The sequence below is a fragment of the Adiantum capillus-veneris genome, chromosome 18, assembly GCF_014529385.1.
Source record: "Adiantum capillus-veneris isolate H3 chromosome 18, ASM1452938v2, whole genome shotgun sequence".
Taxonomy (NCBI): domain Eukaryota; kingdom Viridiplantae; phylum Streptophyta; class Polypodiopsida; order Polypodiales; family Pteridaceae; genus Adiantum; species Adiantum capillus-veneris.
The window spans coordinates 103,295,258-103,439,436 of record NC_140948.1 but is presented as its reverse complement, the minus strand read 5'-3'; the positions used below and the strand labels follow the sequence as shown (position 1 = coordinate 103,439,436).

The window sequence follows — 144,179 nt, the reverse complement described above, 5'->3', positions numbered from 1 at the left end:
GAAGTAGATCTGTGAGAGCTAATAGAGTGTGTTACTGTGTAATAGTAGGTGTATTAGTTAGAAGTAGGTAGATACAGTGTGTGTGTGCTCTCGCGTAGGTCGCGGCGACCTTATTCTTTTTTTCTTTCCTGAAATCTTAAAAAAATTTATTTATAAAAAAAAATAAAAATTTTAAAAGGTAGAACCGGGATCGGGAATATCTCCCAGACCCAGACCCAAGCCCAGACCCAAGCCCAAGCTCACGCTCAGGCCTAGGCCTCAGTCGCCTTTTAAAATTACGAATTTTAGCTTCACACATAGCTAAAAATCGATTTTTTGAGGACCAACGGAACTTCAGATGCCCGAAAATTGTGCTGTAAAGCACACGGCGACCCTCTAAGTGATACGCTCGTTTCGAGCTATCACACACTTTAATCAAAAAAATCAAACATTAACAAACATTAAAAATAAATAAAAACGTTAAAACACGAGTGAAAACGGACACTTAAAAAAAGTAAGCGGTTAACCTTCGAGGTTATTCGCCGACGCTTGTAGGGTGTCAAAGGCACATGCATCTGCGCTCTGGTCATGTGCTAGAGACGGAGCAACTAGAGAGAATTTTTACTTACGCGAGTTCTCAGTATCCACCTACTTTAGGTTCCGGGTCCTCGGCGGGGACCCAAGGTAGTACAAACCAAGACCCGAACATAGCGGCTAGTGACTCTTCCTCTAACTACGACGTCATGGAGGGTTTCCCAATGCCTAATCCCGATAGCTCAAGCCAAGACATGTATGCCATGGGCCCGCGGTCCGGGACGAGCGTGCTCAATCGCCTGAAGGAAACCTTTAGTAGAGCCACTCGCTCCGAACATAGAGCTAATGATGTAAATGAGGGAGGTGGGGAAGTAAATTCTCCATTCATGACCAACGTAGACCCTATAGCCTTAGAGAATGTGCACGTAAATACTTCATTCACTGCACCTCCTGACTCTTCGGAGTTATTTCCCTCCAAGGTCATATTACCCGATGGTAGAAGCCTTACCGAAGTGCAAGAGGTTGAGCGATATATCCTTGCAGCGAGGGAAAAGGAAGTCGAGAGCTTACGTAAGGCGGAGCAACGAAGAGAGTTAAACGCAAAAGCCCCCATGTCAATATCCTTGCTAAGAGAGCAATCGAGTGCTCCCGACTTAGCAACCGCTAAGGGCCAACCCCTAGAAAGCAACATTGCATCTAAGCTCAAAGGACACCCCTAGCACCTCAATCCTAGATGGAGTGTTCCTAAATGAGAACTCGGAGTACTAACTACAAACGGAAACTCTGACCGACCTATACACAGGTTACACCTATCACGTGGGTTGGTTAGATGTCCTACAATCCACAATGGGCGCTACTATTGTGGAGGATCAACAACAAAGAGTTTGTGAGGTCATCCATAGGGTCATTGAGTTAGAGAGACAGAACAATGGGATCAACATGCCTTCAACGGGTCTCATGAGATTCTTGGATACAGGAAAGGCTAAACAACCGACCTTATCGCAAATGGAGACTCCCTCGATAAGTATGATGGATCCTCCATATGTTGTTTCGCCAGGGGTCTCGGTGCGATTTGAGCCCACAAGTGATAGCTTTACCTTTCCAAGTCTAGCTCATCTTTCCCTTGATGACACCACGGCTACCATGCTTACCCCAATGATGGGCACGCTGAGAAACATGCCATGGACCTCATTTGTTAGTAAAGCACTGCTACATGGTAGCTCAATGCCTGCAACAGTACCTACAAGTGTGTACCAATCGTATGCACCTATGGGTCATCACACTCATGTAGTCCCTACTCCTCCCATTGTTTCAACTACCTATGCTCCACAAACACAACACCCAAGTTCTTATTTCCATGGGACTATACCGGCTAGCATTAGCATGTCACATCCGACGTTTGCTATGCCTAGGGCCACACATATGAACTTTGGACCACCACATGGCACAACATCGTACCCAACGTGGAGCCCAAGGGCTTCCTATGCGCCAAGCCCGATGCCAATACCTACTCCACATGTAGTGTCTGGAGCACCTTCATCCACGGTGCCTGCTCACTTAGGTGACTTGGCAACATTTGCTCAAGCTATCGGTCGATCTATTGCTGAGAATATGTGTAACGCACCTGATAGAAAGCCAAGAAGTAAGGCAGTACAAATAGCCAAGCTCACACAAAAATTTTAGTGGAGACGGGGATGTGAGAAAGCATATTGAAGTGTTTCAACAAATATGCGATTCTCTAGGAGAACACAATGACCTACATAAGAGCAATGCTTTAAGCCTAACCTTAAGTGGAAAGGATGGGGAATTGTATAGAACCCTAAGGGTGGAAGAAAGAACAATTTACCCTACTCTTACGAGACTGTTCTTGAAAGAATACATATGAGAGGGAGTACTTTGAGGTGTAGCCTCTCAGCTCCAAAAAGCCCAACGAGAGGAAGGAGAGTCGGTGAGAGACTTTATAAGTCGCTTGAAGCATTTGAATTCTCGATGTAATCCAAATGAGCGCTACCAATTGATCGATAGATTCATTCGGGGATTACGACATGAAGATATCTACAATGGCCTAGTCATTAGAGGTATCACCACTTGGGAAGCAGTCACCACCAATGCGATCCAATTGGAGGATAATTTAATGATTCAAGGAGAAAGAGTGTCTGTTGAGACTAAATCTATTAGCTCGCAAGCATCAAGGCATCAACCAATGACCCTAAAGCCTATTGCTAAGGAGCCAAAGATATCTGAGATGACTTTAGCAGATCTCACCAAGGCTATTCAAGAGAGTCTTAGAGATAATCATGCTCCGCAAAACAATCATATGTATCCAAGAAGGGATCAACAATGGTGGTCAGTATGCTATGGACCGCATAGTACCAGTGAATGCCCTACTTTTAGAGTAAAATTCAATGGGAACTGCAATGCCTGTGGGAGGTATGGTCATCAAGCTACGGATTGCATAGTATTCAAGCGCGCCATGGCCAATAGACCAACCTTAGCATGGACAGACACACCTCGAGTGCCTGCATTGATGCCGACCGCACCTCTTGAACAAACATCACAACACATGGTCCCTAGGGCCCAAAATGTTGTTCAAACAACACCCTTACCACCTCCAGTGCTAGGACCGCAACCACCACATCCGAGAATCACTTCTGTGAATCAAGTGGGTTGTGAGTCATCTATTTCTTGTTTGGAAGGTTGTGAGGAAGATATAGATCCTAATATTGCATATGGGATGGATGTGCTTGAAGAAAGTTCACAACACTACATGGAGGACTATTGGGGACAAGTCACCTGTATATCAAGTAGCTGCTCTTGCGGCAAGAGCCAAAATATCAATTACACTGCTAAGAGACCACCTCTTCAATGCTATGAGTGTGGAGGTCCACATCGTGTAGCCGAGTGTCCTATTAGGCTACAAAAGAACGCCACACTAATGCAAACCAATCAAGCGAGCACGTCTACAATGCCGATACTCATGTGTAATCGATGTGGCATAGATCATTTGATTGCTCAATGTCCAAATAATCCAAATGCACCGAAGATCATGCCATTAAACTTGATTGATGTTACCGAGGAGCCATCACAAAGTACACATGTGGTATCAGTAAACGTACTCACACGATCGATGCTCCAAAAACAAAATTATATTCTTGAGGAAAGAGACACGGCATCAATTGCCCAATCTCAGAAAAAGAAGAAAACACGAAGAAAGAGATCGCAAAAAGCGGTGAAGTCAGACCCAGTTCAAAGACCAACATAGGGACTGGTGACGACCCCGTATATATGAATGATGCTGAAGAGGATTCTGATTCAAAAGAAACCATGGAGACCAGAACGACCACTAAGATAGAAACCAACAAGGAAGATCTTCATGAGCCACAATGGCCAGAATCCAAGAAGAAGATAGGAACTTATCCAAACCCTACACAGGAGATTGAGCAAGTCAAGCAATTAAGGAGTTTGGGAGAAGATACCCAAAGGGATCTAGAACCAGCACCTAGGCAGATCCAGATTACAGACACTGTGTTCCCTACGCAACACCAAGTCCATAGACCCTTAGCCATACCTAGTGTCATCCAAGAAGAAAGTGACTTAAAGTCATGGGAAAGTGGGCGTACTCACTTCTTGATGGAAATAATGTTTACAGAGGGACTACCTGATCCTATCGAAGAAATGGAGATCCCATCTTCCCCACGTCCAGGGACTCAAGGCCAAAAGGTGTCGTTAAAAATTGCAAAATTGATGGATTTCATGTCTTCAGAAGTTAGAACCACCATCATGTCCAAACTATATAAAGACCCTGAGCTAGTCTCAGCTCTTCGAGCCTTCCTCAATGGAGAACTAAAGTTTGGGCTACCACAATTTGCACAGATGGATGGAGCTGGGGAGATGCCAATAGAGGAGGAACACATAGATCCACAACCCAACCTAGATGAGAACCTTGTTCTAGAAATACCTGTTATTAACAAGTTGGGACAATACTTTGAGGGTGATGAATCCAATGCGACCATACCAATCACTACTAAGGGATTAACTATGAAGGGAATCCTTGATGGTGGCGTTGGGGTTAGCATTGTGACTAAAAATTGCTGGGAAACTATGGGAAGACCTCACCTTGCGACCACAACCATAGTAGTGAAGATGGCCAATGGGTCTATTGTTAAACCTATTGGGATGCTAGAAGATCTCAAGATCAAGGTCTTTGGACATAAAATAAGGATTGGATTTTTCCGAACACACTATCACATCGGAGATGATCTTAGGACGTCCTTTCATGAGGGAAGCAAAAATGGTGCATGACTTGTCTAAGAACCATGTCTACCTGCAGTTCCAAGATTCTGTCATTCAAGTGGATCTTGTGACGGGTCGAGCACATCCTCTAGGAAACAGGTTTATAATTGATCATAGATCTGACACCACAATTCACTCGGCCCCATTGCAGTATTGTTACACGTGTAAAGCAGACACTGATGTTGGGAAAGATTCTCCTTATATGGATGTACTACCTGGGATGACTGAGTCGGACAATGTGGATTGGGTCCACCTGGCAGCAACCATAGACACTTGGGAAAATAGGGGGACGACCTAGGTAACACATGAGGGGGATGAAATACCACCACTTGTACCCTTAAATATGCTAGAAGCAATGTATATAGCTTCTGATGATCTACAAGATGAAAGTTTGACTGGCATTCGAACCAGTAGCGCCTCACAAGACTATAGCCCACACGATTTGGGGTCAGAATCATCATTGGAAATTGACTCTGAGGACAAAGAATCTGAGTTAAATCTTAGTGAAAATGTGGGGACAAACCATTCAGGGCCCAGTGGTAACCTAGATGACAATCTATCCAAGGGAGCAGAAGACACAAGTAGTGATTCGTCTAGTGATCCTTCACTAGAGATCGGCCGTAATCGAGAATTAAACAAGAAGAGTAAGAGATATAAGAGGCGACGATATCGAGCAAATGTGCGTGCTAGAATAAGTGAAAAGAAATCTACCGCAGAATGGCTTAATTATATAGGGGCATGTGATGCTCATCGGAAGTTGGTAGATAACAAGGGTGAATACCTTCAAAGCGTTATGTGGTGTAGTCCACAACCCATTGACATCGCACACCTAGAGGCTATAGAGAAGCCAAAGTTGAGCCGAACTGTAAGGAGATGACAAAATCGAGAGTTAGCTCAACAACAAAAGGAATCAGAAGTGAAACCACAGTCCACAGAACAACAGGACTCCACAGACTTACACCCTGCACGTGAACATTTCAAATCCTATACCATAGAGGAACATAAGGTTGTGTATACAAAGGCTCAAAGAAAGCCTATCGATGGGAGCAATGGAGTCTATGACGGTCCAGCGATAGTTAAGGAAATAGAGTTAGCAGACCCAGGAGAAGAGTCTAAACCTGTTTTCATTGCCCAAGATCTCACAGAGACTGAGGAGTGTGTGTACTTAAAGAACTTCTCAAGGAATTTAGGGATATATTTGCCTAGACATATCATGATATGAAAGGTGTTCCACCTTCTTTTGTGGTGCAACACACAATCCCCATGAATAGCATGGCTAAACCAGTTCAGCAACGACCCTACCCAATGAATCCTAAATATGCAAAAATCGTTCAAGAAGAGATTGAAAAGCTTGTGGAATGCGGATTCATATATCCTATTGAGCACTCAGAATGGGTGTCTCCAATAGTGATTGTGCCAAAAAAGAATGGGAAACTCAGAGTGTGCGTGGATCTCAAGAAGGTCAATGCCGCCACTAGGAGGGACCATTATCCCTTGCCATATTTAGAACATGTACTTGAAAGAGTTGCAGGGAAGGAAGCTTATAGCTTTTTAGATGGGTACTCTGGCTACAATCAGATCACAATTGCACTGGAGGACCAAGCTAAAATAGCCTTTATAACCGAATTTGGAGTGTTCGCATTTCGTGTTATGGCTTTTGGCTTAACCAATGCCCCTGCTACCTTTCAAAGATTAATAAACACTGCTTTTAGAGAATATTTGAGGGAGTTGTGAAGCTTTCTTAGATGACCTTTGTGTTTATTCCTCTTGGAAAGAACATCTATCATGCTTACGAAAAGTGTTTGAGATGTGTAGATTGTATGGCTTCTCCTTAAACCTTTCAAATGCCAATTTTGGGTTAAACATGAAGTCATTTTAGGGCATATAGTGTCCAAAAATTGGATTTCCACAGATAAGAGAAAAATTAAAGCCATTACTAAATTGCCACCACCTACAAACTATAAAGGAGTTCAAAGGTTCATGGGCCATGTTGGTTATTACCGACGGTTTATTTTAAACTTTGCCGAGATAGCTCGTCCTTTGTACAAGCTTCTTATTGAGTTCCAATGGACTGCGGAGTGTGACCATGCTTATGAGTCATTGAAAAAGACCTTTACTAGCGCTCCTATTCTACGAGTGCCCGATTGGAATGCAATTTTTCATGTGCATATTGATGCATCGCACTTTGCTATTGGGTGTGTTCTAGCTCTCAACCAGGAAACATAAACTGGACTACCCCATTAGATTTGCAAGTCGTCAATTGAATGATGCCGAGAGAAACTACACCACTACAGAGCGAGAAGGTTTAGGTATGATTTATGCAGTGAAGAAATTTTTCTACTACCTTCTGGCCAACAAGTTTGTGTTCTATGTTGATCATCAAGCCTTGTTGTATCTAGTAAATAAACCTTGTTCCACGGGAAGAATTACACGATGGTTGTTAATTCTCCTTGAGTTTGATTTTACCGTTGTGGTGAGACCTGGTAAAAGACATGTCATGGCTGATCATTTGTCTCGCATACCCAATGGTGAAGCCCCTACTGGCGTTGATGATGAATTGCCTGATACTTCTATATTCCTAGTCGAAACCATACCTGAATGGAGTGAGAAGATTGTGAACTTTCTACTTAATGGTTTTCCACCCAAAGAGCTTCGTAAAGACATAGCTCGAAAACTGTTAAAAGAATGTGAACCTTACTCTCTCATTGCAGGAACTCTCTACAGGCTAGGGAAGGATAATATTCTAAGACGTTGTGCCCGTGAGGATGAGTATTTATACATACTGCAAGAAGTCCACATGGGTATAGCCGGAGGAAATTTCTCAGGGGAACTAACAGCTAGAAAGGTGTTGCAATCAAGCTATTGGTGGCCAACCTTATTTAAGGATGCATCACTTTTTGCAAAAGGATGTGATGAATGCCAACATTACAAGATCACACAACGAAAGGATAGGATGCCCTTACATCCTGTTAAAGTGACTCAACCATTTGAAAAATGGGGTTTGGACTTTGTAGGCCCAATTAGTCCGGCAGCTCGTAGCACTCAATCTCGATATATTATCGTTGCCATTGACTATGTGACAAAGTGGGCGGAAGCCAGGGCGACACGTAAGGCCGATGCGAGGTCAACTGCCAAGTTTCTCTTTGAGAACATTATTACAAGATTTGGTTGTCCCTTGAGATTGTGAGCGACAATGGTACTCATTTTATAAATGGAGTAATACAAGAACTCACTATCAACTTTATGATAGCTCACCATAAATCCACACCTTATTATCCACAAGCAAATGGCCAAGCTGAGAGCACCAACAAGACCTTAATCTCTATCTTAACCAAAACGGTGGAAGCTCATCGCAGAGATTGGGATTTAAAGCTTACATCAGCTCTATGGGCTTATCGTACTGCGTACAAAGTTGCCATTAACTGCACACTATTCAAGATGGTGTGTGGCCAAGAAGCGGTTATGCCATGGGAGTTTGTCGTTCCTAGTCTTCGAGTAGCTTCTCAAGAAGTTTGGGATGGTAACCCCTTAGTTGAGCGATTATATATCCTTGAAAGGCTAGATGAAGAGAGGCAATTAGCTGTGCAAAATGCACTTGTGGAGAAAGATAGGAGGAAAAAATGGTTTGACCGTCATCTAAAGAACAAAGATATCAATGTTGGTGATAAATTCCTTATGTATGGAGTGCATAACGAAAAGAAAAAGTTGAAATATGCGGGAAAAGGACCATATAGAATATGTGAGATGACCCCACAAGGAACCATTCGTGTGGAGACTCTTGATGGAGTTGAAACCATTGGATTCCTCAATGGGAGCAAATTTAAAACATACTATGATCCTTTAAGCCAAGAGGAGCTGCGTGCCATCCATACAAAAAAGGAAGCCAAGGCACAAATAGAATTGAAGAAGATACAAGCTCAAGCTGAGGCTAAGGAGCGACAACAACGCATAAGACAAAAACGAGAGGCTAACCTTGGAGTCACACATGCATTCCACGTTGAAACCGATGAGGATTGGTTGGACTCTGACACACCACTACGATACCCTATTGAGCCTTATTGGACACGGGTGCTAAATATAATCTGCTATCCTATGGGGTGTGGTGTCAGTTAGGGAAGCCACCTCTATTTGAGAGTATTATCCAAGTCAAGGATGTCAACAAGAAAAAAACTTCGATTTTTGGAATCTGACACACTTCTGTCAGTTATGGCAATGGGGTTGTAGCTCAAGACTTTTTAGTCATGCCTATTGGAACTATGGAGGGTAATATAAATCTAGGACAAACGTGGATGATAGCCACCAAATGCCCTATTGATTGGGGGACAGGGGGTGTCACAACACAGAAACCAACTCTTAGCCCTGCCACTCAAGCCATACTTCCTAAGATATTGCCTCTTAAGGAAATAAAACCCAAAACATTGCATGTCCAAGAGGTTGAACCCTATGTCCCCATAGCCCAAGTCTCTAGAGCTTCGACTAATGTAGCTGAAATAAAGCTTGAGACACACAAGACCCATCCCAATATAACAAAGAAAACATACAAGTGGGTCCCTAAATCTTCTTTAGCGACCATAGCCAGTGCTAAAATATAGGAGCCTGGTAAGAGACATCCCATTCGTCCCAAGAAATGTAAAGAAACGTTGTGTTGGATTCCTAAAAAACTATTAGAAGCCCAAGGCTACTATGAAGGAAATGATCAAATCTGGGTGCCAAAACTTAAATTGTGCTCTTACTTGTCGTCGGGCCCATGTGAACTCAATCCTGTGGCTCCAAAACGAATTGACAATCGTGGAAAGAAAAAAATCACAAAACGCTACACACCCGCTGCAGAGCTAGTGTGGGTACCGAAGAAAGAACGATTTGTTCCACCTAGCTCAGGAAGGGGGGAGTCCCATGAAGCTTCTTGCTCCTCATGTAATGCATCCATAAAGGTAAAAGCTTCTCCACAGCCTCCACCTACAATAGTGGACCTCCATGAAGCTACAAAGCAATCCACACTTCCCAGTGTTCAAGAATCACTTGATGAACCACTTCAAGTCCGATCCTGGGAGAGTACCATACCACCCTTGCAACTTGACGAGGCACCTAAGGTAAGAGAAAACTGCTGGCAAAAATCCTCACCTATTACCAATTGGAACGATTGGTTTCAAAGGGTGACGAGCTCATTTCAACGGTATGATCTACCCAAGGAAGGGGGGAGTGTTTGCTGACAGTCATCATTCACTTGCTTCCCTCTCAACCTTCCTCCCTGACCTCTCAATCTCCCAATCTTAGGGAATGTACATATAAAGCCTTATACTCACAAAAAAAATAAAAAAATAAAAGAGCAAGAGCAATTAGCAAACGAGTATGCACAATAAAAGTCAAAACATTGACCAGACCTACACATTCACATTCGGTACACTTAAACAGAGACCTCATTAAACACCTTTGATCCTCATCACTCAAGTGATGGAGGGTAGGTAGGATTAGTACGATAGGAGTGTTTCTATTTGAGATTTTAGTGATTAGCAAAGTTCTTTCTTCCCACGGATGTGCCTCCTAGAGGTATTCTTTGTGTTTCCTAGTCTGTACAGGAACAGTTGTTGTGGTTAGGATTTGGACCTTCATGGAATCTTTATCTTGACTCACTCTTCAAATCAAGCGTGACCATCAACACAAACACGTGTTTCTTGTCCATTAGCATTTCCCCTTATCTTTTTTGCATCTATGTTTGTCTGCTTTGATTGTGATTGGTATCATAATATTCAACACATTTGTTTAGCACCAAACATTAAATTCAATGTAATTTTTTGTCGTAATCACTTGTCTAGGTTTAAAAATCAAGCAGTGCGACTAAGCTAGTTTGACCAAGCTAGGTGTTAGAGATCTTCTCTTAATACCATAGGGAATGCCTTCTTAATTATCAATGGTTACTTAGGTTCTTAATCCTATTTAGGCAGCATTGTGTGAAATGTACTAGGGCTTTCGAGTGGGTTTAGTCCCTATTGACCTTTAGCTTAAGTATTATAAAGGGAGTTTACTAGTGTGATGAGCCTCGGGAGGGTAACGGTGATATATGACCCCCCAAAGTTACAAAATTAAAATACTGAAAACAAACAAGCAAAAAATCAAAGTGCCACAATGTAAAATCTTAAACTGGAAGAGAAATCTCAGCTTGATTTGGTACTTCACTCACATGTATCGCCTATGGTACGAGAGCCCTAGAGGTTCCCAGTGTGGGCGCTTTTCCTTGAAAAGCAAAAAACCCAAGGCATACAAAATAAGCACACACATCAAAATTGAATCACTGTGAAAATACTTTGGGAGGTCAAAGAAAAGGAAATAAGTCAGGCGATGATTTCATGAGCAATTCCTTTTATCGTAGCTTAACTACAACTTTTTCTAGGTATAGCCTCTAGTCAGCCCTCGAACATGAAATACTTGGCTCTCACGATTAAACAACTTAATTGACCAGAGAAAATTGAGAAGCTTACCCATGGTATTAATAGTCGATCTTTAGTGCCTTTCGACCGTTAAATTAGCGACCCCATACTTGTTTAATTTTTTACCTTTACAATTGTTTATGTGTTTGATTATATTGCAATTTAATGTTTATTGCTGACAAATGGTTTAAAATTTTGTTACCAATCAAATTGTCTGCCTAAAACTGCATATGCTTTATAATTGTATATGACAATGCAATAAATGTGCCAATGTTGTTTAATTTTGCAGTGACTGAAGAAGGCTAAGGACATTCATCTCAAATGATCTTCCACCTCGACGAACGCACTGCAACTCAATAGCTTTCGAGGACTGAATCTACATCAGAAAGGGGGGCATGTTAGCCCTCACGGCTCACGGACACCCTATCACCTACGACAGATGTTGTATTATTTACTTGGTAGAGTCAGGTACCGGCCTTGTCGGTCCAATAGGAAAAGGATAAGAGTGATCGCAGATGAGAGGCACACTCTAAATGAAACATTCAAGGGATTAGTTGGCTAAGCATGGGCACCCAAGTGTGAATGGGACGAACTCATATAAAATTCAACTAAACCTAAAATTCACTCATTCTCTCATTTGTGCAATTGAAGAGTGCTCTTGCTCCATCTCCATCTTCTTCTTCTTCATCTCCTTGTGTGTGTGTGTGTGTGTGTGTGTGTGTGTGTGTGTGTGTGTGAGAGAGTGAGAGAGGCAGAGAGAGGGAGTGTGTGTGCGATCGAGCATTACGACGACGGCACGGCGGTGCTGAAGCGATTGAGTGTGGCATAGCGGCGTCTCCTTCTTCTTCGCGGTGAGGAATCCTCCACGACAGGAAGTGTAGAGCGGTGAGTGACACACCAACGCCATCTTTGAGCTTGCTAGTTTAGGCTTGTTGTGTGCTTGGATCCATTTGTGGCTCGCACGCGGTGTATCGGCAAGTTCCTTGCATTGACACGTGCGACATACACACACATCACCGAATGCGACTCTTAAAGCTCTCTCCTTACGAATCCATTCACAAATATGTAGACAAGTTTTGGGACCTACAACTCAAAGCCATTGTCTTCAAAAAGTGGGATTTTGGAGAGCAAAAGCAACAATTTTGTGCGGGCTTAACTGAAGAAATGGTGGAGTATGTCAACTCCCAAAGGCCAAAGCACCATATCGGCAGTTATACACCATACTATGGTGACCTCTCAAAACAATTTCCAAACGGGGGCTAAAAGAAATTCTTAGCCCATGGAAAACAAGGGTTCCAATGAGCCTAATGGGAAGGACAATGTCCAAAAGACTCCTAAGGGCAACCCCAACAAAGCTAAAGAGAAGGGAGTTTATAAAGGAAAAAATAAACTCTCTCCTGAAGAGCTTGAGCGTTATCGCAAGGATAACTGTTGTTTCAAGTGCGGCGATCAAGGGCATGCGTACCGTGCTTGTCCCCAAAAAAACACCCGCCATGAACCTCCTAGAGCTACCTTGGTCGAAATCCAAGAGGAGGAAATTCACCACAAAGGATCTCCTATATGCCATGCTAGGGGAAAGGTAAGAGAACATGATGATTTTATTCTCTTTGACCCTAGTTCTACTCACAATTTTAAATCTATAGAGTTGGCCACCAAGCTAGGCATACAAGCCTACGAGATGGAAGATGTCCTACCCGCAAACAGTGCTTTCAAGGGGCAAGAAGCTTCAGTCACTCCCTTAATCAGGAAATTGAGGCTCCATGTCCAAAGCTATGTGGACAAAGAGGAATTCTTTACCTCTCCTCTCAATCATGAGAATGTAATCCTAGGGGCACCACGGTTTGATCGCATGGTTGCCAATGTTAAATTCCCTGAAAGGAGAATCTCCTTGAAGTTCAGGAAAAAAGATATGTATATAGATGCTAAGGAAATGGGTAACACTATACCCATTGTACATACACAAGCTTTCAACAAGTCAATAAAGAGCTCTATTTTTGTATACATGATTTTTGTTAAAGATTCTCAAAATGAACCTAATGTTTTAGCAAAAGAAAGTATACACAATCAAAAGGAAGTAGAGTTATCCAATTTTCTCAAGGGGTTTCAGGATGTCTTTATTAACGACATCCCTTGTGATCTACCTCCTAAACGAGGTAATGATGACCATGTAATTGAACTTCTTCCATGAAGTTCACCGCCTAACAAATCTCCTTATAGAGTTTCTCAAGCTCAACAAAAGGAGATTATGCTGCAAGTGCATGAGTTAGTTGAGAAGGGCATGGTTAGGCCTAGCTCATCTCTATTTTGTTCTCATGTGGTACTAGTGCAAAAGAAAGACGGCACATATCATATGTGTGTCGACTATAGAGCACTAAATAGGATCACTATAAAAAATAGGTTTCCCATTCCACGGGTAAAGGACCTATTTGATAAGCTACAAGGGTACACCTACTTCAGTAGGATTGACCTAAAAAGTGGTTATCATCAAATAAGGATAGTTGATCAAGACATTGTAAAGACTGCATTTCGCACTACGTTTGGTCTTTACAAATACATTGTCATGCCTTTTGGCTTGACCAATGCACCAGCCACATTCAACCGCTTGATGGAGAAGTTATTCAGGCCTCACCGAACCTTTACTAGAGTGTTCTTTGATGATATCATCATCTACTCTAATTCATTAGACGAACACAAGCAACAACTCCAGGTAATATTTCAAGTTCTAAGAGAGAATAAACTTTATATTAATCGAAAGAAAAGTGAATTTTTCTAACAAGAGATTCAGTATTTAGGTCACATTATCTCTCAAAATGGCATCCAAATGGATCCATCAAAGTTAGAGGTAATAAAAGGATGGCCTAAACCAAGGAATCTTCATGAATTAAGAATCTTTATAGGTATGTGTGCATACTATAGACGCTTCATAGAAAAGTTCTCACTAATAGCAGGACCTAACAAAGCAAAATGTTAGGTACACATGGTCTGCCAAGGAGAACAATGCTTTCGAAAAGCTTATCTCTCAACCTGTGCTTACACTACCGGATCTCTCAAAGCGATTTGAGGTTCAATGTGATGCTTGTGGTGATTGCCTTGGGGCCATTTTGCTTCAAGAAGGGCATGCCATCATAGGCTATGAAAGCCGAAGGCTCAACCGTGTTGAGCAAGCTCTAGGCATATATGAACAAAAACTCCTTGCAGTTCTACATGCCTTAGACTCATGGAAGCACTATTTATTGGGGACTCCTTTCATTCTGCGAACGGATCACCAAAGTCTTAAGTACTTCATGATGCAGACCGAGCTCTCCGACAAACAAATGAGGTGGGAAAATTTCCTTTCGCAATTTCATTTTCATATTGCTCACATTGCTGGCAAGCAGAATCAAGTAGCCAATGCACTCTCAAGATGGCCAAGAGTGAATGCAGTTTCCATAGCAACTCACAATGATCTATCTTCTATGATAGATGAGTATACTATTGATCTTGATTTTAGAGATGTGATTTCAGCCCTTGCACTAGGGAAGAAAGAGGAACCATTTACTTTAAAAGATGGTTATCTTCTCTACGGCAATAGACTATGCGTTACTAGCTCACTATGTGAGAAAGTAATGTATGAATCTCATGCTCCTTCTAATGCAGGGCATAGAGGGATTCAATCTATCCTAAAGGGGATTGAAACATATTTCTATTGGCCTGCCATGAAAGAAAACATACAAGAGTATGTTTCTAAATGTGTGGTATGCCAAAAGACGAAGTTTGATAGAGGGAAGCAACTTGGATTGCTTCAACCTTTGCCAATCCCTAATTCACCATGGAAGAGCATATCCATGGATTTTATCTTTGGATTGCCTCAGTCTATCCATGGGAATACAAGAATATGGACGATAGTAGAGAGGTTCAGTAAACAAGCTCATTTTATACCTGTCAAAAATACTATCAAAGCCCATCAAATGGCAACCCTCTTCATTTCACAAATGTTCAAGTACCATGGCTTGCCAATGTCCATAGTGTTGGATAAAGATCCTAGAATGACCAGTAATTTTAGGAAGGGTCTCTTTGAGAATTTAGGAACAAGGCTTAACTTCTCTTCGGCCTATCACCTGCAAACGGATGGCCAAAGTGAAATAGCTAACTCAACAATTCTCGATCTACTAAAAGCCTATGTAATGGAAGCAGATCAAAGATCCCAATGGGAGAAGTACTTACCCTTAGTGGAGTATGCATGCAATAACACTGTACATACTTCCACGGGAAAATCACCTTTTGAGGTAATTGAGGGAAGATCAAAAAGTCCCTTGCTACTTAAGGTACACGGGAAGATCTTCGCTGCAGATGAGTATAGCCGAGACCTACAAGAATCTTTCCAAAAGATTAAGGATGCTATCTCCATATCACAGCAAATGCAAAAGGTTGTTGCTGACAAGCATAGAAGAGACCAAGCCTTTAAAGAAAATGATTGGGTCTTACTCAAATTTCCTAAGGTTCGATTAAGGCACACGACGGGCAAGAATCCTACAGGACACCAAAAGTACTATGCTAAGTTAGCAAAAAGGTACTATGGTCCCTTCCAAATTATTAGGCCAATCAATGAGATGGCCTATCAACTCAAGTTGCCCAACCATTGGCTCATACACAATGCTTTCCATGTGAGCCTATCAAGGCCTTGCAAAGGAGAGCCACCTCAAGAACCAACTATTGAAGACCCACCGGAGATCAAGGACCAAGAAGAGGTGCTGCAGCCCAAGTCTATTCTTCGACATGAAGACAAGGTACTAAGAGGCGGTAAGACTATTCGATGATATCTTATAAAGTTTAAGAATTATCCTTTTGAAGATGCTAGATGGATGCAAGGCATACAATTAAAGGATAACCTAAACCTTGTTAATGCTTACAATGCTTCCCTACAGTAAGCAAATGTAAAAATGTTTAAAATGAACAAAGTTTTTGTCTTATAAGACTCTCTTTTTCTTTATTGTGCACAAAAATGAAGTAGTATGCATGCTTAGATCAAGTTTGCGGAGATGACGTCTCTCAAACACCAAGTAGAGCTTGTCACTCTACTATGGAAGACTAATAGGACTAATGTGCAGACATGCTTGTGGCAGCTTAGGCTCTCAAGCACCAAATGGACTAGTCATCCATTATGGAATGATGTCATAGGGTAACATTGGGATCCTCTACCCACTAGGAAAAGGACTAATGAATATGCTTTATCTTCTCTACCCCATAGTCGAGGACGACTATGATTTCAAGAGAGAGTTAATGTCATAATAATCAATATTTAATTCTCCTAAATGATTTTCTCATGTTAAACTAGTCATTTAATATGGGGGAGTGTCAGGGGAGAAAAAGCTAGAATATTGGTTAAGCTAGCAAACCGGCCACAGTAGGGATCCAAAGGAGGGAAAATAGGGATCCAAAGGGGGGGGGGCATCTGCAAAAGTGCAATGTGCAACAATGGGCTCAAAAGACCCTAAGGTTCAACCCATTAATACTTCCAAGATGCTAAGGTTCCAAAATTCAAAGGTTGTGTCCAAAGGTCAAACATTAAGGGAATTGGATGCTTTGTGTGTGTCCCAAAAAGTCTTTGTCAAGCCCTACATAGGAGGGGGGGAGCCCAAGAAGTATGGGATGAGAGAGAAACCCCACACACACTCACAAGCTTCATTTGTACACAAGGGGAAAGAAGGACACATGTCAGCTCCCTAGGCCAGATGCCCACAAGGTGTACTCAAATCCTATTGGATGGCCATGGAGGTGGACCAATGAGAATTGGGCTAGAGTAAATCTAGTTTAATTAATTTAAAAACACTTAATAAAAGAACCAATAAGAATTGAGCTCTCTAGAAGACTATTGGACAGTCTCCCAAGGGGACCAATGAGCATTCAGCAGCCCAATGTCTTGCCTGATTCCTATTGGCCATGAGGCAAAGGGGTCCAATGAGAGTTTAGTTGCATTTATTAATTACCTAAATCTCTCACAAAAGGGGAAAGGGAGACACATGTCAAAAGGCTATCACTTATGCTGCTTAATTTCCATTGGCTAGGCCTGGGGACGTCCAATAGGGCTCTAGCATGAGTAATTAGCAAGGGGGGTCGACCAAGAGAGAGAGAGAGGGGGCTGATTCTTGCAAGGCATTATCGCGCACACACTCACACAATCTCATGTGTGAAGCAAAGAAGACTCTTTCTCCTTCTCAAGCTTTAATGGAAAGCTTACCACCTACTCCAAGCTTGTGAGAAGGGAGGCCTACACCAACAACTCTTGGCTTTGTGATGCAAATCCAACCAAGAGCCAAGCTTCAATGCATGCTCATCTCCTCTACCATGCTAATTACTAAGCTAATCTATGCTAATATGAGTGATTATGTGAGGAGATGTATATCTTTCTCGTAAGAATACTCCTTCTTCCTCTCAATCTACTCTCATACCCCGCTAGCTCTCACCATCTTCGAAGGTGTATGAGGTCTTGGGTCTGAGACCGTGAGGGAATTGATGTTGTGTTTGATAAGTGTTTGCTTAGTGCATGAAGTTTCCATCTTCATTGCACTAGCTAGTATTGAAGGAACACAAAGAATTGTATTGTAAAATGTCTCTCTTGATGGGAGAAACCATAATACAAAGCCTTTTGGAGGGGGGACTAGCTCCATGCAAATCCGGTCCTCAACTATTGTCAATTGCTTAATTTCTCTCTCTTTTGAGGTATTGTTCATGCTATCTAACTAGGTGTTATGCTTTTTGTTGCTCTCTCCACCCAAGCACTCTTGTTATTCTCATTAGAAATCTATTCTAATGAAATGCTCACTATGTTCATGTTATTTTCCACTACACACAAGTTACCAGGCCATTAAATGTTACAATCCATGTCATACTTAAAAATTATTAGACTAGCCAAGGTCCTATACATTAAAGTAGATAATATCTCGAGGTATTTCTACATACAAAGTAATCCTACCAGAATTGCTTCATATGTTATAAAAGTTCTTCTTTATAATAATCATTTACTGTGAGAAGAAGTCGACTACTCCATATCATTTTATGTATTTCTTTAGCTAAACATTGTATGAAAAAAAACCCGGTTTAGGTCAGCCACCATCAAGAACGTGAGTTAAATGAGTAATCTTTTAATTTGCAACAGTCATGTTTACCTATCAGCATCCATTAAATACCATAAACAGTTTTTCTTTGGTAACAAAATAGCAGCTGGATTTATTTGCCTAGGAATTATCAGCCAGAGCCACAAAAAATGGAGCTCATTTCTTAAGGTAAAAATACACTCAAGTCACCCTTTAATTAGTGCTACAATGATCCAACAAAAGTTTTTTCTTTTTCCAAGCTCAGTGAGCAGGCCCGAAGTACAATCATCCAGATTTAAGCCATATTTGGCCAGAAAAATTCCAACCTCTTTTGTGCTTAAGCCGAATTTCAATATTTTATTTTTGTTAAACCATAGGTACCAAGTGAGCAGACCTACCTAGATTATAAAAGAGATTATCCTAGAAATTTCAAGTAAAACTTCAACTCCTCAGAGCACCAAAACCACGTAGTAAAGTACCACCAAAAAAACCAGATCAATACCTATATGTTTTAAGTATCAAAAAAAAAAACAGATCAGTATTAAAACCAAATTGGTAACAAAGTTAAAATATGTATAAAAGATTTAAGCTAGCTCTAAGCCAGATCTATGCCAGATATCCAAGCAACATGCTGTAGGTTTGATTTAGGTAGTAAAGTACCAAAGAAAACCAGATCAGTGTCGATCAAAATTCATGCCAACTAGAGTATGTATGTATAAAGTCTTCATACATTTTATGGAAGTACCCCTAAGAGCGAGATATATTAGAATATTTTTATGTATGAAAATGGTTTTACAAAAAAGATCAAATCTTAGCCAGATATCCAATGCCAACCAGTAATCAACCACAGGCTGTAGGTAAATCAAAGCAAACAAGCACACCATCAATGTGTAAATATAAGTTACAAAAAAAATCATATTTTGTGCTTCAAGTCATTAGTGAGCATGCAGTTCACAAGTCCTAATGCAGTAGTTAATAATGCCATCATATGTCAGTAGCAAAATACATTATCTCTTTGCCTTTAGCAACCAAAAGGGACAGAGAGCATCCCCCCCTTTTTTTTGGAATCAAAGTTCCAAGGTAAGAACCAGAAGTTGTAATACAAAGTTTAAGAGCCATGTGATTGCCAAGTGCATCATCCCATAACCAGTCATAAGCACACGGTGCTGCCAAGTCTATCATCTTTTTCTCAAAAAGGTTTTTAGCAGAGTTGGTTAGAATCCTAGATTATGCCAAATCTCTAGGTAGAAAAGCATAAAAAACCAGAATATGTATGTAAACATACGGTTTTACATACATTTTAAGGTAGCAACATCTCTAAGAACCAGATGTAGTGAATATGTTCTTTTTTTTCTTTAAGGACCAGATCTAAGCCAACAATCTAAGTACCAAGCTGAAGGTTAGTTTTTCTGTTTAGTCAATGCAAATAGCCTCCCCCATATTACAATACCATACCATACTCAGGTAGTACAACACCAAAAAACCAGATCAGTACTCACCAGATCAGTAAAACAAGGCCAAAATACGTATAAGTTTACACATATATTTTAAGGCAGTATCACCACCAAGAACTAACTATATGTATGAATAAGGTTAATAAAACCAACCCTAAACCTGTCATCCAAGCCAGATATCAAATCACAGTTAGCATGTCAAGGCCACCAAGCTTCCAACACCATACCCACCACAGGTAGCATGCTTCATGTTTTGTGTTGAAGATTAGTTACTAACTTCCCTCAAAGAGGTCCCAAACATAAAATATGGCCAGAGTTCAGCTTTAAAAAAACCGGTATACCATAGGTTGGACAGAAGCTTAGTGTTAGAATCCCTCATGTTACATCATAAGCACAAGGTCCTACCAAATCAATTTTTCTCCAAAAAAAAAGCCTCCTGCATAAAACAGGGCCATAAATCAGCTATTTCACACAAAAGCTCAGTAATAGTAACAATTTTAACCATTTGTTATGCTCAAGTCTTCCCATTAAAGGCATATAACAAGTTTAAAGTTTTAAGTTTCTTAGAGAGTAGGAATGTATGTTATAATTATCCCTGCAACAATGGATTATAACATGTATATCTTCAATTACCATTAGTCTAAAACAACTAATTAGGAAAAAAGTAAATCTGGTAAAATGCATAGTATACACAAATGATTGGTGAATAGAACCTTTTGATGTGGAAGCAGCAGATATGGTTTATTGCAGAGCCAAGCATTAACCTGCCCTTTCTAGCGTATTCTTCTCCTATACCAAGTCTAAGTGAGGGAGGAGAAACAAACCCTCACCTTATATAGTGGAAGAGGGAGTGGAAATCATCAAAACGCCCTTAGTTATGGATGTGTCGCAGCAGCCTAGCCTCGAACTTGAAGCCAGTTTCACTGCCAAGAATCATATCGAGAGATGGAGGCAAAAAAATCCGTGCCAAGCCACCCACTGTTCAGCGAGATCGTGAAGCATCATGAGTGAAGTGGGAGAGAGACCCATCACAACAAAAATCAGAGTGTATCTCTTTATGCCAAAAGGGAGGGATACCTAACCTTTTATTTACTTTATGGGTTAAAAGATTTTTTAAGGGATTGCTCCCACTGAGCCCATATTCAAAAAATTGGTCCATACTAAACCATGCTAACCAAGACAGCAGTGTAAGTAATAATCGGTCTCAAGGACCTAATTAAAATCATTTTATGAGGTAATTATAAGTGTGGCAACAGATATTGAATAAAAAACCTTGCATTGGTTTATGTTAGGAGGAGCTTATAAGAGGTACTCATTCGACCATGCTCACCAAGTCAGCATAGTGAGCCAACAACAAGGAGTTCAAATCTTAATTTAGTAATTTCAATCTTAAGGTGGAGAACCTTATGCTAAGAGTAGGCTACTTGTAATTATGCAGCAAAAGGATTAGTCAACTGCCAGAAGTATGTTGGGTAAAGCAAGCTACATACATAGTCTGGGTAGCATTACCACTAGGTTGAGTTAGTGTAACTAGAACTAGACATCATGGTGAGATGTCGTGACCAAGTGTGTGTGTGTGTGTGTGTGTTGGGGGGGGGGGGGGGGGGGGGGGGAGTATATCCCCCGAGCTAGCCCCCTCCTTGCTTTGGTCGATCCCCTCTTCTAGCTCAAGATGGAAGCTAATTGGGCCCGTGCAAGCCTGGCCAATCACATGCAGAGTGCATATCAAGCAAGCATGCTAGCCTTGGGATAAGTGTTCCCCTTTCCCCTTTGAGAGAGAGGACTTGATAAATGCATAAACAATTAATTTAATTAACTAAATTATCATTGGACCTCTTGGGAGGCCAACCAATAGGCTAAAGGTACAACATGAGGGCAAAATGAAGAGGATATTGACAAGTGTCCTAGTTGCTTTCTTTATACCAAGCTTGCCTTGTGTGAGGGTGTATGTGTTCTCTCTCTAGCTCCTGCAAAGAGGGCTCGCCCCCCCATGAGTAGGGATGTGCTTTGACTTTTGAACACCTTAACCACTCAAGCACCTTAGTCATGGAGCCCTTAATCATTAAGCACCTCAAACACCTTAGTCAACAAGCACGACAAGCACCTCAAGCTTGGGCCGGGTTCCCACCCCAAGTACAACCCTAGCTTGCTTAAGGTCAAAGGACTTTTAACACTAACCATTGGAGGTCTTTAATGAAGCTAACCCTAAGGTCTTTAAGCTCCATTAGCTAGCCTTGCTCTTTGACATATCATTTATCATTTGGACCCCTTTAACCTTGGCCCCGTGTTGAGATAGATCCATAAGCACATGTCTATATTCTAACCGTTGTTCCCGACTATTCTCCCACATTAAATGATCAATTTAATGTGAGAAAATCATTTGGGTTGGTTAGATATTAGATTTTATGATAGTATCCATCATTGGATATGATTCCATGAGAAAGAGGGACAAAATCTTCACCATCCGATGCCTAACTAGTCCCCATAACCCTATCCTCTGGATGATCCGGGGGTTCCAAGTCGGTGGAATTCTTTTCCTGCAGCATTGCAAATGGGTTGTGTAGCAAAACAACACCCACCCCTTCTTTAAGTTAGGTGGGGGGTGGAACAGGGCCTTCCCCCTTCAAGGCTCTAGTAGTCTCAACAAGCGACTTGGAATCTCTTGCCACTGCCTTCACCCTTTTGGCCCTCTTAAGACTTGCGACATGTACAGCCAACGCAGTTGGTACTGTCATAATCTTGAGGGTAGAAGCAGGAGAACCGATTGCAAAATCATTGCATGGGCCTTCGAGGATTTGTTGTGCTGGGTTCGGTTTCTCCAACATCTTCTCCTCCTTCTCTGTGCCTATCTTGTTGTAAATCATATCCTCTTTCCCATCCTCTCCACTTAACCCTTTGTTAGCATTTACCTATTTCTCAATCTCTTCCACCACAGTTTACCTTTCACTGGAGAAGTGAATTGTAGGATTGGTAGCCATTTTTGTCTTAATGGGACAAACTTTGGCAAAGTGTTCAAACTTGTTGCATTCAAATCATGCCCCAAAGTAAGTCCCGAAGTTGAGCGGAATAGTAACTAGCGCAGCTCCAACATTGATCACCATGATTTTAGGTCAATTGACTAGAAAGCAACCTGAGATTATCCCAAAGCCAACCCGCTAAACCTGCAAACTTAACACAGATAGGGTGAATCCCTTGGAGGGATTCGACTAAGTCAAACACTCGCTCCCATAGCACAACACAGACAGTAGTCCTGTTAAAAAGCAAGGGACCTTGTCTAGGATCCTTGATACATCGGAGTCTTCTTTGAATCTCGTATCTATTCGGGACCCTCCCATTGAATCCAAATACAAGTGTGAGTTTAGCTTGATTGGCTAGTTGCTTTTTAATGAGAGCTAGCGGGATTGCCATAGTAACAGTCTCTGCAACCTCAATCTGTTGCGGCAGAGACTTCTTTGAAACACTATAGGCCTGATCCACCAGCCCTTCTTCAAAAAGCCCGCTATAATCAGCCTGAGAACTAGCTCTTTTGCTACCATTTGGGCTGGACTCCATCTGTTTGTTGACTTCTTTGAGCTTGTGTTAAAGATGAGCCTTTTCATTCTTTAGTTTTTCAATGTCTCCATCCCTTGAAGGCTCGTCCCTTGTGACCTTGTCGCAAACCTTAGAATGAGGGTCCTTAAGAATGTTTGCCAATGATATGCTTGGTCTGAGAGAAGCATGACCAATTGTCACCTTATTTACATTGGCATAGATCGTACCGTGGGGCTCACCATCCTTAATGGCCTTTACCTTGAGCTTAGCTCCGTGGGCAGTTAGGTTGACATTTCCTTTTTCTTTAGCATAGGGAGCCTTTACAGTCGACACAACTTCATTATCTTCCGTGGTCGGATTCCCTAATTTATTAACATTCGTCGTCGTGGCTTTGGTCAAGGAGGTCAACCTATCCTCTTCGTCCATAAGCACAATTTCCTTGACCAGCGGCGGCAAGTTCCTACCGGCTAGCATTTGTGAGGACTTGACGATATCTCCTCCATGGGTAGGATCTCAGTCTCCATTGATTTCTCGACAGCGGAGAGACCCTTCGAGGACTTCAAAAAGAGGGGGGGGGGGGGGGGGGGGGGGGGGGGGGCTTGTAAGGAGGATGGGGGAAGTACGATTAATAGATGAGCTATTAATCAATTTAGTTAAAGTTAGGGGAAATTACCAAAATACCCCTCTAATTTGTGGAAATTCCCAAAATACCCCTCAAATTTCAAAAATTCCCAAAGTACCCCCATAATTTGTCATAAATTTTTGAAAATTTCCAAAATACCCCTGGTTGTGAGAGTAAATTTCTCCAAAAACAAAAAGAATTGTAGCTTTTCATAAGAAGAGTGATTGTCTACCATACAGGATGCTAAAAGTAAAATTTGAGTTGATTATACAGGCTTTGGAGATGAATTTTTTTATTATTTTTAGACATAATTGCCTTTTTTTGGGAGGTAATTTGCAAAAAATTACATGCTAAGCACTCAAAAACCGATCTCAATTGTCAAACAAGAATAAAGATTAGAAAATCTTGAAGATCCAACGAAAATAGATAGAAGGGTATTTTGGGAAATTTTTAAATTTCAGGGGTATATTGGGAATTTCCACAAATTAGAGGGGTATTTTGGTCATTTTCCCAAAAAAAAAAGTGATATTTATTGTGCCAACAAATGTTTGAAAATGCTAATGTCGTTTTCTCTAGTTCTCTTTCACCAAGAAACCTTTTAATATTGAATTCCTCTCAATAGCTTTATGTAAGCTATTGAGTTTTAAAATGCTAGTGTCATTTTCTCTAGTTCTCTTTCACCAAGAAACCTTCTATTATTGAATTCATTTCAATGCTTTGTATAAGCTCCCACACTTATTCAAGGAGTGCCCGGCTATTTGTAACCTAGTAGGGAAGGTTTGCAAAAGGATTCAGAAGACCAAGAAGATAAAGGTTTTCAAGAACGATATGTTTTTTTTTTAGAGAAAAGGTGATGAAAAACCAATCGCTTTTAATTGTACACAAAGTGTGAGATTCTGTTACTTCAAGCAAGTATGGAAGGCCATGAATCGTCAGGTTTTTGAAAATGTCCTATCAACACTTGTCCGAGTTCTTCCTTTTACCAATGGCAATGATCACTTCTCTGCTTTCTTGGATAACCTCTGTGAAGCTAGTGGGATAGGACAGTTAATGCCATTATGATTGCAAAATGCCAACTGAGTTATGGGGTCATAGGGGATGCGTCTCTATTTGGGGCCATGTAACTACTTGATGTATCGTGTGCTCCCTCAAGTCTTGACACAAGCCTGAGGTTGCTTTGTACATTTCTTGTGGAGAATTTAATACATCCACTCACTCACTCCTCCTCCTCCTACTACTACTACTACTACTACTACTGGCACAGCTCAAAAAAAAAAAGACATTAGTTTACTACGAACATTCCTTTTGATTGCAGTGGGCAAAGCTTAATAGGGGAAAAAAAAAAAGACGATAGCACCTCGCATTAGCCTGCAAGGATTGCGCAAGCAGGAGCACATATGTACAAGGCGGACGGAGGAAGTGGGTGTTAAGCTTCGCAGAGAGATGAAGCGATGAATGGCTAAGCTTTGTGGAGAGGAAGTTTTGGCACATGCCCTATGCCTCTATGTTCTTTGACCTCGAACAACGCCCATTCCTTCGCAGCTTCCAATCCCCATCTCCTTTTATTACAGCTCCTATGTTCCTTGGCCTCAAATAGGACCCATTCCGTCGTACCATGCAACGCGCCGCGCCCGGCTGCTGCCTTCAGCACCATCGCAGCCGGCCTTACTCGCCGATCCTATCAGCTTGCGCCTTGAAGGCATTCTATACTCGACAGAGGAAGGATGGAAGAACCGTACACCTGCAAGCACGTGCGCGCGCGCGCGAGAGAGAGAGAGAGAGAGAGAGAGCGCTGACAGTTCTGCATGCAATCTGGCATTTTTCCTTTTTTGTATTTTCCAAAAAGAGAGAGCCATAATATGAGAAGATTATGCTCCCATTTCTTTTTCAAAATGTGTACAACATACTATTGTGAGTTTTTTTCTTTTTTTTTTGGGTGGGGCGTTTGGGGGGCGGAGGGGGGGGGCGGCCATAGTGAACTTTCACCTTGTTCTTAATTAAGATTATATTATAATATTTAAATAGATTTTTCAAAGAATTATAGTGAAGCCCAAGCTAACAATCCTAGCCGTTGGTACTATGGATATTGCATTGCCCACGTTAGATATTTAAATAGGTTATTTAAAGAACTATGTTGAAACTCAACCTAGATATTTAAATAGATTATCCAAAGAACTATGTTGAATCCCAATCTACATTGAACCAATCTTGGCCATTGGTATTATGGATATTGCAACGCTCACAATATGATATTTAAATGGATTTTTTAAAGAACTATGTCGAATCCCAATCTACATTGAGAACCAATCCTGGCCATTAGTATTATGGATATTGCAACGCCCACAGTATGATATTTAAATAGATTATTCAAAGAACTATGTTGAATCCCAATCTACATTGAGAACCAATCCTGGCCATTGGTATTATGGATATTGCAACACCCACAGTATGATATTTGAATAGATTATTCAAAGAACTATGTTGAATCCCAATCTACATTGAGCAACAACCATGGTCGTTGGGGTGAAAGCATGTTAACCTATCGCGTTTTTTGTGCTAGTTAGCAGTTTCAAGTTAGCACATCTTCGAAAAGTTGGGCGTCCGGTAAATTTTTTACAAATAATATCAAAATTTGTCAGAGGTTGTACATTTGGATTCCTTGTTTCAAGTGCTTTCTATTGATATATCATATGTCATAGATCTTGGAGATGTAGCTCAAGTTATTGTACTAGTTAGCATATGTCAAAATTGTGCTAGTTAGCATTGTCCGGGACATGAAAAAGCATGACAGGTTAACATGCTTTCACCCGTTGGTATTATCAATATTGCATCGCCCACATTATGATATTTTAAATAAATTATTCAGAGAACTATGTTGAATCCCAATCTATTTTGAGCAACAACCTTGGCCACTCCATAGATGCCCATTGCAGAGCATCATGTTGGCATACATAAGGCCTTAACAGAGCATTAAACTCTTGGAGCAATCATGGAATCTTGGGTGAATCTTGCAGAACTCACAATGGTGAGTGACTTAAGAGGAAGTTGAGTTACGATAATATAGCTCAACTTCCTCTTCAAAAGGCATGTAAAGGAACTGTGAATGGTAAATTGAATCTTGAAATAACTTTCAAGACACCACTAGTGACTCCGATAGTGAGAAGCTTGTTAGCATTTGCATACAGATTGGATATTATTATCGTAGTGCTGAAAATTTTGTTAATTTGCCTAATATTGTCCATATATATTACACAATCATGCACATTCAGGATAGAATAAGGCATATGAAGGGAAAGAAAGGAGGAAAAGTTTATACATGATCGTGTTATTCAAGCAAGATTCTTGAAGGCAAGAAGGCATTCACATCAAGCAACAGAGTCTGGTTCTTGACATCAAGTATTATCTAGTCTTTGCACTGTTCAGGAAAAGTGTGTCTCAACTTGGCCTTGAGCCGGTTAGAAATTCAAGACAACCAATGAAAAGGGAAAATTTTGGTTAGATTTTGCAATAAAATAGTATAAATATGCTAAAAATATAATCTAATTTTTTTAAATTTCCATTTAAGAATTGACTTGAAGGGATTTGTGTATGTTTGGGATTTAAAAAAAATCTTAGAGCACTGAGTCTCTGAGGGTGGGTTCAGACTAGGCGGCGGAAGAAAAATGCAAAGGGGTGTCGATCCTCCATGGCAAAATTTAATTGGCTGGAGTTGAGGCGCTCTTCCGCCGGGCCCTCCATTTTTCTTCCGACCCCCCCCCCCCCCGCCCCCGGAAGAGTTGATGGCCTCTCTCAGCCCCCTTCACTTTTTCACTTTTCCTCCTCCACATTGTTCACACTAGGCGGCGGCACATTTAGGAAGGCTTGTTTCTTCCGCCGGTTCAGTCTAAACCCAGCCTGAGTAAGAGCTTCTTTTTGCTTGGCTTTATCTAGTCTCAATATTGGTAAAAGCAAAAGGAGAAATAACCAATCAAAAGTACGTGACATGAAGATTCAAGGTTACAAGAAGGAGAGCACAACTTTTGAGAGTGTGCCATGTGGGACCATTACACTGGCTACCATGCAAGCTTTACTCTTTATCGTTTCTTGCAAATTACTCTAGTCTCCTCCATCACCAACACAGAAGGAGGAGAGCACAACCTTTGAGAGTGTGCCATGTAGGACCATTACACTGGCTACCACGCAAGCTTTTCTCTTTATCGTTTCTTGCAAATTACTCTAGTCTCCTCCATCAGCAACACAGGAGGAGGAGAGCACAACCTTTGAGATTGTGCCATGTGGGACCATTACACTGGCTACCATGCATGCTTTACTCTTTACACTGGCTACCATGCAAGCTTTACTCTTTATCTTTTCTTGCAAATGTACTCTAGTCTCCTCCATCACCAACACAACACATAGATTCTCTTCTCTTTTTGCACTCTAAACAAGTCATAGATGACAATGCACATACTTTTGTGCCTTTACCTTTTCCCAGAGATCTTGTCTTCGTGAGGTCATACAATAGGTAAAGTAATGTTATATAAATTTCTTGCATGGTTGAGAAAGACATTCCTAGCTTTAGGCCAAAAAAATAACCCTACATTGAAGCAAAAGGGGTTGTATGTTGGGATTCCCTGTGTACTTTTTTCTAGCATCCCAAAGACTCTTTCTATCATTTCAAGAAGCTTTATGCATGCACATTGCACACCCACTTTATACACGTCAATGTGCACAAGTAGTGTGATGCTTTATGCATGCACATTGCACACTACATGAAGCTCACTATCTAAACTAACATAATATGGCGGAAGGGGTAGCCTTTTACACGTATCAAAATCTGCGATAAAAAGACTAAACTCCAAAATTGAGAGAAACTTTTGTGCACGTGAGAGAGAGAGAGAGAAAGAGGACCGCCGAAGACGGCCGGCCGTACTAGTGCTTATTAGGGGGGCACCCACACGGAGGGCATTAATAGTTAAGAGTTACCCCTTCATGATGGAACAAGTATTTGAAATAATTAACAAATTCATAAGTTGGTTTCAAATCCTTCTCATTGTGATTTGAAAAGGAAATCGCCACATTAGAGGAGGTAATATTTGTATATATTTCATATTATAATTATGTTTGGTTGAACGTAAGGGCATTTAACTCCCTCTTATCCACATTTGAATGACTTAATTCCTCTAAATGAGGAAGCATTTGATTGAAGCCAAAATATCTTCTAAAGTTATTGTGTCAGATGCTCTTGTATATCATTTATTTAGCTCTATGATGAACCCCCTTTGTGCCTAAAATCTTGCAAGGCCTGTGAAGATTATGTGTGCTAAATTTTGGAGTCCTAGGTACAACCTTACAGAACAATTTTGCATTCATGATCAAGAAAGAGCCTACCTACATCACAAGAAGATTTAGAAATTCTCTCATGTAGGAAAAGGGAGCCTTTTTCATTTTTTTTCATACAATGCATAACATCATGAGCTTTTGCTCGGGAGGCACCACATACCTAGCTAGGTGTACGATTGAGGCCAGGGACCGCCGGTCCCTCTATCACTTGGTTTGTTTTGGATACAAGGGAAGAAAAGTTGATCCTTTAGTGAGAGGATTCTACCTTACAGAACAATCTTGCATTCATAATTAAGAAAGAGCCTACCTACATCACAAGAAGATTTAGAAATTTTCTCATGTAGGAAAAGGGAGCCTTTTTCATTGTTTTTCATAAAATGCATAACATCATGAGCTTCTGCTCGGGAGGCACCACATACCTAGCTAGGTACGATTGGTGGCAGGGGACCCCCGGCCCCCCCACCAGGCCGGCGGTCCCCTGCCCCCAATCGTACCTAGTTAGGTATGCCCTGCCTCCCTCACAGAAGCTCATGATGTTGAGGTAAGTCATAATGTGGGAATTATTGTCCAAACTTCTTGTGGCATGGGTCCACTCAGCCACTCGCTTTCTCGGAAAAAAAAAATATTCTCCACCTGCTTTCTTGAATAAAATGTTCTATAAGTTTTCATATACTATCACATATTCTCAGGTATGAAATTCTTTAGCCTTTTTTAGTGCGGACACCAACAACAAAAAAAAAGGAATAGTTTGATAATACATTTCCCATCCACAAAGTTGATGTACAAGAGAGTAAAACCCTGAGTAAACCTTGAGGGGTTCCTTATATGTCAACCTTCCAAATAATGTGCATTCCAAGGCCTCATTTACAAACCACGAACTTGTAGATGTTTCTTGGACATGCTTTTTAGTTCACTGTGTATGTCCTATTTGATTGGTACCCTTCTGTATTGTATAATTTTAAAAGCTAAGGCTAAATAATCCCTTTTGTTGAACTCACATGCCATGTTTACATATTTTTGAGTGACCCTCCTAAGCACAAGAAGTTCAGGATAGATTCTCACAATAATTCCCACATTATGACTTACCTCAACATCATGAGCTTCCGTGAGGGAGGCACGACATACGTAGCTAGGTACCATTGGGGACAGGGGACCCCCAGCCCGGTGGGGGGTCGGGGGTCCCTTGCCCCCAATCGTACCTAGCTAGGTATGTGGTCCCTCTCGAGCAAAAGCTCGTGATGTTATGCATTGTATGAAAAACACTGAAAAAGGTTCCCTTTTACTACATGAGAAGATTTCTAAATCTTCTTGTGAAGATTGGTTACTTTTAGGGTGATGAGATCCCCTTATGCACTACCTTGCAATGGTTACCCAATCTTGGCCCTTGCCAAGGAGGTCACCCCTGGCACGACTAACTTCTTTAAACATTTTTTGAAACAAAATAGTTAAAATACCCCAGCACCATCTTAAATTTGACACAATGTGTATCATCATTTGCATTTTCAAGACCTAACCATACCATTGCAGTCAACACATGCCATCAATACAATTTCAAAACTAGAAAATAATCATAGTATCATAACAAGACCCTATATCATAAAATCAACCATACTCTTGTCATTTTCTGTGTTTTAATTGGAAATTAGAAAACCTCATGTGTAAAGGAGAACCCGAAGGATAAGCTCCAACAAAGAGTAGATTGGAAGCAACACTGCTTGAGCATTAGGTATGAATCTCCCCCACCATCATTGCACAAGACCACTTCCATGTACTTGAGTCATTATTCATATAAAAGAGGGAGCATTTGGAGATGATACTTCCATTTTTTGCTTGCAAAGGGTTCCATCTAAGATGCGAGCTAGGAGAGTAAGTGTAATGGGAATGGCCTATGAACTTTGAGAATAGCAAAATTAAGAGAATTAAGGTGAGCATTTTTGTGAGATCACTTTGAGAACATAGAGGGTGAACTTAATTGATGGTAGCAACATAAACATAGTACTTAATTAACTTGGCATGAACAATACTTTTGCAAGAGAGAGAGTATTAGAGAACATGACAATAGTTGAGGACCGGATTTACTTGCAGCCGATGCCCCCTCCAAAAGGCGTTTATATTATAAATTCTCCCATCAAGAGAGACTTTGTTACAATACAATCTTTGTGTTCCTTGTGACCTTGGTGATGCTATGAAGATGGAAATCTTCATGCATCACGAGCTTAACATAAACTTTGCAAAAAACGTTAACTATCCCACGCCTCAGTCCCAAGGCCTCAAACACCTTCGAAGGTGGAGAGAGCAAGTGAGCAATGAGGGTAGGGAAGAGGAAGAAGAAACATTCCATAGAAGAAAGAAATAGTTCCTCACTTATCATCACTCTTCTTTCTTAGCATAGCATGATATCATAGTAATGAAGATGAAGAAGATGGCAACCTTCAGCATTGAAGCATGGCTCTTGGTTGGATTTGCATTCCATAGCCAAGAGCGTTGGTGTAAGCTCTCCACTTCTCAACAAACTTGGAGAAGGAGATGGAGCTCTTGCATTTTGCACTCCACACAATGAGATAATCTGTGTGTGTGTGTGTGTGTGTGTGTGTGTGTGTGTGTGTGTGTGTGTGGTGGAGAGGTATACCCCCCCTCTAATGGTTGGTCCACACCTCTCTCTCTCTCTCTCTCTCTCTCTCTCTCTCTCTCTCTCTCGTATTAAATTATTATTTCCTTTGGACATGTGTCCTCTTTTTTTTCTTTGAGAGAAAGAATTTAATTATTTATTTTTATGTATTTAAATTCTCATGAGACCCTTCTAAAACCTATCCAATAGCATTCAAACACATCATGAGAGCCACATATGGAGGATCATTTGAACATGTGTCTTTTATGCTTATTAAGTCATTTGGTTGAATGAAATACTTCAAGGACTTATTCAATCAAGCATGCCACTTTCATGTCTCTTGAGAGTTATCTTTGAATTGAACACTTCAATAACTTTAAGCATTTAAGTATTTGAGAAACACTTCAAGCTTTCGGGTAAAGTTTCCACTAAAACTTAGCAAGCCAACAAGCACCTCATGCTTGGGTAGGATTCCCACCTCAAGGTCAGCCCTAGCTTGCCTAAGCTCAAAGTACTTTTGAACACTAACTTTTGGAGGTCCTTAATGAAGCTAACCCTACAGTCTTTAAGCTCCATTAGGTAGCATTGCTCTTTTACAAACCATCTCTCATTTGGACCCCTTTACCATTGGCCCCGTGTTGAGATAGATCCGTAAGCACATGTCTATATTCTAACCCTTTTTCCCGTTTATTATCCCATATTAAATGATCAGTTTAATATGAGAAAATCATTTGGGTTGGTTAGATTTTATGTCATTACCTCTCTCTTGAAATCATAGTCGTTCTCTACTATGAGGTAAAATAGATAAAGCCATGGCATTAATCAATTTGATATTAGATTTTATGCCATTACCTCTCTCTTGAAATCATAGTCGTTCTCTACTATGAGGTAAAATAGATAAAGCCATGGCATTAATCAATTTGTCTTAGCGAGTAGAGGATTCGTTTTTACCCTACGACATCATTCCAAGATGGATGACTAATCCATTTGGTGCTTGGGAAACGTAGCTGCCGCAAGCATGTCTGCTTTTTAGTCCATTTCAACCTCCAAAGTAGAGTGACAAATTCTACATGGTGTTTGAGAGACGTCGTCATCACAAACATGATTCTTAGTATGCATACTACTTAAATTTGTGCACAATAAAGAGAGCATTAGTCTTATAAGACAAAAACATTGATCATTTAAAAGAAACATGTATATTTGCTTACTCTAATGTAACATTGTAAGCGTTGACAAGGTTCATACTATCCTTAAGCTGGATTTCTTACATCTATCTAGCATCTTCAAAAGGATAATTTTTGAACTTAATAAGATACCGTCGGATAATCTTACCATGTCGTAGTACCTTGTCTTCATACCGAAAGATAGCTTCGGGTTGTAATACCTCTTCTTGGTCTTCAATTTCAGGAGGGTCTTCAATAATTGGTTCATTTGGAGGCTCTCCTTTGTAGGGCTTAAGTAGACTCACATGAAAAGCATTGTGTATAAGCCAATGGTTAGGCAACTTGAGTTGATAAGCCACCTCATTGATTGGCTTCCAAATTTGAAAAGGACCGTAGTATCTTTTTGCTAGTTTAGCATAATACTTTTGATGGCCCGTAGGATTTTTGCCCATCGTTTGCCTCAATCGAACCTTAGGAAACTTAAGTAAGACCCAATCATTTTCTTTGAATGTTAAGGCCCTTCTGTGCTTGTCAACAGCAGCTTTTTTCCTTAGTTGAGAGATGGATATATCCTCCTTAATCTTTTGAAGAGATGCTTGCAAGTCACGGCTATGCTCATCGGCAGCGAAGATCTTCCCATGTACTTTAAGTAGCAAGGGACTTTTGGTCTTCCCTCTATGATTTTTTCCGTAGAAGTATGGATAGTATTATTATACGCATACTCTACAAGAGGTAATTACTTTTTCCATTGTGAGTGTTGATCTACTTCTGTAACATAGATCTTTAGTAGATCAAGAATCGTAAGATTGGCTATCTCACTTTGGACATCTATTTGTGGGTGATAGGCCGATGAGAAATTCAATCTTGTACCTAGATTTTTGAAGAGACCTTTCCATAAATTGCTGGTCATTCTAGGATCTCTATCTGACATGATGGATGTTGGCAATCTACAGTGTTTGAAAATCTGGGATTTGAAGAGAGTTGCCATTTGGTGTGCCTTAATAGTCTTCTTGACAGGAATAAAGTCTGCTTGCTTGCTAAACATGTCGACATATTCCCGTATTCCCATGGATAGACTTGGGTAATTCAAAGATAAAATCCATGGATATACTCTCCCATGGTGAATTAGGGATTGCCAATGGCTGGAGTAACCAAGTTGCTTCCCTCTATCATACTTGGTCTTTTGGCATACTAGACATTTTGAAACATACTCTTGTATGTCCACTTTCATGGTAGGCCAATAAAAGTACGTCTCTACTCCTCAAAGAGTAGGTCGAATGCCTCTATGCCCCGCATAGGGAGGAGCATGGGATTCATACATGACTTTCTCATTAAAAGGGAGTGGATAACACATAGCCTATTGCCATGGAGAAGATAACCATCCTGCAAGGTGAATGCTACTTATTTCTTCCCCAAAGCAAGGGCTAGCATTATGTCTTTAAAGTCAGGGGTCAGTAGCATACTCATCTATCATAGAAGATAGATCATTGTGAGTTGCTATAGACACAGCATTAACTTTTGGTCGTCGTGAAAGTGCATCAGCCACTTGATTGTGCTTACAAGCAATGTGAGCAATGTGGAAATTAAATTGCGAAAGAAAATTTGCCCACCTCATTTGTTTGTCGAAGAGTTTTGTTTGCGTCATGAAGTACTTAAGACTTTGATGGTTTGTTCGTAAAATGAATGGAGTCCCCAATAAATAGTGCTTCCATGTGTCTAGGACATGTAGAATAGCTAAAATCTCTTTCTCATAAATGCCCAAGACATGTTCATCCGTATTGAGCCTTCGGCTCTCATATGCTATGGCATGCCCTTCTTGAAGCAAGACTGCTCCAAGGCAATCACCACAAGCATCACATTGGACCTCAAATGGCGTTGAGAGATCCGAAAGCATGAGGATTGGTTGAGAGGTAACCTTCTCTTTGATCTTGTCAAAAGATTTTTTCTCATTAGCAGTCCATGAATACTTAATGTTCTTCTTTGTTAAGTCATGTAATGGTCGTGAAATTTGAGAAAATTTTGCTATGAAGCGTTTATAGTATGCACACATACCAATAAAGCTTCTTAGCTCATGTAGATTCCTTGGATTAGGTCATGCTTTTACTACCTCTAACTTCGATGGATCCATACGGATACCATCTTGAGAGATAATATGACCTAAGTATTGAATTTATTGAAGGAAAAATTCACTTTTCTTTTGGTTGAGAAAAAGCTTGTTCTTCCTCAATGCTTGAAAAATCGCTTGGAGATGTTGCTTGTGTTCCTCCAAGGACTTGGAGTAGATGATGATATCATCAAAGAACACTCCAGTGAACTTGCGGTAGGGTCTAAATATTTTCTCCATCAAACGATTGACTATGGCAGGTGCATTGGTCAAGCCAAAAGGCATGACTAGATATTCATAAAGACCAAATGTTGTACGAAACGCGGTCTTTAGGATATCTTCCTCCACTATCCTTATTTGATGATAGCCACTTTTAAGGCCAATCCTACTGAAGTAGGTATAGCCTTGTAGCTTATCAAATAGATCTTCTACTCGAGGTACGGAAAATCTGTTTTTGACAATGATATGGTTTAGTGCGCGATAGTCCACACACATGCGGTATGTACCATCTTTCTTTTGGACTAAAAAGACTGGAGAACAAAAGGGAGAGGAGCTAGGCCTCACCATCCCTTTGTCTACCATTTCTTGTACTTGCCTCATAATCTCCTCTTGTTGAGCTTGGGAAACTCGATAAGGAGGCTTGTTAGGTGGTGAGCTTCCTGATAGGAGCTCAATTCGATGGTCATCATCCCCTTGTTTTGGAGGTAAGTCCATAGGGATATCATCGATGAACACATCTTGGAATCCTTTTAGAAAGTTAGACAAGTCTAACTCTTCTTGATTCCTACCATTTTCACTTGATAAACCATTATCGTCATTAGTGGATTCTTTGACAAAAATCATGTACGCAAAAATTGAGCTTTTCATTGACTTATCAAAAGCTGGTGGATTTACAAGTGGTATAGTACGACCATACTCATTAGCATCTATATACATGTTCTTTCCCCTGTAGGTAAAGTAAATTCTCCTTTCACGTAACTTCATGTTGGCAGCCATGCGATCAAACCATGGCACCCCTAGGATAGCATCCTCATGTTTGAGAGGAGAGATGAAAAAGTCTTCTTTGTCGACATAGCTTTGGACATGAAGCCTCAACTTCCCAATCAAGGGAGTAACGAAGGCTTGCTGTCCCCTTGAAAGCTGTGTCAGCCGTTGCAATATCTCCCATCTCGAAAGCTTCAATGCCCAACTTGGTGGCCAACTCCGTTGATATGAAGTTGTGAGTAGAGCCAGGGTCAAACAAGATGAAGGCATCATGCTCCCTTACCTTTCCCCAGGCATAGGAGAGAGGTGATCGTTTGCAATGAGCATCCTCTTTTGGAGCTTCGATAGTGGAAGCTCTAGGAGTCTCATTGCGAGCATTTCTTTTGGGGCAAGAACAATAACCACGTTCTTGCTCCCCACACTTAAAACATTTCTGATATCCTTGCAAAAAGTTTCAATCTCTTCGGGAGAGAGTTTATTTTTACCTTTGTAAACTCCTTTCTCCTTGGACCGCCGATTGTGGTTGTTGTTGTTGGAATGGCCTTGGAAGAATTTTGGACATTAATTTTTTCCTTTGCATCACTTTTGTCTTTATTTTCCATGGGCTTGACATTCTGTCTAGCCCCTTGTTGGAAATTGATGCGCGGAGCAACCATGGTATGGTGGATTACTTCGCTGATAGAACTAGGCCGTTGAGAGTTGACATACTCGGCCATCTTTTGAGGTAATCCCGCACAGAATTGTTTCTTTTGCTCGGTGAAGTCTATCTTTTGAAAGACAGTAGCCTTGAGATGTAAATCCCAAAACTTGTCCACATATTTGTGAATAGACTCATGAGAGAGAAGCCTCAAACTCCGCCATTCGGTGAGCACTTTGTCCTTTGCATTGCTTGCAAGGAATTTCTTCATGATGGAAACTCGTAGAGTTTTCCATGTCTTTGGGGCTTCACCATTGCCACGAAGGCTAGCCCACCATTGATGAGCCAATTTTTGGAAGTGCATAGCTACATGGCGTAGCTGGACTCCGTGAATCCCTCCTCTCCAAAGGCCGCATCAAATCGTTGGATGAAGGACAATACTTTGTCGGTAGCACCAAAGCTGCCATCATAGGTGAGAAAAGAGATACTCTTTCCTCCCTCTTTGAACTTCTTTAGCTTTTAAGACCTTCGCCATGTAGGGTAAGATTTGTGATGTCCTCCCCTCTTGTATTCTCTAGGACAATAGCCATAGCTTTCATCGGTAGAGGAGGAAGGTGAAGAATAAGGAGAAGAGGGTGACCTCTTTCTTACCCTTTTCTTCCTTTGTTTCCTCTCTTCCCTTTTAGAGTGACGAGGAGTAAAGACTATGGTTTAACCATTTCCTCTTGGGAGGAGTTGGCGATCGTTTAGTCCGCCTTCTTCATGGAGCCACATCTTCGGAGGAACTTAGGGATTCATTACTTTCTTGATCTTTGGACGACTCCTCTTGTATGGGAGAGAGTCTTCTTTTGGGGGTCTCATCAAGAGGCCTCCTAAGCTCTCTCTCCTCTTGGAGAGGAAGGGAAATCCCATAAGCACGAAGTTGTTGAGTAACTTCGGCTTGCAAAGTAGGGTTGCCCGTAGCTTAATGCAACGTAGTAACAAGATAATTCATAAACATGGGGGCATCATCATTAGCACCTTCATGTGCATCAAATTTATCAATGTTCATTCTACTTTCCTCGTTATTGTCAGCCATGTTAATTAAACTTATGTGTTTACTTAGTCTATGCTTTGGCAATTCAAAACCTTAGTTGCTACTCCTCTTAGCCTTTGAAAATAGGCACTTAAGTATCTACACCCATGGCTCGAATTGGTTAATTATAGAGAGTAGTGGAGTGGGTCTAACATAGCGAAGTTGCCGAGGGATAGCTCCTTTCGGACTTCTTATGGCTCAATAATGGTAAAGTCATAGGCAAGTCTAAGAAGACTCCATTATTAAGACCAAAGCTCCCGAGATGTGCACCATATCCCACATACTCGGCTCAACAAAACCGATAATAGATCCCAGTCCCACTTACCCTAATATAATCAACAAAATCAACCATTAATAGGCTACTTAAGGACCTCTCTTCTTAAGCAAGAAACGAGAAACCAAATGCTCTGATACCAATGTAATGGGAATGGCCTATGAACTTTGAGGATAGCGAAATTAAGAGAATTAAGGTGAGCATTTTTGTGAGATCACTTTGAGAACATAGAGGGTGAACTTAATTGATGGTAGCAACATAAACATAGTACTTAATTAACTTGGCATAAACAATACTTTTGCAAGCGAGAGAGAGTATAGTACAGAACATGACAATAGTTGAGGACCGGATTTACTTGGAGCCGGTCCCCCTTCCAAAAGGCGTTTGTATTATAAATTCTCCCATCAAGAGAGACTTTGTTACAATACAATCTTTGTGTTCCTTGTGACCTTGGTGATGCTATGAAGATGGAAAGCTTCATGCATCACAAGCTTAACATAAACTTTGCAAAAAGAATTAACTATCCCAAGGCCTCAAACACCTTCGAAGGTGGAGAGAGCTAGCGGGGAATGAGGGTAGGAAAGAGGAAGAAGAAACATTCCATAGGAGAAAGAAATAGTTCTTCACTTATCTCATCGCTCTTCTTGCTTAGCATAGCATAATAGCATAGTAATGAAGATGAAAAAGATGGCAAGCTTAAGCATTTAAGCATGGCTCTTGGTTAGATTTGCATTCCATAGCCAAGAGTGTTGGTGTAGGCTCTCCACTTCTCAACAAACTTGGAGAAGGAGATGGAGCTCTTGCATTTTGCACTCCACACAATGAGAGAATGTATGTGTGTGTGTGGGAGAGTATACCCCCCCTCTCATGCTTGGTCCACACCTCTCTCTCTCTCTCTCTCTCTCTCTCTCTCTCTCTCTCGTATTATTTTATTATTTGTTTTGGACATGTGTCCTCTTTTTTCTCTTTGAGAGAAAGAATTTAATTATTTCTCTTTATGTATCTAAATTCTCATTGGACCCCTTTAAAACCTATCCAATAGCATTCAAACACATCATGAGGGCCACATGTGGAGGATCATTTGAACATGTGTCTTTTATGTTTATTAAGTCATTTGGTTGAATGGAATACTTCAAGGACTTATTCAATCAAGCATGTCACGTTCATGTCTCTTGAGAGTTATCTTTGAATTGAATACTTCAAGAACTTTAATCATTTAAACATGTGAGAAACACCTCAAGCTTTTGGATAAACTTAGCAAGACAACAAGCACCTTATACTTGGGTAGGATTCCCACCTCAAGGTCGGCCCTAGCTTGCCTAAGGTCAAAGTACTTTTGAACACTAACTTTTGGAGGTCCTTAATGAAGCTAACCCTACGGTATTTAAGCTCCATTAGGTATCATTGCTCTTTGACAGACCATATCTCATTTGGACCCCTTTACCATTGGCCCCGTGTTGAGATAGATCCGTAAGCACATGTCTATATTCTAACTCTTGTTCCCGTTTATTATCCCACATTAAATTATCAGTTTAATATGAGAAAATCATTTGGGTTGGTTAGATACTAGATTTTATGGCAGTAAGAGTTTGGGCAAGGGTGGGATTTAGAGGGGGCTAGGGTCCACTTGTTGGCGGAGTATAAGTGAATTAGTGTACTAGATATTCTAGTTTGAGCTAAGCTAATCCTAAAGAAGGCGAGAGATGATGGATGACATGAGGGAGAGGCTTCATTCTTATACAAGAGATAGCAGAGAAAAGGGGGGGGGGGGAGGCGAGGGGGGGAGGCGAGGGGGGGGGGGGGGGGGGGCTTCTTCTTGTAATCTTGACTCTTCGTGTGATTTTGGTGATAAGGTTTCTTAAGGAACCATCATAGATTGTCTTGCCTCTTATATGTATATATGGAATTTGATAAAGTACAAGGTTTAGCTAACTTCCCGCCTTTTAAGATATTGTTTTCCTTTGTATTCATTTGCAAGTTATGTTTCTACATTATTCAAACATGTGACTTGCAACAAAATTTTGTCCATCAAGCATTACATAGCCTTGTAAGTATCAAGTTCTACGTTCCATAATACACTTGCGGCAAGCAAATGCATTGATACAATGAAGCACTTACAGTATGGTGATTCTCGTAAGTATGTTGTAGATTAGCCCTCCTACTATGGATGTGTTGAAGTGTTGAAAGTGGATCCAAAGTAAATGTCAAAATCCTAATCAAGAACTTATCCACCCCTCCTTAATGCATGCATAGCCGAGGACAACTATGATTTAGGAGCAGGTATTGTTATAAAAATGTAATTTTGATTGCCCCAAAACAATTGAAAGATTTCTATACACCATTTTAGTCGAATGTCGATGTCTCTTTGAGGTTAGAACACAAGCTTGAAATTGAAACTGCAATCTTCTCTCTCGTGATGAGGTATGTCATCAAAATATTTTTTGGTGATTCTGAAATGATAAAAAGGATTCAACGTATCATTGTAATACCACCTCAATGTCTTTAGGAGGTTAGAGTAGAAGCTTTAATTTAAGAATGAACCTCTTGAGAAAGTGAAGATGCTCGAAGAAATCGATAATAATTGAGCAATGAACTAGTGCCATGAAAAATTCAAACCTTAGTAGTGCTAGAAGGATCACAAAATATTAACATGATCTATGATTTTTTTCAAGCTATTACAATAAAGAGTCATAGAGATTACCTCCAAATGTAAATTTTCTCTCTCAAGAAACAGGTGGACGTACATGTCAAGCCTGAGTGATTTAAGAGCTTGGTAAAAATTCATTGATCACTATAAAACTTTTGAAGAATTTCAACTTGATTTTGGGGAATCAAAGCCTTAGAAGTAGCTGGAAACAATATTTTTCTCTAGAAAATGGATCGGGTGTGGTGTGAAAATCAACAATGAATTTGTGAACTCTCAATTCTTTAGAAACCATCACTACAGACTAATAAATTTTCTCAAGGTACCAACATATTTTTCAAGACCAAAAATCTTTTTGAAAACTGACCTAGTTATGGAACTTTTCTCTCTAACCAGACCCAAAAGAAGGAATATGGGCAAGAAGGCTATGAAGAGGAGGGGATAAGGCCTAGGTTTTGACCAAGGCCACCCTAAATTCCTTTAAAAAAAGTGAGGGGAAACACTTATTAGATGGAAAGAACCTAAAAGCAACAAAACCTATTGCTATTTCTTTGGATAGTTATTTACATAGTATGATGTTTCCTTAGTCGTGACACAGCTGATTTCTGGCAACAAAATAATCATGATAAGGCCCCTTTGGCTTGTATCAGAACAAATGGATGCCTCTGACATTTCAAACGTAAAATTCAACACATTTGCCTAGATAGTTTAGCTACAAGCCTGATCGAAAAGCGTCTTACATTTAAGACGAAGGATTCTCTTCAAGTATTGCCTCTAGCTCTACCACTTTATAAATTACAACATCTACTTCTTTGATCACTCTGACTTCATTCTCAAACCATCAATCAGAACTATTTGCAATTAACTTACCTCCTGGTTGCCTACTTCAAAAAGTACTGCAGGTTTGAATAACCAAATTGGCTGCAATCGGCAGATACCGCAAAAACCATAAATTGTTAGTATTATGTCTCCCTGCACCCTCCAATAAGAAAAGAAATGACCACACTGATTCAATTCAGTAATTTAACATGGGCTTGTTCCACTTCACAACCTATTCAACCTATTGGGCAGTCTTTTGAATGCCGTCTTGCTGAATATTGCAATCAATTCCACCCCCACTTTTCGAAGATTATTACAAATCTGATGATTAATGTTTTAATTTACAGACTGCAGAGACTCCATGCTCTCTGAATATACAAGATATAGACCTCTAAACTATATATACAAAGAGTATTGAATCATGCAGTCAAGCCACCCAAAGGCAGTTCCCTTCTTGCTCTTCCGTGGGTGATTTTTTGGAAGCAAACCACTCACCTGATCCTGCTCAAACACTCCCGTTCTGTCATCTGTCAAAATGCACATGTGTATCTCCCTGTAGAGCTTCCTGCTCTATAAATGCCCCTACCAAATTTTAATGCAAGTGAGAAATTCTCAAGGATACGACTGTCCGCCTTGCCATGGTCTGCATTGGACTTTCTACTAATCATTCAGCTGGTGCTTGAATGAGTTTATGTCCTCATCTGGTTCCAGCCGCTTTGGTTTCTAGTTCTCTTATGCTGTGCAGCAGCTTGAGATAATTTGAGGCTTCTGAAGCCATGAACACGCTGAAGGGATTCCCTCTGCTTTGCATGTATGATGCAAGTACAAAATATGCTATACACCATCAAATGGCAGATAATAAATAGCTCAGACTGCAGGCCCAAAATCACTTTATTTGTCTCTGTTGTGTCTTGAACTCAAGTAAAAGGTTCTGTTTCTCAGTCTCAGGCACAGATAATAACCACTTGCAGAACTCAGTCTTCTCCATTCCTTTAAACTTTGCAAGTAAATCGAACTGTTCTTTCTTACTTACAACATTGTACTTGTTTGTAGACGCTGACAACTTTTCTTTGCAAACTTTTATATCTGTGTGTCCAACTGATTTGATAGCCTTTTTAGATAGGGTTTGATCTAATGGAGGCTTGTCTTTTACTGATGAGGATGAAGTATTGACTTCTACACCATCTGTGGCTGTCGCTTTGTAATTCACAACATCTTCATTACGGTGAGCATAAACAACTCCTGCAAAACAAGATGTATCAATTTAGCATAACAGAGACATGCACTGGTCTGCGTGCTTGGCACAAATAGATAACCACAGTTAGCAGCAGCCTCCCAAAGAGAGCGGTATGAGATCGGCAACACAAAAGAAAGAAAGAAAGAAGAGAGTATATTGACGTCTTTAAAAGGCCAATGTGGCCTATGAGACCAAACCAGTACCTACAATGAAGGAAATCTCTCATCTAAGAGAAACAGAAAAGCAAGCTTAAAGCTACAGACTGAAATGAGCTACCTAAAAATTACATCCATAGTCCAGGTATACAAGGTATCACTACATGAGAGAGAGAGAGAGAGAGAGAGAGAGAGAGAGAGAGAGAGAATGAAATGTAATATTAACGTCTTCAAAAGGCCAAAATGACCTATGAGACCAAAAGGTTACATGTGGTGAATCTAATACCAGGTCTGGGCACAAAAAGTACAAAGATGTCACGTCACACGTGACACATCTAACCCTATGTGTACGTGGACAAGCTACTTCATGATAACGGTTCAGTTCAGTTCAATTAGTCTAGAATAGGAAGTGATCTAGCACTTTTGTGAGTCTGTTCGCAAACCGTGCATGTCAAGACACTTAGAGTAGATGCATATCCTCTGGTTGCACACAACATGATCATCAGATTAAAGTCAGAACCCATCAGTAGCATTTTTACAATGCATAGACCTATTTTCCCTATTTTTGACATTTTTCACTTATTATTTTTAAGTGACTTTTGTTGGGAACTAGGTAGGGCAATTTTAGAAACAAAGTACATAAAGAAACCCTAGCGCTAGCATTTATGGCAGAACAGGCAGCAGGAACTTCGGTTCAATAGGCAACTTCTCAACAGGAAACACCCCCCCCCAAAGCAAACCTAGCGTTTTTGCACCAATTGCAAAGCCTAGCGTTTTTGCACCAATTGCAAAGCCTAGCGTTTTTGCACTAAGACCAAGATCAGCCTAGCGTTTTTGCATTGCAGCAGCCTGGCGACAGCAAGACCACAGAATAGCCCTAGCGTTAGCAGATTCCCCACAGCAGAACAGTTTTCAGTCGTAGCGTTTTTGTATAAGCATAGCGTTTTGCAGATTCCCCGCGACGGAACACCAAGAAGCATCAGCATGTTCAGTTTTCAGCAATCAGACATCGCAGAAGAAGTCCCGAACCTCGTAGATCTCACCTTCCCGCAACAGATCCTCGCCGCACGGTAAGATCAGCCACAGTTTGCAGTTTCAGCCTGGAAAACGCATATTTCAGCAGCTGCGTTTTCAACGCGTCGTCGTTGCATCGTCGTCATCGACATCGTGACCAACATAGAGTCAAAATTCAAAAAAGATTTGCGGATTTCAGCCATTAGCGTTTTCAGATTTCAGCCCGTCTCGTCGTCGTCGACATCGTCGGCAAGTCCAAAGCATTGTAGAGATTTGTGCAATCAATAGTAGACCGCTCTCGCCATAGAGAGTGGGGCCTTTGGAGGAGGGTTTGACAACATTCTGGTGTCGTATTCTCTTCTCTCTATATCTCTCAGTCTCAGCACCTTCAGTCACAGTGTTTATCCACTTTGTTTGTGACCACTTGCACTCTATCACTAAAGGAACGGAAGGCTCTTCCTTCCGTAAGCAAAAGGAACCTTGAGCACAGTTCGGAGCACTCATCTTGAGCAAAGTTCAACATTAACTTCCGTTGCACCTTACAAAAGAACTGAAAAAAAAATAGTGGGTAGGGATGAGGTGAAAGCCGATACAAAGAGAATAGGAAATACAAAGGGTAAGCTGATACAAATGCAATGGAGCTCTTTGACAATCAAGGCATCATATACATATACATCAGTATCCAGGACGGCTCCTATGTTGCGCCAATATGGTATGGATCCTCTGTCGCAATCTACATCGATATCGAGAGGGCCCCCTCATCCGTGGGCCACGGGACAGAGAGGGGATCCCAATAGCGTAACAAGATGAGCTTTGGTTGTGACGCCATGCTACGCGTCCAACCTGTACCCGCCCCTGAGGAGGCTAGTCTAGCATTCGCACAGAGTCAGCTTCACCAAAGCTTATTCCAAGGTAGGATGTTCACTAAAGAAGAACTCGAGGTGTAAGGTGGAGCGGAAGTGAATGTTGAACTTTGCTCAAGATGAGTGCTCCGAACTCTGCTCAAGGTTCCTTTTACTTACGGAAGGGAGAGCCTTCCGTTCCTTTAGTGAGAGAGTGCAATGGACACAAACAAAGTGGATAAACACTGTGAATGAAGGTACTGAGACTGAGAGATAGAGAGAAGAGAATATGACACCCGAATGTTGTCAAACCCTCCTCCGAAGGCCCCACTCTCTATGGCGAGAGCGGTCTACTATTGATTGCAAAAATCTCTACAACGCTTGGACTTGCCGACGATGCGACGATGAGACGGGCTGAAATCTGAAAATGCTAAGGGCTGAAATCTACAAATCTTCATCTGCCGAATTCTGACTCTATGTCGGTGACGATGTAACAGACTTGGACACTCCAAGTCAAGAATCAATCACGACAGCACCAAATAACCACTTCAAAACAGTTCACAATTCACAATAGATTTGCACTGGCCCGGCGGAGTTCCGTGCCTAGAGATATTGGCCCCAAAGACTGGCGCTCCTTTTGGTATTTCTTTATGTATTAATCAGTTCAAAGTACAAGAGAGATTCGGGTCTCACTTTGTCACATGACACATCCAACCCTATGTGTCTGTAGTCAATCCAATCAGTCTAGATTGAAAGTAATCTAGCACTTTTGTGAGTCTATTCGTAGATCGTGCATGCCCAATCACTTAGTGTAGATCCATATCCTCTGGTTGCACAGCATGATCATAAGCATTCCCATCAGAATCCTTCAGGGGAATTTTTCAGTGCATTTAGCCTATTTTACCTATTTTTGACATATTTCACTTGTTATTTTTAAGTGACTTTTGTTGGAAAGTAGGTAGGGCAAATTGAGTAAGTTTGTATATAAGCAAACCTAGACTAGCACTAAATGGCAGAAGAGGCAGCAAATTGAGTAAGTTTGTATATAAGCAAACCTAGACTAGCACTAAATGGCAGAAGAGGCAGCAAGAGCCAAGCTCAACAAAAAAGACCCTTGGTAGACTTTCCCCCAAGCAAAGACATCATCACCAAAGACCCCCTTCCCTAGCGTTTTTCTCATCAGCATCAGCCTGGCGTTTTTCATCATGAGGATCATCGCCTAGCATCACAGATACATAGCAGTTGCAATAGATCTTCACCGCAAGAAGTCCCAGCACCTAGCATTAGTTAAAACGCCAGATCGCCCTCACTTCTGACCTGGCGTTTTTCAGCAATAAAGAACATCAGTTTTCAGCCTTAAGACCTGCAGATTTTCAGCAACAAAGATCGGTAGAATCAGCCCCAAAACCAGCGTTTTTGGATTTGTAGCAGATTTCAGTCCATAGCGATTTTGGACAGCAGATAAAAAGATTGCAGATTTCAGCCCTTACGTCGGCCTCGCCATCACCGTCGTTATTGCCGACATAGCCTAGACTTGCATCAGTCACATGCATTCAGTTTGTACCAATTTGTGCAATCATAAGTAGACCACTCTAGCCGACGAGAGTGGGGCCTTCGGAGGAGGGTTTTACAACGTCTCTGATGTCGTATTCTCTTCGCTCTCTATCTCTCAGTCTCATACACTCTCATGCACAGTGTCCATTCACTTTGTTAGTGATCATTGCATTCTCTCATTAAGAACGGAAGGCTCTCCCTTCCATAAGAACAAAAGGAACCTTGAGCACAGTCCGGAGCACTCATCTTGAGCAAAGCGCAAACATTCATTTCGCTGCACCTAACACACTCTCAAACTCTGCGTCCAGATGCTCTGTAGAGTGTGAGCCGTCACCACTTATTTATTTGTTTACAAGGGATGCCAAAAGCAAAGCCCCAAAAGCTTCAGATCAAAAGCCTCAAAATAAAAGCAAAATCTCATTCCTCTCTCAAGCTCTCTTGAGCTTTAGGAAAATAAAGCAAAAAGTATTCTCTCTCTTTTTGCAATTGCGTAGAGAAAAGCTGGCTACTAGCTGCCGTAAATTGCGCCGCTTTTTCTGGGCCCTACCGTACGGTGCCACATCAGCATCTTAGCGCTTTTTCACTGCTGCCCTTTTAGGGTTAGGGTTAGGGTTTCTGTAGTTTTTAGGATCTTTGGTAGATTTTAGGGTTTGCAGGTTTTAGGGTTAGGGTTTGCAAATTTAGGGTTTTCAATAGCAGTCAGGGTTTCCTCTCAGACAACCACATCATCACTTTGTGACATACCCCCCTCTTGAAAGCATTGTAATCGCCCTCGATTACGCCTGCAAAACAAACAGAGGCCATAAACCGTCTTAGCAGACACTTGACTGTTAGTACCTACGTACTAGGAACACACATCTAGCACATGTACCAATCGACAGTCACATCACACGACATCACAGGACATCACTAGACATCACAGGATATCACATGGCATTCAACATTCATTCGGATCTTAGACCATGATTTATCGGCAACGTAGCTCGCAATCGCATCTAGATTCAATCGGGACCTCATCGATGTCCGATTGACTAACCCCTATTGCAACCATGTCTATTCGAGATCAATCAGGCCAAAATGCTGCATTCATTTTGTCTATCAATTCATGCACTTAAAAGAAGTCAAGAACAAATCAGTATCATAATCAAGAATTCCATTTCATAAAGTCATCCAGCAGAATACTGTCAGCTCTCAGTATCCCTGAAGCTCAAAGAGACATCAGTGACTTTAGTATCAAAATCGAGGCATCTGTTGACAAAGGAGCAGAGTAACTCTCCTCTTGTGCATCTGACTGCACCAGATCTCCAGCCAAGCTGAATTCTGGGTTCCATTTGGAGTAGACTATGCTAAACCAAAAGCCTCGAGGTAAAGTTTCACAATCTGAGGAGTATCTGCTAGGTCCTCCTCCTCCATCCACTTCGCATCCAATGCAGGATAGTTCTTGAACTTAACCAAGAACCGCCTTCGGAATTTACCTTTATTCTTTGTATCCTTATGTGCCAAAATTTGTTCAAGAACAAGGATCTCCTCGTTTTCTTCCACTTCGGGTTGCTCATCAGGCTCCCCATCATCAGGCACATCACCTTTAAAAGGTTTCAGGAGACACACATGACATGAATTGTGAATCCTCCAAGTATTAGGCAGTTTCAGTTGGAAGGAGACATCATTTATCTTTTCAGTGATCTGGAAAGGTCCGTAATATCGCATACTAAGCTTTGGAAAAAGCCTCTCCTTTCCCTTTTTCTTTCTCAGGCATGCCTTCTCAAAACATAAGAGCACCCAATCATCCTCCTTCAATTTCAAATCGCGACGATGGCGATCCGCTGCCTTTTTCTGTCGTTCTTGAGATTTCTGCAAAGTCTCGCGAAACTTGGCAAAAGCCGTATCTAAGTCTCGCGTATATTCATCTGCTTCAAAAATCTTATCTTTCGTGCTTAGAAAGGGTGGAACCTTCGCAGCACCTTCAACAATCTCAAATTGCGTATTCCCCGTCGAAGAGTGTATCGTGTTATTGTAGGCAAATTCCACCAAAGGTAAGTACTTTTCCCATTGAGTCTTCTGATCCGAGATATAAGACTTCAATAAATCTAAAACCATTGAATTGGCAATCTCAGATTGCCCGTCAGTCTGCGGGTGGAACGATGACGAGAACTGCAACCGCGTGCCAATGTTCTTCCAAATTGCCTTCCAAAACAAACTCGTAAATCTGGAGTCTCTGTCAAAGACAATCGTCTCAGGCATGCCATGTAATCTGAAAATCTGGGCTACAAACAGTCTCGCTAAGTGATCCGGCTTGACTGTTTTCTTCACTGGAATGAAATGAGCATGTTTGCTAAATCTGTCAATAACAATCCAGATACCATCGTGACCACTCTGTGTTCTCGGGAGATCAAAAATGAAATCCATTGCAATACTTTCCCAGGGGCGGGTGGATATGGGTAAAGGCTGTTACAATCCCTGTGCTTTATGCCTATCAAACTTGACCTTCTGGCATACTAAGCAACTGCGCACAAACTCTTCTACATCCTTTGTGAGTCTCGGCCAAAAGAAGTATCTCTCTACCCCTTTCATGGTGGTAGCAATGCCGCGGTGACCCGTAAAAGGTGGACAGTAGCATTCAGTCATAACCTTTTCCCTCAACAGTTGTGTAACGCACAACATGGTTTTTGTCATCAAGTAGCCATCACGAATGGAATATCCCGCTACTGTCTCCCCATCCCATATCCGTATGAAAACTTCTACAAAATCTGTGGCATACTGGTCGACCATATCCTTGAAGCTCCTGTAATGTATCACGGAAATAGCCAGAACCAACGGCTTCCGAGACAAAGCATCTGCCACCACATTCTTTTGTCCCTGCACATGGACAACCTGGAAGTGGAACTGTGACAAGATGTTCGCCCACCGCATCTACTTTTCCGAAAACTGCTTCTGTGACAAGAAGTAGCGCAAACTCTGATGGTCTGTAAAGACAGTAATATCCGCTCCCAGTAGGTAATGCTGCCACTGAGTAAGAGCATGGATAACCGCCAAAAGCTCTTTCTCATAAATCTATGCTCTCATTTCCGGCCTTGAGAACAATCAGCTCCCGTAAGCAATGTCGGGGCCTTCTTGCATTAAGACCGCACCCAGACTCTATGGGTCCCCACGAGAAAGGGACTCCTTTCTGTGTCAAGGTATGCAAAGGGGAAGCAACCTCTGCAAAACTTTCGAATGAACTGCCTGTAGTACGAACACAATCCCAAGAAGCTTCTAACTTCATGGACATTCTTCAAATCGGGCCAATCACGGATAGTCTCTATCTTGGCCGTATCCATTTGCACTCTTGCTGCTGAGACAATGTGTTCCAAAAAGTGTATCTCTGGTAGGAAAAATTCGCTTTATTTTGCATTAATCACTAACTTGTGATCTCGTAATGCCTGAAAGACCTGAAGCAAATGATCTCTGTGTTCTGCATCATTCTTGGAGAAAACAATGATATCGTCAAAGAAAGGGCCAACAAATAGCCTGTACTCTCGAAAAATCTTGTCCATCATCCGGTTAAATGTCGCAAGAGCATTGGTTAAGCCAAAAGGCATCACCAAAAACTCAAATAAACCAAAAGTCAACAGAAAAGTTGTCTTGTAGATGTCTCTCGGCGCGATTCTGATCTAATGATATCCACTCTTCAAATCAATCCTGCTAAAGCATGAGGATCCCTGTAATCTGTCGAGTATATCATCGATCCTAGGAATCGGAAATCTGTTCTTGATGGTGATTTTGTTAAGAGCTATATAATCGATGCACATTCTCCAAGATCCGTCTTTCTTCAAAACCAACAACACTGGAGAGCAATACAGTGAAGTACTAGGCTGGACAAGACCCTTTTCCAAGAGGTCTTTCACTTGGTTCATAATCTCTTCATTCTGTGCTCGGCTCACGCGGTAAGGTGGCCGGTTCGGTGGTGTGCTTCTAGGTATCAGATCATTGGTATAATCTCCAGGCCCTCTAAAAAAAGCAATCGACATGAGTGTGGAGAAAAATCTTGGCGTTCTTTTGTTCAGGTCAAAATATATTCGACCTTTATCCATCATTCAGTTCTCTCCCAAAAGAATGAGTAAAGAAATTGAAGTTCAACAAGTACAATCTCTGAGCCCTTCATTTGTCAAAGTCGCTTTCTCGGCCCGGTAGTCAACCACGACGTAGTTTTTCTGGAACCAAAGGATTTCGAGTAGAACGTCACTCGCATGCCATGAACACCCCTGTCATTGCAAACGACATTTGTCAATGCTCGGTTCGGTGTAATGGCAACATCCCGTCCGAGTGCCACTCGAACTACCTCCGCCTGTGGTCTCAACCTGTCAAGCGTAGTTCCAAATCGAGCCGCCAATTCCAAGTGAAAAGAAGTTGGCCTTGGCTTCTTCAAAAGAGCTTCCTGATCCTTCACTTTTGCCCCAAAAGCGGCAAAGTTTGTACTTTCATTCATTTGATTCGGTTCAGGTCCCACGCCATGCGATACTAGTTCTGCTTTTTGTCTGCCTTTTCTGCCACGTCTCTCAACTGCTTTAGAACTTTCTGGCCTTTCTTCATCTTGTTCATTCGGTGCCTAGTTAGGGCACTTCGCAGAGATATGTCCATGTTCCCCGCATCCAAAGCACTTCCCCTCCCTAATGAAGCGAGCTCTCTCCTCAAGAGTAAGCTTGGGTCGTGCATCCTTTTCTGGGTTGCTCTTTCTCTTTCTACTTTCATCGTTGAAGTCTGTTCGGCTCGTTGTGTCATGACCTCATCGGTGTGGTAGGTCAGACTACCAGACTGAATGGCAAAACCCCGCTTCGCATGACTCATCAACTCCTGAATAGAAGCTGACTTCTCTTCCAAGCAGTGATCTCGGATCTCTGTAGATAGACCCAAGGTAAACCGCTCAATCTGTTCTCTGAACGAGATCTTCTTGAATGAAGAGGCGAGTAGAAAAGAGCTCCAAAATCTCTTGCAATAAGCATCCGTTGTATCTCTCTTGGTCATTCGAAGATGGTTCCAAGCATCTCGTATATAGCGTTCATACTCTTGCGTCAGCCAAGAAGAAATAAAAAGCTTCTTAAATTTCAACCATTTAACTGGCGCAGTCTTGTTTAAAAGAAGCGTGGACCACCAAGTTCGAGCATTCCCCTTAAAATAAGAGGCAGCTCTCCGAATCTTGGAGTGCTCTGAGTAGCGTCCTCCCGCGAAAGCGATGTCAAACTGTTGTATAAAAGACAAAGCCTTCGAAGCATCTTTATATCCTGAAAACGTGTCAAATTTGATCGATTGTCCACCTTCCTTAAACTCTCGGACTTTCTTGCTTTTATCTACCAGAAAGTCATACTGGTTGGCTTTATAAAAATTCTTCTTGTTCGCATGAAAGTTGCCGTCATCAAAGTCTAAACTGTCTGTAGATGAGTCCTCTGTAGAACTGTCACTCACTGGGCGAGATTTAGACTTCTTTGCCTTTTTCTTGCCCTTTCCGAAGCGTTGTTTCTTGCTTCGCGTTTTGCCTTTTCTGTCTTCTTCGCTCGAATCTAAAGAGCTAGAAGAAGTATCAGAAGAAGAAGAAGAAGAAGAATTGGGTACTCCTTCAAAGCGAACACGCTTTTTTTGTTTCTTTGCCTTAACAAATGTCGACTAACGAACCCAAATAACCCAGGAAGTCAGTGCCTTTCTTCTGCTTTTTGCCGTGCTTTTGAGCTTTGTTCTGCGCGTCAAAAAGCTGAGCAATCCGTGCATCAACCATCTCTTCTTTCTCCTTCTCTGAATATGTCTTGTGAGCAAGGTTTCTTGAGAGCGGGTTTCAGGGGTGGTGGGTGGATTTCTACCACTGCTCGTGCACTTCGTGAAAAGAAGTCTCGCTCATATATTTTGCCAATTTTGGGTCCGTCGCAAAACTGAGCATCATCTTTGTTGCATCGCCGATCAATTGACGACGCTTCATCTCTCATTGCTCCGCCTGAGTAGGCCGAGGCGGGCCGTACTCTCTGCCGGAATCTTCGTTGTGATCTTTCCCCGCATCTCCGGATGCAAAGGGAGTCGATTGATCCTTGCGTGAAGCCATAAGTGCCGCGTGAAAAAAAAAATCCCGTAGAAGAGAAATCGGCCGTGCTCTGATACCACTGTAACAGACTTGGACACTCCAAGTCAAGAATCAATCACGAAGGCACCAAATAACCACTTCAAAACAGTTCATAGTTCACGGCGGAGTTCCGTGCCTAGAGAAATTGGCAACGAAGACTGGCGCTCCTTTCGGTTTTTCTTTATGAATTAAGCATTTCAAAGTACAAGAGTGGTTCGGGTCTCACTCTCAGACTCTACGTCCAGATGGTTTGCAGAGTGTGAGCCCTCACCACTTATTTATTTGTTTACAAGAGATGCCAAAAGCAGAGCCCCAAAAGCTTCAAATCAAAAGCCTAACAATAAAAGCAAAATCTCTTTCCTCTCTCAAGCTCTCTTGAGCTTTAGGAAAATAAAGCAAAAAGTATTTTCTCTCTCTTTCTCCAATTGCGTAGAGAAAAGCTGACTGCTGGCTGCCGTGAATTGCGCCGCTTTTTCCGGGCCCTACCGTATGGTGCCACATCAGCATCTCATCGCTTTTTCACTGCTGCCCTATTAGAGTTAGAGTTAGGGTTTCGGCAGTTTTTAGGGTTTTTGGCAAAGTTTTTAGGGTTTGCAGATTTAGGGTTTTCAGCAGCAATCAAGGTTTCCTCTCAGGCAACCACGTCATCACTTTGTGACAGACGATGTCGATGACGACGATGCGACGACGACGTGCTGAAAACGCAGATGCTGAAATCTGCGTTTTCAAGGCTGAATCTGCAAACTTCGGTGGATCTGACCGTGCGGCGAGGATCTGTTGCGGGAAGGTGAGATCTACGAGGTTCAGGGGTTCTACTACGAGTACTGATTGCCGAAAACTGAAAACAATGAGTCTAGGGCTGATTCCATCGCAAAGATCTGCAAAAACGCTGAGGTGTCTTCCAGATGCAAAAACGCTAGGGCCGATAATCCTCTGTTGCGGTAGAAATCTGCTAACTGCTGTAGAATTTGCTAATGCTAGTGGATCTGCTATCTTATGTGGGAGTGACAAAGGTGCCAGATCACTTCCTATTCTAGACTGACTTGACTGAACTGAACCCTGGTCATGCTGTAGCTTGTCCACGGACACATAGGGTTGGATGTGTCACGTGACATCCCCTCCTTTTCAAAGTGAGGTACTCGTACCAAACTGTATGGCGTCGAGGGAGATCGCCAACATCATCCAGAATCCTCGAAAGGACTCTTCGCCGGCCCACTCTGAGGTGTGGGTCGTGCAATACTTGAACTTCATAAAGGTCTGCAACGCTTGCTTCTTTGGGCCGGGCCGAAAGTGATGCGAAGTCATATGAGTCTCCTTCAATGCTTCCACTTCTTCTATGGATGTAGGTCCACCTTCTTCGAGAATCTCCGAGGCTGAAATTCCTGAAACCACTTCCAAAACAAAAACATGAATATACCCATTCCATGTAAAGTGATTGGAAAAATATTATTCCTTTGAAAAAACTGTGCATGCAATGCAGAAAAACAAAGTGACGGAGTGTCAAACCGTTCATCAAGCACATGCACACAATGGGATCGAATCTTGACTTTCTGATCTAGATCAATCAACTCTAGCAAATCACAATGGAAATGACGATGCTTGATGCTCAATCTTTCTTGTGCTCTTTCTGAGACTGTGTCATGCCAAGGAAGAGACATGGAATGTGAATTCCTTGAATGCAAAAATTAGAATCTGCATACATGCGTGCTCATTCATGAGTGAATCGTGCTCAGCGTACAATATGTCATTCCTAGGAAAAGGGATCACATAAGGACGGTGACTAAAATATAGGAAACGATCACGAATGAAACACTCGAACAATGCGTGCTGACTCATCATGCGAACATATAGTACTTCCTGGGGGGGCTCTTTGGACCTAGGCTCGAGAGCCAATATCGGTTCTTCGTGATCGAGTGAATCTTCTTGTGGGGGTTCTTTGGATCTCAACTCGAGAGCCAAGATCGGTTCTTCGTGATTGATCGTCTCTGCAATGAGGTTAGCTTCACTAGAAACAGTATCAACTAACACATCATCCTTGTGACCAATCACATCATCTTCATGCAAATCATCATGCTTGCGAGAAATCTCACATCTTTCTTACTTCATATTTACGCTCAATTTTTGCTTTTCTTGCTTCATGTTCTAACTTCCTTGCTTCGCGTTCTAACTTGCTGTCCATAAACATCTGCTCCAACTCCTCCATAGGAGTTAGTGCAATCCTTGGCGTAGATGGGGACGGGTGGGAAAAACTTACTTGTGGAGAAAACACTTCTTCGCCACTCCCATGCTCACCACCTCCAAGCGAAGTATCCATTCCGCTTCGAGTGATGACCATCCACTGAAGTCTTGGTTCTTAAGTTCACGAGGAACTTGCGTTCTTATGGGTCTTGGATTCTTGGGTTCTTGGGGGTCTTGAGGTTCTTCTTTCGCTTGCAATCTGTGTTAGAGAAGGATCTTCTCTTCACCCGAGCTCTGCTCTTTTCCACGGGTGCACCCCTTGGCGGCCTTGCGCTCACACCGAGGTTGCTTTTTCCCACCTCACGTCGATTGGCCGGCCGCTAAGTGCAAGGTCCGCTCTCACTAAGTATAAAGAGGCTCAAGGGGAAGATGGACAAGCCCTTCTTTCTTGGGTTTCCTGTCACTCTTCAAAAACACGATTAGGAATCGACACGCCCAAGAGAACTTGGGTTACGTACGACCATAACAAGCAAAAAAAAATTATGTGGTTCCTGTGGTTCTTCCTTGAGTGATACAGAACACTACCAAAGCTCTGATACCAATGTTAGGTGGAGCGGAAGTGAATGATGAACTTTGCTCGAGATGAGTGCTCCGAACTGTGTTCAAGGTTCCTTTTACTTACGGAAGGGAGAGCCTTCCGTTCCTTAAGTGAGAGAGTGCAATGGACACAAACAAAGTGGATAAACACTGTGAATGAAGGTACTGACACTGAGAGATAGAGAGAGAAGAGAATACGACACCAGAATGTTGTCAAACCCTCCTCTAAAGGCCCCACTCTCTATGGCGAGAGCAATCTACTATTGATTGCACAAATCTCTACAATGCTTTGGACTTGCCGAAGATGTCGACGACGATGCAAACGACGACGACGAAATGGGCTGAAATCTGAAACTGCTAAGGGCTGAAATTTGAAAATATTTATCTGCTGAATTCTGACTCTAAGTCAGTAACGATGTTGATGACAACGATGCGACGACGACGCGCTGAAAACGCAGATGCTGAAATCTGCGTTTTCCGGGCTGCATCTGCAAACTTCGGTGGATCTTACCGTGCGGCAAGGATCTGCTGCAACAAGGTGAGATCTGCGAGGTTTGGGGATTCTACTGCGGATACTGACTGCTGAAAACCTGAAAACACCGAGTCTAGCTGTCACCAGCGTGTGACTACTATCTATCCTTTTTGTTGATTTCTTTCTTATTATTTATTCATTTTCACTTTTTGGAAACACACCTCGGGAAATCTAACTGCCCTGCATTGCATAGCTAGTGTGGAACTGTTCAGAGGGAGTCCAGGCCTGAGGGCAAGAGAGCACTAAGGTTGGACAAGGACTATGGTTAGCCAAAGTGGGGTCATTGACTAGCCAAAGTGGAATCCTTTCCTATAGAGGCTACATTTCAGTTCTGGGTGTGGCTGCAGTGTACATAGGGGGTCGGATGACCTAAAAAGATACAATGGCAACATTTCCTAAAATTTAGGGAACTGCTATTTTGGGACCTGAAAATGTGTTCGCGTCATTACCTCCAGAATGACAAGGGGAACATTTTATTACTCAGCAGTGAAGTCAACTGGGCAACCGGTCGGGAGATTTTTAGGCGGAAACCCCGAAACGGGAAATGGCTTGTAAATGTGCCAAGTGGCACATTTCCGTGCACTTTCCTCATGCATGAAGAGGGGGCGCTGATTTTAGAGAGGAGAGGGGCTCATTTTCAAGCTATCACAGGTTGAGAGCTTCAATGGAGTGCTTGCTTACCTCTTATGTACAGTGCGGTGCCAGGAGTGATGCCCTGCACGCTACGCACTGCCCTCTCTCTCCCCTATGGGAGTATGTTATGCCCCTCTAGTGGGCTTTTCAATTGACCAATGTACAGTTGTGTGGGTTCATGCGCAATTGCCGAGGCAAGAGCCTCTTGCACAGGTACTGCATTAGCTAGCGGCTAATCCTCCGCAAGTACAGGTGATTCGGAGAGGTTTCACGTGCGAAATCTCGTCTGATTCAAAGGGCAAGTAGCCCTACACGTGCGGGAGCTCGAGGACTTGCTACGGATGCGATCAACACTCAAAACAGAGCCCGAAACAGTAAATTACAACCTGCTGTGTATTTTTGCAGGTTTAGGGTTTTGACCCTAAACGAACCCTAATACCCCCAGGAAGTTCGGGGACGCAAGCGGACTGCTGTACAGGTGATCTGGCGCATTTTCGGGGCAGAAAACAAAGAATTCAAGGTGCTACAGATTCTCGCCAGGTTTTGCAAAGTGTTCATATGCGTCGGGAAAGTCACCTATTGCGTGGGGATACTAACTGTGAAGCGTCCTAGTACAAATATGCTACCATCGGACCAGAACAGTTGAAATTCAGCCAAGGTTGTGCGGGGCAGCTTGTAGGGAACCACAACGTTTATTCCCTCTTTTAAAGAATAAAGAAATACCGAAAGGGGCGCCTATTTAGGGGCCAATCTGGTGTCGGTCTTCTCATAAAGGTGCAATCTAGCAGCCTGTATCCCGTTCCCCTTTGTTGCCCCTTTGTTGTGTCTTCAAAGTACATGTAAAGTGGACGACAAATTAAATAGGTGAAAGCAAATAAGGTTTAAGTCTAAGGTCTACCGCCCTTTTTGGATTGAACAGGTCGATTTCATGGTTCCATCGTCGGGATTAAATCACTTTTTCCCATAGCAGTGAGCCTTGCCACATTGCTTACAATTATCCTCAAAAGAAAAGGCTAGCTGATTCTGAAGACGAGGACAGGAAAGGAAAGAGGCCCATGGCTGGTCTAGTGCCAGATATGGTGGGCGACAAGCCAAATTCAGATGCAAGTGAGCTTTGCAGAGCATGGGGAAAGGTCAGGGATCAAATAGTGCTCATCTTCTTTGATCCAGGTGCCAAAGCCAACTTCATTTTCCCAGAATTGGCTTCAAATTTGGGAATGAAACCTAAAGAGATGGGGTATACAACAGAGGGAGGTTTGGCATGTCCTAGCCATACAAAGGCTGTGACACCCATCATCGGAAGGTTGCACCTACATATCCAGTCCTATGTAGATGCTGAAGAATTTTACATCATGCCATTGGACGGATGTGATGTGTTGCTAGGTATCCCTTGGTTGTTTTGTGTACAGGGAATCATGGATGCCTACAACAAAAAGATCACTCTACAGAGCAGGGAAAGGACTCACATTCTGGATGTAAAGCTTAGAGGGGAGTATATTCCCACTGTATCAGCTTCTGCTATTACTTCGGTAATGAAAAAGCATCTTTTTGCGTACTTGGTTTTTGCGCGTGAAGTGTCAGATTGTGATGAATCAAATTTATCTGTGTTAGATAAAGAAAGGTCAATGTTTTTACAACAGTACAGTGACTGTTTTTCCGATTCATTACCGTTTGAATTACCGCAAGAGAGACCCGAGGACCATGCAATAAATTTGATGCCAGGGAGTAGCCCAACAAATAAGCCTACGTACACGGTTAGTGCGGCTCAGCAGAAAGAGATAATGAGCCAAGTACAGGAGCTGTTAGAAAAGGAGCTGATTCAGCCCAGTTCATCTCCATTCTGTTCTCCAGTGTTGCTGGTGCAGAAAAAGGATAGCTCATGGCGTATGTGCATTGACTACCATGGACTGAACAAGAATACCATCAAGAATAGGTTCCCTATACCTAGAATTGATGATATTCTGGACAAATTAGAAGGAGCAGCTATGTTTAGCAAGATAGATCTAAAGAGTGGGTACCATCAGATCCGCATTAGATCAGAGGATGTGCAAGAGACTGCTTTTAGAACGACGTTTGGCCTTAACGAATTTTTAGTGATGCCCTTTGGTCTCACAAATGCTCCTGCTACGTTCAATAGGATGATGGACAGAATTTTCCGTCCACACCAGCAGTTTGTTGGTACATTCTTTGATGACATGATAGTCTACTCAAGGAATGAAGTGGAGCATAGGCACCACTTGGCCATTGTGTTCAAAGAGCTACGCAGCCATAGGTTGCTCATCAATGCAAAGAAAAGTGAATTTTTTCTGGAAGAGATTCACTTTTTGGGACACGTTGTCTCAAAGAATGGTGTCCAAATAGATTCTAGAAAAGTTGAAGCGATCAAGTCATGGCCAGATTTGAAGACGGTGCACGATGTCCGAAGCTTTTTGGGACTATGCTCCTATTACAGAAGGTTTATCCGAAATTTCGCTGAGATTGCTTCAGCTTTACATGCTCTTCAAAAGAAGGCAATCACCTTTAGATAGACACAAAAAGAGATTTCAGCTTTTAATCTCTTAAAGGAAAAGAGGACTTCAGATCCAATCATTGTGTTCCCAGATCTTAGGAAGTCATTTGTGGTCCAGTGCGACGCCTGCGGTAGTAGCATTGGTGCAGTGCTAATGCAAAATGGAAAGGTAGTAGCCTATCAGAGTAGAATATTGCAAGGGCCAGAAAAGACTATGCAAGTCTATGAAAAAGAACTACAGACCATGATTCATGCGCTTTTAAGTTGGACACACTACCTGCTACGTGCAGATTTCGTTGTCCAAACGGATCATCAGACCTTGCGGTACTTCTTGACACAGGCAAAGTTATCTGAGATGCATATGCAATGGGCAAATATCTTGTCCATGTTCCATTTTCAAATTGTGCATGTGGAAGGCAAGAAGAATGTTGTGGCTTATGCCATGTCAAGGAAGCCAAAATTTCAGCTGTGTCAATTCCTTATCATCATGAACTTGATGATATGAGGGAACAGTGTCACAAAGCCATTGCGACGCAAAGTTATGGAAGAGAGTCATGTCCCACCGTATGCAGGACATCGTGGTATCGATGCTACAGTTAAAGCGGTTGAGACATTCTTCTGCTGGCCTACATTGAGAAGAGATGTGGATGCCTTTGTGCGAGAATGCCTAATATGCCAGAAGGTCAAGTTTCACAGGCAAAAGGCACCCGGGTTATTGCAACCACTACCTATTCCAGATAAACCATGGGAAAGTATTGCTATGGATTTTATCTTTGATCTTCCGAGAACGCAGACAAGAAACGATGGTATTTGGACCATCATTTGCAGATTCAGCAAGCAGGCTCATTTTATTCCTCTCAGGAAGAAGATAAAGCCAGATCACATGGCACGCTTGTTATGAGCAATATTTTCAAGTATCATGGCATGCCACAGTCGATTGTTAGCGACCGTGATCCACGCATGACAAGTTTGTTCTGGTACATGTGTCGACAGGTGTTGAATACACCAGTGTTGACCATGAGCATGTACGACATAGATGCAAACGAGGACGTTTGAGATTTCAAGAGGGGGGTATGTCACCAGCGTGTGACTACTATCTATCCTTTTTGTTGATTTCTTTCTTATTATTTATTCATTTTAACTTTTTGGAAACACCCCTCGGGAAATCTAACTGCCATGCATTACATAGCTAGTGTGGAACAGTTCAGAGGGAGTCTAGGCCTGAGGGCAAGAGAGCACTAAGGTTGGACAAGGACTATGGTTAGCCAAAGTGGGGTCATTGACTAGCCAAAGTGGAATCCTTTGCTACAGAGGCTACATTTCACTTCTGGGAGTGGCTGCAGTGTACAAAGGGGGTCGGATGACCTAAAAAGATACAATGGTAGCATTTCCTAAACTTTAGGGAACTGCTATTTTGGGACCTGAAAATGTGTTCACGTCATTACCTCCGGAATGACAAGGGTAACATTTTATTACTCAGCAGTGAAGTCACTGGGCAACCGGTCGGGAGATTTTTAGGCGGCAACCCCGAAACGGGAAATGGCCTGTAAATGTGCGAAGTGGGACATTTCTGTGCACTTTCCTCATGCATGAAGAGGGGGCGCTGATTTTAGAGAGGAGAGGGGCTCATTTTCAAGCTGTCACAGGTTGAGAGCTTCAATGGAGTGCTTGCTTACCTCTTATGTACAGGGCGGTGCCAGGAGTGATGCCCTCCACGCTACGCACTGCCCTCTCTCTCCCCTATGGCAATATGTTATGCCCCTCTAGTGGGCTTTTCAACTGACCAATGTACAGTTGTGTGGGTTCATGCGCGATTGCCAAGGCAAGAGCCTCTTGCACAGGTACTTGATTAGCTAGCGGCTAATCCCCCGCAGGTACAAGTGAATTCGAAGAGGTTTCACGTGCGAAATCTCGTCTGATTCAAAGGGCAAGTAGCCCTACACGTGCGGGAGCTCGAGGACTTGCTACGGATGCGATCAACACTCAAAACGGAGCCCGAAACAGTGAATTACAGCCTGCTGTGTATTTTTGCAGGTTTAGGGTTTTGGCCCTAAACGGACCCTAATACCCCTAGGAGGTTCGGGGACGCAAGGGGACCACTGTACAAATGATCTGGCGCATTTTCGGGGCAGGAAACAGAGAATTCAGTGTGCTGCAGATTCTCGCCCGGTTTTGTAAAGTGTCTATATGCATCGAGAAAGTCACCTATTGCGTGGGGATACTGACTGTGAAGCGTCCTAGTACAGTTATGCTGCCGAAATCGGGCCAGAACAGTTGAAATTCAGCCAAGGTTGTGCGGGGCAGCTTGTAGGGAACCACAACGTTTATTCCCTCTTTTAAAGAATAAAGAAATACCGAAAGAGGCGCCTATTTAGGAGCCAATCTGGTGTCGGTCTTCTCATACAGGTGCAATCTAGAGCCTGTATCCCGTTCCCCGTTGTGTCTTGAAAGTACAGGTAAAGTGGGCGACAAATTAAATAGGTGAAAGCGAATAAGGTTTAAGTCTAAGTTCTACCACCCTTTTTGGATTGAATAGGTGGGTTTCACTAGCGTTGATTCCGTCGCAAAGAACTGCAAAAACGCCGAGGTGTCTTGCAGATGCAAAAACGCTAGGGCTGAAAATCTTCTGATGTGGTGAAAATCAGCTAACTGTTGCTAACGCTAGTGAATCTGCTGTCTACCGTGGGGAATCTGCTAACGCTAGGGCTGATCTCCTGTCTGCTGTCGCTGAGAATTTGCAGTGCAAAAACCCTAGCTGATCTGATGCAAAAACGCTAGGTTGTGCTGTCTCTTGCAAAAACACTAGGCCTCTGTGAGGGGTCTTACTGAGAAGTTGCCTGTTGAGCAAGGTGCTCCTGCTCCCTCTTCTGCCAGAAAGTGCTGGCACTGGGTTTTCTTATATACAAGCTTATCAAATTTCCCTACCTAGTTTCCAACAAAAGTCACTTATAAATAATAAGTGAAAAAATGTCAAAAATATAGAAATTAGACCTACGCACTGTAAAAATGCTACTGATGGGTTTTGATTGAAATCTGATGATCATGGGTGTAACGAGAGGATATGCATCTATTCTAAGCGCCTGGACATGCACGGTCTGCGAACAGACTCACAAAGGTGCCAGATCACTTCCTATTCTAGACTGACTTGACTGAACTAAACCCTGGTCATGCTGTAGCTTGTCCACGGACACATAGGGTTGGATGTGTCACGTGACACGATGATGTTGTCGAAAGACGCGTCAACCAACTTTTAGGGGCTAAGAAACAATAGAAGAAACGCAACAAGGGGATTGACTACCCCGGTTATTTGGGCCGTCAATCTTCTTTTGCAAGTGCAAGAAAATAGAAGAAGCATGTACGCTTCGAAGGACTGCCCAGTTCGTCCTCATCTTCTTCTGACAATTCCGATAACTCTTCCTCTTCTGATTCGAGTGATGAGGACAGAAAGGGCTAGAAACGAAGAAAGAACCAAAATCAAATTTGCAACCACCTCCTTCAACTGTCCCTACCGCTCAGCCTCCCTCACCTCAAAAATCTTATGTTGAGGTACCAACCGGAGCGAATAAAGGCAAAGCGAAACAAGTACAATTGTCTGCACTTCCTGCTTCTCCAAATGTTAAAGACAAAAAGGAAGAACAGGTTCCAACTTCTCAGGCTTGGATAGTGCCCAAGAAAACCGTTAAAGCCCGTATTCCAGCATCTTCTCATAACTATGTACTCTCTTTGAAGAATGTTGCTCAGGAAAAACTCCCTTGTAATGACAACACTTCTTTGGCTGAGGCTTGGGACAAGGTTGTTCGTTCCTAGAAGGAAGTGGTTACAGGCGAAGCATGTTCATCGCAAGGTGCTCTAGTTTTCAATCCTCTTGGTCCAGGTTTTGACTCATCTCCTCATGGGCATGCAACTGGGGAAGATGTGTCGATGGGCACTGGCACTTGAGTCCCTCTTTCTTCCTGTTTCCTCGCCCACTGTATATACCATATAGTATGCATAGTTCTTTGATTTCATCTCCTATAATGTGCGTGGGTTATGCAATCACGACAAGTGGCAGCTTAGTTGGCACTATGTACATACATGTAAAGCGGACATAGTGGTTCTTCAAGAACATAATCAGCATCAATTTGCCGGACAGACTCCTTACTTTGCGGACTATTAGATAGCCTATGCAGGATCAACTCGCTATTCTGGAGTGCTTATGCTTGTTTGACATGAGCTCTTCCCGACTTTGGTCTTCAATGACCCGGCTGGGAGATGGATGGTCATCCAATGTAAATTGTTAATGGGGAAGTCTTCGAATTTGGCGGATTATATGCATACATAGCTTCTACTGATAGGGCGCGGTTGTGGAGTGCCGTTTCCTCATATTGTTGGTGTTCTAATGCATTTCTCTGTGGGGATTTTAATAATGCACCAAACCTTGCGGATAATCCTATTGGGCACTCTCACATGCTTCATATGGAACGATCTTGGGATCAGTTTATGATGATGTGATGAGTTGGACTTGTGGCCCCCTTTTGCAAGCGAATGATCCTGGATTCACTTTTCAACATAATGCTCGATCTATGTATCGCGCTCGACTGGATCTGTCACAAAGTGATGACGTGGCGGACAGCAGAAACCATAATTTCTGCCAGAAATCCTAAAATTCTTGCAAACCCTAATTTCTGGAAATCGCGAAGGCTAACAAAAAAGCGGCGCGAATTTTGCTTTTTCTCTACGCAATGAGAAAGAGAGAGAGAATGCTTTTGCTTTCAAGTTTTGACTCTCTGTGAGAGAGAGAGAGAGAGAGAGAGAGAGAGAGAGAGAGAGAGAGCAGTTGCTTTTGATTTGAAGCTTTTGGTGCTCTGCTTTTGGGCATCCCTTGTAACGTTTAAATTAGTGGTGAGGGCCTCACTTCTCAGAGCATCTGGACGCAGAGTCTGAGAGTGAATCCCGACCCACTCTCTTGTACTTTGAATTGATCAATTCAAAAAGAAATACCGAGAGGGGCGCCAATCTTTGGGGCCAATATCTCTAGGCACAGAACTCCGCCGGGCCAGTGCAAATCTATTGTGATCTGTGAATTGTTTTGAAGTGGTTATTTGGTGCTGTCGCGTTTGATTCTTCACTTGGAGTGTCCAAGTTTGTTACAGTGGTATCAGATTACAGCCGATTTCTCTTCTACGGGAAATCCGATCCCGAAAATTTTCTTCCGCGGCACCTATGGCTTAAGGCAATGATCAATCGACTCCCTCTGCATCCGGAGATGCGGGCAGGGATCACAACGAAGATTCCGGCACGGAGTATCGCGAGAGATGGAGCGTCGAAAATTGATTGATGATGCAACAAAGATGATGCTCAATTTTACCAAGGACCCGAAGTTGGCAAAATATATGAACATGACCTCTTTGGAAGAGGTACAGACAGAGTGGCAGAGAACCACACCACCACTCCCGAAACCCGCTCTCAAGAAATCTTCTGCCTCCAACAAATATACGGAGAAGAAACTCGAGAACGTGGTTGATGCACAGATTGCTCAGCTTTTCAACGTGAAAAAGAAGGACAAAAAGCACGGCAAAAAGCAAAAGAAAGGCACTGACTTCCCGGGATATTTGGATCCGTTTAGGGCCAAAACCGTAAACCTGCAAAAATACACAGCAGGCTGTAATTTACTGTTTCAGGCTCCGTTTCGCGTCCCGGTCCCATCCGTAACAAGTCCTCGAGCTCCCGCACCTGTAGGGCTACTTCCCCTTTGAATCGGACGAGATTTCTGGCGTGAAACCTCTCCAAATTCACCTGTACCTTCGGGGGATTAGCCACTAGCTAATCCAGTACCTCTGCAAGAGGCTCCTGCCTCGGCAATCGCGCATGAACCCACACAACTGTGCATTGGTCAATTGAAAAGCCCACTAGAGGGGCATAACATACTGCCATAGGGAAGAGAGAGGGCAATGCATAGCATGCAGGGCATCACTCTTCGCACCGCACTGTACATAGGAGGGAAAGGAAGTACTCCATAGCTCTTCACCTCTGACGGGAACTTGCAAAATGAGCCTCCCAGCTATAAATTCAGCACCACTTCTTCTTGCATGAGGAAAGTGCACAGAAATGTGCCACTTCGCACATTTACAAGCTATTTCCCGTTTCATGGTTGCCGCCTAAAAATCTCCCAACCGGTTGCCCAGTTGACTTCACGGGCAGAGAAATAAAATGTTCCCCTTGTCATTCTGGAGGTAATGACGTAAACATATTTTCAGGTCCCAAAATAGCAGTTCCCTAAATTTTAGGAGATGCTGCCATTGTATCTTTCTAGGTCATCTGACCCCCTTTGTACACTGCAGCCACACCCAGAATTGAAATGTAGCCTCTGTAGCAAAAGGATTCCACTTTGGCTAGTCAATGACCCCACTTTGGCTAACCATAGTCCTTGTCCAACCTTAGTGCTCTCTTGCCCTCAGGCCTGGACTCCCTCTGGACAGTTCTACACTAGCTATGCAATGCACGGCAGTTAGATTTCTCGAGGGGTGTTTCCAAAAAGTGTGAGTAAATAGATAATAAGAAGGAAATCAACAAAAAGGATAGATAGTAGTCACACGCTGGTGACATACCCCCCTCTTGAAATCTCAAACGTCCTCGTTTGCATCTGTGTCTCTGCAGGTTCACTTTCTTCCATCCACTTAGCATCCATTGGTGGATAGTTTCTGAACTTCACCATGTAACGCCTAGCAACCTTGCCTTTCACTTTTCTTTCTTTATGTGCCAAGATTTGTTACGGGACCAAGATCTCGTCAAGTTCCTCGACTTCCGGCTGATCTTCAGCTGGCATATCGTCTGGCACATCACCCACATAGGGTCTGAGAAGACTCACATGGAACACATTGTGAATCTTCCAACTCTCAGGCAATTTCAGCCTATATGCAACATCACTGATTATGTCGCACACTTGAAAAGGCCCATAGTAACGCATGTTGGGCTTTGGAAACAGTCTTTCCTTGCCCTTCATCTTCTTTAACCTTGCCTCTTGCAAGCATAGAAGCACCCAATCACCAAGTGAAAATACCACTTCACGACGGTGACGATCAATTGCTTTCTTTTGCTTTGCCTGAGTCTTTTCCAAGGCCACTTAGACCTTCTTGTACATTTCATCCATGTCCTGAACATACTTATCTGCTTCCAATATCTTGTCCTTTGTATGCAGTATGGGAGGAACTTTCTTGCCACCTTCAACTATCTCGAAAGGTGCCTTGTCAGTTGATGAATGCATTGTATTATTGTATGCATACTCCACCAATGGCAAATATTGCTCTGACACATAGCACTTCAACAGATCTAGGACAGTAGAATTTGCTTCTTCTGACTGCCCATCTGTTTGAGGATGAAATGACGAAGAGAATTTGAGCGTTGTGCTCATATTCTCAGACAAGCCTCTCCAGAACAAACTTGTCATGCGTGGATCACGGTCGCTAACAATCGACTGTGGCATGCCATGTGAGAGAGAGAGAGCAATTGCTTTTGATTTGAAGCTTTTGGGGCTCTGCTTTTGGGCATTACTTGTAACGTTTAAATTAGTGGTGAGGGCCTCACTTCTCAGAGCATCTGGACGCAGAGTCTGAGAGTGAATCTCGACCCACTCTCTTGTACTTTGAATTGATTAATACAAAAAGAAATATTGAAAGGGGCGCCAGTCTTTGGGGCCAATATCTCTAGGCACGAAACTCCGCCGGGCCAATGCAAATCTATTGTGATCTGTGAATTGTTCTGAAGTGGTTATTTGGTGCTGTCGCGATTGATTCTTGACTTGGAGTGTCCAAGTTTGTTACACGATCGCTGGTATCTTTTTCACATGCAGCAGTACGATGACTTTGTATGTGAGGTGAGGATTGATTATGTAACAAACTGCTTACGTGTCAAAGCCTAAAGAATGGAGCCAACTTACAGATGATGTGGCTGCCCGAGAGCAGAAACCCTAACCTTAATTTCTGCGAGAAACCCTAACTGCTGAAACCCTAATTCTGGAAACCCCTGCAAACCTAATTCTAGAAACCCTAACCCTAAAACCTGCAAACCCTAATTCTAGAAACCATAAGAAGAACAAGCAAAAGAAAAAGAAGTCCTACCAACTTATAGGGACTCCGCCTGATGGGGCCCCAAGTGACATAAAGGCATTAAAAATAAAGAAGAACACACTCAAAAGACTTTGCACATCAAAATATGATGATGTGGCACCCGTACCGACGTCCCGAAATTCGCGGCGGATTTTTAGAGAAATCCCGAAATTTTAGGAAAGTGATTTTTTGGGGTCATCTTTTCATATTGATGCTTCTAGGCTTTGGGCCTTTAAATATGAGCCTTGAGGGTCCTCTCTGGCACTTTTTAGCGCGCAGATTGTAGCGCAGGTGCTCCCCGGCTATTGTACTTTGCGAATCAGCAGTAATATAAAGAAATACCGAAAGGGCCGCTAAGGTTTGGGGCCAATACTCTCTAGGGTTTCCGCCACTCCGTGTCGCGTGTCGTCTCTCTCTCTCTCTCAATTCAATTGTTATTGAAGTGCTAAAAGTTTGTTCAGTCTGTTCTTTTCTATTGGCACGTGGTGCCCGCCTTGTGACAGTGGTATCAGAGCATTAGGCGTGTGCTTTCCTACAAGCATACCGGTCCTACAAAAGAGCAAACAGAGCTATTGGAATTTGATTCGAGGTATCTTCGCCCTCCAACACGGACTTATTAGCCACTCCCACCCTTACTTCATCACACATCAGGTGCGCTCCCGTCTTCACCGCTCATGTCTTACAGGGCATAAGCCAACTAATATCCCTTGCAAGAGAAGGATCCAGATTTGTTTCAAGTCATTGTTTTTCTCAGAGGCGGTGCCATGCAGATGTTGATGTCTACAGCTACCAAGCAGCATACTCCAAGTACTTGGCAAGCTTTCACGAAAATTTTTGCCCGAAGTTATATGGTTTCTGACATCTTCCTTCGGAGTGCAACTTCTGGCAAAGTGGGGTATCCTGAAATGCTTGCCGTGGAAACCCTAGCAGATTATAACTTGAAGTTTCTCGACATCTCCCAATAGATGTCTCTTCACGAGCAAATGACCTTGGAGGTTTAGTGTGATTGCTATCTCTTAGGACTACCGTCGCTGCCAAAGAAACATTGTCTGTCCAAGAGCTGATGGACCATGCCGTGCTCGGCTACGACATCATGGAAGGAACCTAACCCTAATTTTTGGTGCAGGTTTCAAGATGGAAAGTCAGTCGACTTTTTGAGCTCGACTAATGTCGAGATTGCTTTTTAAGTTTGAGTTTTGTTTGATCTTGTTTGGTGATCTTGTTTGGAATTTGTTTGAAATGGACGGTATCTGTTTTGAACCTGTTTTGGTGCCGATTTGAATTGTTTGACACTAGTTTCAATGATTGGTGATTTTACTCCCGGGTGGAGAAGTGAGAAATACTGTTTTGGTATTGTTTGAACCTCGGAACGACGTATGCCGATGCCTGGGGAGCGTTTCGTTGTATGTTTGAAAACCTCCAAACGACGCAGGCCGATGCATGGGAAGCGTTTGGTTGTATGTTTGTAAAATAATTGTTGTTGTGACTCCCAGCCCGAACCGGGATGGTTATGCGGGAGGAGTATTAAGAAGTCTGAGCAGTGGTTACTCTCAGCACCTCCAAACGACGCAGGCTACGGTCTGGGGGGCGTTTGGTTGTAAAAGGCCTCTATATCTCCCGACCCGAACCTTTTTAGGTTATGCGGGAGGAGTGATGAGGGAGTCGTTGAATATCTCCCGGCCCGGACCTTGTTAGGTTATGCAGGAGGAGTGTTCATCGGCGGCTTTATGTTTCTATGTCTTATAACATGCATATGTGAGCATTTGTGTTGCATTGTGATGTGCCAACCACTGAATATTCCTAATTGGATGAGATTGCATGGGTATGTAATTTTAGTGCATCAAGACACCCGTGGAAGATCAATACGGTCTGGGTGTGATGGCTAATTTTACTACACCAGAATATCAAGAGTTTCGATCTGGACGAAAGGAGAAGCTAACTCCTTGATCAAAACAGCTGATAGGAGCAGCTAACTCCTTGATCAAAAGAGCAGAAAGGAGAAGCTAACTCCTTAATAAAAAGAGCAAACTGATTGTCCCTAGGAATGACCCTCGGAATGACCCTCGGAAATTTTTGAGCTAGCTTCAGTTGTTTTGCAGATATGCTGTAATCGTGGACGATTACTCTCTTTCAAGAAGGGGAGATGTAACAAACTGCTGACGTGTCAAAGCCTAAAGAATGGAGCCAACTTACAGATGATGTGGTTGCCCGAGAGCAAAAATCTAACCCTAATTTCTACAAAAACCCTAACTGCTGAAACCCTAATTTTGGAAACCCTAACCCTAAAACTTGCAAACCTAATTCTAGAAACCCTAACCCTAAAACCTGCAAACCCTAATTCTAGAAACCATAAGAAGAACAAGCAACAGAAGAAGAAGTCCTACCAACTTATAGGGACCCCGTTCGATGGGGCCCCAAGTGACATAAAGGCATTAAAAATAAAGCAAAACACACTCAAAAGACTTTGCACATCAAAATATGATGATGTGGCACCTGTACGGACGTCCCGGAATTCGCTGCGGATTTTTAGAGAAATCCTGAAATTTTAGGAAAGTGATTTTTTGGGGTCATCTTTTCATATTTGATGCTTTTAGGCTTTGGGCCTTTAAATATGAGCCTTGGGGGCCCCCTCTCACACTTTTTAGCACGCAGATTGTAGAGCAAGTGCTCCCCGGCTATTGTACTTTGCGAATCAACAATAATATAAAGAAATACCGAAAGGGGCGCCAAGGTTTGGGGCCAATACTCTCTGGGGTGGAATTCCACCACTCCGTGTCGCGTGTCGTCTCTCTCTCTCTCTCAGTTCAGTTGTTATTGAAGTGCTAAAAGTCTGTTCTTTTCTATTGGCACGTGATGCCCGCCTTGTGACAGATTATGCTATGTGTCTCCCGAATCATTTTCCCGCAAGCTTGAAACTCCATTTTGGCTCCTTTGCTATCAATGACTCCCTACCCAGGAAGGGACTTTTGCATGTCAATAATGCTTATCTCAAACATGAGCTTTTTTGCACTATGATTGTGGATATCATCCCGCCTTTGACATCTCAGATGCTTGTTGATATGGACACAGCTTGGTTTCGTTTTGTTATGCGTATTCAATGTGTTATCCAAGATTATGGCATGTATTATTTGTCATAATTAAGGTAAACTTGCCTGTTTTTTGTTAAAAAATCTACCAACTTATGAGACCACGTCCGATGGGGCCCAAGTGACAAAGGAATTAAAATAAAGCAAGACCCACACACACACACACACACACACACACACACACAAAAAGACTTGCGCAGATACTAATGACGTGGCAACTGTACGGACATCCCGGATTTTGCACTAGCTGCTGACGAGGCAGCCTGTACGGATTTTCGCGTTTCACGCTGGCAGCTTGTACGGATTTCCGTAATTTGCACTGGCTGATTTTTAGCGCCAGCTTTTGGGCTAGTTGCTTTTGAGTTTGAAGCTTTTCACTGTAACTGCTTTTGGGCCTAGGGCCTTTAAATATGAGGCTAGGGCTCATTCTCTGGCACTCTTCTAGGAGAAGGTGCAAAGCGTGGAGTACTGGCTTTTACTATGTTGATGCAATATAAAGAAATACCGAAAGGGGCGCCAAGGTGGAATCCCGCCACTCCGTGTCGCGTGTCGTCTCTCTCTTTCAGTTCAATTGTTATTGAAGTGCTAAAAGTCTATTCAGTCTGTTCTTTTCTATTGGCACGTGGTTCTCTCTTTCAGTTCACTTGTTATTTAAGTGCTAAAAGTTTGTTCAGTTTGTTCTTTTCTATTGGCACGTGGTGCCCGTCTTGTGATATATAGCATACAAACTTTAAATTTAGAAGTCACAATTTTCTTGCAACCTTTTGAAGTCAAGCAACTCAACTAAAAAGAACGAGTATGTTGTTGTAGGATGACCAATGTGGTACGAATCGAATTTAACATCTTGATCGATAAATTCACAAAATTTATGCATGGGGTAGGAGGTTTCTTGAGGGCTGATTTTATTGGTGTATCAATGGCTTTCTACCAATGCGTATGCACTTCGTTAATCGGGTGCCGAGTCAAAAAATTTGCATATTGTGGATCCTTCGCAAACTGGAGCATCTGCTTTGCACAATCATCAACCTGCTGCTAACGTTGCATCTCCATTAGTTGATACTCCGTTGACCAAGGTGGCCCGTATTCTTAATCTGTTGATCCATTCAAATTTTCCTTGCTGCCTCCCGTTCCCAAAGTGGCAAGAGGAGTCGTGTGATTCTTGCCGGAATCCATGTGTGTCTCGGAAAAAGGAATCGGATTTCCAAGTAGAAGAGAAATCGACTAAGCTTTGATACCATTGTATTGCCCGCAGGTCTCCTCTGCTCACCGGCTCGTCAGCACTTGTAAGCCAAAGAGGGCCCAGGAGACTTATTTAAAGGCCAAAGCCTTGGCCATGGAAAAGCAATACATGAAAAGCTTCCAAACTTAAAAGCAATTGGCTCCAAAAGCTAGTGCCAAAACAGCCAACGCTTTCTGTGGAATTCCGTACGGCCTACCGCGTCAACGCAACTAGCGCGTTTTGCGGAAATCCGTACAGCTAACCACGTCAACATTCCAACGCGATTTGCGGGATTCCGTACAGCTAACCACGTCAACATTCCAACGCGATTTGCGGGATTCCGTGCAGCCAGCCACCATCCTTTCTTTTATTATGCTAGTGTCCCCAAGGCCCTGTCGGAAGGTGCCCATAAGTTGGGACAACTTATCAATGGTCTTGTCCGTTAGGCATGCCACGTCATCAATTTGTGATAGCGGTGCTAGGGGCTAATGCTGTAGATGGAAAACACTGGTGAGGCAAGGCTGAAAACGTTGACTGTCTTGGCTGAAATCACTAACTGTCCTGGGCAAAAAATGATGATGAGATACTGAGGAGACGCTAGCGATCTGGGCTGAAAACACGAGGTACTTTGGGGTTGCTGATGCTACGAATACTTCGGGTACTGCTGCTTCTTCTCCTCCTCTGCTTCTTAGCGTAGACCCATGGGCTACTTACATAGCAAATATAAGCTGGGTCGAGCAGTGTCTATAGCCTTCCACGATCCTTGATGATAAAAAGCCTAAAAGTCACTTATTGATAAATTGATTTAAGAGATGGTTCACATGCCGTAACATCCCTACATGCTGAAATGTCTATATTGTGCAAGAGAGGGTATGCATCTATGATTGCCTGGGCATGCACGTCCTGCTAGAGGCTCACAAAATGCCAAGCTAGGTCCTACGCTAGACTACGACTGACCTAGACTGTAGCAGAAGCTTGTCCACGTGGCGCAAGTGCAATGCGCACGTGACATCCCCCCTTGTTTAAGGTGAGACACAACTGCCGAACGTCTTCCTCTACTTCTAATGTTGAATGCTTTTGATGCTTGTGGATGCATAAGCAAATGAAAACTCCTCCAAACTTGTGGATACTACAGATGTAGGTACAGCTGCAATGTAACCTCCGACCATTCGAGTTACTAGGTAGCCTTACTATTGTCGTAGAATACCATTCTTGGTGCTCACTCTCACTTGCGAGCAATTACTACCACTCAAATAGTCAGTCGTGAAAACATTGCGGGTGAAGCTGAAAGGTAAGGAGGTATTTCCAAGGGTTGCTTGTCAACAAAAGTGGATGCACAATATATGCGAATGCGAATGTAGAAGAGGGTTGAGGTTCCATTTTCCAATTCCTTCCATATCCACATACAAGGCAAGTAGATCTTGGTACTCAAGATCTAGATTTTTGTGGATCCGATGTCAATCTTCATTCAAAGACATAGCGATGTAGAGAATCTTCGTGTCCCAATCCAGGACTTATTAGCCACTCCCACCCTTATTCCATCGTGCATCGGGCGCGCTCCCTTGAGGAAAAAAAATTGGGAGAGTTTCTTTAGGTTCTTGGTACTGCTTGGGTTCTTTAGGTTCTTCCCTTGAGTTTGCGAAGCCGAAGCACGCATAGAGCTCTGATTCCAATGTCAGGTGCAACGGAAGTGTTTAATGGTTTGGCTCGGATCTAGTACACAGCACAAACACAAGGTTACTTAACTTCACTTGAAAAGAGAAATTGACTTGAACATAATGAACGAGAGAGACGCAAAGAGAGGGAGAAAAGAGAGACGACACAGCATGTCCGGTCCCAACCACCCTCAAGTACTTGCTTCATTTCTTGCACAAAAATGCTCATACAATGATGCTAAATGTTGAGATGTTGAGATGCTAATGGGTACTGCAGTAGATGCTTAAGGGTGGATGCTTGGTAGTTGCGAGGCTAAGTGTTGGTACTACAAGTACTTGGTGCTTGGTAATGTGGGTACTTTGGTATTGATGGTGCTTGGTACTTCAGGTATTGCGGAGCTACGGTTGGAGACTGAAACCACTAAGGGCTGAATGCAGAAATCTGATGGTGCATACACTACTGCGGTACTAGGTGCTGATGTCGTAGATGGAAAACGCTGGTAAGGCAAGGCTGAAAAAGCTGTAAAAACGCTAATTGTCCTCGGCAGAAAACGTTGAAGTGTTACTACGGAGACCCTGTTACTACGGAGACGCTGGCGATCTGGGCTTAAAACGCCAGGTACTTTGGGCGTGTTGATGCTGCGAGTGCTTCGGGTACTGCTGCTGCCTCTCCTCCTCTGCTTCTTAGCACTGACCCATTGTCACCAACGTGTGACTACTATCTATCCTTTCTGTTAATTTCTTTCTTATTATTTATTTACTTTCACTTTTCGGAAACACCCCTCGGGAAATCTAACTGCCCTGCATTGCATAGCTAGTGTGCAACTGTCCAGAGGGAGTCTAGGCCTGAGGGCAAGACAGCACTAAGGTTGGACAAGGACTACGGTTAGCCAAAGTGGGGTCATTGACTAGCCAAAGTGGAATCCTTTGCTACAGAGACTACATTTCAATTCTGGGTGCGGCTGCAGTGTACAAAGGGGTCAGATGACCTAGAAAGATACAATGGCAGCATCTCCTAAAATTTAAGAAACTGCTATTTTGGAACCTGAAAATGTGTTTACGTCATTACCTCCGGAATGACAAGGGGAACATTTTATTACTCTGCCGTGAAGTCAACTGGGCAACCGGTTGGGAGATTTTTAGGCGGCAACCCTGAAACGGGAAATAGCTTATAAATGTGCCAAGTGGCACATTTCTGTGCACTTTCCTCATACAAGAAGAAGTGGCACTGAATTTATAGCTGGGAGGCTCATTTTGCAAGTTCTTGTCACAGGTTAAGAGCTATGGAGTGCTTCCGTTCCCTCCTATGTACAATCCGGTGCCAGGAGTGATGCCCTGCACGCTACGCACAGCCCTCTCTCATCCCTATGGCAGTATGTTATGCCCCTCTAGTGGGCTTTTCAATTGACCAATGCACAGTTGTGTGGGTTCATGCACGATTGCCGAGGCAAGAGCCTCTTGCACAGGTACTGGATTAGCTAGCGGCTAATCCCCCGCAGGTACAGGTGAATTCGGAGAGGTTTCACGCCAAAAATCTCGTCCGATTCAAAGGGCAAGTAGCCCTACAAGTGCGGGAGTTAGAGGACTTGCTACGGATGCGACCGGCACGCGAAACGGAGCCCTAAACAGTAAATTACAGCCTGTTGTGTATTTTTGCAGGTTTAGGGTTTTTGCCCTAAACGGACCCTAATACCCCCAGGAGGTTCGAGGAGGCGAGGGGACCGTTGTACACGTAATCTCGCGCATTTTCGGGGATGAAAACAGAGAATTCAGCGTGCTGCAGATTCTCGCCAGGTTTTGTTAAGTGCCCGTATGCGTCGGGAAAGTCCTTCAATGCGTGGGAATACTGAGTGTGAAGGATCCTAGTACAGTTATGTTGCCGAAATCGGGCCGCAACAGTTGAAATTCAGCCAAGCTTGTGCGGGGCAGCTTGTAGGGAACCACAACGTTGATTCCCTCTTTTAAACAATAAAGAAATACCGCAAGGAGCGCCTAAGTTAGGGGCCAATCTGGTGTCGGTCTTCTCATACAGGTGCATTCTAGCAACCTGTATCCCTTTCCCCTTTGTTGTGTCTTGAAAGTACAGGTAAAGTGGGCGACATTAAATGGGTGAAAGCAAATAAGGTTTAAGTATCAGGTCTACCGCCCTTTTTGAAATTACAGGCCGGTTTCATGGTTCCATCGCCGGGATTAAATCACTTTTTCCCATAGAAGTGAGCCTTGGTCAGTTTGGCCTTGAAGACACACGGAATCATAGACCAGACACAAGAAATTGCAATTATGGCTGACAAACCAGATGATGTGACTGAAGAGGTGGTTCTAATGGGCAGGGAAGCAACCTACAGGCTATGCAACAGGTCTTCCCACCACCTTCAGTACACCTTGGCTATTTTGGAGGTGGATCGGTATTCCAGAGCATGGCTGGTCATGCACCTGGAAATCAATTTTACACGCCAGGAACAGTGTTCGGGGGTGCTCAAACGATGATGCCTAACCCCATGTATGGTGTCACAGGCATGCTACCAGGGTTTCAAAGCACTCAGGGCCAATTTGGGGTGCCACCGGCAAATTTTGGTATGGCTGGAATTACAAATCAGCAGCCAAATATTGCATTTCCAGGTCAACTTAATTGCGGTCAAGGAACACAGATGAACCCTAACAGTGTTCCCATGTTTGAGTCACTTCCATATGACAACTTAACGCCCTTGGAGAGGCCAACTCCGTACAAAGAAGGTGGCAAAGGTGTGACATTCACGACCTTTACAAGGTTTGATGACAGGAAGAAGGCTCTCTCATTCCTCCAGCAGTTTGACAAGGCCTATGCAAGGGGAAACTTTACAGAGGCTTCAAAGGTCCGCAAGGCAGCCACTTTCTTGACAGGAAATGCGGGACAATGGTGGACAACTTTATTGCTGCAAGGGCAAGCTCCGTCCACATGGATTTACTTCACGCACATTTTTGCAGCAGCATGGTTATCTGATGAATTTGAAGCAGATGTCATGACAGAATGGGACCAGCAGAAAGCTCTACTTCCAGTAACTTCCTATAGGTTTGTGCCATTGACAGAACATATTAAAAAATATTGTTGTGGCCTACCCAAAGGATTAAGAAAGTACTGCACGAAGACCAAAGTCACTACTTTGATGCAGCTCATCGAGGTAGCAAACACTGGCACTGGTTTGCTCAAGGGAGAAGATTGTAAATCCAATACTGGCGTCAAGGAAGGATCAGCCAAGAAAAATTCAGCGAAGAAGCACGTTCCCAATGAGGTTCCTACAGGGACTCAGGACCCAACCAATGCAGGGAAAGGCAAAGCTATGGCTGAATCAGAAACAGGACCAGCAAAGAAATGGAAAAGACGTTTTCCTCGCAAGTCGAAAGAGCAAAAGAAGGTCTTGAGGTCAGAGAACAAATGCTTCATCTGTGAGGAGCCTGGCAACATTGCTTACAATTGTCCTCAAAAGAAAAGGCCAACTGATTCTGAAGACAAGGAGGACAAGAAAGGAAAGAAGCCCATGGCTGGTCTAGTGCCAGATATGGTGGGCGACAAGCCAAATTCAGATGCAAGTGAGCTTTGCAAAGCATGGGGAAAGGTCAGGGATCAAACAGTGCTTATCTTCTTTGATCCCGGTGCCAAAGACAACTTCATTTCCCCAAAATTGGCTTCAAAGTTGCGAATCAGACCTGAAGAGATGGGGTATACAACAGTTGCAGGTTTGGCATGTCCTGGCAATACAGAGGCTGTGACACCCATCATCGGAAAGTTGCGCCTACATATCCAATCCTATGTAGATGCCGAAGAATTTTACATCATGCCACTGGACGGATATGGTGTGTTGTTAGGTATTCCTTGGTTATTTCGTGTACAGGGAATCATGGATGCCTACAACAAAAAGATCACTGTACAGAGCAGGGAAAAGACTCACATTCTGGATGTAAAGCTTAAAGGGGAGTCTATTCCCACTGTATCAGCTTCTGCTATTACTTCTGTAATGAAAAAGCATCTTTCTGCGTACTTGGTTTTTGCACGTGAAGTGTCAGATTGTGATGAATCAAATTTATCTGTGCTAGATAAAGAAAGGTCAATGTTTTTACAACAGTATAGTGACTGTTTTTCCGATTCATTACCGTCTCAACTACCGCCAGAGAGACACGAGGACCATGCGATAGATTTGGTGCCAGGCAGTAGCCCACCAAATAAGCCTCCGTACAGGGTTAGTGCAGCTCAGCACATAGAGATAATGGGCCAAGTACAGGAGCTATTAGAAAAGGGGCTGAATCAGCCAAGTTCATCCCCATTCTGTTGTTGGTGCAGAAAAAGGATAGCTCATGGCGTATGTGCATTGACTACCGTGCACTGAACAAGAATACCATCAAAAATAGGTTCCCTATACCTAGAATTGATGATATTCTGGACAAATTAAAAGGAGCAGCTATGTTTAGCAAGATAGATCTAAAGAGTGGGTACCATCAGATCCGCATTAGATCAGACGATGTCCACAAGACTGCTTCTAGAACAACGTTTGGCCTTTACGAATTTTTAGTGATGCCCTTTGGTCTCACAAATGCTCCTGCTACGTTCAATAGGATGATGGACAGAATTTTCCGTCCACAGCAGCAGTTTGTTGGTACATTCTTTAATGACATGATAGTCTACTCAAAGAATGAAGAGAAGCATAGACATCACTTGGCCATTGTGTTCAAAGAGCTACGCAGTCATAGGTTGCTCATCAATGCAAAGAAAAGTGAATTTTTTCTGGAAGAGATTCACTTTCTGGGACACATTGTCTCAAAGGATGGTGTCAGAATGGATCCTGCAAAAGTTAAAGCGATCAAGTCATGGCCAGATTTGAAGACGGTGCACGATGTCTGAAGTTTCTTGGGACTACACTCCTATTACAGAAGGTTTATCCGAAATTTCGTTGAGATTGCTTCACCTTTACATGCTCCTCAAAAGAAGATAGACACCTTTACATGGACGCAAAAAGAGATTTCAGCTTTTAATCTCTTAAAGAAAAAGATGACTTCAGATCTAGTCATTGTCTTGCCAGATCTTAGGAAGTCATTTGTGGTCCAGTGCGATGCCTGCGGTAGTAGCATTGGTGCAGTGCTAATGCAAGATGGCAGGGTAGTATCCTATGAGAGTAGAATCTTGCAAGGGCCAGAAAAGACTATGCACGTCTATGAAAAAGAACTGCAAGCCGTGATTCATGCGCTCTTAAGTTGGAAACACTACCTGCTAGGTGCAAACTTTGTTGTCCAAACGGACCATCAGACCTTGCGATACTTCTTGACACAGGCAAAGTTATCTGAAAAGCATATGCGATGGGCAACTATCTTGTCCATGTTCCACTTTCAGATTGTGCATGTGGAAGGCAAGAAGAACGTTGTGGCTGATGCCTTGTCAAGGAAGCCACAAATTTCAGCTGTGTCAATTCCTTATCATCGTGAACTTGATGATGAGGGAACAGTATGCAAATGATGAAGATTTTGCAAGGGTCTTCGAGCAGATAATGGATGGACAACGTCATGAACACTATCTTCTCAAAGATGGGTTCATGATGATGCATGGCAGATTGTGTGTTACAAAGCCACTGCGACGCAAAGTTATGGAAGAGAGTCATGTCCCACCGTATGCAGGACATCGTGGTATCGATGCTACAGTTAAAGCGGTTGAGACATTCTTCTACTGGCCTACATTGAGAAGAGATGTGGATGCCTTTGTGCGAGAATGCCTAATTTGCCAGAAGGTCAAGTTTGATAGGGAAAAGGCACCAGGGTTATAGCAACCACTACCTATTCCAGATAAACCATGGGAAAGTATTGCTATGGATTTTATCTTTGATCTTCCGAGAACGAAGACAAGAAACGATGGTATTTGGACCATCATTTGCAGATTCAACAAGCAAGCTCATTTTATTCCTGTCAGGAAGAAGATAAAATCAAATCAGATGGCACGCTTGTTTATGAGCAATATTTTCAAGTATCATGGCATGCCACGGTCGATTGTTAGCGACCGTGATCCACGCATGACAAGTTTGTTCTGGAGAGGCTTGTTTGAGAATATGGGCACAACGCTCAAATTCTCTTCGTCATTTCATCCTCAAACAGATGGGCAGTCAGAAGAAGCAATTTCTATTGTCCTAGATCTGCTAAAGTGCTATGTGTGAGAGCATAAAGGAAAGTGGGAGCAATATTTGCCATTGGTGGAGTATGCATACAATAATACAGTGCATTCATCAACTGGCAAGGCACCTTTTGAGATAGTTGAAGGTGGCAAGAAAGTTTCTCCCATACTGCATACAAAGGACAAGATATTGGAAGCAGATAAGTATGTTCAGGACATGGATGAAATGTACAAGAAGGTCAAAGTGGCCTTAGAAAAGACTCAGGCAAAGCAAAAGAAAGCAATTGATCGTCACCGTCGTGAAGTGGTATTTTCACTTGGTGATTGGGTGCTTCTATGCTTGCAAGAGTCAAGGTTAAAGAAGATGAAGGGCAAGGAAAGACTGTTTCCAAAGCCCAACATGCGTTACTATGGGCCTTTTCATGTGTGCGACATAATCAGTGATGTTGCATATAGGCTGAAATTGCCTGAGAGTTGGAAGATTCACAATGCGTTCCATGTGAGTCTTCTCAGACCCTATGTGGGTGATGAGGATATGCCAGTTGAAGATCAGCCGGAAGTCGAGGAACTTGACGAGATCTTGCTCCCGTAACAGATCTTGGTACATAAAGAAAGAAAAGTGAAAGGCAAGGTTGCTAGGCGTTACATGGTGAAGTTCAGAAACTATCCACCAATGGATGCTAAGTGGATGGAAGAAGGTGAACTTGCAGAGTCACCAACTGTGTCCTCACTTTACCTTGAAGCCTTCGATTTGCAACCTACCTTGACCCCTTGAGTTTCAAGGCTACATGGATTGTGAGTGTGACAATGGCTTCTGAAACAAATGATGTACATGGTATTTAAAGTGAGCTCAAATCAAATACATGTTACATGAATGTTAGAGCTGTACAGATTGTCAATTTGGCAATTGCTCTTATGGAATGTCCAAAAGTTTGGGTAGTGCTATAGAAGTGAGTATTTCTTGTCACTTTGTCAAGGATACAGTAATTGCTTCTATTAAAGGGTACATGTGTAATTGCATTCTTAAACTGTCGGTTTGGGTATGCTCGAAAGTGTTACTGGGCCCAACGTGTACTATAAGACAGTGGCAAAATGTGTGGTTACCATTTTGTCATTGGAAAGTTAGTGACTCAAAGCAATGGCACAGTGCGAAGCTACCACTATGTCATTTGGACAGTGTTCACGCACAGGCAATACATGTGTCGACAAGGTGTTGAATACATCAGTGTTGACTGTGATCGTGTACGACATAGATGCAAACGAGGACGTTTGAAATTTAAAGAGGGTGGTATTTAACCAGCGTGTGACTACTATCTATCCTTTTTGTTGATTTCTTTCTTATTATTTATTTACTTTCACTTTTTGGAAACACCCCTCGGGAAATCTAATTGCCTTGCATTGCATAGCTAGAGTGGAACTGTCCAGAGGGAGTAGAGGCCTGAGGGCAAGACAGCACTAAGGTTGGACAAGGACTATGGTTAGCCAAAGTGGGGTCATTGACTAGCCAAAGTGGAATCCTTTGCTACAAAGGCTACATTTCAATTCTGGGTGTGGCTGCAGTGTACAAAGGGGGTCAGATGACCGAGAAAGATACAATGGCAGCATCTCCTAAAATTTATGGAACTGCTATTTTGGGACCTGAAAATGTGTTTGCGTCATTACGTCCGGAATGACAAGGGGAACATTTTATTACTCTGCCGTGAAGTCAATTGGGCAACCGGTTGGGAGATTTTTAGGCGGCAACCCTGAAACGGAAAATAGCTTGTAAATGTGCCAAGTGGCACATTTCTGTGCACTTTCCTCATGCAAGAAGAAGTGGCGCTGATTTATAGCTGGGAGGCTCATTTTGCAAGTTCCTGTCATAGGTTAAGAGCTATGTAGAGTGCGGTGCCAGGAGTGATGCCCTGCACGCTACGCACTGCCCTCTCTTCCCTATGGAAGTATGTTATGCCCCCTCTAGTGGGCTTTTCAATTGAGCAATGCACAGTTGTGTGGGTTCATGCGCGATTGCCGAGGCAAGAGCCTCTTACACAGGCACTGGATTAGGTAGCGGCTAATCGCCCGCAGGTACAGGTGAATTCGGAGAGGTTTCACGACAAAAATCTCGTCTGATTCAAAGGACAAGTAGCCCTACAATTGCGGGAGCTCGAGGACTTGCTACGGATGCGACCGGCACGCGAAACGGAGCCCGAAACAGTAAATTACAGCCTGCTGTGTATTTTTGCAGGTTTAGGGTTTTGGCCCTAAACGGACCCTAATACCCCCAGGAGGTTCGGGGACGCGAGGGGACCGATGTACAGATGATCTCGCGCGTTTCGGGGCTGAAAACAGAGAATTCAGCGTGCTGCAGATTCTCGCCAGGTTTTGTTAAGTGCCCGTATGCGTCGGGAAAGTCATTCAATGCGTGGGAATACTGACTGTGAAGGGTCCTAGTACAGTTATGTTGCCGAAATCGGGCCGGAACAGTTGAAATTCAGCCAAGCTTGTGCGGGGCAGCTTGTAGGGAACCACAACGTTTATTCCCTCTATTAAACAATAAACAAATACCGAAAGGGGCGCCTAAGTTAGGGGCCAATCTGGTGTTGGTCTTCTCATACAGGTGCATTCTAGCACCATGTATCCCTTTCCCCTGTGTTGTGTCTTGAAAGTACAGGTAAAGTGGGCAACAAATTAAATGGGTGAAAGCAAATAAGGTTTAAGTCTAAGGTCTACCGCCCTTTTTGAAAGTACAGGCCGGTTTCACCCATGGGCTACTTATATAGCAAATATAAGCTGGATCGAGCAATGTCAATTAGCCTTCCACAATCCTTGATGATAAAAAGCCTAAAAGTCACTTATTGAGAAATTGACTTAAGAGATCGTCCACATACGGTACCATGCCTACATGCTGAAATGTCTGTATTGTGCAAGAGAGGGTATGCAACTACTACCGGCCTGGGCATGCACGTCCTGCTAGAGGCTCACAAAGTGCCAAGCTAGGTCCTACGCTAGTCTACGACTGACCTAGACTGTAGCAAAAGCTTATCCACGTGGCACAAGTGCAATGCGCATGTCACACACACAGACACACACACACACAGCACCAAGTACCCAACGTTTCCCACCCCTTCTCATCAGCATTTTCAGCCCTTTAGCACCAGCGTTTTCAACATGGAGCATCTTAGTTAGAATTCAGCCAGTAGTCCAGCGTTTTCAGCATGCAAATTCCAGTCCCTTCATCGCCAGTTAGTTGCAATCAGAGTCATCAATCACAAGCATTTTCAGCATTCAGCCATAGGCTCGTCGTCATCGTCATCGTTATCGTCATCGTCCACTGTCGTCGACGTAGCACCAAGCATCTCTAGCAATACCCGCAGTACCAAGCACCAAGTAGTCGCAGTACCCAGCACTTAAGCCTCTCAAGTACCAAGCATCCACCAATGTATCCAATCCTTAGGCTCAGCAGTACCCAACATCAGTACCCATTAGCATCTCAGCATCTAGATCATTGTATTAGCATTGTGCAAGTAATAAAGCAAGTACTTGCTCTGGCAACAGAGAAAGGGGGCCCTTGAGGGTGGTTGGGACCCGACATGCCGTGTCGTCTCTCTTTCTCTCTTTGTATCTCTCTCCGTCATTGTCTTCATTTTCAATCTCTTTCAAGTGAAGTAAAGGAACCCTTGTGTTTGTGCGGAGTACTAGATCTGAGCTAAATCCTTAAACACTTCCGCCGCACCTAACACTAGAGCTATAGATAATTGGCCAAAGTGTTAGTTATAACCGAGATTCTAAGAGTGGGCTCTCCAAGCAAGCTATACAATGCTTGATTTAACATAAAATAAAGAAATACCGCCATGAGTGCCTAATCATCTCCAAAGGGAACTCTATATCTCTGAAAATCTCTTGTGGATTTAAAATGTGAAGCGTTCTACAATTCTTTTAGTCTTCGCAATGATTTTATCATTGGCGCGTGGTGTCAGCCGGTTACAGATGCTATGATGTGGTCCAATGTTCACCAGTTGCCGGCCATGAAGTCATAGAGCCATGCATCTACAAAATCTACAAGGCCATGGATTGCACGATCAAGAAGCTCGAGGAACTTGTGCACATGTGAGCCATGCACAATTGACCAGGCTTTAGTGAGTGTTCATGTAAGTATCTTTGAAACCCTCATGTATATGCTATTCCTAGCTATGCCAACACTTTTATTTTAATTTTATGATTTTTCAGGCTTGAATTACTCGGGCAATCATACATGTCCAAAATGTGGTCCTCAGCTTGGCTTCCACCGCTCTAATCACCAAGCTTCCACCACTCTAATCATTTGAGCAAGACGGTTTACAAGGAGCATGGTAGATTTTTGCTTGAAGGACATGAGCTACGTGGACCAAACATATGCAAACATGACATGCATCCATTGAAAGTGAGCGATTGGAAAAACATGTGGCTAGAGAGGGGAGATTCGGCATGAAAAAACTTTCTATTTTACATGAACTCCCACATTGGAGTGACCTTCTAAATCTTTGTGTCATGAGGTGGAACATCTACTACTCTCACCTTCATGTAGGTGTTTTGAAGGAACAACCAAAAGAAGGCGAGCAAGGTATGGCGCATTACATTGGAGTACCTTGTGTTTGATCCTTCCACTAGGGGCACAATTAGAGATCGGCTCTCTCAATAACAATAGCACAAAGGTTCGTTCAAATGTCTAGATGCACACGCGGAGCGCTTCAAGATTGGGGCTATGCTACGGTGTGACGACTATGGCCCTAAGTTGTAGCAATTGGCTCTTCATATTCTGAGCCACGCATTGAGCTCGAGTTGCTTGGAGCAACTTTGGACCATCTACACTCAACATTGTCTCTAGAAAGCGAAACCGCCTTTGAGTTGCGCGCGCACACACACACACACACACACACACACACACGAGGTATGGAGAGAGAAGGTATGGACATCATTCAAAACATTTCAATATGCCAATTGACTTCTCCAACAAAAAGGTTCTATCATATGACCGGGCAATGCACTCTAGTTAAAAAGGTCTCTAAGGTATGCAGATTTTTGAAGTTTCTCATTTAATCTTGGCAAACTCTCTAAAGGGGAGTATGTGTTAGACTTACACCACTCTGCTGCTTCACAGGTCTAGGACATACTTGTACGGCTAGTATGTCTCCGGGCTGGCCACCCATAGTCTAGGTTGTACCTGGTCCGGCGGCTCGAGTTTGGGGCCGGCCGCCCACTTTTGTCCGGGCACCCACATATATTTCCACCAATCAGTTTTTTGTTGGGTCGTGGGGATTTTTATGAGGCTTTGCCCTACCTCCCCTTGGACACCTATTTATAGGGCCAAGGGGGTACCCACTTCCATATATCTCACATCTCAGAGAGATCACACATCTGATTGTATTGGGTCTTCTACTCTGGTAGTCAGTGGGGGGCTGATCGCCCCCTCTTCACCATCTCTGGCGTTTGTGTCTATTGTCTCTCTCTCTCTCCACTCTCACGCTTCCGCACACGCGCACTCTCACATGGTATGAGAGCTCAGGCATCACATGGTATTAGTCGCCAGGGCACATGGTATCAACAGCTTCAGGCTCTGCCTATTCTGAGGCGCTACATCGCATCTGGTTCTTCTCCCAAGGGTTTCGTCGCTGGAAATGCCCCTCCTCCATTTGCGTTTTTGACCTTCACCTGCGTTTTTGGATTTTCAACCCATATTCGGCGGTTTTATTGGTCACTTTGTGTCGTTGACACCTTCCACAAGTTGTTGGGCACCTAGGGTACCCATCAAGCCTTTGCTTTTTCAGCAAACAAAAGGTTTTTGGTGGCAAAAAAAAATGCAACAAAAGTGGGCTACAAAATGACATACGTTTTTGCAGCAAGAGAGCAACGCTCAGCTTCTGGACCACGGATCTGGTGCATTGCCGGTGAGTATCCTCTCCGTCTTCATCTTGCTGTTTTCTCTGTTTTCAGCCCATCTAGGCCTACACCCTCTGCACCGCTCCGGACCCTGCCGGGAGCGTATGAGCACACTGAAAATCGCTAGACAGCAGTGTTTTCATCACCTCACAGTTGTGTTTTTGGGTGGACAGCACACAATTGGCTTGTGGTTTTCATAGAGGATGAAGTTACCTCCTACCAGGACACCATCCGTGGTGGTCCATGCGGTCTCTCAGTGACTGCTGCAATACACAGTATTTTCAACATCGGCTTGATTATCTACGGGCGTACGATCCTTGGGAGACCCATTCATTCCAGCCATCATTTGGCGGTTGCGCACTCCAGAGGGGGTGGTGACTTGTGGTTTGCTATGGACACACCTATGCACTAGTCATAGGAGTTCACACGAAGTATGGCCATGCTCATGAAATATGGGATTCCGACACTCCTAGAGAAGACACCACCATCTTTGGTGGACAAACACTTACCACTTGACCTCGACACATCGGATCACTTGCTTACACAGAAGCATCTACATGGACTCAGGGAGAGGATCTTGGATCTCTTCTTGGACAAGTTCATTGCTTGGATCTACAACCTGGTGTGGGACTTCAGTTCTTTGGACTCTCTTAGAGAGCTTACCCGTGAGGTGCGGGAGATCAAGCATCCCGCGACTACATCCGGAGTCACCGAGAGCTTGGCTTGGATAGTAGTGCAGTTGCTCTTCTACACTCCTGATCATTTGGATTGCTACCTTCAAAGTTGCTTACACTCACCCTCGGTAACCTTGCAGCAGACTTTCCCCCCGACTTGGGCAAAAGGCCACGCCCAGCTCATTCACATTGAGAGCCACACCGAGTTCAGGTTTGGTGGCATTGTTGGTGCGGATCCTGTTTTGGTTGACACCGGAGGATTGGAGGCAAGAGATATAGGCAAGACGACGCAGACATCTTGGTCTTGCCTTTTCCTCTTTTCAAAGGATCTCACAGCGCAGACTTCTTAGTCTGGCTTCTCTACTTCTACAAGATGATCATGGTGCAGACAGCTTGGTCTGACCACACCTCTTCTCAAAGGCCCTTCACAACGCAGACTGTTGAGTCTGGCTTTCCCCTCATCTTCGATTACCCTACCTACTGACAAAGAACTATCCGGTGGTGGTCCGTGCGGTCTTTTGGTGACTGTTGCAGCTTTCGATGAAACAAGCCTGTACTTTCAAAAAGGGCGGTAGACCTTAGACTTAAACCTTATTTGCTTTCACCCATTTAATTTGTTGCCCACTTTAGCTGTACTTTCAAGACACAACAAAGGGGAAAGGGATACAGGCTGCTAGAATGCACCTGTATGAGAAGACCGACACCAGATTGGCCCCTAACTTAGGCGCCCCTTTCGGTATTTGTTTATTGTTTAAAAGAGGGAATAAACGTTGTGGTTCCCTACAAGCTGCCCCGCACAAGCTTGGCTGAATTTCAATTGTTCCGGCCCGATTTCGGCAACATAATTGTACTAGGATCCTTCACAGTCAGTATTCCCACGCATTGAATGACTTTCCCGACGCATACGGGCACTTTACAATTGCTGGCGAGAATCTGCAGCACGCCGAATTCTCGGTTTTCTACCCCGAAAATGCGCCAGATCACCTGTACAACGGTCCCCTCGCGTCCCCGAACCTCCTGGGGGTATTAGGGTCCGTTTAGGGCCAAAACCCTAAACCTGCAAAACTACACAGCAGGCTGTAATTTACTGTTTCGGGCTCCATTTCGCGTGCCAGTCGCATCCGTAGCAAGTCCTCGAACTCCCGCACCTGTAGGGCTACTAGCCCTTTGAATCGGACAAGATTTCTGGCATGAAACCTCTCCGAATTCACCTGTACCTGCGGGGGATTGGCCGCTAGTTAATCCAGTACCTGTACAAGAGGCTCTTGCCTCGGCAATCGCGCATGAACCCACACAACTGTACATTCGTCAATTGAAAAGCCCACTAGACGGGCATAACATACTGCCATAGGGAAGAGAGAGGGCAATGCGTAGCGTGCAGGGCATCACTCCTGGCACCGCACTGTACATAGGAGGGAAAGGAGGCACTCCATAGCTCTTAACCTGTGACAGGAACTTGCAAAATGAGCCTCCCAGCTATAAATTCAGCGCCACTTCTTCTTGCATGAGGAAAGTGCACAGAAATGTGCCACTTCGCACATTTACAAGCTATTTCCCATTTCGGGGTTGCCGCCTAAAAATCTCCCAACCGGTTGCCCAGTTCACTTCACAGCAGAGTAATAAAATGTTCCCCTTGTCATTCCGGACGTAATGACGCAAACACATTTTCAGGTCCCAAAATAGCAGTTCCCTAAATTTTAGGAGATGTTGCCATTGTATCTTTCTCGGTCATCTGACCCCCTTTGTACACTGCAGCCACACCCAGAATTGAAATGTAGCCTTTGTAGCAAAGGATTCCACTTTGGCTAGTCAATGACCCCACTTTGGCTAACCATAGTCCTTGTCCAACCTTAGTGCTGTCTTGCCCTCAGGCCTCTACTCCCTCTGGACAGTTCCACTCTAGCTATGCAATGCAAGGCAATTAGATTTCCCGAGGGGTGTTTCCAAAAAGTGAAAGTAAATAAATAATAAGAAAGAAATCAACAAAAAGGATAGATAGTAGTCACACGCTGGTTAAATACCACCCTCTTTAAATTTCAAACGTCCTCGTTTGCATCTATGTCGTACACGATCACAGTCAACACTGATGTATTCAACACCTTGTCGACACATGTATTGCCTGTGCGTGAACACTGTCCAAATGACATAGTGGTAGCTTCGCACTGTGCCATTGCTTTGAGTCACTAACTTTCCAATGACAAAATGGTAACCACACATTTTGCCACTGTCTTATAGTACACGTTGGGCCCAGTAACACTTTCGAGCATACCCAAACCGACAGTTTAAGAATGCAATTACACATGTACCCTTTAATAGAAGCAATTACTGTATCCTTGACAAAGTGACAAGAAATACTCACTTCTATAGCACTACCCAAACTTTTGGACATTCCATAAGAGCAATTGCCAAATTGACAATCTGTACAGCTCTAACATTCATGTAACATGTATTTGATTTGAGCTCACTTTAAATACCATGTACATCATTTGTTTCAGAAGCCATTGTCACACTCACAATCCATGTAGCCTTGAAACTCAAGGGGTCAAGGTAGGTTGCAAATCGAAGGCTTCAAGGTAAAGTGAGGACACAGTTGGTGACTCTGCAAGTTCACCTTCTTCCATCCACTTAGCATCCATTGGTGGATAGTTTCTGAACTTCACCATGTAACGCCTAGCAACCTTGCCTTTCACTTTTCTTTCTTTATGTACCAAGATCTGTTACGGGAGCAAGATCTCGTCAAGTTCCTCGACTTCCGGCTGATCTTCAACTGGCATATCCTCATCACCCACATAGGGTCTGAGAAGACTCACATGGAACGCATTGTGAATCTTCCAACTCTCAGGCAATTTCAGCCTATATGCAACATCACTGATTATGTCGCACACATGAAAAGGCCCATAGTAACGCATGTTGGGCTTTGGAAACAGTCTTTCCTTGCCCTTCATCTTCTTTAACCTTGACTCTTGCAAGCATAGAAGCACCCAATCACCAAGTGAAAATACCACTTCACGACGGTGACGATCAATTGCTTTCTTTTGCTTTGCCTGAGTCTTTTCTAAGGCCACTTTGACCTTCTTGTACATTTCATCCATGTCCTGAACATACTTATCTGCTTCCAATATCTTGTCCTTTGTATGCAGTATGGGAGAAACTTTCTTGCCACCTTCAACTATCTCAAAAGGTGCCTTGCCAGTTGATGAATGCACTGTATTATTGTATGCATACTCCACCAATGGCAAATATTGCTCCCACTTTCCTTTATGCTCTCACACATAGCACTTTAGCAGATCTAGGACAATAGAAATTGCTTCTTCTGACTGCCCATCTGTTTGAGGATGAAATGACGAAGAGAATTTGAGCGTTGTGCCCATATTCTCAAACAAGCCTCTCCAGAACAAACTTGTCATGCGTGGATCACGGTCGCTAACAATCGACCGTGGCATGCCATGATACTTGAAAATATTGCTCATAAACAAGCGTGCCATCTGATTTGATTTTATCTTCTTCCTGACAGGAATAAAATGAGCTTGCTTGTTGAATCTGCAAATGATGGTCCAAATACCATCGTTTCTTGTCTTCGTTCTCGGAAGATCAAAGATAAAATCCATAGCAATACTTTCCCATGGTTTATCTGGAATAGGTAGTGGTTGCTATAACCCTGGTGCCTTTTCCCTATCAAACTTGACCTTCTGGCAAATTAGGCATTCTCGCACAAAGGCATCCACATCTCTTCTCAATGTAGGCCAGTAGAAGAATGTCTCAACCGCTTTAACTGTAGCATCGATACCACGATGTCCTGCATACGGTGGGACATGACTCTCTTCCATAACTTTGCGTCGCAGTGGCTTTGTAACACACAATCTGCCATGCATCATCATGAACCCATCTTTGAGAAGATAGTGTTCATGACGTTGTCCATCCATTATCTGCTCGAAGACCCTTGCAAAATCTTCATCATTTGCATACTGTTCCCTCATCATCAAGTTCACGATGATAAGGAATTGACACAGCTGAAATTTGTGGCTTCCTTGACAAGGCATCAGCCACAACGTTCTTCTTGCCTTCCACATGCACAATCTGAAAGTGGAACATGGACAAGATAGTTGCCCATCGCATATGCTTTTCAGATAACTTTGCCTGTGTCAAGAAGTATCGCAAGGTCTGATGGTCCGTTTGGACAACAAAGTTTGCACCTAGCAGGTAGTGTTTCCAACTTAAGAGCGCATGAATCACGGCTTGCAGTTCTTTTTCATAGACGTGCATAGTCTTTTCTGGCCCTTGCAAGATTCTACTCTCATAGGATACTACCCTGCCATCTTGCATTAGCACTGCACCAATGCTACTACCGCAGGCATCGCACTGGACCACAAATGACTTCCTAAGATCTGGCAAGACAATGACTAGATCTGAAGTCATCTTTTTCTTTAAGAGATTAAAAGCTGAAATCTCTTTTTGCGTCCATGTAAAGGTGTCTATCTTCTTTTGAGGAGCATGTAAAGGTGAAGCAATCTCAACGAAATTTCGGATAAACCTTCTGTAATAGGAGTGTAGTCCCAAGAAACTTCAGACATCGTGCACCGTCTTCAAATCTGGCCATGACTTGATCGCTTTAACTTTTGCAGGATCCATTCTGACACCATCCTTTGAGACAATGTGTCCCAGAAAGTGAATCTCTTCCAGAAAAAACTCACTTTTCTTTGCATTGATGAGCAACCTATGACTGCGTAGCTCTTTGAACACAATGGCCAAGTGATGCCTATGCTCCTCTTCATTCTTTGAATAGACTATCATGTCATCAAAGAATGTACCAACAAACTGCTGCTGTGGACGGAAAATTCTGTCCATCATCCTATTGAACGTAGCAGGAGCATTTGTGAGACCAAAGGGCATCACTAAAAATTCGTAAAGGCCAAACGTTGTTCTAGAAGCAGTCTTGTGGACATCGTCTGATCTAATGCGGATCTGATGGTACCCACTCTTTAGATCTATCTTGCTAAACATAGCCGCTCCTTTTAATTTGTCCAGAATATCATCAATTCTAGGTATAGGGAACCTATTTTTGATGGTATTCTTGTTCAGTGCACGGTAGTCAATGCACATACGCCATGAGCTATCCTTTTTCTGCACCAACAACAGAATGGGGATGAACTTGGCTGATTCAGCCCCTTTTCTAATAGCTCCTGTACTTGGCCCATTATCTCTATGTGCTGAGCTGCACTAACCCTGTACGGAGGCTTATTTGGTGGGCTACTGCCTGGCACCAAATCTATCGCATGGTCCTCGGGTCTCTCTGGCGGTAGTTGAGACGGTAATGAATCGGAAAAACAGTCACTATACTGTTGTAAAAACATTGACCTTTCTTTATCTAGCACAGATAAATTTGATTCATCACAATCTGACACTTCACGTGCAAAAACCAAGTACGCAGAAAGATGCTTTTTCATTACAGAAGTAATAGCAGAAGCTGATACAGTGGGAATAGACTCCCCTTTAAGCTTTACATCCAGAATGTGAGTCTTTTCCTTGCTCTGTACAGTGATCTTTTTGTTGTAGGCATCCATGATTCCCTGTACACGAAATAACCAAGGAATACCTAACAACACACCATATCCGTCCAGTGGCATGATGTAAAATTCTTCGGCATCTACATAGGATTGGATATGTAGGCGCAACTTTCCGATGATGGGTGTCACAGCCTCTGTATTGCCAGGACATGCCAAACCTGCAACTGTTGTATACCCCATCTCTTCAGGTCTGATTCGCAACTTTGAAGCCAATTTTGGGGAAATGAAGTTGTCTTTGGCACCGGGATCAAAGAAGATAAGCACTGTTTGATCCCTGACCTTTCCCCATGCTTTGCAAAGCTCACTTGCATCTGAATTTGGCTTGTCGCCCACCATATCTGGCACTAGACCAGCCATGGGCTTCTTTCCTTTCTTGTCCTCCTTGTCTTCAGAATCAGTTGGCCTTTTCTTTTGAGGACAATTGTAAGCAATGTTGCCAGGCTCCTCACATATGAAGCATTTGTTCTCTGACCTCAAGACCTTCTTTTGCTCTTTCGACTTGCGAGGAAAACGTCTTTTCCATTTCTTTGCTGGTCCCGTTTCTGATTCAGCCATAGCTTTGCCTTTCCCTGCATTGGCTCGCTCACTCAATTTTTCTTGGCCGATCCTTCCTTGACGCAAGTATTGAATTCACAATCTTCTCCCTTGAGCAAACCATTGCCAGTGTTTGCTACCTCGATGAGGTGCGTCAAAGTAGTGACTTTGGTCTTCGTGCAATACTTTCTAAATCCTTTGGGTAGGCCACAACAGTATTTTTCAATCTGTTCCGTCAATGGCACAAACCTATAGGAAGTTACTGGAAGTAGAGCTTTCCAAAACTTCCGATTGTAGTCATCGACATTCTTGCAAGTGGCAACATTAAGCTGAAGCCATTCTGTCATGACATCTGCTTCAAAGTCATCAAATAACCATGGTACTGCAAAAATCTGCTTGAAGTAAATCCATGTGGAAGAAGCTTGCTCTTGCAGCAATAAAGTTGTCCACCATTGTCCCGCATTCCCTGTCAAGAAAGTGGCTGCCTTGCGGACCTATGAAGCCTCTGTAAAGTTTCCCCCTGCATAGGCCTTGTCAAACTGCTGGAGGAATGAGAGAGCCTTCTTCTTGTCATCAAACCCTGTAAAGGTCGTGAATGTCACACCTTTGCCACCTTCTTTGTACGGAGTTGGCCTCTCCAACGGCGTTAAGTTGTCATATGGAAGTGACTCAAACATGGGAACATTGTTAGGGTTCATCTGTGTTCCCTGACCGCAATTAAGTTGACCTGGAAATTCCATATTTGGCTGCTGATTTGTAATTCGAGCCATACCAAAATTTGCCGGTGGCATCCCAAATTGGCCTTGAGTGCTTTGAAACCCTAGTAGCATGCCCGTGACACCATACATGGGGTAAGGCATCATCGTTTGAGCACCCACGAACATTTTTCCTGGCGTGTAAAACTCATTTCCAGGTGCATGACCAGCCATGCTCTGGAATACCGATCCACCTCCAAAATAGCCAAGGTGTACTGAAGGTGGTGGGAAGACCTGTTGCATAGCCTGTAGGTTGCTTCCCTGCCCATTAGAACCAACTATAGGCTGCTGAAAAGTGGCTGGCTGAACTGGTACAGCTTGAAAGACTGGCATCTCAACCACCTACTCTTGCACCTTAGGCACAGGTTGTGGAGACTGCATGTTCTCCGTCAAGTGTACAGGTGTTTCCATTGACTCTACAGTATGAATCACCTGTGCTCGAGCCTTAACAGGCTTTTGAATATGATGCAGTTTCCCAACTTGCTGAGACGGAAGAGAAGGTTGCAGAAAGGCTAAAAACCTCGGGTTCTGCATTACTTGTGTGAACATAGCCACAGCAATAGCCAACTGGGTCCTGAATATATCATCATCCGTCTGTGGTGGTCTTGAAGACTCACCCACTTCATGTGTCTGTTGACCCTGTGAAGAGGAAACCTCTTCAGTCACATCATCTGGTCTGTCAGCCATAATTGCAATTTCTTGTGTCTGGTCTATGATCCCCTGTGTCTTCAAGCCCAAACTGACCAAGGCTCACTTTTATGGGAAAAAGTGATTTAATCCCGACGACGGAACCATGAAACCGGCCTGTACTTTCAAAAAGGGCGGTAGACCTTAGACTTAAACCTTATTTGCTTTCACCCATTTGATTTGTCGCCCACTTTACCTTTACTTTCAAGACACAACAAAGGGGAAAGGGATACAAGCTGCTAGAATGCACCTGTATGAGAAGACCGACAACAGGTTAGCCCCTAACTTAGGCGCCCCTTGCGGTATTTCTTTATTGTTTAAAACAAGGAATAAATGTTGTGGTTCCCTACAAGCTGCCCCGCACAAGCTTGGCTGAATTTCAACTGTTCCGGCCCGATTTCGGCAACATAACTGTACTAGGACCCTTCACAGTCAATATTCCCACGCATTGAATGACTTTCCGGACGCATACGGGCACTTTACAAAACCTGGCGAGAATATGCAGCACGCTCAATTCCTTGTTTTCAGCCCCGATAATGCGCCAGATCACTTGTACAGCGGTTCCCTCGCGTCCCCCAACCTCCCCGGGGTATTAGGGTCCGTTTAGGGCCAAAACCCTAAACCTGCAAAAATACACAGCAGGCTGTAATTTACTGTTTCGGGCTCCGTTTCGCGTGCCGGTCGCATCCGTAGCAAGTCCTCGACCTCCCGCACCTGTAGGGCTACTTGCCCTTTGAATCGGACGAGATTTCTGGCGTGAAACCTCTCCAAATTCACCTGTACCTGTAGGGGATTAGCCGCTAGCTAATCCAGTACCTGTGCAAGAGGCTCTTGCCTCGGCAATCACGCATGAACCCACACAAATGTGCATTGGTCAATTAAAAATCCCACTAGAGAGACATAACATACTGTCACCAGCGTGTGACTACTATCTATCCTTTTTGTTGATTTCTTTCTTATTATCTATTTACTTTCATTTTTTGGAAACACCCCTCGGGAAATCTAACTGCCCTGCATTGCATAGCTAGTGTGGAACTGTCCAGAGGGAGTCCAGGCCTGAGGGCAAGAGAGCACTAAGGTTGGACAAGGACTATGGTTAGCCAAGTGGGGTCATTGACTAGCCAAAGTGGAATCCTTTGCTACAGAGGCTACATTTCAGTTCTGGATGTGGCCGCAGTGTACAAAGAGGGTCGGATGACCTAGAAAGATACAATGGCAGCATCTCCTAAAATTTAGGGAACTGCTATTTTGGGACCTGAAAATGTGTTGGCGTCATTACCTCCGGAATGACAAAGGGAACATTTTCTTACTCTGTCGTGAAGTCAACTGGGCGACCGGTTGGGATATTTTTAGGCGGCAACCCCGAAACGGGAAAATGCTTGTAAATGTGCCAAGTGGCACATTCTGGTGCACTTGCCTCATGCAACAAGAAGTGGCGCTGAATTTGAAGAGGAGAGAGCCTCATTTTCAGATTTTGTCACAGGTTAAGAGCTATGGAGTGCTTGCTTTCCCTCTTATGCACAGTGCGGTGCCAGGAGTGATGCCCTGCACGCTACGCACTGCCCTCTCTCTCCCCTTTGGCAGTATGTTATGCCCCTCTAGTGGGCTCTTCATTTGACCAATGTACAGTTGTGTGGGTTCATGCGCGATTGCCGAGGCAAGAGCCTCTTGCACAGGTACTGGATTAGCTAGCGGCTAATCCCCCCGCAGGTACAGGTGAATTTGGAGAGGTTTCATGCCAGAAATCTCGTCCGATTCAAAGGGCAAGTAGCCCTACAGGTGCGGGAGCTCGAGGACTTGCTAAGGATGCGACCGGCACGCGAAACGGAGCCCGAAATAGTAAATTACAGCCTGCTGTGTATTTTTGCAGGTTTAGGGTTTTGGCCCTAAACGGACCCTAATACCCCCAGGAGGTTCGGGGACGCAAGGGGACCGCTGTACAGGTGATCTGGCGCATTTTCGGGGCTGAAAACAGAGAATTCAGCGTGCTGCAGATTCTCGCCAGGTTTTGCAAAGTGCCCGTATGCGTCGGGAAAGTCATTCAATGCGTGGGAATACTGACTGTGAAGGGTTCTAGTACAGTTATGCTGCCGAAATCGGGCTGGAACAGTGGAAATTCAGCCGAGTTTGTGCGGGGCAGCTTGTAGGGAACCACAACGTTTATTCCCTCTTTTGAACAATAAAGAAATACCGAAAGGGGCGCCTAAGTTAGGGGCCAATTTGGTGTCCGTCTACTCATACAGGTGCAATCTAGCAGCCTGTATCCCTCTCCCCTTTGTTGTGTCTTGAAAGTACAGGTAAAATAGACGACTAATAATGGGTGAAAGCTAAATCAAGGTTTGAAGTAAAGTCTACCGCCCTTTTTGGATTGAACAGGCCGGTTTCACATACTGCCATAGGGAAGAGAGAGGGCTGTGCGTAGCGTGCAGGGCATCACTCCTTGCACCGCATTGTACATAGGAGGGAAAGGAAGCACTCCATAGCTCTTAACCTGTGACAGGAACTTGCAAAATGAGCCTCCCAGCTATAAATTCAACGCCACTTCTTGCATGAGGAAAGTGCACAGAAATGTGCCACTTGGCACATTTACAAGCTATTTCCCGTTTCGGGGGTTGCCGCCTAAAAATCTCCCAACCGATTGCCCAGTTGACTTCACGGCAGAGTAATAAAATGTTCCCCTTGTCATTCCGGAGGTAATGACGCAAGCACATTTTCAGGTCCCAAAATAGCAGTTCCCTAAATTTTAGGAGATGCTGCCATTGTATCTTTCTAGGTCATCTGACCCCCTTTGTACACTGCAGCCACACCCAGAATTGAAATGTAGCCTCTGTAGCAAAGGATTCCACTTTGGCTAGTCAATGACCCCATAGTCCTTGTCCAATTGGCCTTAGTGCTCTCTTGCCCTCAGGCCTGGACTCCCTCTGGACAGTTCCACACTAGCTATGCAATGCAGGGCAGTTAGATTTCCCGAGGGGTGTTTCCAAAAAGTGAAAGTAAATAAATAATAAGAAAGAAATCAACAAAAAGGATAGATAGTAGTCACACGCTAGTGACATTCGGTAGCTTCTACATTGCAGACTCTTTAGTCTTGCTTTCCTTGATTCGGAGGAGTTTATGGTGCAGATTGCCACATCTTGCCTTCCTGGAGTTTTACACAGCTTAGCTACCCTGGGTTAAAAGTTCATGCATTGACAGGCTTCCAATCATTCTCATGAAGGTTCCTGGGCTTCTCCATTTTCTCCAGACGGTTTGACTACAGACACCACAGATCCTAATGGGCAGGACACTTGCAAGTCTATTGGCACTTCTTTTACGACAAGGAGTTGTTTTCACACTCAATTCAGGACCTTCACGTAGTATATTCACCTTGTATCGGCAAAGTACAGCAATTTACTACAGTGCTCGTGACGGCACTTTACAATGGAGATTTCTTAGCTGTCGTGACACCCCAAACTGCTGCTACACTCGCACATTTCGCCGGAGTATTGTCCTTCAATGGACATCACAGCAGACATCTTCATCATTTGCCTCACATCTTCGGCTTCACGCGGTTTGTTCAGCATCAGGTGCTGAGAGGGGGTGTTAGACTTGCACCACTCTGCTGCTTCACAGGTCTAGGACATACTTGTACGGCTAGTATGTCTCCGGGCTGGCCACCTATAGTCTAGGTTGTACCTGGTCCGACGGCTTGAGTCTAGGGCCGGCAGCCCACTTTTGTCCGGGCACCCACATATATTTCCATATATCATTTTTTTGTTAGGTCGTGGGGATTTTTATCAGGCTTTGCCCTACCTCCCCTTGGGCACCTATTTGTAGGGCCAAGGGGGTACCAACTTCCATATATCTCACATCTCACAAAAATCACATCTGCTTGTATTGGGTCTTCTACTCTGGTAGTCAGTGGGGGGCTAATCGCCCCCTCTTCACCATCTCTGGCATTTGTGTCTACTGTCTCTCTCTCTCTCCTCTCTCATGCTTCTGCACACGCACACTCTCACAATATGGTGAGACTGCAGATGATAAGTTAGGAAAAGGAGAACACATCCTTGGTGCACTAGTTGTTCTTTTCCCTGAACTATGCATTGGCTGATTTAGAAAGCTCTTGCACATTCACACGTCCATAAGTCCTTGTGTGCATAGTTGAATAGAACACCTGGCTGAATAGTGTGTCGACATGAGTTCAAAACAGTGATGCAATAATTGGGGTAGGCATCTGATCAACCACCTTTTGTTCAATCACAATTTGGATGCACACTGGCTCAATTGACCCGAAGAGCCTCATTGAGTCTCGTCTTAACTTACACACTTTTTGCCCAAAGTCACTAAATGGTGGCCTCTCCCTTCATTATCTTACAAAGGTCGACCAACCCTTTTTATTTTTTTCTTTTGTAGATTACCTAATCCTTCAAGACACAAGGAGACTAACAGAAAGAGCACTGAACATGCACCATCCATGCACAAGCACTCATTGAAAATGATAAGCTAAGAATAACTAAGCCACCAAAAAACGGGTATAGAACTGACCGACAGCTTTCAAGACTGCTGCAAGCGTGTCTTTCGGAGGTTGTTTTCCTGAACACTTCCGTAATGCAGCCTGGTTTCCAAAGCCCTTATGAGACTCAAAAATATTCGTCGCCTCTCCAGCTTCCACTGACCCAGTAACAACACCCTCATTTTCTTTCTCATTCATTGCTCTTGAGAAGCTTTTGACTCGAAAGCTGAGGACCCGCTTCTCATGCTTCTCAATTATCTCACTGGTGAAAGCTTCCTCAGATAAATCTTTAAACAGATTACTAATGCCAAAAAGTTCGCCTTTATAGTCTTTTGAATCCTGCATGGTTATCAAAATCTTCATAAGGAAGTTTCCACCAATACAAAAGTCAACCTAAAGAAATAAGAAGACATTCTCAAGGTCAAAGAAATCCATACTTACAAACTGGGAGAGAAGACACTGAAAGAGACAACAAGACTTGTTCTAAAACACAGAAACCCACACATCAGGGATTCTTGTTTTTCTAAAACCACACAATAGGGACAAAGGACAAAGGGGCACCTACTTCCAAGTACTTGCCCAAGAAACAAGGTAACTTCAGGCAAGAGCCAAAGTAGGCATCCACCATGGACAACCATTGACGGCACACAACTGGAATCCTCCTCAGGACCCACTTGAGGAGGATGGTTCACTAGAGTTATCAAGGGCAAGAGCACTATAAATGCAAACACACAATGTGAGCACACGTGTCCTTTTCCTATGAAGCCCGACAGTAAATGTCGCTATATGCACACAAGCTTTACCATAAGGCTAACCCATTAAAGACTCACTAGAATTTTTCAATTATAACAAAAAAGATAGACCACAAATATATCAACCCAACCTGAAAGAAACAATCTCTTATTATGCTATTCATCTTTTAATCGTGAACATTTCTATAAAAGCAATAAGCCAAAAAACTATTCACTTGTTTGATAAGCAGGTTTTCATGACTACTTATGCAACTTTGTTGTCGTACTTCTGTTTACCTGTACTCCCTCAAAATAACGTTTCTCCAGGTTTCCAGAAACAGCAATGTTGAAAAGTTGCTGCTTATAGATTTGTCGAGAGTAGACAAGCTCTTCCAACGAACCAGCAGCAAGAAGTCGATAGACAGTCACATGGCGCCTTTGGCCGAAACGGAAAGACCGATCTTGTGCTTGCAAGTCCTGTGCTGGATTCCAGTTGGGATCAAATATAACCACTCTGTTTGCGCTCACAAGATTTAATCCTAAGCCACCAGCCCGCGTTGAGATCAAAAAAACCTGCAAAATTGCAGCAAACTCTTACCTCAAATGAGTTAATCGTAAGCACATCAAACAAGCAAAAGCAAAAAATAGTAATACGTAGACCCGGCATGATCACTACTTGTTTGCTTGGACTGCGGTTGAAATCATCCACCAGAGATTGACGCAAACTCATGGCAGTTGACCCATCCAGACGCGAAAAACAGTAACCTTTTCTGATGAGAAACTTGTCCAATATATCCAGCATCCTGTCATGGAGAGGCAAGAACTACCAGTAAGCAGACATAAATCAGAAACAAATATGATTGACAAACAAGCCCCAATACAAGAAACTTAAGGCTTATCCATATCCTTTATTCAGACAAGCATAAAAACAGTCGAAAACTAAAAGGCAATAAGGAAACCACTGCAGACAGAATTTTCTCACCAATGGTTCCACATACCTTACCGAGTAACTAAATAGTAACACTTTGTCACCCTGCTGCATCCAGTGTGCTAGCAAAAGCTCCAAAGCCCTCATCTTTCCGCAATGCTGAGTGTCACTTAAGCCTAAGAAGCTCTCTTCCTGAGCAATACCTCCAACTAGCCCAGCATCCTCAGCTAAAACGAGCTCTGCCAGCAACTCATCTTTCTTTCGCTTCTCAGGATCATCTTTAGAATTTGGCTTGATAAGCTCTAGATGGTTACTCACCTGCATAACATTGGGACTGCTTATTAGATCTTTTAGTAAAGAGCACCTCCTTTGCATAAGCTTTTAATTATGTATGTACCCACTTGCTGCAGCTTCGTCAAGCATGGCAAAATCAAGCAAAAAGGGCAAGAATCACATCCATCCACACTCTCTCTGTGCAAGTATTGCCAGATGATACCCTGGGACACAGTGCGAAAGCAGCATTCTGCACGAGTAAGCGGACTTCCACAACTGCAGGGCTCGTCCTTTCTTGTAAGGCTCTGAAAGTCAGGGCTGGCAAGCAAACGCTTGTAAACTCTGCATTGTAAAGGGCTCATTTCACAAAAGATAACATTATCCTCCTTGCCCATCATTAGATGGCCAATAGTGCCATGCTTTTCTCTCCGCAGCAAATGGTTCTGGAGAACTTTAGCTAAATGATGCCTTCTCTCTTCTGCTATTCTAACAAACCGCTCTGGTGCACTTATTCGTTGACCTTGTTTTAAGGGCTCATCATAATACTCTCTAAAATGCTCTCGACTTCCAAGGCAGTTAGAAGCTGCCCAATCAAAGACATTAAAAAGATCCATGAGTTTGTTTTGCATTATTGTTCCTGTGAGGCCATACCTCCTGTTTGTTTGGACCTTTGAACAAACTTTGTAAAGGTCTGATTTGTCATTCTTGAGACGATGGGCTTCATCAACAACCATGCAATCCCAATCGATTGTGTGAAGGCTCTCACCGTGTATGCGAAATGTGTCAAAACTGGTAAGAACTATCTGCAAACTCCCTGACTCCAGTTTTTTCAAAACCATCTCCCTATGAGCACCATGGTAAATTGCAACCTCAAAGGTCCCCCATGCATGAAATTCCTGCTCCCAGTTTCTCAATACTGACGTAGGAGCTACAATTAGGGCTTGCTTTCTGTGTTTATGTAGTTTGTCCTCATTTTTCATCTTGCCACAAGTGTCTTCACTCTGTAAGACGGCAGCTAGAAAAGCAATGACTTGTATTGTTTTGCCCAGCCCCCTGTTCACAGTTAAAGAACATCAGATGGTATACATGAGAAGGCACAAAGCAGTGGATGCACTTCTGACATAACCCCTTACATATCATCTCCAAGCACACCACCCTTGTTTGTGCGATACAAACGGTATAGAAACCGAACCCCTTCCCTTTGGTGCTGCATCAAACGACCATTGATTGAAGCTGGCACCTGCATTTGTGTCAAATTGGATCTCTGATAACAATCATGTCTTGGCATACTGAAACCAAAAGTTATATAAGTAATGATGTAAGGATGAGCCTGACCTGCACAACGTCCCCACCATCCGAATTAGTGCCTTCTCCTTTGGGTGGCCATAGGATCAGAGGCTCCTGCAAACCCTCAGATTGAGATTGTATGAAAAGGCCGGCCTCGCTATCACCTTGAGTTTTGTTTGCAGCAAGATCATCGTCCGCGTCCTCGCCAATATCCAAGCAATCATTGTCCAGCATATTGCTATTACGAACATTGCAAAGCAACCCATCAACAAAAGGGCTTTCCTCTGCTTCGTTTGTGGAAAGAGGATTAGGAAGAGGAAGGTCAAAAGGATCGAGGACAAGGGATGGGGCGTAATCAGAGAGCTTCCTTCGTTTTGGAGGGCGAACATGCGAAACAAGGGGTGGGCTACAATGGAGAGGACGCAATGAGAGAGCAGAAGGAGGAGCAGGAACAAGAGCAGATGGAGGAGAAGCAGGAGTGGGGGGAAGCGAGTCACCTACAAGAGTGCACTCCAGATCGGCAGCTTGGCGCTCGATGGTGGCCATCTGGTCCCTCAGCCTGCCTTTGGGTGGCTTGCGGCCCTGCCCTGCCACTGCCCCAGTCAGTCCTACGCTTCTCCTGCTCCATTGCGGCGACTCTGCCAGAAGCAGCGTCTCCTTGAAGTCTCTCAATGACATCTCTTCTTCGTTTCAAAATCACCCGCCCTCTGCGTTTCAATAGTTAATAACTGAGGCCTAAGTTCTAATAGGACATCAAACTTGCTAATACTGTCAGTCGCGCGTTGTGCAGTCGGGAGGGGGAGGGCACACAGCCGGATCAGCGTACTTCCGCCACGTGTAAGGTTCTGTTGGGGGGGGGGGGGGGGGGCTGTACATGGTTAACTATCGATGGATTGTTGAGAATTAGAAATAGTTTGTTTACATACAGTAGACTGGTACAACTAAGCCCGCCTCCCCCTCTCTCTCTCTCTCTCTCTCTCTCTCTCTCTCTCTGCGTCGGTGCTCTCTCTGTCTCTGCGTCAGTGCTCTCGGAGCTGCAGGCCACACTCGTCGCTTGAAGCTGTTGCTGACGCGTGGTAGGGAGGGGGGCTCGGAATCCCTCCCCCCTTTATAAGTAGTATAGATTGTAGTGTAGAGAGATGCAAAAGTTAACTTAAACTACTGTTTCGGTCATTGAGTAGGAAATTGATTTGAGTGCACAAGGCAAAAATAGTTGTTTTGTCCAACTATAGAAAAACGATGTGAGTAGTTAACTATAATCACGCAATGACAAAATGACACAAACTGCATACCATGTATAGTGCATGTCATACAAAAGTGCCATACAGAAGTACGGTGGAAAGTTGACTCTGTGTCTCCCCATAAAATAATAAGGAACGGAAGTCGTGCCTTGCCCTGTACTCTAGTTGTGCAGTTCAAAGACATGGAAATGTGGATGCAAATGACAAACCTTTACGACTTGTTGACATAGAGTTTTGTATGTCAATTTGTAGATGCTCTCATTTTTATTTGCTCCGCTCTAACCATCTCATTTTTCAACATATAAATGCGAAGACCTTTTTTCGCATGTATTAATAGCTTTGACCCTTGTCCAAATGTGGTTGCCTTGCCAAATGTAGCCTTCTTCCACTCCGGCATGTCATATATAGAGAGTTGTACAACATGAAGTTCATGAGCGACATGTCGCTCTCGTGTTTCTAATCTTTTCAAAGACAATTTGGGATGGAATCAAGAATGGTCCTTTGCAATTGCTCTTGCAACTATCTCCTCTCTTTGGCTACAGTAGATTATGTCATTGCAGTTCTCTGAAGTGAACCATTTGGATTTAATACAATTTTCACAACTATCATCAATGGAGTACCTTGTTTGCCCTCTTAAGAAGGCTTGTTCGTCCTCATTAAGCTCAATTTCAAGCTCCTCTTCAGTGCCTTTATCTGTATACAAGAGTACACATCCATCAACATCATGATTGGGATCATGCTATTAGTTGCTTAGCTTTCCCTCTCTCAAGTGAACTCATTCTTTGTAGTGGTCATCTAGAAGAGCCATTTTCATCCTCCTCTACGATGATAATCCTAGAAAGCCCTTTGTGTCATGTTGAAGGTCGATTCATCAGAGAGATTAGATTCCTCATCCAAAGAGATTTTTTATGTCGGTAGAAGATCTTGCCGTGTCTTTTGATCCACGTCGCTCGTGGAAAGGCGAATGGTATTCCTAGTCATGGAAACAACTTGATCCCTCTTCACAACAATCATACGTTTAGAATTTGTGACATCTGCACAATCCCTTTCTTTTGATCATGAAATCCCACAATCATACATTTGGTAATTTGTGGCCCTTGCACAATCCCTTCCTTTTGATCATGAAAGCTCGCCATCTACACGTTTCGCAATTTGCGACACCCACAATCCCTTCCTTTTGATCGCAAAAAGCCTATAAGCTGCACAAAACATCCACGATTAATGACAAGTGTATACCTACCTCAATAAACATTGACTAGCTCAAGGTCCTATGATTGAGGCACTTTTAAAGAGCTAGGATTTCTATCATATATTTATCCTTCTTGCTCCAGTCTCCGCTTTCATCATCGTCATCACTACCAGCATATCCATTGTATCTATCCCTTTGATCATCATGCTCTTTGTGAGCCATTCAATCGTCATGGCTATAATCCCTTATATATTCATCCTCTCTGTCGTAGTCTCTCCGGATTTCATGTCTTGATCATGTTTACCAAGGAAAAAGCTCATGCTGCACATTAAATTAAGTTGTAGTGCTCACTATTCTTTTTACTTGGTGAGCCCAAGGTTCTTTTTCCAATATCTGAACGCAGAAGAAACCATGTGGCACTATATTTAAATTTTAAAACAAAAACATTACTGCCACGAAAAGCTCTAAATAAATGTATCACTACATAATTAAATTCCTGCTATCCATCTTGCCAACCTCCCCGAAAGGTGTGGTTTATTCACTGAGTAGATCAATGCCTGGTGATCCACATGAAAGATTACCCTATTTTCCAATAGGTAATGTCTAAACTTTTGCAGTGCATAAACTATTCCCAAGCACTCCCTCTTAGTAACTATGTAATTCTTCTCTGCAGGTGTCAATACCCTACTTGCATAGTAAATAGGTCTAAACCAACCTCTACTGGTTTCTTGCATTAATGTTGCACCCACTGCTACATGAGATGCATCCACAAAGATGTGAAATGGTAACTTCTAATCAGGAACAATCAACATTGGTGCTACAGTTAACATGTTCTTAAAAATCTTGAATGCCTTGCTCTGCTCTTCTCCGTATCCTTCTTTGTAAGCTTCATTAATGGTGTGCACACATGAGCCAAATACCTTAAGAATCTGTTATGCCACTTGACTTGCCCCAAAAATTTGCTCAATTGTTTAATTGTTCTTGATTATGTTGCCTTTCTAATAGCTTCCACCTTTCTTGGATCAATAGAAACCCGTCTGTTTTGACAAGGTGTTAGCAGCAGCAAGCCGGGCCCTTCCAAACCCTGGCTATATTTCGCAGATCATCAAGCTGGAGGGTACTTCGAAAGCTTGCCGACGTGATGAGCACTCTCAAAGAAAACCTTCCCAAAAAAAGAAAGACCTTGAGAGGTAGCGGCAAGTGGATTCGTGCAGCGCAGACCCGCATGTGAGCGCACTACAATGGAGGTTAAATGACGGAGGCTTGTGGGTAGCTTTGGGGGTGGTTTGGACGGGCAAAGAGGCAAAGGGCCAGGAGATCACGTGTAGCAGGGGCGAGAGGTTGAACCAGCACTAGGAGGCAAAGCCGCGAGGGTGAAAGCAAGAGGTGGGTTGGAGAGAGCGTGAGCACGTGGATGTCATAGGCGAGCCTGCGGGTCTGGATAGAGAGTGGAGGTCGTGGTTGAAGAGGTTTCGTAGGTCAGAGAGACAATGTAGGCCAGTTCAGTTTGGGGAAATGCGCGTGCGCAACCAGGCATGAGATGGGCTCGAGCAGAGGCGAAACAGGAGACGGGCTTACATTCGGAGAGGAGAAGAAAGGTTCAAGAAAAATAAAACCTTATCTTAAGCGTTACAGTCAATGCACTCAAAGAAGGCTAAGCTATTGTCCAATGAATATAGTGCCTTCCGCTATGGGGACACCGACCTAGAGATGCCCATTATCATGTGCAGTTAGGAAGCACGATACATAACGCGGGTTAGTCAACAAGGAGACAAGAAGACATAATTGCTAATGGAAGCGTCTTACGAGAGAGAGAGAGAGAGAGAGAGAGGGAGAGAGAGAGAGAGAGAGAGAGAGAGAGAGAGAGAGAGAGAGAGAGTGATCTGAGGACATAAAGCATAAAGTTACATATGCGTGTTTTGTGTATGGCACGGAGGACATATATTCACAACACTGCATGTTTCAATTACACAAGTGCGACTCCAGCTCGACAACACTACAAGGTTCGTTATCTGCATCCAATTTAATATGCGCATGTGTTTGCTTGGCGCAACACATAAACGCTACGAGGCAAGGCACGGCTTCCCTTTCTTATAATTTTTTGGGAGAGACCATAGTGTTAGCTCTCCACCATACTTTTGTACAACACCTCTGTATGACGTGCATTGTATACTTTGCACTTCCAATCTGTGACGTTTCATTGGAAGATGATATGTTAAACTATTCACATTGCTTTTTTGAAGCTTGACTCAAATATCGGCCTGTAGATTGGACAATCGAAAAGCAGTAATATAACATTGTAGGTTAGTAAAGCACCTCATTTATTGTTGTAATTCATTCATGCTTTATCTATTTGCTTGTTTTAGAATTTTCCACATTACTTCCTTTGCTTCAGTTTATTTGGATCTCGTTTTCAAAACTATACACTCGATGTAGATCAGCATCTGCACATGTTAGTTACACACGCAACTCTTTGCATACGGTTGCTAACCAACGCATGTGATGTATTACTATAGTGAATACACAAGTAGTGAATGCATGTGGTGTATCACAATCGTGAATTGACCTTGTGCATCTTTACTTTAGCTCTAAATAATTGATACCATACTACGTGTCTAAATAATTGATGTCGCACTATATATGTCCTCGTTTCTTCCGTACTAGGTGTCAGTATGAAGTTATCAAGACCTATACAATTATAGGCCAAGCATCAATAAGCTAGGGATCAAACTACAGCCAACTTGAAACTAGCTTATCGTCCATATGCTAGGTCATGGTTTGAAATTACTGCATTGTATAAAAATTGGAGCATGCAATGTGACATCTTTGCTCACAATCTAGAAATATGTCCCTCCTACAAGACGACATACCTCACATATATAACGATAAATGAGGTCCTTAAACAAATGAAATAGACACTCCTGCTGCTCTCACTTATGTATTATCGTTGGGTGCTTTGCTATCAGAGCGGCAACAACAAGACTTAACAGCATTGCATCTACAGTCCATTACCAGTTCAAGATACCAGCCACGAATCAAGAGTATCTTCTCTCTATTCATGAGATCGATGAGTGATATTTGGACATAAAAGAGGCAGATATTATAATTATAGACAAGCTATCCATGTTAATCGATTCAACCACTTTTGACCTTATTGTAAGACAAAATATCAACGTAACAAGCAATACATTGGCAAATTCCTTCAACAACAAATGTGTTCTCTTGCTCGGTTATCTTGCCCAACTACCCCCGGTTTGTAGTTACGCACGGGAGCTTTGTAACACATGCCATATCACAAGCTCGGTCCACTGGCTACTTGTGCAACTTTATACAAGATGTCATGCTTTGTAAGACATGTAGATGAATCAAACCGACATTACAAAAGTTGAAATGAAGATGAACGTGGGTAACATAAATGTCCTTCAGTAGTGGCTCCTAGGACATAAGTTCAATGAGCTGGATTCGATCACAATTGGCATGTGTTGCATGATCATTGAAAACAGTGACTTGACGTCGATGCGGCAAACGATGCAACATGCATTATCGATGCCATAACACAAAACACAAAACGGAAGTTACATGTATCACTGTTCTCATTAATTGTACCGAGAATAACTACAAAAAAAGAAAGGTAAAACACAAATAACTACAAAAGAAGAAAGACAAAATAAACTCGACATCCACCTTCAAAAATGCGAGCCGACGTTCTGTGCTACCAAACCATTCAATGAAAAATTCATCAGTAGAAAAAACATTCATCAGTAGACTTAGTAGTACAACCTCGCTTGGATATCATCTCAACTGTAACCATCCCTATAAACTCTAATAATTGACGCACTTAACTTTGTCTCCTCCCATAAACATCATAGCATTTTTCAAATGTATATCCTTTTCATACAGTGCCGCCCTTGCCAAATTAGTCATGCTCTTGTTCCCTTCAGTGCTAGATGCTAAAAGTCAATTTGCATATGTCATGTTATATTCTATAGATGTTATATAGCAAGGCCCACCAAGCAAGGCTAGTTATTGAGTTTTCAATTGTGCAACGTTTTTGAGCCGTGCTTTGCACGAGAAAAAATTTGACACAGTACTTAGGAAGCTTGGTGCCATTCTCTTTGAGGCTGTTGGCAAACATTTCCTACTTTTGAGTAAGGTTGATTATGAGCTCTACTCAGCAAGCAGCCGATGTTGGCTTCTAGCTCTGTGCAAGACTTTGAAGCAAGGAATAAGTACTCTAATGCTTCCAACCTCATTTTCAACCTTATGCTAGTTGTGTGATGGAGATAATTAAACACTTGTGCTTTAAAAAGCTTGGAGTGTCAACATAAAAAAATGTTGCGAGCTCGAGCATCTGGAACATCCTCTATTGGTTTTTTATCAACAACAGCCATACTGCAATGTGGAGCTTCATGTAGCCTCATTTGGCCAGCCGAGTAAAAATAAGAAATGTATTTAGGTCTTGATAAAAAATAAACAACCATTCTTTGTGTGACTGGTTGGAGGTCACTAATTACAGAGACAATGTATTACAACCGATGAGAGTATGTCGTACACATTTTGAAAAACACCGATTAGGCAAAATCTTTCAAGATGCCCTTGTTGATTGATTAGTGAAGGCAAGCAGAGGCAAGGAGTAGGTGGTTGGTAGCTTGCACGAAAGGCAACGGTCCAGGGTGGAACGCAAAGGTAGTGTCGCGTACAGCTTAAGACATTTAAAAAAAAAGTTAAGCTGCACCTTCCCGAGCACAAAATGCTCGAGTGCAAGTTGGCTAGAGCAAGGCATTTAAACTTGGCTTTTGGAGTTTAAAACCTACTCATGCCTTGTAGTTTTTCTCCTCCTTACATAGCAAGGCAAGGAATCTACAAAGATTTTGAGGTAATAAAAGTTACAGAGTATGAAGATCTAGTTCTTATAAGAATAAAGATTGGTGGAAGCATCAACTAAGGCGTTACCTAATGCATGTGTGACCACATCCTCAATGGACGCTTATTATGGAGGGAAGGTTTCAAGAAATAACACAATGAGACACAACGTTGAAATTACACAATCCGTTAGTCTTGTCATAATTGTATATGAGTAATAAAGAGAGAGAGAGAGAGAGAGAGAGAGAGATTTTATTGTCATCCTCGTAGGTCAAATATGACCTATGGAACCAAAATTACATGTGATGTAGTATGTGCGTGGCTGATGAGCGACTCTCGATGCTCCAAAATTGTGGCGATGAGAGTTGCAATGGAGAGCCCACATTGTGGCTCGAAGAGGAAAGTGTGTAGGTCTAAGTCATGAATAAAAATGCAAGGGAAGCAAGTTCGGACGTGACCAAAAGCTAAGCACTCTAGTGGTGTGTGGTACTCAGACTCTCAAACTTGAAGTGAGCATAACGTGCACACCCAATTTGAATCTTCTCCATTGCATCTCACATCGAAGGAGTGGGAGCTAAGTCGAATGGCTACGATAGTGCGTATCGCTGACAAGGGGATAGGCTCAAGCATGTAAGGGTGAGTATGGTTTTCTCTTTCAGTGAAGAACAAGGTTTTGTAGTTGGGGGCAATATGGGTGGTGTAATGTATGAAGCGTGACCCACCGGATTTCTCCCAAGTCGTAATACATCGGCGTTGTAGAAAAACTTCATTCACTTGGGAGTCAATCGAGGCATCATGTAGCAAGTGCAATGCATCCCATCTTTCAAACCACTTCTTTATGTTTGCATCCATCTCGTGCTCAAGATCTTGCTTTTATGCGTCTTTTGAACTTTTTTGCTTGCTTCCCATGCAATTGTAGGAAGCCAATGTGAGGGGTTTTGACACATCTTTATCATGTACTCCACAACTCTTTCCATGCCCATAACCACAATTGGAAGAGATCCCGACTGAAGAAGTAGGAGCATATATGGTGTTTGTGTCTTAACTTGGAGAAAGTTTGTAAGAAAACGCCTTTGGACATTCTCAAACTCTTTCCAAGTAGACTTTGAGATGCTCCCATTCCACACTTCAACTCCATAAAGAAGAACCGGTGTCACCAATGTGTCAGAAAGGTACTTCTTAAGAACCCAACACTTGATGTTTCCCACTTTACACATGTTCTCAAATGCATAGTACACTCTCTTTCCCGCTTCCAAATGACACATAGCACATTCATGCCACTTGTGATTGGCCAGAACCTCAAGGCCAAGGTACTCAAAGCTCTCAACAACTTCAATGTGTCGCATTGTTGTACACAATGCAGGGCTTCTCCTTATTGTTGGTTAACCTTTGTTTTGGATTAATTCACAATCAGCCCATTATGCAAAAAAAAAAAAAGAGGACAACCATAAGATTTTGGGCATCCTCTAAAGTGTGTGCTAGAAGCACTACATCATCCGCATACAACAAAAGCATGATTACCACATTGCAAATAGTGACCTCTTCAATGCCTTCTTCTTGCATAAAGTAAAGTACCATTTGTTCCAATTGATCGATGCATAGACCAAAGAGAGTTGGTGACAACGGACATCCTTGTTTAATCCCAACAGCGCTTGCAAAAATTCTGAAATTCCTCTTCCCATGTGCAATTGACGCATCACCTTCTCATAGATTAGATAAATTGCAAGCATAAACTCACTTGGTACTTGGAGTTCTTCCTTTCTTCTCCACAAATTGTTATGTGGAATCATATCAAAGGCTTTCTTAGATTCCACAAAGCACAAAATCGCTTACCTTTCAACCGACTTTCCTCCATGAGAACATAAAGAGTGACAAGATGATCAATGGTGTTATGGCGTCGACAAAAAAAGCTTGTCCTTTTGCACGCTTTCCATTCTCTTTAACCCAATCACTCAATTTTATCTCCATTATGCACCCAAACAACTTTTCCATAAGCGACCCAATCATTATAATCCGGTAGTTATTTACATTCTTTACATCCCCTCCTTTATGCAAAGGCTTGATCCAATTCGTACTCCAATCATAAGGCATACCATGAAGTGAAAGGTTCAACATATCACACATCCACTCGTGTGTAAATTCTCACATCCATTTAATCATTTTTGGCTTGATACCTTGAAGATCTCCCGCTTTGCGAGTGGCCAACTTTTTGAGTCCACCGCATACATCATCAATAGTAAAAAAAAGCGTGGGAGTGAACCATAAAATGGCATTGTAGGCAATGTGTGTGGATATGTACACACATTGTCTACAATGTGTGTAAATATCCACAAGACTCAAGTTACTGAAACTCTCAACCCGCTTGCCCCTCCAGTTTCTCCAAAATCTTCCACATGCATGTGCCTTTTCTTGGACTTGAAAAAATTGTCCCATCTTCTTCTCTTCTTTTGAATCAATGCCTTGTATGTATACAAATGACTTTCATAGTTTTCTTTGTCCATAGTTGCATCAAGCTTTATCAAGGAGTTTCGAGCATCTTGGAATTCTTTGTCAAACCACCTTTTGTGTGATCTATCAATGTTGATACCATGGACATGCTTTATGGCAAAGAAAACTTCGGCACAAGAACAAATAATTTTTTTGAAAGCCCTTTTAGTTTCCAATGGTGTATCATTTTGAAGCTTTGTCATCCATAGCTTTTGCTCAACAATTTCAATGTACATAAGTGCCGGTTTGAAATCCATATATAGTGATAACTTCTCTTCCCTTTGGCTGAGATTATCATGTTTAGTTGCTTCTCCACATGCAATGTCAATACATAAGGTCAAATGGTCTGATTTTGGGGTCCATTGGCCAAGCGTAAAACTCTTTATGGGATACATGATGGCTTCGGAGAGTAGCATATAGTCAATCACACTATCACCATTATGTTTTCTACATGTAAGTCCATTGGTTCCACTCCAAACAGATACACCATTGGCAATGAGCATACTTGTGCTATTACACATGTGTAAAAGTAACTTTCCATAGTGATTTGGGTCTTTCTTATCCATTGAAGTACGATAATACAGGTGAAATTCCTCCAACTCCCTTGAAACATATGGCCTATCAAATCCTTGAGTATCATGTTGCAATGTTTTTGTGTGAGCATTCATATCCCCAAAGACGATAGCATCACCTTCGCCTTTAAGATAAGAAATATCCTCCTCTAAATAAAAAAATGGCTCATCTCTCTCCATGCAAGCATAAAAGGGGGAATTGTGACGAGGAATGTAACAACCAGCTACAAAAATGGGTGCTCTTTTTGGTGTCATAAATTTTTTCCATACATAATGTTTGTGCTTGTCATCTTTCACAATTGATACAAAATATTCCAATCCTTTCTTAACCATACATGCTACCCCTCCTTGCCCTCTTTGTTGCTTGAGATTTTTTACCAGATCAATGAATGTACATTGTAATCCTCCAACTCGTTAACCTTTGTGTATCATGCTCCCAAGTTTCAAAAAGAAGTACAACATCAGGGCTTTGCTTTTGTTAGTTCATCAATGCCAACCCCCATATTCCATGGGTATCTATTGCAATTCCAAAAGCATATTGTCAATTGTAACTTAGACTCATAGGTTTCACCTTCCTATTTGCTCAAGGGGCTTGTCTCCTCCTAGGGCACATTTTCTTCATGAGAGATCGCCTTGTTTTTCTTATTGCTCTCCTCATATGCCTTGCGTCACATATTTTTTTGCTTTATATATATATATATATATATATATATATATATATATATATATATATATATATATATAATATATATATATATATATATAGAGAGAGAGAGAGAGAGAGAGAGAGAGAGTATTGAATCTTGAACAAGTAGCAAGCTGATGGAAATACGGCTGTAAAAATACACACAAAGATGGAAAAGATGAAGGAAAAGTTCAAGAGCACACAACACACAAAGTACTATTACTAAGTGTCATGATACAACGATGAGGATTGCCCAAGAGTGATGGACACGTATACAAGCTGGGAGGGGAAGAAACTCCTAAAGAGGGAAAAAGGTGTCCTGACGGTTCTAAGTCGGTTCGCACACATCACTACCAAAATGTGGCAACACTAGAAGGTTTTTCCCTTGGCTTATATATACTTCCATCACTATGGGACAAGCCTTGTTTTTATATTAACTCAATAATACTACTTCTTATGTTGTGTGCTCTTGAACTTCTCTTTCATCTTCTCCATCTCTGTATGCATTCCTATAGCCATATTTCCAACAATTGGTATAAAAGTGGGGCTCAACATCTAGGGCAGCATCGCTAACGACCTTCCAGCTTGTGTTCTCCCATTGAGGTGATTTTTGGTGAGCAGTAAGGCGCCATAACCTTCAAGAAATATCTTTGTCCTTGGGGCTATCAGGATTTTGATTTGGGCTCATTTCAACCTCTGTTTCCACTAGTGGAAGTACTACATAGGTAATTTTGTCCTTTTGTGCAAGTTCCACCACTGATAGTACTATATAGGTAATTTTGTCCTTTTGTATAGGGCTTTTGATATCGTAGATTTTTGCAAAACAAGCACTTTGAAGTCTATTGTGGGTTATGCTATATTGCACAAGTTGGTTTTGTGCAATTTCTCTTTAATCTAAACAGTTCTTGCATCACGCACAATTACCGGCCATGGCTGACAACATAATGTTTTTCACATGTCTAGTGAGGATAAATTGGATGGGGACAACTATCCACTTTGTTGCAAAAGGCATTTGGAACATCGTGCAAGGTTGTGATGTAAGACCAGGTTTTGTGGATACGAGTTGTGGATGATGACGCACGTTCTAGCAATTTTGTTGCTACTGTTTTGCGAACTTTTGAGCAAGCATAGTGGGATGTGTTAAAGTTTATAGCATCTCAAGTGAATAGCCCAATGTGATCCCAATATTTATTTTGGCTTTAGCTATTCATTTTACTTATTTGTCAAATCTTGGGTAGGACAATTTGCTAATGTGAGTATATAAACACACCTAGCCCCCACTATAAAGATATATTAATTTCATTGCCAAGGTTGGTTGTTTCAAAACTCTCTCTCTCTCTCTCTCTCTCTCTCTCTCTCTCTCTCTCTCTCTCTCTCTCTCTCTCTCTCTCTTTTCTCCTTGGTTCAATGCTTCTGCATCGTCAACTTTGACATGGTATCAGAGCCTTGGAAGAGATCAAGCAAGCGTTGAGAAGAGACGACACTCCTCCCCCCTGCCCATGGCGCTCCTCCTCTCCCTCCTGTGTCAGTGTTTTAAAGCACTACATTTGGGTGGGTTTTTGCCTCCTCCCCATTGCTATGGCTCCACTACCAGAAATAGTGGGCGCTACACCCACTGGCCATAGAGTTTCAAAATGGTAGCATTTGCAAGTGCTCGACGATGGTAGCTAGGTGACCTCGGCCACGGTGGCATGGACGACTATCGGACTCTCTTGCATTTTGAAACGCCCCTCTTGAGCCCCCCCTTGATGGCAATAGACTCCTCGCTATGCCCATCGACAAGCCCAACTCCCCCCCCCCCCCCCCCCCCCCCCCCCCTCTCTCTCTCTCTCTTAGTAGCATTTTAAAACACTATATGCAAAAAGTGATGGGCGCCTTAGGACAATGAAGAGGATCACCATTGACAAAGTCTTGGTGGATTTGAAGGAAGGAAATTTGGAGCCCTTTTGTGAATAATCTTGTGGAGCGGCTTGGGAATCTCTGAGGGCCTTTTGGAGTGCAAGAAGGAAGCAACGCTTTACTTCTAGATCTTGTATCTGCAACATGGAGCGCCAGTGACAAGCTGACCTATGATAATTACGCTCATTGGAATTTGTTTATGCGAGTCTAGCTCATGCGGAAAGGCTTATGGGATATAGTTGATGGCTTGAAGCCGCGTCCTATGAGGGATACCAACAACATGTACACTCCTCGCCTTCAGAATGAGGAGCATCTAAAATCATAGTTGATTGGGATGTGAGCAACGCTAGGGCAGTGTCAGCCATTGTGGAATCTCTTAAAATGGAAATTTCTCTAGCCATACAGACTTTGAAGACTGCCAATGATACGTGGTTCAAGCTCATTAGAATGTTTGATCGGATTCCACAATGCAAACGATCACCCTTCTTGGACAATTGTTTGCCATGAAGTTTCCAATTGAAAGTTCCATGCAGTCTTTTCTAATGAAGGCTAAGGTTATTCATGATCAACTATCGGCTATGAAAATTTCACTGAGACCAACACTCAATTAGATGCTTTGGTACTCACAAAATTGCTCGAGGAGTACAAAACAGTGTCTAGGACACTATGGCTACAAATCACGAAGGAAAAGATGGAATTTGATGATCTCAGCTCTTTTCTCATGGAGGAGGAAGGCTTGTTAATCACTCGAGGCAAATTCAAGTTTTTGACAAACTTGGTGAAGCACTTGCTGCTTTAGATTTTAAAAAGAAGTCCACCAGCCGTTGTTACAGTTGTGGGAAGAGTAGTCGTGCGTCTAAAGATTACTGATCCAAAGGCAAAGACAAAATCCCTACAAAGGACAAAGGCAAAGGCAAGCATGATGAGGAAAGCAATGATAGTGACTCAAGGAAGGATAATAAGGAGTCTGCTAGTGTGACTACACTAGCGAGGACTCCAGCTTTCTAGTCAAGTGGATGTTGTTGCTGCCACTAGCTTCGGCCAAGGAGAGGGTTGTGAGTGGCAGAGAGGGGCAAATAGTGCTCCCAGAAATTAAGACGTATGTGTTGGAGTTCAAGTTATCGTGTTTGAACCCGTGGGTCACAGTTCAATGCACATGCATTTGGCAAGGAACTATGGACGTGCACGCCAGTTCATTGTTGTTGGCTAGATTATGGACAGGATGTGTTCCAAAGTTCATTAACTAGGAAGTTTGTACATGATGTGTTTACACTTCACGAATGGGGATTCTTGGACGTATGTGGTCTACAATTCAATTTCTCTATGAAGGCAACTGATGCTCATTCTTCTCAAGTGACACGTTGATAATAACAAATTCGAGGTGTATCCAACATGACAATTGTTTCTGGAGTGTCCATGGCACCTTCTTCATGGGAGTTATTATAGCGAGTTTTTTGAAGAGAGTTTTTTCTAATTGTTATCTAGCTCCCCCCCCCCCCCCCCCTCTCTCTCTCTCTCTCTCTCTATATATATATATATATATATATATATGTGTGTGTGTGTGTGTGTGTCTCCCTCTCTCTTTCTCTCATTGTCTACCTCTTTCGCTATTTATATCTCATTCTTGTCTTATCATTCTCTCTCGTCCTTTCTCCCTACCTCCATTTCCCCCCTTCTCTATTTAATAGAGCATATTTCTTTGTCGCTTCCCCTTCACTCTCGCACTCTCTCTCGATCCCTCTATCTGTCCATCTCTTTTTATCTCCATATACATAGCGCAATATCTGACCCCCTCTCTATGCCCCCATATGTCTCCCCTTGTTTCTCTCTCTCTCTCTCTCTCTCTCTCTCTCTCTCTCTCTCTCTCTCTCTCTCTCTCTCTCTCTCTCTCTCTCTCTCTCTCTCTCTCCCCCCCCACCCCCCACCCCAGGATGAGGAGAGAGAGTGAAACCATCCAAGCATTTAAAAGGGTCATTTTGGTGCGTCGTATTGGACAAAAAATTGAAGCACAATTGATTGAACATTGACACATGAAGATAATGAATCCAAACAATATGTCTCAATTATCCAATTTAATCTTACAAGATACAATCGTAGAACATGGATTGATTGTATTCGGGTTATAAGAGCTAACAGTAGCACACAATACTCGACTACCCTGTCTGACGACACGTGATTGGTGAGCTTGCTCTGATGGATAAACCTGATATGGTTCACTTTGAGCCCAAAGTAGCGAAGGAAGAGAAAGTAAATGTGCTTGCAAGCCATGTATGGTTTGTTCTATGCTATGCAATTTGTGGACTCTCCATATGTACAAATGGGACTGTTTGCAATGTGAACTTCATAAGATTCACCTCAAACCTACGAGGTAGAGGTTTCCACCACAAGATTCTCATGTAAAATAGGCTTAATAATAGTGTGACCCACTATCTTAGCCTCCAATGCAACTACCAAGTATACTCGCTTTGATGCAGCAACTGACACTCTTGGTCAATAACGCACTTGAACCGAATTTGTTGTTGCTTACTTCTTGATTGTGTATCTTGCAACCTCCAAATTCATCAATTCATTGGTTGTCAAGTTTGTCCCTTTCTCCATGGGCCATATGGAGGACACTCTCGCTGAACACTATGATTGCAAAACCACATAAATTGAGCCTTAGAACCTCTACCATATACACTATCTACTCCATTTTCCCAAGGTCTAATCCCCCAAAATGAGGGCGCTGTTGTACCTTCACCTTTGTTTTTATGCTCTTTTTTCACTTTCCCCCTTGTGCACCCAACCATCCTTGGCATTGCACCCTGCTTCCTTTTAGGATCCGACGGATTGCCCACATTGTCTTATGTATTTTAGACTCCTTTGCCACCACCCCTGTTCCATTTTCATTAAATGGCCTGTTTGATTTATCTTCCTTTAAACTATGACATTATCTCCTTCAACAACTAGATGTTGATACAAAGGAGTTCCCCTAAGATTTTTGGCCACCTCTCTTGCAACAACAATTGTCGGCGTGGAGGCTCTACCTTTCTCTGGTCGATGAGCCAACTTTTCCACACAGGGTCCAACTCCATGATATCGACCCTCCACAAACCTAGCATCTTCACACTTTGAAGCAAGGAATTGGATAGGTTGAACACACATGCGTCATACAAGCTAAGCATCTCTTTATTGCCCTCACTTGCCAACCATCTTGCATGCTTGGTTTTTTCCAGGTCCATTGTGGGAACGAATGACAAATCATCAACTTCTTGCATAAAAGTTTTTTGTCTATGACGATACAAGGTGTTGCTTTCAATCTTCACAAATAACATTATCTGGCACTTTTTACCCCCACAAAGTGTTTTCTCCATCGAGGCTACTACACATGCCACCAACTCAACCAACAGTCCATCTGCAAGACAGATTTGAGTCAGCCACTTTGTCCACATCCCACCAAGCTTGTACGTTTCTATATAGAGTTGTGGCTTCATCTTCACTTTGTGTACAACGCCATAGTTCACAAAAACGCTTGTGCTCATCTTGGAAATTCTTGAGCACATATTGGATGGTATGGATTTGGAGGTTTTGCTCCCAATGAAACAAACAAGAACGCTCTTTACCTTCCATTTTGTTGTTTGGCCCACCCTTAACCATTGAGCATACTGCTCTCTAATTTTCTCCTGCCTCATCAGCCATGAATCCTCTAAAATCAGTTGGCAGATGTCCATTGTTTAGGAGCACTGTATTCATCATTTCCCAAAACATGATATGCGCTTGGGTATCTTCTCCTTTCATCTCACATATAGCAATGGTTTGCATTTCTTGAATCCTAGGAAATTTATATGAAAACCCTATAAATGATGCAGACGGATGAAAAAGGATAAGTCTCATGCATATTGGCTATTTATGCAAGATCATAAACATGTGTGGCCATTGTTGTCCATCCCATGACCCTGCGAACGTCGTCAAAGAAAACCCAACTTTGTTGCAAGTCCCCAGTCCCATCTTGTTGCAATTAACAAGCTCAACACTTGAACTTGGCATAGTGGTTGACATCTTCAACACGTGGCATCTTTTCCCTACATCATTGCACTGCCTAGAGGACAACATGCCATGGAAATACTTATACCCACATGTGTTCTTCAGCCAAAGCAACTGAGACTCTGTCCCCACTCCAATTCCAGCAGCACTGGCCTCTTTCATCACATGTTTGAATCTGAAACAATCATATCGAGTGTTTTTTCATGAAAGTTGTAACTGTACCTTTGGTATGGACTAATGGTCTCATCTCCTCCAAGATCGAGAGGAGTTCATTGTTGTTCAATTGTTTTCCGTTCTCTTGAACCACTACTCCCATAACCATTTGTTTAGCAATATTCACCTGCAAATGTTGGGACCACTAGTAGAAACTTCGGTGACCACACGGGAAACTAGCTCTCTCGTACGATGGATCGAAGATAAGACGTGTCTGGTTGTTGGCGGCAAGCAGATAATAAACAATGCAAGGGCACTCCCAAAGTAGAACTGGACTTCTTCCACAATGGAGCCATTTTAGGGTTCTGTTTGTCAAGCTCAACATGCCCATTGAAGCAATTGATGTCACCAATTTTCTTGTCCAAGAAGTTTGATTTGGATGTCCGTTCACTGCTCTAAGTGGACATGTAGTATTATCACAGATGAAGTGTCCACCCCATTTACTACGCCTAATGATAGCTGGATACTTCATTCTTGTGTGCACAAGTTTCACCCATATAATGGCCATCACACATCTGCTCCATTCCTACCATTTTGGAGACACCATCAGGTACTAGCTCCATCTCATAGATGCAATTGTCGTCGTATTCTTGTGGCACCTCCTCCAACATTTTCCTAATTGAGCACCTTGCTATCATTCTGTTCAACTTGGGGTACTAGTGGCCATTGAGTACTATGTGCTCTAGTGTCATTTGTGTCAATTGGCTCTCTTGTATACTTCTACGAGTGGTGTGTCCAGTGCTCTCTTTTTTTATCCAAACCTCCTCCACATAAGGTTTGCTATCATAAGGAGGTTTTTCTTTGGGATAAATTGTTAGACAAATCCACCAAGTTAACATTTGGAGTTTGACCAATCAAATTCCCAACACTACTGCATGTGATACTTCCCAAGACCAATAGGAATCTCGTTGACAAGGTTGAATCCAGAATATGCTACATCTAATTTCCTATAGGAACACCATCTCTTAATTGCGTATGTCTGTCTCCATCCAGCGTAGACAAAACAACAAATTTTTCACAGTTATTGGTTCACCCAAAATCTATAGGATTTACCATTGCATATCTTGCTAAACAATCCAAAAGAATTGGCTCATTACAAAGAGTATGCACAAACAAACTAGCCTTGCAGGACGACGAAGAAGCCATGTGGTCAATGAACATTGGTTTGTTGAAAATTGGTCATTATGAAGGTGTATTTATAGACAATATGAAGTCTCAAATATCTCCATAATTTCAAGAATATCACAATTTATAGATGTGGAAGAGGGAGAAGGTTGTAAGGTGAGATAATTTAAAACTATCCCTACAGATAAAACTATCTCCTCAACATTATGTATCTATCACTTTCCTAGAGCTTATCACTACCATAATCAAATAGTGCAATAGAGAAAGAACTAGAAGAGGAGACAAAGCTTTCTGATGGGTTGATACCAAAGATGAGAGAAAGGCATGGATCTCTCTCCCTCTCTCTCTTTTCCTTTCTTAATCTCTCACTCTCTTTTTAAGACCCTTTCTCCCCCTATATTGGGATATTTAGAAGCTTCCAAACTGTGTGCTTTTAAATATCAATTGCCTAAGTATCTTCCTTTCCATGCCATAATAATTGCCTAAGTATATACCTTTAAGCTGCTTTTATATTGCTAAAAGAATTCATTTCATTGCTTATTTTCCTCTCTCTCTCTCTCTCTCTCTCTCTCTCTCTCTCTCTCTCTCCATGGACTCCAGAGAGAGAGAGAGAGAGAGAGAGAGTCTTCATTTCACTTTCTTATTCCCTGTGAAATTATGTAATTATGTGAATAGCTCATCGGACACACATACATGCAGAGTGTCGTGCCAATTTAGAAAGATAAGGCATGTGCCCCAGCTGTACTTTCTCCCTAAGCATTGAAATTAAAAGCCTACACATCACTCAAGCATGCTTTCATAAAGCATGATTAAAAGCACTTAGTTTTCATTAAAGTCACGATAGTCTATTGAGTACATCTAAGTAAGCAAGCTTTGGAGCCTCTTAAACCATCTAGATCCGCAAGCCAACATGATTAATGAAAATGATATGAACAAATTTATCGTTGATGAAATACATCAAAGAAGAATTTATTTCAATTGCTTAAATTTCAATCTCTCTCTCTCTCTCTCTCTCTCTCTCCCCCCCCCCCCCGCCACTCCTATTACCCTTGCTCTCCAACTCCATCACCCTATCTCTCTTCCTTGCGTTGATTAAGTGGGAGTTGGGAGGTCTCCCACTCCTATCACCCTTGCTCTCCAACTCCATCACCCTATCTCTCCTTTTTGCATTGATTAAGTGGGCATTGGAGAGAGAGAGAGAGAGAGAGAGAGAGAGAGAGAGAGAGAGAGAGAGAGAGAGAGTTTCATTGCTTTGGAGACACCCCACGTTGCCTATAAATAAGGCATGAAGATTTTAATTTGCATAGTTGTTGTTGAGGTTATTAAAGCAGAAGTAATACCTTCTCCAATGATTTGATTTTACACTTATCTCTCTAGCCCCCCCTCTCCCTCTCCCTCTCTATCTATGTATCCTTCCCTCACTCACTCTCTTGCTCTCTCCTTGCCATGCTAAGTGGGCGTTAAGCACCCACTTAACATGGGGAGAGAGAGAGAGAGAGAGAGAGAGAGAGAGAGAGAGAGAGAGAGAGAGAGAGAGAGAGAGAGAGAGAGAGAGAGAGGGAGAGAGGGGGGGGGGGGGGGGGGGGGAAGGCGGGGAGTGCTAGAGATAGGGTTGCAAAGAGATAGAGAGAGGGAGAGGGAGAGGGAGGTAAGCACATGGAAAGCTTGTGAAGATTTTAGCATCTTACCTTATATTCTCACCCTCTCTCTTCTTGCCAAAAAACTGCACTCTGCCATCTATAGATTTACATAAGTGGGCTTTTTGATCCCTTTATAAAGCTTTGTGAGAGGTAGAGAGTGAGTGCGAAATACCGAGGATAGACAATGAGAGAAAAAGATTCTGCGAGGAGGGACATGGAGTGAGAACGTTGTTTAGACATGCAGATAACGTGACCAATAAGGATACTAGACATTGCTAAAATTGGTAAGTTATGTAGATTCAATTTCAAGGATATTTGCGATGGCCCCTAGAAAGAAAGCTCATGTTGGTGCATATATCAAATTTATTTACGACGGTGATGCAATTGGGCAAGGACAATTTGACAATACGTGCAACTTAGCCCACTTACATGGGCGGAAACTCCCTTCTATTTGTTATGTTGTTTTTTGTCATTGAGGTGTTTGGTGGCAAAGACGTTCCTCTCCCTCATATTCCTCCTAACCTTAAAGAAGGCAGAGGGTACCATCATCACATGGCCCAAAAACAATTTGGTGAGAATTTGTTTTCCTTAGCTAGAGAAAATTTTCCAAATGACACTAATCAACTATCAAGAATAGTACTAATTTTTTCTAGCAAATCTAAAAAAAGGCAAGAAAAGGCAATAAACAAATCAATGTGTCTTTAACATCTAGTACCTTGATTCCACAAGCCACACATGTCGCTAGTGTGCCCACACCACCCACTTTACCTAAACCAGCACTTACCAAGGCTGCAAAAGGGAAGGTCTAAGGTACATGAAGGCACCTCTGGTAAGGTTTTTGCTGACGTGGAGGATTCTGAGGAAGAGATAGATGATAGAGATCTAGAAGCGTACATGACAACTGGATCTATTGCTGGTGAGGAATTCCCAGTTAACAAGGATATCACACTATGTGACGATATGTTGTCCAAGCATTTAAAGAACTTGAAGGCATTTGCCGTTGATCTTGATTAGTCAACCATTGTGGTTTGAGAAATTTTTATAAGACACATTTTTCATGTAGAAGAAGTGAGAAACTCCACTGCCTTGGGTTCCGTTATGTCAATTGACAAAGCTAGAGAAGGCACGACAGGTGAGTTGGGATCCCAAGCGTTTGAAACCATTGGCAGACACGTTCTTGCTTGAGGGATATTACAAACCGAAAGGATCTTTCATTTGTTCTATTGATGCTCTTGAATATCCATCAATTGAAGTCGTCGATGAGATCATGCAAAAATGGGATCCCTTATGGAAAACATTGAATAACAAGTTTGAAGCAGATATTAAGGACACTAGTTGGTGAGATCTGTCTAGAAAAATGCTATATACTTGGGATGGGAATCTCAGATTGGCTGCTTGTACGAGTGTCTAGGAAGAAAGTAAATTTCTTTGTCGTGTTGCTTTGCGAGTATTGCGTAGATTAAATCAATCCTCTGAGAGAGTTTACACTATCATGTTTTCAGGTGAAGCTTACAAGACTCACATAAATCCCCACCCCCGAGTTCAAGTTGAGCTGGTGACAATTGAGTCCACAAATGATCATGCGTATAAACAAGCGGGTGATGATAGATTAGTTGCTTAACATTTTTGCTTTAAGATAGTGTGTTTTGTTTGATCTATAATGTTGTCCATCCATTCACAGATTGAATGACACGGGCTACATGGCGACATCATACACATACATGCTATGGATGGTGTGTGCAATGGGCTTGGCTTCCAAAAAAGCCATCATGGCTAAGCTACCATGTGTTGTGTACAGCTGGATGCATGCAGACATCTCTGTTTGAGATAACCAAATCAACTTCTTTGATCTGTCTCTCTCAATGCGCATACCAAGTATATGACTTGCCTCACCCATGTCTTTCATGTCAAACGATTTTGCCATCTTTGACTTCAAAGCTGAAATTTCTTCCAAGTGCTTCCTAGCAATCAACATGTCATCCACTTACAAAATAAGGATCAGCCAACTACCATCCTTAGCGTTCTTTGTATATAGACAGTGATCGAACTCACTACGTTTGTAGCCTTGAGAAAGCATGAACTTGTGGAATTTATGGTACCATGTTCTCGGTGATTGTTTTAAGCCATAAAGACTCTTTAACAATTGGCATACCCAATCTTCCTTGCCTTTCTCAACAAACCCTTCCGGCTGCTGCATGTAAATTTCCACATCTAAATCACCATGCAAGAACGCTGTCTTGACATCCATTTGGTGCAACACCAAATCTAATATGGCAACCAATGCAAGAAAGCATCTCAATGTAGTCATCTTGACCACCGGAGAGAAGACTTCATCAAAGTCAATGCCTTGTTCTTGCTTAAAGCCCTTGGCAACAAGCCTTGCTTTGTACTTTGGCTGACTATCATGAGCGGTGATCTTATACCTGTAAACCCATTTACAGGGTAGAGCCTTTTTGCCGCGTGGTAATTTAACTAGCTTCCATGTCTGGTTTTTATGCAGAGCTGTCATCTCTGGCTGCATGGCCAATTGCCAATTCCCGGAGTCCTTCATTTGCACTGCTTCCTTGTAACATGAAGGCTCATTGCAATCAATCAACATGACATAGTTCATAGATGGAACAAACCTATCAGGAGGTCGCGTGACACGTCCAGATCTACGCACAATAGGTAGCTCAGGCTCAGCCACAACCTGTGGTTCCACTCTATCATGTCCTTGCTCCTCTTGAGCCCTGACATTTTGTCTTGCACGTGCAGGTCCATCTTCTTGGAAGACAACTCTTCTAATCTCCTCAACCCTCTCTGGTTTAGAATGATATTTGGATTCATTAAAGTGAACATCATTGCTGCGGACAACCTTTCTGGATTCGAGATCCCAAAGTCTGTACCCCATCTCACCAGAATTACCATAGCCTAGAAAGATGCACTTTCTACTCTTTGGCTCAAGTTTGTTCCTAAATTCCTTTGGAACGTGAGTATATGCCTCACAGCCAAAGACTCTGAGATGCTTGTATGAGGGCATTTTGCCTGACCATACCATCTCTGCCACTGAATCCTTCTGCAAAACCTTGCTAGGAGATCTATTTACAAGATGAACAGCTGTTGATACAGCTTCAGCCCAAAACCCATTTGGCAGCTGTGCATTAGACAACATACTTCTGACCTTCTCTTGTATGGTCCTATTCATCCTCTCAGCAACACCATTTTGAGGAGGATTGTAAGGAGCAGTAAGTTCACGTTTTATACCTTTTGACTCACAAAAGTCCTGAAAGGCCTTTGAAACATACTCTCCACCATTGTCAGTGCGTAAGCATTTAAGCTTCTTGCCACTCTGATTCTCCACAAGTGTCACAAACGTTTTGAAAACACTAAACGCTTCATCCTTGTGCTTGAGAAAGTAAACCCATACTTTCCTCGAGTAATCATCTATAAATGTCATAAAGTAAGAAGCTCCCCCTAGAGATAGTTTAGGCATAGGTCCACACAAATCACTATGAACAAGTGCCAATTGTGTATCTCTTCTACTGCTTCTATGCTTATGTGGCTGCTATGTTTGCTTACCATACAGACAATGTTCACAGAATTCAAAATCATTAAATGAAAAGCCAGGAAAATAACCAGAACGAGACAAGATTTCCATTCCCTTCTTGGACATATGTCCTAACCGGCTATGCCACAAAGAAACGTTCGGCTGCTCGGTTACATTGATTACATTTTTAGAGACATTTGATACATAAATCATGTAAAGTCCTCCAGACTTTACTCCATGTGCTACTGTCATAGAACCCTTGGATATCTTCCACATGTTCTGTCCAAAAGTTGTGACGTAGCCATCATCATCAAGTAAACCTGTGCTGATCAAGCTCTTTGTAATTGCGGGAACATGTCTCACATTCTTTAGCGTGAAAGAAGAGCCATTCTGAAATTTCAATTGAACATCTCCAACACCTAAGATCTCACATGTCTGCCCATTGCCTAGCCGAACATGATCTTTAGTGGGCACATAAGAGGTAAACCACTCCTTGTTTGGAGACACATGAAGTGATGCCCCTGAGTCTATAATCCAGTCACTCAGTGCATTTCCATCAGATGCTGTAAGAAGAGCTGAGTCCATTGTATTCTTCAAGAAGTAGATGTCTCCTGACAGTAGACTGTCATCCTCTGCAACAGTGTTTGTCACATTTATTTCTTGAATCTTCACTGAGGACTTGTTCTTCTCACCATGGTCTTCAACTTTCTCTTTGCCTTTTTCTGCTTTCCATTCTTTGCAGTCTCTTTTCATGTGACCCTTCTTGCCACAATGGTAGCATTCTATGTCACTCTTGCCTTTAGCACTGCGGGACTTGCTACGAGACTGATTCCTCTTTTCACCTTTGTACTTTTCTTTGGTCCTTCCCCTGACAACTAAGGCTGTTCCTTTGCCTTTGTCCATTGTCTTTCTATTGGTTTCTTCAGTAAGCAGACTTCCTTCTACACCTGCTATGTTCAAACCATCTGGAGGTGCACAATTACTCAAAGCTGTGCGAAAAGTGTCCCAACTTTCCGGCAATGTAATCAACAGGAACATAGCTCTCACAGGTTCATCAAACTTGACACCTTGAGCTGACAACTGATTGTAGATGGTGTTGAATTCATTCAGATGATTGGACATAGGTGTCCCTTCTTTCATCTTCAAGTCAACAAGCTTCTTAAGCCAGTATACCTGTGAAGCTGCACTCTGCTTCTCATAAAGATCACTCAGCTTTAACCATGCTTGATAAGCCGACATCTCGTCTGCTACATTGAAGTAAACGCTTTCTGCCAAAGTCAGCATAATGGTAGAAAGTGCCAATTCATCCATTTCGCTCCATTCATCTTCGTCCATATCTTCTGGTGTTATCCCCTTGAGCTTTATAGGTTTTATCTGCTTCTTTTGTACCAACACGTGCCAAATCTGCTTCTTCCACAATGGGAAATTGGTTCCATCCAGCTTCTTGATATTGTAAAGAGCAGTGTCCTGTGATCCAGCCATAGCTACGCTTCACAGTGGTTTACTTTCCTGGGAAAAATTTGGCAGAGTTTCCCCTGTAAACTGACCTCTGAACCAATATCAACCTGTCAAATGAACCAAGAAAGCTTCAGATTCTGCATAAATTTCGGCAGAGTCTCCTTTGTAAAATGGCTTTGGTGTACTCAAAACAGACCAAAAAACAGCTCAAAAAACATTGTCTCTCTGACACTGTAAGCTGCGGGTAAACCTGTCCTGCACCTGTACTGTCTCTGACTGTCCTGTCACTGTCCTGTAAGCATAGACTGCGACAATGCCTCAACGGAAGTAAAGCAAAGATGCAATCCCAACTGTCTAACTCACAGTCAATACATCCTAGCTGCCTATCTAAGGGTGCTCGAGGGATCACTCCAAGACCTGTATCACCGAAAGGATCTCAACATTCAAGAATCCCCCAGCTCAATAAAACCTCACTCGACCCTCAACAAAGGCTGCAGTAAATCTGACAGTACATAGACTTCCCACAAAGTCATACATCCACAAATTTTCCACTATATGCTGTAATCGCTGCGGCGGTTGTTTGCTGCGTGACTCACAGCCAGCAAACCCTCAACAAACATACATCATCTCTGACAATACATCCCATGTGGAAGTACCTGCAATGTCAGGATGAAATCTGGAATATCAAGCAGCAAACACAAGCTACCTGATGAACTAGTGGATGTCGCCTACAGTCTGTGTGTAGATGCGCCCGTGTTGTATGTGACACGCCTCCAAGAACTGTGAGCCGTCCTTCGATGTGTAGACAGCCACAAATCAACACTCTGGGAGTGTCGATATCCTCAGCACCTGCAGTCGTAGGCCGAAAACCCCAAATTTGCAGAGTCGGATCTGCACCCGTCGAGACCACGTAGTCGAAAATGGCCTGCGCAGACCTTTGTCGAAGCCGAACGGTGGTCGAGATGACCTCAGAATGAAATTCTGACAACACCAAGCCCTGCAGGCTTTCCCACGAGATTTGGGGCCGTGTCTTCGCCTGTCGAATTTCACTCCAATCTGAGTTGGTGACTCTAGCCTCCTGCAGTGCTGCCCCGAGCCTCGATCTGAGCTCTGATACCAGTTGAAGGAGTACGAGCGGAAGTGCGACGCAAGAGAGAGTGCGAGAAGAAGAGCACGACGATATGGTGAACTCTCTCTACTGTAATGTGTAGAGCATAGCGAGTTCTTATTAGGTTTTTACAAAAGAATATGTGTACATACCTGGCGGCCCGCCCACTTACCTGGGCGACCACATTGGGCTTTATACCCCAAGAGAATCGAGTACAGAGAAGTGCCGCGTGCTGCCCCCGGAGAGAGCTACGTGCCAATACCCACATTGCGCGTGTACGACCCGGCTTCACGAGATTGACCTACGAGCTATCTCTAGGGATTTGGTAAGCAAACGATATTTGTTTTCGCATTTCATCATATCCACATGTTCGTATTGAGTAGAGCTACATATTAGGCACCTTAGTTTTCAGAAATGTCGACCTGCAAAAACCTGCCAGACATCCTACGTGATTCTGCACTGGGTGTTTTTGGGTAGGGTTTTGGATCACGGACCTTAGAGAGAGTGGCCTATTGGTGTTAATGGGATATCCCTTAAGTTTTGTAGCGTTTAGAGAGCGTCTAATGGGTATTTGGCTCATGGAAGCGTTGTAGGAAATCTCCTCTTGTGCACTATAATAGGCTATAACTTAGACATTGAGTAGAGACCTCTGTAGGAAGTAGTCGATAGTCAATCGAGTGTAGGTTGACACCCTATGCTTGGTTCCACGCACCTGCGGATCGAGCTTCGTCCTTAGGTAACAATTCTTGTTAGGTGAGTTCTCGCTGTGCTGACGTCCGTCGCGGTGTATCCGCCGACATTGGCGCCGCTGCCGGGGAAGAAAAGCCTAGGCAGGTGACCGAAACTAATCCTTGAGGATAGGGATTCTCTGGCTGGCCAGAGTCTTATTTTACATTTAGATAGGATCAGAGGGTGGTGGACTCTCTAGGTCTTAGGAGGAGTCAAGGAAGCGTATGGCTGGCTTGGATCGTCCGTCTTAGGTAGTGTTAGATAGGAGTTAGGTTGTGGAGTGGAGAGTAGGAGTTGGAGCGGTAGATGCGGTGAGAAGATAGCTTGAGAGTCTGTGGGAGGCCAGGAAGCAACCGAGACACCAAAATCACCATCTCACATAATGAGTAGGAGTAGGGTAAGTAGGACATCATGATTTATGATCTGGAGCACTTCATGCATGTTATATTTGCTGTTAGGCTCATTGAAGAACTATAAAAGACGGTGAATTGTGTTTAGAAGCTGAATGGAAGTCCAAAAGTTTATGTGATTATTGCTGAGAGATCTACAGAGCATAGGGAAGCCCACAGGCAGAGGAAAATTAAATTCTAAGACAATAGAGATCCTACGCGTAGTATGTCTACAGGGTGATCTGGCAAGAATTTTGAGAATCTGAGTTGACCAGAGTGTTTAGAAGGTAGGTTTTACCCTATTTTCATTTGGAAAGTGGAAGATTGACCATATCTTGACAGATTGTGGCCAAAAGATAGGAATTGCCAGACATCCTATCCAAATTGTGCCAAGGCATAATTTTGAGACCAAAACCATAGGATGTCTTCATGTGCATGATCTACATGATTTATTGAGTGCACGTGAAAGGTCTCATCTCAATTGGGTGAGAAAATTGGGGTTTAAGCAGACTTTAGCATTTTTTATAGAAAAAAGGGCCATAATAGCTAAGTTTGGAGTCTTTTGACATTCAAACACAAATCTGAACACACCAGGGAGCTCAGCACATCAAGGAAAAGCTGTGGGCCAAGTTGAGTTAAATTTTGGTGCAAAAGACATCCTACACGTAGTATGTCTAATGCATGATTACAAGGCCCAAATTTATATTTGAGACATACCAGGCTCTGATATAACCTCGGACAAACCTCCTAGTCAAGTTTGGTCCAATTTGGAGTTGATTTGACTGATGAATTCATCAGAACGGACATTAGGCTTCTGGAACAGATTTCTAATCAGTTGACCAGCTTATAGGTGTCCAAACCAAAAAAGTGAGAACAGTTGTGAGCTCAGCACATCAAGGGAAAGCTACCTTGTAAATTTTATCTGAAACAGAGTAAAAACACATCCTACGCGTAGGATGTCTACAGGGTCATTTTAGGACAATATTAAACTGTGGACATACAAGGAGGTTTTAATTGACTTAAGGGTTCCAGAAGTGAAATTGGACTTTGTTTGACCTATTTATGGAGCAAAGACTAGAATTAAGACATTACCTCTAGACTGACAAACATGTAGGTGGTGTACAATTCAAGATTAGTCGACCTAATCAAGAACATTAGAAGTGTATAGAGTACAGTAGTGGTAGGGACTAACACTCCAGTTATACCAGTCATTACTAAGACCACCTCTAGCGGTTAAATTCTTTGATTCGATTGCCGAAATTAAACGCTTGTGTACAGGTATATTCGGCAGCAAAGCAAGAAGTTGTGCAGAAACTGATGCTTTGCCAGGTGAGTGGTTGGATTTGTGATAAATTGCATTGATAAGTTTGATGAATTGAAGATCAGGAAGACATATTTCAAGAGACCAAAAAGTGGCATATGATCAGGGTAGCTTAGTATCCACTGAGGAGAGTGTAACTCAGGCAAGGCTAGAACCATTAGCCCCAATCATTGAGGAAGGTAGTGATACTGACACTTCATCAGACAAGTCCTTCTTCATGATGGGTAGTCAACAGCCAAGAGGCTTCTCTGGTGAAGGACTGATTCTAGGAGGAAGTATCTCCCAAAACCCGTTGAACAAGGCCAAGTTCACTATAATCTTCTTAGAAGGAACAAACTCTCAGGGAGCCCTAGTTTATTCTGACTATCGGGGATGCAAGTGTATTTGTATAAAGGAACGGCCTTCTCAAAGACTGGAGATAATTCAAGTCTACGATGATGGAGATAGATTCCGAGATGAAAAATGGAACCACTATCTGATAGTTAGGAACCCTGAGGATTACAACAGGTATGGAGATAATATGGCAACAGGAAAAATGGTCTCAAAAACTCAAGAGCCACCTCCTAAAATTGATCGACCTAGAGCTCATTCTATGTATGATAAAAAAACAACCAAAGTCTCTACCTATAATGAGAATGTGAGAATTTACAAGCATGAGAGCAAGGGAGTAGTCTCTTATTTTCGATGCAAAGAACCCTACCCAAATGAATTAAGCGATGACAAGGTTGTTTACTTGTTCTCTTATGAAATTGCTATGGGAAAGGATATCATTTTTGTTGACAGGTATGGGCGAGAATACAAACGAGTTCTACCAGAGGAGGTAGATAAGGCAACAGTTCCAGAAACATCAACATATGCCCCCGAAGAAGTACCAAGGTCCACCTATACCCCTAGCAAGTCTACAAATCCATTTTCAAAAGCGTACGATGCAACATCACATTCTAACCGGCAGCAGACTTTCAACAATCAGAACCAGCAGGCAACCCAACCATCATTGCAGGCATGGCTTCAACAAAATGCAACATCGGAACAAGACCTAAACAGAGGTGGTTTTCCAGCCACACGAGGGCTAAGAGATTTACAAGAACCACCACTCCATTCACATTACCAAGGTGAGAGTAAGCCAAAAACTCAAGAGTCGGCAGAGCCCGGAAGACATCCCATAGAAAGAGAACAAGTTTGGAGAGATGAACCACCTCTTGCAAGAACCGTCAAAAATTATGGCTTAGGAGCACCTCTGGGAGAGGAACCCTCCCACTACCGAAGGCCAGAAGAGGCATATCGAGGAGGACGAGGAGAACCAATGATGAGATTTGTAGACCATCGTAGAATTAGACTTTCTCAAGTGCAAAAATAGGTAATCAAGAAATACTCGAGAAACAGAGATCCTAGGGATCATGTAGCAGCCTTCGTGTGTGTGATTAGAGCTGAAGAAGTTTTGGATTTTTCTACTGAATTTGCAGGGTTTGGACTTACCCTAGAAGAGGATGCAGCCACTTGGTTTGATTCTGTGGAGCGTAGAGATTTTGAGTCTATGGAGGAGGTTTTTGACGAGTTTATTGAGGAATTCTCACAAAGGGGAATAACTCATAATACACTCTCACAAATCCATAAATTCAAATAGAAGAAAGGAGAATCTGTTCGAAAGGCAGCCCTTCGACTAAAGAGATGTGAAGTTTTGTCCTGTGAAAGAGCTACCAACTCAGTCCAGACTTATGCTTATATTTATTCAAGGACTAAGAAACACAGATCTTTAGAAGGACTTACATATGAAGAGGAGCACAACGTTAAATGAGTTAATTAAGGAAGCTCTTTACCTTGTAGACAATTGTGCGGTCTACAAGGAGGGTGAATTCAAGGATCTTGATGACGATTCATGCTCACAACAAAGTGGAAGCAAGTCCACTAAGTCAACACAGAAAGGAGAAGTAGCTGTAAGCCAGGAGCAGTTGGTGGAAGAAGTGCTAAAAAAATTTAATATATATGGCAAGCCTCAGGCTAAGCAGCCGAAGTGGTGTGCAATTGAACAAAAATGGACAAACCATGTGACGGAGGAATGTTATTATAACAAGGGATATGTGAGAGAGCGACCTTATGCTCCCCAAGCTCAAGTAGCATCTCCTCAAATCCCACCAATGCCTAGGTATCCAGCGGGTAACCTACCAGAACCTGTAGGAGTTGAAAGACCCCAACTAGTATTGGGGCAACAACCACCCCTACCAGGAGCAAGACCGGTCGGCATAAGGTATGCACCAATGGTAAACGAACCAGAAGAGAAGGCTTTGGTGCCCATGCATGCATATTACGAAGATCCCAATGGATATGCAGCAAATCTTGTCTATTATCCACCTGAAAGAAGACACAAGAACCTTGGAGCATGATTGGAAGTACGGGACCACCAACAGCTGCCCAGGTTGTAGGAGAAGGAAGATACAACTTGGATGAACGAACACTGTTGTTCATAACCAACGGAGGTATAGGCGGACAGAGGCATGCTTACCAACAGAGAGGAGCTCAAGGAGCACCTCAACAGCCAAAGGGACCTTGCTACAAGTGTGGTGGAGATCATTGGCTAAGGGACTGTCCTCACGATGAAATCATTAGAGTCAATGTGTATTGCACCGAGTGTGACATTACTCACTTGATTCTTGATTGCCCTAAGAACCCGAGTAAAGGAGCAAAAACTACTTTAAACATGCTCGAAGCAGTGCCATCCAGTGGGGGGTCAGAAACCTATTCAGGTAGTCACACGGGCACAAGCTCAAAGAAGGACAAACGAACCCATAATTGAAGAGCCAAAGACCGATGCCCCTAGTGCAGAAATGAAAAATCAACGAAGCACTTGGAAAGCTAGGAAGACTCGTATAAAAGCCAGGAAGGAACGAGAGCAAATAGCTCTATCTGAGGAGCTAAAACACACAAAGGATAGATTGGAGTGATTAGAGGATCTAACTAGTTTTAGTTCACACAATGCTGTAACCATAGGGCCCAAGGAAATAGTGGAACCCAAAAGTGCAAGATCGGGAGGATCAATACAGGTAGAAAAAAGTAAATGAGCAGCTTGACGCACTTTCAAAAGCATACAAAGCCAGACTCAAGAACAACCAAAACCAAGAGCAACGATGGATGACTTATCCATATGCGGAACTAGAAAAACAGAGGTTGGAAATGTGTAGGAAGATGATTGAAACAACCCAATCTTTGATAGAAAACCCACTTAGTAAACCTGCAAGTTGGCACGAGGTGCCAGCTCCAACCTCTACCACACCAACTCTAGAGAAACAAGCGGACATGATGGAGGGACTCACGACTGCCTCAGAGTCTAAGCGAGAACCTATCATAGTGCCAAATACAACTGATGAGACATTTGATGGTTTCCAACCTAAAACATCTGCGGGGATGGATAAAGAGTGTGACAGTCTAGATGACCTGTGGAAGCAAATCCGAGAAGCAAATGAAGCTAACAGGGTGAACCACCAACTAAATTGCACTGAGAAGGAGAAAAATGAGATCTTACCTCCCATTGAAGAATTTGAGGCAAGATCACAAATGAACTTTGATATGCATTCACAAGAGGGGGACTAGGGGTCAATTAGCTCGGGGCACAGCCAACCTTACTTGCTAAAAACTTTACCCTCTTACCTAGGGAAGTATGAAGCTAAGTCTGAAGTGAGAGCAATCCCATCTCAAAGACTTTCTCCCAACAGAGTAATGGATTCACAAGGGTTGATTGAGTTACTGTCCACCTCGGTGGCATGCACAATCACGTTAGTCGAACTCCTGAGGTTACGACCAAACATGTAGACCACAATAGGCAAATGCTTAGAAAAATTTGGAGTAAAAGACCCTACCTTGAGAATTCAAGAAGGGATCAGAGAATTGGACAACAAGCCTCAACTGAACACTAGGCATGTACTTTTAAACAAGGTTGGAGAATATTGTGAAGGAGAAGATGGAAATACCATACTACGAGTAGAATTCCAGGGAGTAGTCTCCAAGGCTATTCTTGACAGTGGAGCGGGAGTCGCTATCGCCACAAAAGAAATCTTGAAAAAATTTGGGGAAAATCGGCTTTGAGAGCAACCAAAATGAAATTACAACTGGCAGATGGGTTCATGGAAAAGCCTCTAGGACTTTTAGAAAAAGTAATTGTCACCTCTTGCGGAATCGAGTATGAGCATACATTTACAATAGTTGATTTCGGCAAAAAGAACAATTACGAGATCATCTTGGGAAGACCGTTCATGAGACAATTAAAGATGGTACAGGATTGGGGTTATGACCACATATACCTCAGGCGTGGGGAGACTACAACCAAAATATACCTAAAAGACCACAGTTACAAAGATGTGAACCAGACACCTGTGGAAAAGTTTGATTCGGCTACGTTGGCAGGGTCTGAACTCCCAGCATGGTTAGGGCATAAAAAAGAGATATGGATGTGTGGAGCTTCACATTGTGGGAACTTAAAAAGAGAGGAATGCATCTTGGAAAGAGCTATTGAAGACAAGGATTATATTCCGAAACCTTTTCCCGAAGATGCATTAGAACCTATGGAATGGGAACATATACTAGCAACGTTGGACGTCTGTGCCATTACAGATAGCCCAACAACAAAATTTTGTGATAAGGACGGTTATGATGTGCTACCCTATTACATGGTAAACCTTGTACCAGTAGGAGATGAGAATGGAGACTCACCAGAACAAGAAGAGTTTTATGACTCCTCTGCGCATCTGGAATTAAGTAACGATGCAGATAACGAGTGTTTAGACAGCTCAAGCGAGAGTAGGGAAACAACCGCAGATATCAAGTTTTATGATTTTGCAAATAAACACCTTAAACGCTAGGAACACTATAGAAAAAAAAAGATCAGAAAAACAAGGTTAGAGAAAACCCGATACCCAGGATAAAAGACAAAACGCACTATCTAATGCTAGCCAAGGCATAAAATTGTGTAAAAGACAAAATATCAGGGAGATTCTCAAGAGTTCGAGGGAAAGGACACATGAGGATATAAAACAAGCACAGAAAACTAAAACGGAAATAAATTCAAGAAAATCTCAACAATCAAAACATGAAAAGACAAAAGATCCCGAGTGGACCAAAATGGAGCGTAACAAGAAATACCAAGAACTTAAACGGTCGTTACGAGAGATATGGACTACTGAGGCAGAAAGTGAAGGTAAGGAGGATTCAGAAAAAGAAAACATGGATGTACCATCCCACTATCGAAAATTCACCATCCAAGACAGAAAAATCATAATGACACCACCAATAAGGAAAAGAATAAACTAGGAATCTTATGATGGACAGGAAAATGCAAAACGAATTGACCTCGCTGGGCCAGGTGAAGAGCCTCAACTTGTCTATATAGCAACTGATTTAGGGCTTGAAGAAGAAGAAATGCTAACACAGCTTCTCAAGAAGTATAAATATGTGTTTGCATGGTCTTACAAAGACCTCAAGGGAGTTGATCCATCGATATGCCAGCATACAATTCCGTTAAAGTCAGATGCCAAACTAAGCAAACAGCGTCCTTACGCATATAATGACACATTTGCTAAACGAATCAAAGAAGAGATTGACAAGCTGAAGCAGGTCGAATTCATCTATGAAATCGAGCATACAGATTGGGTGTCGCCCATTGTGGTTGTCCCCAAAAAGAACGAAAAGTTGTGTGTGTGTGTGTGTGTGTGTGTGAACCTCAAAAAGGTAAACACAAGGTTCACACAACAACAATAAGGGATAATTATCCCTTACCAATCACAGAACATGTGCTTGAGAGGGTAGCGGGAAAACAAGCCTATTCATTTCTGGATGGGTTTTCGGGGTACAACCTGTTGGCAATTGCAATAGAGGATCAACACAAAACCGCATTTGCCACAGAATGGGGGATATATGCGTATAGAGTTATGCCTTTTGGCCTAACCAATGCCCCAACCACCTTCCAAAGGTTAATGACTCATGCATTCAAAGAATACCTAAGAATATTCTTAGAAATATATATGGATGATCTTTGTGTTCACTCTCTTATTCGAGAAGAACACATTGACCATTTACAAAAGGTATTTGAGAAGTGCATAACATATCAAATCTGTCTCAACCTGGAAAAGTGCATTTTTATGGTAAGGCAAGGCCGCATCTTAGGACATATTGTCTCAAGAAATGGCATAACTACTGACCTATACAAAATTAGAGTCATGGTAGACTTGCCCACGCCTACTAATGCCAAACAAGTACAATCTTCCATGGGACACTGCGGCTATTATCGAAGATTCATATATATGTATGCGATCATTGCACAACCACTATATCGCTTATTAGTCAGTTTCGACTGGAATGAGGAGTGTGAAACTTCATTCAAAAAGCTTAAGGAAAACCTTGCATCAACACTTGTACTTAAAGCACCAAATTGGGAAAAGATATTCCATGTTCACATTGATGCCTCTGCATACGCAATTGGGAGTATTCTAGCTCAACCGGGAGACGGAATTGGATTTCTTAACAACAAGGACATTTCCTAAAAACATAACAAAAGAACGACAAATGGCTATAGATTTGGAGGCTCGAGACTTTAGTTTAATTGAAAATCAACTCTACAAGCGAGGAAAGGACAATCAACTCAGAATCTGTGCAAGTGAAAGTGAATACCTGCTAATTTTAGAACATGCACATGGAGGAATAAGTGGAGGCCATTTTTCAGGCGATAAGACATCAAAAATTGTCTTAACCGCGGGGATATGGTGGCCTACATTGCACATGGATACTGAGGAATTTGTAAAGCGTTGTGACGCATGTCAGTGCACTAACGTGCCGATAAAAAGAGATGAGATGCCACTACGGGCAATGATGGGAGCACGGGCATTTGCAAAATGGGGAATTGATTTTGTGGGACCTATTTCACCCCCTTCATATCGCACCCATACCCAATATATCATCGTGGCTACGAACTATCTCACAAAATGGGCTGAAGCCAAAGCGACACAAAAAGCAGATGCAAGGACCACTTCACAATTTTTGTATGAGAATGTATTTATAAGATACGGATTACCAATAGAAACTGTCAGTGATCGAGGAACACATTTTCTTAATGAAATCATTGAATACCTGCTAGAGGAATTCATGGTCATACATAAAAAATCTGCTCCATATCATCCACAAGCAAATGGACAGGCTGAGGCCACAAATAAAACCCTATGCACCGTTTTGACTAAAATCGTATCAGAATCAAGGGCATACTGGGATCAACAATTACACTCAACACTATGGGCATACAAGGTAGCTTATAAAACATCGATTGGAACAACACAGTACAACATGGTGTTTGATCTAAACGCTATATTGCCCATAGAGTTTTTGATTCCAACTCTACGAGTGGCGCAACGCTTAGAATGGACAGGACATGAACTCTCTTCAAGAATAGATGATCTTGAAAAGCTAGATGAACTTCAATTGAGAGTTGTAGCTTCGGTCTATGCTCAGAAGAGAAGACAAAAGGAGTTTTTCGACAAGCATGTGTGCACGAAAGAGTTTAAAACAGGTGATTATGTATTTGTTTACACTTTGAAGCAACATGCCAAAAAACTTAAAAAGCGAGGGATGGGACCCTTTGTGATTAGTGACTTATCACAAAGTGAAGCCGTCAAACTTGCGACATTGGAAGGTGAAGAAATGCCAAATTGGATTAGTGGGTGCCGGTTAAGAAAGTATCATTTACCACTAACACAGGATATGCTTCAACAAATCCATCATGAAAAACAACGAACTAAGAAGAAACAGAGGGTAAGAGAAGAAGCACAAGCGGAAGCAAAAGAACGCATTGCAAAAAGAAGGCTTCTACGACAACAACAACAACAACAACAACAACAACAAATGGGATCATCGTTGCAAATAAATGCTATTCGATTAACGAATTTTAATGACAACACAGTGGATCCCATAATCGCAGTCAAAGTGGGTAGCAACCAAGTTGAATCGACGGCATTGCTTGATTCAGGAGCTCAAGCAAATCTGATTTCTTGCAAAAATTATAAATAGCTCAAGCTTGAAGAACAACTCCATCCTACTCAACAAGCACTGGAAAGCAGTACATCACATTCATTAAGCATGTTGGGCTGGACGATATTGCATGTATAAATACATCAATATGTTTATCCCCACAAGTTTTATGTGGTTGAGGATTCGAGCACACTACATCCAATGATGTTGGGACAACCATGGCAGAAAGAGTATAATGTGCATATAGATTGGAGTTCGAATATGGTCAAAATTCAACAAGCACAACAACAACAACAACAGGTAGTAGCATTTGCTCAGACAACCCGGAAGAACCAGATAATGGTGCCACAATCACTTGATAAAGAGCAAAAGAGATGGGTGCCACTTAACCAGCAAAAGACACCTACGAAGGATAACCAGGAAACCGCCCACCGTACTCAATCAAAAAATGAGACACCATAGGCGACAATGAATAGATCAAGGTTAGCGATACACAAACAACAGGTATGGGTATGAAAGGATGGAAGTGAACGAGCCTACAAACCACAGTGCAATAGTAGACGACCTCCGAAAAACAATGTTAAACAAACACCGAATAGGGCCATAAAACATATCTGGATACCGAAAAACATGCTCAATTGCCAACTACATGAGACACGCATTTGGATCCCCAAAGCGATGCTACAGGAACTCCCTTCAGTACAAGCAACACAAGCAGCCAGACAATCCCTAAACCCGACATCGGCAAATCGATCTATGTGGGTGCCGATCAAAAGAACCGCAAAAACAACCAAAGAAGAATCCATAAACCTCCAAACACCTCCAAATCAAAGCTACAAATGGCAATCAAAAGAGAAAAAGATTATGGCTACATCAGACAAGACACTCCCATCCAAGGAGATCACAACGGCAAATATCTACAGTAGTGGCAAACCAAGCCACTTTCCCAAAGAAGATGATCAAACAACGAGTGGCAGAATTACAACTTTTAATTGCAAAGAAAATCTGCCAACCAAACCAGGAACAAATAGGAAACCTCAACGTCGAATGCCAATAAGCATCTTGCTTATACCCTCCTCTCGCACCGCATTAACTTTACCATGCATTGATCGAGTATGCATTAGGTAGGGCCACGTTACAAGGCCACGCATTAGTACGATTATTAACCCATGCACTGCACATACCCCGAGGCGATACCTTGTCGTTCAGGAGGACTCAGATTAGGAGGGGGGGATGCATTCTCAATGCGAACCCGATGACCGTAAAAAGCTGTAAAAAGGGCATGTTTTGACTATTTTTGAGGGATTTACGTTTGATTGCAAAAAAATTTGGACTAACCTAAGTACATGTACCCTTATACAACATTAATCTATAGATATATGAGGCCAAACGCCAAATTGAGGCCTATAGGTGTGTATATATGTAAAAATAGCCATTTTTCGGGCAAAATATTGGTAAAACGGAGAAATCCGGCCATACAAATTACATGTGAGTGTACATAGTGTGTCAAGGTGTAGTTTTTGATTTCTTTTAATTTTTGGGGTTTTTCGGGTTGATCTTGCTATTTTCTTTTTAATTTACTGATTATTGGCATAAAAACTTCAAAAATACAAAAAGCAGGTGAAAGGTGAATGTAATGAAAAACAAAAAAGATGGGGATGATCAGTGACTATAAGATAACCCAGGGTAGAGTGTGGGTGCAATTATGAGAATGAAGCGGGAGGCGTGTTGTTGCCAGATTTTGACTGAATCGTCAAAATTCTCAGAAATTGGGCAAAGGGAGTCCAAATGAGGAACTTTTTGAGTGTAAACCGCGTTTCACAAAAAGTTAAGAGCACATGTCAAATTTCATGAAAAAGGGTTCGGAGACCCCCATTATAAGATTTTTTCACCCCACTTAGAGCTCATTTCTACTATTTCACTTGTGAGAGAGAGCTCTAGCCACCTAGAGCGCACAGGACTTCCAGCAGCAGCTGATACGTCGTGCACAGGCACCCGACGGCCACTAGATATGAGTGCTAGACTCATCACCTTATGCTCTTCGTGTATATTTGATCTTTTGTCGCCAAGACTAGCATAGAACTCCAACGGGGTTTGCAGGGTAGAGGCCTGTAAGCATAGGTAGCCACCTAACGGCTAACCCAATACCAACAAGACTTCATAGGAGGTTTACCTTACCCTAGGAGACCAATCTTGGATGCCCAAAGGAGGCAAGAACGCAACAGAAAAAACCCTAACATCTCAAGCTTTGCAAGAGGCCACAAAGAGCCAAACGCATAGTACCCATTCCCTCAATATTGCAAGCAAAATTATCACCAAGGTACACCTTGCCATGTAGCATATGTAGCAAAACACTCCAAAGATGGAGTCACATGGAATGAAGCACCAGAATCCACGACCCATGTCATAATAACTAATATCTAATTCTCTAAATGATTTTCTCATGTTAAACTGATCATTTAATATGGGTAAGATTAGGGGAGAAAAAGCTAGATTATTGGTAAGGCTAGCAGACTGGTCATAATAGGGATCCAAAGGGGACCATCTGTAGAAGAGCAATGTGCAAGCAATGGGCTCTAAAGACCATAAGACTTCCAAAATGCTAAGTTTCCAAAATTTAAAGGTTAAGTCCAATGGTCATTGCTTAGGAAAATTGGATGCTTGGTAGTGTACACAAAGTCTTCAAAGACTCCTAAAGAGGAGGGGGCGAGTCCTAAAGGTAGGGGAAGTAAGAGAGTGAGGTGAGAGAACACACACACACACACACACACACAAAGGCTTCCCTTTACACAAAGGGCATAATGGACACATGTCAGCTCCCTAGGCTAGTTGCCCCCAAGATGCATTCAATTCCTATTGGATGGCCATAGAGGTGACCAATGAGAATTAGGCTAGAGTACATTTAGTTTAATTCATTTTGAAACACTTGATAAAGGAACCAATAGAAATTAAGCTCTCTAGAAGACTATTGGACAGTCTCCTAAGGGGTCCAATGAGCATTCAACAGCCCAATGGCTTTCCTGATTCTTATTGGCCAGAAGACTAAGGGGTCCAATGAGAGTTTAATTGCATTATTAAATACCTAAATCTCTCACAAAAGGGAAAAGGGGGACACATGTCACAAGGCTACCACTTATGCTTCTTAATTATCATTGGCTAAGCTTTGCAGGGTCCAATGGGGTGCCAACATGAGTAAAATGCTAGAGGGGTTGACCAAGAGAGAGGGGGGGACTGATTTTGCCAAGGCATTATCACACACACACACACACACTCACACAATCTCATATGTGTAGCAAAGAAGACTCTCTCTTCTTCTCAAGCTTTAATGGAAAGGTCATCATCTACTCCAAGCTTGTGAGAAGGGATGCCTACACCAACAACTCTTGGCTTTGTGATGCAAATCTAACCAAGAGCCAAGCTTCAATGCATGCTCATCTCCTCTACCATGCTAATTACTAAGATATACTAAGATTTTATGAGTGATTATGTGAGGAGATATACTTCTTTCTTGTAAGAATACTCCTTCTTCCTCTCAATTTACTCTCATACCCCGCTAGCTCTCACCATCTTCGAAGGTGTGTGAGGTCTTGGGTCTGAGATCGTGAGGGAATTGATGTTGTGTTTTATAAGTGTGTGCATGATGTTTGAAGCTTCCATCTTCATTGCACCAACAAGTTATTGAAGTAACACAAAGTATTGTATTGTAAAATGTCTCCCTTGATGGGGGAAACCTATAATTCAAAGCCTTTTGGAGGGGAGACCAGCTCCATGTAGATCGAGTCCTCAACTATTGTCAATAGCTTAATTTCTCTCTCTTTTGAAGTATTGTTCATGCCTATCTAACTAGGTGTTATGATTTTTGTTGCTCTCTCCATCCAAGCACTCTTGCTATGCTCATTAGGAATCTATTCTAATGAAATGCTCACTATGTTTATGCTATTTTCTGCTACACACAAGTTACTAAGCCATTAAATGTTACAATCCATGACTGGGATAGGCCGTCATTAGAATGCATCAATGACATCTTTCTTTGAGATAAGCATGTCTTTTGCATTAGCTATCACCAAATCTAGGGGCATGAAGCTGCAACGAAAATTTCCTCAAAGTTGGTGCACCCAATCTGTGTCGACCCATGGAAGCGCCAGTAGCAGTGATGTAGAAATTAGTAGCCTGATGGGGAAATGCTTGAGCAGGTGTTAGATGCAGAGAACAAAAGATCTTGTCGTGAAGTGTATGCCAAATGTAATAGTTAGCAAATCAAGCTCTTCATGCTCTTTTCCATTCAAGATTTATAGACTTGCATTTGAAGCTCTCGATGGAAGAGTATGCCATATAGAAGCAATTAGTCAATCATTGCCCAATGGTGTTGGAGCTATGCTGTGTATGCAGAGAGATACTCCATTCTAATGAGCTTGAAGCTCTTTGGATGCTTGGAAGGCTAGCAAACCTCTGATTGGAGGCCATGTCAAGAAGTTGCAGTGCAAGGTTATCAACACTCATAACGGTGGTGCTCTTCCCAGTGTGTGGAACCTCGGAGTCAAAGGCATTTAGAGAAAGGAATTAAGGGGTGCCACATTGGAGTTGTTTTGACATCGACTATCGAGCACAATCAAGGGCATGGGAAGTGGAGTTAAATTTAATTGTCGGCAACCAAAGTCATCAAGAACGTGGGAAAGTAGCCCATACAATGATTTTTTAAATAAGGTAAAGATAGGAGTTGCTGGGAGTTCAAAAAAGAAGACGAATTTTGTTGCATGGGGAGGTGGCCAAACTGCGTGACAAGCGCAGTTCCGGTATGGAAGGGAGCCCAAAAGCAGTTAGTTGCATATGAATTGGAGATGGGGGCGCCATCTGGGTGGTTGCCAAAACAAGAGGAGTGGCCACATAGCAGAGAAGAGGGAGGCGGTCAGTTGAGGGGCTCCATATCAGGGTGGGAACGACAGCGCTGAAGGAGGGTGCATTGCTGGGAGCAGTGAAGGGTTGTGGGGGACGGTGGAAGGTAGGAGGAGGGTGTCGCTTGATGTTGCAAGAGTTGGGAAGTTTTTTAAGCGTTTGCTGAGGTCTGCATGAGGATTACAGAGAGGGTGCTTCAAGGATTTGAGGAGCTCCGGAGAGAGGAGGTGGCTACCAAGGGTGCGGTAGTTGGGGACTGTACTGCATAGTCAAGAGGGGCAAGGGCTACGAGTTGAAGAGGGACCATGAACTTGAGGGTTGGAGAAGGTCAAAGAGGAGCAAGGGGAGGCCGAAAACCAAAAGCAGGAGGGCTACTGCAGAAGGGAGCCGCCATGTCAAGATAGGGAGCAGCCACATGTCGGGGGCTGGTTGGGGTTGAGAGCGCAGGTTGGTGGAGTGCTGATAGCCGTCCAGGGATGAAGAGAGCGAGAGAGGTGCACTATTGGTTGAGCCAGGCAGAGGAGGTACACCACCTATAAGGCATGGATGAGAGCTACGTCATGTACGAGCAGGAGGGGTTGGACCCTGCTATGCAAGGCTTGCATGAACAGGTTGGTGGCCACCAATTGTACAAGGTGAAGAAAGCCACATTGGTTGCTTGAGTAGTCATGAGCCGTCAGGGGACTAGTTTCGGATCAGAGTGGTTAATTGCAAATGATAAAGGAGATGAAAGCTAAGAAGAGACGAGTCATGAGCTGCCGAGGGTGTTGAGAAGCAGGAAGGGGAACTTTGGTGGCACAAGGCTAGTGGTGCGCCATCAACTACACAAGAAAGGAAAGGAGGGTGTTTTCTTTGAAAAAACATCATCATACACTTCCCAAATTAAATCCAAATGCATTGACATCGTCTCAGCCCCTTTGTTTTTTGGTACTTAAGGGAATATTATCTCTGTCTTCCGCTCATGCCTATATGTGGGTCGCATCTCTCAAAGTGATGTTGCTCTCTATCTGAATGTTGTGTATGCCAAGGATCTTAAAGTGTTTGTGTATATCGTAAAGTTAAGAACATTAAGGTAGAGTAGATGCATGCCAGAGATTGTGCAAGGCCTATGTGTGTTGTTGGCCATTGAGTTGCTTTGAAAGTTCATAGATTGAAGCCAATATGACATGCTTTGAGACTGGATATGTAGTCGGGGTTGGTCGGGATCGGGCACGGACAACAGTTTGCAGATTGGGAGTTTAGGTGTGTGTTTACTAGGGGATAAAGGTGCTATGGAATCATTGGGCTATAGAGAGGCATTCATCGTGTGCTCTTGGTGTATTCACATTTCCCCCTTTCCAACGTCTGGCAACTCCTTTATGACCACACTAGAGGATACATTTGCATTCTTAGCATCCCTGGAGGAATCATCTATTAATTTTCCCCCTTTCATCTTTCTTCTTCTTATCTTGCATCTCCTTGTTCCTTTCCTGCTCTTTCTTGAAATACCTGCAATCGGGTTTCTTGTGACCCTTTCTGCCACATTGATAACAAGTGACTTCCTTATCCTTTGTCTTGCTCTTACTTCTATTTTAAGTCTTGTTGCCCGCATCACGCTTTTGATTTCTACCTCTTGCATTGTAGGCAAAACTACCACCTTCCTCACTAGACTTGCATCTAATCTCTTCATTATGAATAGACCCTCTCACATCCTCATACGTGAGGGTGGGACTGTTGCTCAAGGAGACAACCAATGTTTCCCAAGTATCTTCAATGTCATAAGCAAAAATAACTTTCAGCTTATCATCAAATTGTTGAATCCCACTGTCCTGCAACTGACTCAACACACCTAAAAAAGCACTCAAATGCTCAGAAAAGCTGACTTCGAGTCATCAAGCTGCATATTCGCCAATTTTCGCATCAAATGCACCTGGTTCACAGGCATGGTGTTCTCATAATTGGACTTTAGC

The 144,179-nt window shown here is 42.8% G+C and overlaps 1 protein-coding gene across 2 annotated transcripts; it reads right to left on the bottom strand.

Moving 5' to 3' along the window:
• Positions 1-41,707: 41,707 nt before the first annotated feature.
• SWI2 (switch 2) lies at positions 41,708-101,688 on the bottom strand. 2 transcript variants are annotated; one of them, XM_086489014.1, is made up of 8 exons: positions 100,917-101,687; positions 100,715-100,821; positions 99,710-100,634; positions 99,379-99,626; positions 99,057-99,183; positions 98,678-98,953; positions 97,682-97,988; positions 41,708-42,783 (listed from the first exon to the last, which is right to left on the bottom strand). In XM_086489014.1, exons 1-8 carry the CDS (start codon positions 101,544-101,546, stop codon positions 42,428-42,430), a joined length of 2,976 nt encoding a protein of 991 aa, XP_086345140.1. In that variant the 5' UTR covers positions 101,547-101,687; the 3' UTR covers positions 41,708-42,427. The 2 variants fall into 2 exon arrangements, with proteins under 2 accessions (XP_086345140.1, XP_086345141.1); XM_086489015.1 differs by lacking the exon at positions 41,708-42,783 and having other exon boundaries at positions 97,650-97,988; positions 100,917-101,688.
• Between the last annotated feature and the right edge of the window lie 42,491 nt (positions 101,689-144,179).

Bases quoted from the DNA above. Each gene is read 5' to 3' on its own strand.
- SWI2 (XM_086489014.1), bottom strand. From the start codon at position 101,546: ATGTCATTGAGAGACTTCAAGGAGACGCTGCTTCTGGCAGAGTCGCCG. The intron at 100,635-100,714 runs GTAAGGGGTTAT...AACTGTGAACAG, and splicing joins GGTGTGCTTGGAGATGATAT to GGGGCTGGGCAAAACAATAC. The intron at 99,184-99,378 runs GTATGTGGAACC...TCTCCATGACAG, and splicing joins CTATTTAGTTACTCGGTAAG to GATGCTGGATATATTGGACA.